The following is a 144,179-nucleotide window of genomic DNA, read 5'->3' on the forward strand; positions in this document are numbered from 1 at the left end:
CCCTGAATATTAAGATCTGACTGATTTCAGATATACGTTTTACTTGTATGTAGACGAAAATATATACCTATATTGATTTTCTATGAAAAAGATATTTCGTTTACTACCTTGAAAAGGCATTTCGATATAATATGTTTTATTTATAATGCGCTTAAATTAGCAGTTGTAATGCCAACACATGCTATAAGGAAATAATTCCAGTCAAATTATAACAGAATTCCATTAAATTTTTTATTCCACTAATTAAAGTTAAAATATGTATACGTAATTTTGTTTAACACAACCGTTATGTAATAGCCTAATACACAACACGGAAACGCGGATGATATTCATTGTCGAATTGAAGTCGTAAATAATATCGATTCTGTATACTGATCAACCTGATAAGTATCAGACAGACAGTGTTTTGATCCAAAGGAGAAAGAACTAACAGCATCTGCTATAAGCCAACTAAACATGCTGCTTTCAAATAATAATATCTTAAAATATAATGTAATATCATGGACAAAAAATCAACCGTGCAATGTCTTGTATATACATGATCATTATAATCGACAATTACCTGCAACACTTAAACAATCACATTAGAGACACATATCAAGTCTTTAGCAATTTGATCAATATGATAAAGAGTTTTAGGAAAGACGATGAAATAGTATATAGTAATAGTGCTCGTAACGGACATATTTTTGAATGCAACATTTCCGTTTAGACTCGGTTTTGCATCTTTTTTTCCCATACACATTCAATTTACATTTAAACAAATGTAGTGTTAATTATAAACTAAAAACCTGAATGATTTAATAAGGTCATGCGATTGATACGTGTGGATTTCGACAGTCGACACGCACATTACCCATAAAATAGTAATTGGTTCTAAGGAATTTGTCTACTCACAAAATATTCGTAATGAGACGGACCTACATACAGCGAGCTGTGATGGGCAAATGGCGGACGGAGCAATGTGTCAATGAGATACGTGTAAAAATGATATACTTATATTTTCAGATCCTTTGTGTCTTTTCCAAGCATCACGAGATATCTAAGTAATTTTTCAATCAGGTCTTTTGGTTTGGTGTGTTCCATCGTTTTGAAAAAAATCTTGCTTCATTCGTATGTCTTGCTAATCTCATAATAGGTCCAATGTTTGATTTGATATTCAAATAACTTATTTTCTAAATGAATACAAAAATAACGATGACTGGTTTACTGTATTCCTGTTAACTTCCAATTCCATAACTCTTACTGCCAATCTGTACATGGAAGGATGGATGTACGTTTGTATGTTTATATCATGATATTTCAGTAGAAGGAGTGTGTCAGTAGTGAATGCTGACACTTTAGCGACAATGGGAATTAGCATTAAAAACCACCCTGGGACACTTTGGCGACAATGGAAAATTTAACATTACGAAAACCCCTGTGACACTTTAGCAACAAGGGAAATTGACATGGGGAATAGAGTTTGGGTCTGTTGAGCGACAAGGGAAATTAACATGCGGGGAATAGATTGTGGGCCTGTTGAGCGACAAGGGAAATTGAACATGGGAATAAATCGTGGACCTGTTTAGCGACAATGGGAAATTGAACATGGGGAATAGATCGTGGGACTGTCTAGGGACAATGGGAAATTTAACATTACAGGAACCCCTGGGGGATATAGCCTCAAGGGAATTTAACATGGGAAAAAGTCTTGGGCAACTCTAGCCTCAAGGGGAATTTAACATATGGAAATTGAACATAGTGGGTCTGTATAGCGTCAAAGGGAATTAAACATGGTGGGACTGTCTAGGGACAATGATGGTAGAGGGTCAAACACAACAGAGACAGAGACATACATACACTAGTACAAGCCTGAGATTTATATGTAAAGTATTACCAAGACCTAACATCTTGCTGGGTTTTTCAAAAATTTGCATAATTGTAATCATGCTATAAATAGCTATAATCAAGGAAATGCCCAACGACAAAATGGATGTGACTAAAAGTAACGCTGAAATGACGAAATTGTCCCAGAATTTAAAGGAAAATACACATATCCCCGAAAATTAAGTGACAATGGTTTAGACTAAAATGGATAAAATTAGTAACTACTTACAATATTAACTAGTGTGACGATCGTGGATAAACACCCATGTATCTATTTATAGCTATAATCAGCTGAAATTCCTATGAAATCCCACTATCTATTTATACTAAAACTTGTGGATTATTCCTTTGGAAAACCCCACTATCTTTTTATAGCCTCAGTTTGAGTGACGTTCCTGTTTATGAACTCTAGTAAATATGTATAGCTACAACCTGTGGAAATCCCCAAGTCCATATTTATAGTCCCGAAATTTCCAGCGTCAGTGACGTCACTGTACTGAACACTAGGGGATAAATGTCAACAGTGTTGCAAGTGGCTCACCTGAATACACGCTACTGCAGGTAGGTAGGTAGAGTGTATCTGATAGGGATAAAGTGAGTTTTATAGGGACAAACAGAGACCAATACACACACACACACACACCCACACACACCCACACACACACACACACACAGAGGGAAAAGGAAAAAACAAACCCCAAATATACTATCAACACCGAAGGGAGATAATACAAACCCCAAATAAACTATCCACACAAACGTACGCAAACGCATACAAACCCCAACATATACTATCCATACAAACGTACCCGAACGCATACAAACCCCAAATATACTATCCTCACAACGTCGCTATCGCGTACAAACCCCAAATATACTATCCATACAAACGTACGCGAACGCATACAAACCCCAAATATACTATCCATACAAACGTACGCGAACGCATACAAACCCCAAATACACTATCCATACAAACGTACGAGAACGCATACAAACCCCAAATATACTATCCACACAACGTCGCTAACGCGTACAAACCCCAAATATACCATCCATACAAACATACGCGAACGCATACAAACCCCCAATATACTATCCACACAAACGTACTCAAACGCATACAAACCCCAAAATATACTATCCATACAAACATACGCGAACGCATACAAAACCCAAATATACTATCCACAAAAACGGACGAGAACGCATACAAACCCCAAATATACTATCCACACAACGTCGCTAACGCGTACAAACCCCAAATATACTATCCACAAAAACATACGCGAACGCATACAAACCCGCAATATACTATCCACACAAACGTACTCAAACGCATACAAACCCCAAAATATACTATCCATACAAACATACGCGAACGCATACAATCCCCAAATATACTATCCACAAAAACGGACGAGAACACATACAAACCCTAAATATACTATCCACACAACGTCGCTAACGCATAAAAAACCCAAATATACTATCCACACAACGTCGCTAACGCATACAAACCCCAAATATACTATCCACACGATGTCGCTAACGCATACAAACCCCAAATATATTATCCACACTCGGGAGGAAGAAGAAGAAAAAATACAACCAAATATACGATCTACACAACGTACGCGAACACACACACACACACACACACACACACACTCCAGTAGCAAATCTAATTCGTTCAGTCACTAACTTGCACTTTACAGTTCGTTTAGAAGTTTCCTCTTCCACTAAGGTGACATTCTGTAAAATATGTTAGTATTCATTTAAATCTTTCTCTGAAATTTGTTGCAGTAAGTCTAGATGGTAGCAAGTAGAATCAACAGTTACAAAACAATCCTTTGAATAGATGGAATAGTTGATGAAGGTCTGTCCTATGAAACACTTTCAAATGAATCAGTCCTCTTATAACCTTCAGGTACCAGTGCTTGTAACACCGGTGACGTAACGGAGGCAATTGCTCTTTACATTTGACTTGTATTTTGACCAGTTCTAGGTAAATGCGTTCTCTCAACTCTACAGCAAAACCACGACTGTTCTCTTGTAAAGTATCCTTTCAGTGATTACTGATATTGTCCTACTAAAGGTAAATAGTGACAACTGGGAGACCATCGAGCATGTCCCAGGTAAGCCGAACCTTGTGGTTTCTAGTGGTGAAGTGACAAACCGCAACTGAAACACTTGACTTGATCCCCTTCGCCCAAGTAGAAAAATCCGGCCCTGGCTAATTCTTCGGGATTTGGTAATCCTGGATACTTAGGCTATTTCCCTTTGAACGATTGGACACAATTTTCAAAGTTGCAGTATTCAGACAAATGCACAGGGAACGAATATTCGTCTTTCACAGGTTCGTTTCGATGCGGGCAAGCTGAAATCGACAGGAGTGTGTTTAGGGCTGGATGACATCCGTAAGGTGGTAAATGTGAATGTTGACCTCCAAATCCGGCTCTGGCTAATTTTTTGGGGGTCGGGCCTCCCAGATACTTAGGCCATTTTCCTTTGAACGATTGAAGACGATTTTCAAAGTCGCAGTATTCCGACAAACGCACAGGGAACGAATATTCGTCTTTCACAGGTTCGTTTCGATGAGTGTTGGGTGACATGGACAGGAGTTTGCTCAGGGCTGGATGACATCCGTAGGGGTGGTAGACGTGAAGGTTGACCTCCACATTTACCATGAAACCCAGTAAAGTGTCCAAGAGGACGAGTAGTATCGCTATCGCACCCATCAGGTTTGACACGCACAGCATCACTTTTCATGATAGGGGTAGTGAGAACAAAGTTCCTATGATGCTTTACGGCATCGCTAAGGTCACAGCGTACAGCATCGCTCACATCGCAAGGCTTACAATCGCATTCCACTACAGAGGCCCCAAACTTGAATTGTGCCTGTCTGAAATTGTTTTGTATTTCTCTAAACGTATGCATCTTGTTCGCTTGGTCTTGGTAGTTACAATGATCTATCAATCTGGGACCTTGTCCCTTTTTATATACAGACCAATACCAACGTTTCCATACGGCAAAGTGAAGTGATTGGGAAGTCGCACTCGCTTCTGGTACACACTTCAATTGACTTTTTCCAAGGGTTGACCGACGATTTGGTGAGTTGGTAAACGTACAATCTTGTTTGGCTGGTAGGTGCTCACTTTAAAGTTTTCATCTTCTCCAGACTGCAAGGTTTCTTTCAATACGCAAAAGTTCACCTCTCGACTGGTACGATCATTCAGAGTCAATCCTTTCAGTTTACACTCCGTGTACACTTCTCCTTGTTTGTCCCTGTATTCGTAGCCGTAATTTTTAGGACCGCCATCCGCGAAACTTAACATTTTCTGGTCGTGATGCTCGTCTGTCTAGGCTCCGAAACGGTCTCGTTCGATGTTAGGGTGATGTTGACCCGTGCGCTCGATGTAGATGCAACTGTCTGTGTCAAAGTACTGAACGCGTTCCCCTAACATTTATAAAGCTTAGTACAATTTTAAACGAGCATGAGCTGTCACGTAAGTCGCAATGATGACATTTCCAAATTCGTCGGCTTCTACATAGTCCAGATCTACTTCGTAACTGACTAAGATCAAATCCTCGCGCACGACGTACACGTGTTTCATGTATTTGTCTTTTGTCGTGAATCATCTGGAAGTAGCGGAAAGGTTGTGTCAAATATTCCGTCTTGGGTAAACACAGTCGTTGTGCCGTTTTACCCCCAAGCAATTTAATATTACTTTAGCAAACGATCTCCTGCCTTCGTTTTTCTAGATGTGATCTAACATAATGCCTTCTTGTGCCCGGTATTTCTCTTTTAATTTATTTTGGTCTTCAGGAGTGTGACACCAGGAAGGATAGCCACTGGCTTCTTGTTTCAGCATCTGCGAAAATGCCTTTCTGAGTTTGGTCACCCTTGTGGTATTGTTGTGACTTGGGAAAGTGACAAATTTCGTACACTTCTAACAGTTGGTTTTCCATGTCCAGAGCTTTGAACAATTCCACGCTAACCCACGTCCGCGTCAAGGCACGTTCTACCTGGATGTGCTGACAAGGTTAATCTTTGTTGCACGTTTCGGCACAAGGGAAACATCAGCTTGCATTAACAATGGTGAGGTAACACGGGATGGTTCAAGTCTGTGAGACTTTTCATTTAATCATACCTTCGTATTGTCGAATGGTTTGCAAGTCAATGTGTTCCGTCCGTTGCGGGAGCCCTGTAGGAAAACGATAATATTTGCACACGTACGTATGTTGTCGGGGTCGTAATAGTGAGCCACAGGCAAATGGGGTAGAACGGCATGTTGATTGGCTTCGGTATTGAAAAAGTGAGGAAAGTAGTTTTAGCCATTTCTGTCATTCCAAATGTTTTAGGCATTCGACTCAAAGGCATGAACAAATAATTCATCGAATCTTTAAACTGTCCTTGTCCCACTTGCATGGAAATGATTTTGGCTCCTTTCAAAGTGACTTTAGGACGCTCGGTGCCTTGTTCCTCATAATACCTCAAAAGAAACTGTCCGTCGTATCGCAATAAATCGTGGGCCATCACCGTGGCATGGCAATGACAATCTCCGTAACGTTCGATGTCCTCTTGCCTCCACGTCTTTTTCATGGGGTCTAAGACCCATTGGGCGAATTAGGCTGACGTGTTCGGTCTTCGAAAGATTTTTTCATGTCACCCACGAATCTTGGTACAGTGAGGGCAATAACTCAAGATACGTTCTTGGATACACTTTTCACGCGCTGGATGAGCCACGCAGAAATTAGGAATGCGAATGCCGGTCTCTTGCTAGCTTCCGAAATCGAAGAAGATGATATTGCCTTTCTTCTTGTAGTCCTCATTTTCCTCTTGTTGGGGTTGGTATTTTTGCATGTAACATTGGTGTTCTAAGTCCACGATTTGGTGACAAATATGACATCTTTTCGTTCCTGAACATACGTGAGCCTTGGTATTATTGGTACGTATGCCTTGACCAAACGTAGGGCATAATCTCATGAGTGGACAAGAACAGTTATGCTGTGAACCTTTTGTGTTTAGATCTTGTTGGTAACAGTCAGGGCTGACAAACGTGCGCTCACCAGCAGGACAATGCACCATTTCTTGTCCTTTCTCCAGACAGGGTTGAGAGGCCAAACATCCTGAGTATTTCGATCCATAATGTTTGTGTTGTTCTCGATGCGGTGACAAATGTGACATTTTTTTTTCCTGAACATACGTGTGCCTTGGTACTATTGGTACGTATGACTTGTCTACACGTAGGGCACAATCTCAAGAGTTGACAAGCACATTTCTTCTGTGAACCTTGCGTCTTCAGATGATGTTGGTAACAGGTAGGACTGACAAACGTGCGCAAACAAGTCGAACAAGGCACTGGTCCTTCGCTCAGACAGGGAGAAGAGGCCAAACATCCTGGGCATTTCATTCCACAATGCTTGTGTTGCTCTCGATTGTTATAACCATAGTCACATTTCTCACAATAATAACTGTATCCCAGGAATCCAGTGATACTGATAATGGTATCGAAATGTTCATCGTGATGATAGACGTGAATGCATTTTCAATCTTTAAAGTCTTGGTCTCGAAACAACAGAGGTCCACGCACTTATTGAGGGTGCACATTCAAGTTGAAACGTTGAGCACGTTTACACTCAAGTATCACAATGAAATAATAATACATCTCTAAATATGGAAGTTTCTTTTGAAGTATCATGTGATGAGTTTATTTTTGTCATCTATAAACATTCAAAGGACCTGTTTCTAGACAGCCTTAAATTCGGTGTAGCTTGATGTAAAGTATTTGTTACTTGAACCAACTTTTAATATTTTCAATTGGAGAAGTCGCTATTTCCTACTGATATAATAGATACATATTGTGCAACAGCTCGAAGAGAGGGAAAATATTGTTGATTGAAGGAGTAGACGGTCTTAGAAAGCATGCCATTTCATGTCAAGTTAAATTTCCTTCACATCAAATATTATGTAAATGGAGACAAACTCTTTTTAAATATTTATCTTACGTCATGATGTTCACCTTCGAATATGTACCAAAATGAATTAGTTGTGCAAACATGCATTCACTTTTTTGTAACAAACTTTGTTAATACTATGTCTAGTCGAACAATATTCGTCATCATTATCATCACTGATGCCATTGTTAACGAACAATTATAAGGATAATTAACAGTATTTATGTGGTTTAGTGTCGTATAGTTCATAGCAAATCAGATATGGAACATGAAATAATGTTTTACCAGAGCCCTTCTGGGCAACACATATATGGAACATAATTGTTTTCAGAGCCATTCTGTGCGTCTCAACAATAGCAATGATACTCATGGTTCCATCTGTATTCAGTACCTACAACTGTTTCATATAGAATCTATATAGTCTAGCATCATGCATTCCGATTTAAAGACTCGATGTTTCATAACACTTTGTAAAGGCTCTGTCGTGAATATGACAGATAGAACAATCAATTGTTAACTTAACACATATATATCTGTGTAGTCTGTAACCCCTGATATAAACATACGCTGTCAGTCTTTCTCAAAATCGTTGGAATAAGATTAGTTCTTCACTCGACGGCCGATTAAATGGGTATATTTTCCCATCAACCAATGAGTCTTTAAAAATATTATTTCTGGAAACTTGAGTGAAGTATATAGATATGTCATTTCTACTATCACTGAATAAAAGGACTCCTCTGTATGTGTTATGAACGTGACGTTAGAGCGATGCCAGTGCAACATTTCCCCAAATATTATGATCACTGATGACGAAAATGTGTCCATAAGCACCATAAGTAGTCCAATCTATATTAATAACGAACATCATACTATAATTTTCCCCCCTGGCTACAAGTTGTATCGGCTATATGACCTTATAACTGATTTTCGCTCCTATTTGTGTATACTAGTTTTGATTTAGCCCAGCATTGCTGTGCTGAAGCGAAAACATTTGGACTAATCGCACAATCAGTACGAAACCTAGATGTTATTCTGGACAGTACTCTCACATTGCACCATGTCATGAACATATGCAAGGCTGCATATCTTGAGCTGAGATGCATCAGCTCAATTCGCAAATATCTTTCAGTTGATGCCACTAAAATACTTGTGTGTTCTTTAGTACTTTCAAGACTGGACTATTGTAATTCAATTCTGTCTGGTTCATCTCAATATCTACTCCAGATACTTCAAAAAGCTCAAAACACAGCTGCTCGGATCATACTTAGAGTACCACGATCAGAGCACACCTCCCCACTGTTCTGTACCCTACACTGGCTATCCATTTGATCCAAAATCAAACATAAAATGTGTTCTCTTAGCTACATTTTACTGACGGACTCTCTTCCAACGTACCTATCTGACCTGACCCTCGTGTACACACCAGCAAGATACTTACGCTCCTCTTCTGACAATCTTATACTCTTTATTCCCACTATGAAAACAAAGTCATATGGACAGCGTTCTTTTGCATACCAGGGCCCAGCAACGTGGAATGAATTGCCCACTGAACTTAGACACAAAGACACAGATATCACATTCAAGAGGGCTCTCATAACTCACTTATGTCGACTGCAAGAACAAACTTAAAGACCTAATAATGTTTCCTACCTGAAATCTCAGCATGTTTTTTTTATTTTTTAATGTTTTTCTCAGTTCATGGTGTTTGTTTTTTTAATAATACTAGTATGTTTCTTATCTTATAGGTGTTGTCTAATGTTGCAAAGCGCTTAGAGCTTTTAAAGATTAGGCGCTATACAAAGTCCTCATTATTATTATTATTATTATTAGTGTATGATCTAGGCCAAACATACAGGCATAAATTTGACAATAATGCTCGAAAATAGAAGCCAGCCGTACAACTTTGAATGTAATACGGACATTTTAGGTATTAACAAATTAGTCCAGTAGCCCAGGATACCAAAATTTAACGATTTGCAGCCAGTTCTCCAAATGTTAATGCCCGCTTGCAAATCGAAACATATGAATGAAAATTATAAAGATTGCAAGTATAATGCAATTATTTAATTCAGTCTAGATTCATACATATTGTCCTTAAATGTTCTGTCAGGGCATTTGCTGTAAATTTCACATATCTCCATTTCGCCCTTAGTTGAACGGTATAAGAACGATTAATACAAGAGTCGCAATATTTGACATGTGTAAGTTGTTGTCTGGTTATATATACCATTCTACGAATTAGTCATGCGAATCCTTTAGAAAACAATGCTCGTGAATGTTTGCCGTACATCAGCACGCCAAGCAATAGTAACTGTGTTTTTCGGAAGTCATTTCTTAGAGACCAACACCCCAAAATAAAGCACCAAGCAAATAGCAAAAAACAAAATAAATCGTTAATTCACATAGTTATATTGATTGATTGATTGGGTACTGTAATACGTTCGTAAATGAAACGTTGTTCGAAATTTGCCCTCAGTATTTGCAACACAACGAAAGCAGTACTATCAGTAGCAGGTATATCATCTGGATACTATCTTACAACAAAGGACATTTATATAAATTTAGCATGCTACGAAGAAATACATGTGAAATCTTGGAATACGATTGATAAAATCGTGTTCTCCAATGCCAAATAAAGCGAAAAGATAATGTTTCAGTCGCGTGTTTGAAACTTTATATTAACAATTCAACGTAATATTCACCTATCCTTTCCGTGCAACACTGAATAAAATTGTAACAGCACGTTTTCATATATCTAGTCAAATGTAAAATACCTCGCATTCTACAACTATCGTTCTCTAAATTGCCATTAGACATATCATGCAATCCTAGGTGTTATGCTCAATGCATACAATTAAAGTATATTTTATATAGATATCAATTAATTTGCAAGTACGAATCGCTTACCCTTCTAAAGTTTTATTTTGTAACTGACTCGCATATTTAATGTTGTCTCAGAATATGCTAAACTTTACAAACGAACACAACTATATTCCGTACCTAAGGCAATATATATTACAAAGTAGTCTGGGTGGTTATAAAGATGAAATTGAATTTTCAATTAATATGTGCAAATGGACTGTTCCGTAGTCCTATCCCATGGTCATTAATCTTACGAGACATTATTCAGTATGGATTGTATCAAAGTAACCAGCAGGAACTAGACGGTTATGAATCTATTTCAAGAAAGATTATAATATATCGTTAGATAAACAAGTTATTTAAAGATAATATCAGTGTTATTTGCTTAATTATATTTAAGCAACTAGTATCGATATCAAATGAATATATACATAAAAAATACGACAGATTAATTATATCCACAAGTTACGACATCTTCAGGTACAGACCACAAAAGAAAATCCGGGCCGAGAATAACGACGATTCGCTAAGACAGGTATAAAAAGCTTTTTATAGCGTTTACATATAGCTATCGTGTATGCGTCTTTCTCAGTTTAATTACTTTTCTGGCAACATTTTAGGAAAGAAAATGATTGTAATTGCAATATTGTTTATCATAATGTTTATTTCAGATGGGTCGATGTTTGTCCCAACTGAATGTTATCTTAATTTCATCTGATTTGAAAACGAAACGAAAAGAGAAGGACCATTATAATTATATTTACTTTAAGCATGATTCAAACATACGGTTAGCACTTAAATGTTCAAACTAAAAGGAAAGTGATACAATAAAATCGCTTATTCTTATAATTTGCTTCACACAACAATTTATATAAAAAAAATATAAAATTGAATGGCATTTGTAGGAAAATTGTAATGTGTTCAAATAAAAGGCAGACCAGATAAACGAATTTAACTAAATATAACTATCGTTATGTAACAACATATGATATTATGTAACAACATATGATATTATGTAACAACATATGATACATACCATTTGTGGAACCATTATCGTGGTAGGTAAGTATGACTGGTTTTTACGGTCGTTACATTTAGCCTATACATAACATGTAATAAAATAAAATAATTAAAACTAACAGACAAAAAAGTAAATTAAATATACATAAAATACATGTATAGATATTATTTATTCAGACAAGCCTAAGAAATATATTTGCATATACCGTTATGTATATTTTATATCTAGCGCATTGTTGTGCATGTTTTAGTCATAGTGTTTACATAATCAATTTTTGCCCATGATTGCAAATTGAAGGCTTTGCGTTGTACTTAAGAACAACTTTTTTATAAATATCGGCTTTTATAATCAAATACTCACCTCCTGTTTCATATCCGTAATGGAATTGTTTAAATGATTCACTGAAAGCTTGATGCCACATTCTAGTTACAGCATATTAGATTCTGCGTTGGTAACTTAATCTTTCTGAACTAACCACGTAGAATGCGGTCTCGATAATTCTTGTCATTATATCGAACTTGGATACTCTTTCTTTTTTAAAGCTGATAATCATTTGTTAGAATTAAAGTGGCTGCAACATTTATCTTAACAGTCAATTGCATACATTGGATTATTGTGAACGACTTAAATACTAGGCTACAGTTTGATATTTTTGTATTTCCCGTGAAATATTTAATTACATTTTGGAATTACCGCAAATTGGTTAAACTATATTTGGATTTAAAACCATGACTTTTCTGTACTGTTGGCACATTATCGTTATCATTCGTGATACCTTTGTAACTGATCTGGATTACTTTGGATCTATTAGAACTGTAATAGCATTTTAGGAAATATGAATTTATACCACACTGTAAGTTCTTTTAAATTCTTTTACTTCGAATTTTATGGCAACATATTGTTATTTACAATTTTGTTTTTAAAATTGTTGGTAGTCGCTATTTTGTGTCACGAATCTTATGTTCCTAGGTCATGACACATGTAAAGACTCAAAAAATGTATGCACGTGGAAAGAGCACCCACTCCATCCGGGTCATTGTAATTTAATCTCCACAATAACCAGTTCACATTTCACAATCGTCGTTAAAGACACTTTTTGGTTAGACTAAACATATTCCAGAAGTTCATCACTTACATCCTGGATTGCATATCCTATCGTACCTGACATAGTATTGCCTCAACAGCACAGACACCTTGGTGACGTTGCTCGTTTGTTGTTCACGGGTACACCAAAGGTGCTGGCAATATTATATTCAACAATCACTAAACAAGTTACTATACGAATGTTTGATAGTATAAAAAACGTCTTTGTGGATTAAATGAAAAAAATAAGCTGGAATCACAAGCGACAAAATCGCCTTGATATCGAATGCAACGATTAGTAGCTAGCACACCGTCAAAGGCAGTCACGCAGCCAACGACATAAATAATACCAGCTGCTCTTGGTAAGTTAATAATGAATCTCCTCAAAAACGACTGACTTATTCGGTGATTGATACAAATAGGAAGTGGATTGATGTTAAGATCTGAGTGAAGAGTGACAATGGCATTTTTGTAGCTGACTAGTCTGCATTACTGTATGACACTAGACGCTTGTTCGGCCTACCACTCTTTATATAATAATTAATGATAATAACCCACAGGTTTCACAAAGAATGTGACCTGCTTTTTAAAATGAGGAAATGTCGTTGGTGATAAAGACCGTGACCTAGAAAAAGAACACAATTCCTAATCTTTCATGTTAATAATACTCATTCGTCTTGTACCGATAATTATCGAATGTTCTATAAATCCAGTTCACTGTCAGCTATTCCCGGAGTATACGTAACTTCTTTGTTATGTCATTTAATGATAAAATCCACGGTACATTCAAATTTAATTACTAATTATACAGGAGCTGTGCCACTCCAGTAATGAGGTCAGAGATGATAAAGTTGAAGTAAACATTCTAATAAGACGCAAATGCAATCGAAGAATGTGACCATTTATCATCCTTCAAAATATTTCAATTAGAATATTTGATAATTACATAATGAGTGGTGTGTCAGGATCAGGACGATTTACACAGCTTTCAATACTAACGATGAAACCTTTACAATGATAATATGAAAACGATTAATCTGTGTCAACATTAATATGCATTGTTGTATGATGACATCTGTGAACGGAATAAACTCGACCAGTCCAAGCCATGACGTTATGAATTCACTAACAAACAATAATTTAAATCGTTACCTTATTGATCATATAAATCCATCCATCCATCCATTCTATATCCATCTATGCATCTATCTATCTATCTATATATATATATATATATATATATATATATATATATATATATATATATATATATATATATATATATATATATATATATATATATATATATATATATGTATGTATCAATATATATATATCTATATATTGATCTAAAAGATGTGAAAAGTATACTTGTTTATTCATGTTGATATATTTATCCTTGCACCATATTTATTGTAGACGACGACAATTTTTGCCTTGGAACAACCGATTCATCAGGAAAATAACATATATTGCTGAAAAGTCCAAGCACCACCACCCCATCCCCGAACGAAGTCTATAATATAATGAATTTAGACAAAAGGAAGAGGAACATCAGCCGTTGTTGGGAGAGATGGTAATGTGGTCTCCGTATCAGGCATACCGGTTGATAATGATTATAATAGTATCGACGGATAACACTGAAACGTTTTTCAGGTCCTATTCTGTTCAGTATTAGTAGGCAAGAAACATGGCAAAATGGAGAAAATAACCAGGGCAACAAAGAAGAATACAATGTCCGCAGACATTGCACATAATGTCAATACTGAAGTAGAGAAAGAGCGTCTGCAAATTAAGATTAATTGTGATCTGATATGAACAGCATTAATCCGTATTTAATTCATTAATGTTCTTGTAACCAACATATATATATATATATATATATATATATATATATATATATATATATATATATATATATATATATATATATATATACCCCTTTTGTTGTCCTATCCTGGGCGTCGGATAATTCTGCGCAACGATAAGTCATATTCATATCTGTAAACGTCTTGTTTTTGGTTGAAAATCTAGTTTGAATCAAGAAATAGCGATCGTCATTTACTTAAGGAAAGTGATGTCCATAAAGTGTAAAAAAATATCAACCACTTCTGTTCTAAATGCATACGATAATGTAATTGCTAAATGTCAACATTAGGAACTACTACGTGACCTTCTTCAACTTGAAAGCCAGATAAATCTATTGAAAATTAGCTTTCAAATTGTTTCAAATGAATACATTCTTTAAAAGAAAGAAATGTTTACCTTAGAACAATATTGCATCGTAATCCAAGATTCTAATTTTGGAAATAGTTGTCTCACACCTACTTTATCGGTGTGTATCAAACTTGTCAGCTTGCCGCTCGAATGGAGTCTCAAGCAATGCCTGCTTTTATATAATGTTTATAAATTCTTTTTTGTATTATTTATAATCGTGACATTGTAAACATATTATATCATATTCATTGTTTTTCTCTTCAACATAATAGCTTTATTGTTTTAAGTGTTAAGTGCTACTAATTTTGCACAAGTTCGGTTGAATTTGCATGATACATCTTACCATTTAGTGGAATAGTTACGTTGAAGTTTGAAAAACCAACTTAGACCGACCTAGTTCATCGGCTGAAATGCTGACAGAAAGAGTCCAAAGTAATGTGTTTCATTTCCATAGCCCCATGCGCTAACATTACAGATTTTCAAAAACATGGGCAGATTATCCCGACATATCGCGAGTCATGAAAAAACGGGTAGTTTCTCTTTTGTCCCTGATTGGAATTTTTTTAAGCAGAATGTTCTGCTGACAATTGACGCTTTTCAAATAGTAAGGATTGAAGTATATTATGTTTGTCAATCGGTCGAATTTGGTAGGCGTTTAACGCCGTTATTGTAGACGGAAACCTTATATACGCAGTAAACTCGACATCTGTATATATATATATATATATATATATATATATATATATATGGTAATTTCCGTTTTGTTTGGCATATATATATATATATATATATATATATATATATATATGCCAAACAAAACGGAAATTACTATTCCTGTATTCTACAGGAGTATGATTGTTACTGTTTATATAAAAAATAAAAATAAAAATACGAATAAATACCCTTTGCCTTGCTTTTAAGGACCAACCCCATACTATCATTCAGATTATGTTAGTACATAATTGCACAGTCTATTTTGTGTCATCCTGCCAAATATAAAAATATAAAAAGAAGTTTTGTCTGACGTTGACGCTTTTGTTTTACATATGCATACTTATCTCAGCACAACTGATACAAAATATCTATAGCTTTTTAATGAAATGTAATTTTGTTAACTATATCCACCCCCCTCCAATAATTTAATTTTGAGGTAAGCCTAATGAACACATTCTGATGAAACGAAGTGAGTCTTAGGTTGAAAAATAATACATCAGTTACGTTTAATAACATACATTCGCCATACTTATATGACGGGTAAATGAAACTAATTTAGAATGTGAAACATTTACATTCCATAAAACACTTTATTGCAGTTTAAATCCAGGCTGTTGCATGACCACCAGCAATATAATCTTCAAAAAGAAAAAAAAACAGATGCGTAAGTAATAACATGGTTCCTGTAAAGATTTTATATCTTATGACAGCCATAAGCATACTTGAAAACGACGGACACATCATATTGTGATGAGTGTTAATTGCAAACAAAATGAAGCTGTCCTCGTGTCATTGTAAACGGCACTGTCCTAATATAATTGTAAAAGCAAAATAGGACCAAATAATCTACAAGAACCTTGGACTTCGTACCGGTTAGGAGTAAATATTATATGAGATTTTAATACAGTGTTGACAGTGCAAATGATTTATAGTTGCAATAGCCTGTCAACATTTGTACGGTACATTTAAACGTAAGGAGGAATACACATGGTATTACATATCAACGCTGTTATAATACGAAATTTGTGAAGCTGATTGCAGTCGACAAATCTTGCAGTATATCATTGACGAAAATTTTGATTCATATTGCGGTGAATGAGTCTTTCTTCAATCCCAGGTTGATAGGAAAATATTTATTTTTAATATCAATAATTAATATTTTCTCATATACTGTAATTAAACTTTCCGGGGTGCGAGGCCTGGACCTGATGTACCGCTTGCCAAAGGACAATGAAGCGTCTCTCATAGCCTCTCCTTCCCAGGTGTAGTGATCGCCGCAGGACCACTGTCTCGCTCTGCGGGGCAGGAGGTTACTTGCATATAGCCTCTCCTACACTATCGTGTCCACAGCAGCACCTTCACGCGGTGCCCCCTGTTTTAACAGAGCCTGCTGTGTGGCGCGACCGAGTACCCGGCGGTATAACTGGGTGGGCAGACTGGGCTCATTAGCCTTGGCAGGCAACCAGTCTAAGAGAAGGGAAACTCTGACCCCAAACCCGGGCAGATGAAGCTCGTTAGCCTTGTCAGGCAGTTCATCTAGGAGAAGGAAACTCTGATTCAACCAACCAAGTCCCATCCATTGGATTATGGCTGTACTGCCTTGTGGATATCTTCGGGAGAAGGAAGGCTACGGGAGTAAACCCAGACAGAAAATCAGGAGTGGAGCCCCTAAGGCGACTTGGGGTCGACTACGACCTCCTTCCGGCAGCTCCTGCATCCAAACTGGCTCCAAATGTAATGCTCAGCATTCCTTTGGACCCCACCAGCAAGGACGAGAGGGGGATCCTGACGTCTGGGCAGCCCAAGATCTCCATGCTCCACGCCCAGGCTTGCGCCCTGGAGAGGACACTCCAGTCTCGCTACTGAGTGAGGAAACAACACGGAAGCTGACAGTTTACGGGTAATAACTCCCACCCGATTGACGTAGGGAAGGGGCGCCACTGGTCAGCTTTGACGGTGGGAGGGATCATGGTGTCCCACTGGCCAACTATCGCCCGCCTCAAGCCGGGCAGCCCCCGGTCAATAAGGTGTTGACCCGCCATCGTCTGCCTGCTCCAGTTGGTGTCTGGAGCTCAGTGTGTTGTTCAGCATGACAAGCAGACGTTATTCCACACCAGGCAAAAGAAACAAGAAACCAATAAAGAAGACTCCAGCTGTTCGATTTGCAAGCTGGAATGTGCGCACCATGTGTACAGGCATCTCCGACGACCTCAGAGAAGTGGACGACATCAGAAAGACGGCCATTATCGATAGAGAACTCACCAGGCTAAATATTAGCCTAGCTGCCCTCCAGGAAACCAGGCTTGCCTCTAGTGGCTCCCTCAGAGAGGAAAACTACACCTTCTTCTGGAAGGGTCGAGAACCTGAGGAGCCCCGTCAGCGCGGAGTGGGCTTTGCCATCAGGAACAATCTCCTGGCCTCGGTTGAACCTCCCACAAGGGGAACTGAGCGTCTCTTGTCCATCCGCTTCACCACTGCTTCAGGTCCTGTCAACATCATCAGTGTCTACGCCCCAACCCTCACGTCATCAGAAGACGTGAAGGATCAGTTCTATGGGCAGCTGGACGAACAGATCAAAGGATGCCCAAAAAATGAACCACCATTCCTCCTCGGCGACGTAAATGCCAGAGCAGGTGCGGACCACGAGTCATGGCCTACCTTCCTCCGATATCATGGCACTGGAAAGACCAACGAAAACGGCCAGAGACTGCTGGAGCTATGCATCTACCATGGTCTGTGCATCACAAACACCTTCTTCAAGTGTAAGCCACAACACAAAGTTTCATGGAAACACCCCAGATCTCATCACTGGCACCAACTCGACTTGGTCATCACCAGGAGCTCTGCCCTTAACAGCTTCCTCTCCACCAGAACCTACCACAGTGCAGACTGTGACTCCGACAATGCCCTTGTGAGTAGCAGACTGTAACTACAGCCACACACGCTACACCGCTCAAAACCAAAAGGATTTCCTCGCATAAACAATGCGCAGATGTCAGTCTCTGCCAAGGTGGAGGAGTATGTGTCTGCCCTGAACAAGGCTATCCAGGACCTGCCTGAGGACGACGCTACAGCCAAGTGGAACGCCATGAAGGCTGCCATCTACAGTACAGCTATGTCAACGTTTGGCAAGAAGGAACGACCCCGCCAGGACTGGTTCAATGCACACCGATCAAGGATGGAACCACAAATCGAGGAGAAACGAAAAGCCTTCATCGCTTACAAAAAATGTCCTAATGAACGGACGCTTGCTGCTCTCAAAAGTGCCCGAAGTTACACCCAACGCATTGCTAGACACTGTGCGAACGAGTACTGGCAACAACTGTGTGAAGGGGTCCAGCGCAGTGCCGAGTCCGGACACATCCAAGGTATGTACAGTGGCATCTAGAAGGCTCTAGGCCCTACAGTGAAATGGGTCGCTCCCCTGAAATCCCTGACGGGAGAGAAGATCACAGACCGTGGGCAACAGATGGCCAGATGGGTGGAACACTACTCAGAACTATACACTCGAGATACGTCAGTCATTGATGCAGCCCTCAGCAGCATAAAGAATCTGCCCACCATGGAAGAGCTCGACAAAGTGCCAACCTTAGAGGAGCTCAGCAAAGCAATCGACTGCCTTCCAAACGACAAAACACCAGGTAGTGACAGCACCCCACCCGAATCTACCAAACGTGGAAAACCAGCATTGATTAAACCACTGTACGAGCTACTTTGCCGCTGCTGGGAGGAAGGAGTAGTCCCCCAAGACATGTGTGATGCCACAATTGTGACCCTTTACAAAAACAAGGGCGACCGCAGTGATTGTAATAATTACAGAGGGATATCGCTCTTGAGTATTGTTGGTAAAGTGTACGCCCGCATCATACTCAACAGTCTGCAGTTGCTGGCAGACCGTGTGTACCCGGAATCACAGTGCGGCTTCAGAGCAGGCAGGTCGACGACAGACATGATCTTCTCCCTACGACAACTCCAAGAGAAGAGCAGAGAGCAAGGTCAACCACTCTACATGATGTTCATCGACCTCACCAAGGCCTTTGACTTGGTCAGCAGGAGGGTCCTTTTTGAACTTCTGAGTAAGATCGGTTGCCCCCCTAAACTACTCAGCATGATAATCTCTTTCCATGCAGATATGAAGGGAACAGTCCTGTATGATGGATCCTCCTCAACCTCCTTCCCAATTAACAGTGGTGTGAAGCAGGCCTGCGTGCTGGCACCAACACTTTTTGGGATCTTCTTCTCCCTGCTCCTGTCCTACGTCTTCGACAGATCCACGGATGGCATATATCTACACACCAGGTCCGACGGGAGGCTGTTCAACCTGGCACGACTGCGCTCAAAGACCAAAGTGAGAACTGTGCTCATCAGGGAGATGCTTTTTGCAGATGACGCAGCTCTTGTGGCCCACACCGAGGAAGCCCTCCAGAGACTGGGAGACAGTTTTGCTGTTGCCTGCACGCAGTTTGGTCTCACCATCAGCTTGGAAAAAACAAATGTTAGCGTGCAAGATACCACCATTGCCCCTTCAGTCAAAATCAACGATGTCACCCTGGAAGCAGTCAATAACTTTACCTACCTAGGGTCAACCATCAGCAACACTCTCTCGATTGATATGGAGTTGGACCGAAGGCTTGGAAAGGCAAACACCATCATGGCTCGATTAACGAAGAGGGTGTGGGAAACCAACGCGCTGACAGAGCACACCAAAGTCCGAGTCTACCAGGCCTGCGTTCTCAGCACCCTTCTATATGGAAGTGAGACCTGGAGTACCTACATGAGGCAAGAACGCCGGCTCAATTCCTTCCATATACGGTGCCTAAAACGCATCCTGAAAATCAGCTGGCAAGACCGTGTTCCACACAGCGAGATCCTGCAGCGTGCAAGTACCCCCAGCATGTACTCCCTGCTAATTAAACGCCGCCTTCGATGGCTGGGTCACGTCCGATGCATGGAGGATGGAAGGCTGCCAAAGGACATCCTATATGGACAGCTGACCACTGGCATGAGAAGCGTCGGACTCCCCTCACTCCGTTTCAAAGATGTGTGCAAGAGGGACATGAAGACATGCAACATTTCACCCGATGGCTGGGAAGAGCTGGCCGAGGACCGAGGCACCTGGAGACTGATGGTAAACAATGGCATATCAGTCGCTGATGCGAGGAGAATCCAGTTGGCGGCAGAGAAACGTAAGAGAAAAATGAACACAGCAGCAACCACAGTAACGCAGACTTCCCAGTATGTCTGCACCAACTGCAATAGGGTCTGTCACTCACGTATAGGATCTGCACAGCCACAGCAGACGATGCCAACAGAGACAGACAACACCCCAAGGGCGCTATTTGCATGGTCTTTCGAGACCGAGTCGCCAATGATGATGATGATGACTGTAATTAAAATTTCGTTATATATTAACGCTTCTTCCGTTTCATTATTGTTGGCACTGTCTAAGCGTGTTTCTTATTATCTTGTATATGCAAGTCTGTGGAAATCATTTCAGCTGTTTAAGTCAAGGTGACCTTGATATTCGATCGTTTGACCCCAATATCGATAATCACTTTGTCATGGGTATGATGGAGGCATATTCTATCTGTACTGAAATCACTTTTTTACTGGTGGTTTAGTATTGTCCCAAACAAAACGTGTGACCAAAGTAAACAATATCAATAATGTTGTCGGGCAGAAACCATATGTTTGAGGCACAGTTTGAGTGAGTTTATTGACCCACATTAAGATATAGTTTTAAGCTAGTTTGTTGTTATTATTATTATCAATGTGTATCAAGCGGGGGCGAATGCTTCGCCGGCCTTAAAGTGATTGCATGGTTGTGCTTGCTGTAGCGAGGAGTGAGTGAGTGAGTAAGTGAAAATAAAAAAGCATGGGTTGCTGTCTCAACCACCAATTTGATCGAGACCAATGCGATGCCTCGATCTGGGGTCATGTACATTTATCGTGACAAATCCATGTAGGGTCGCTTGAGAGTGTTAGAAAGAGTTTTTAAATTTGTTTATATCATTGTTACCGGAACACCAGTTCTGATTAATATTTCATAGCGCATGTTTATCAATCCCATTAAATACCGATAAAAGGTTGCAATTATCTATGATTACTTTAGGTATTTTAACACATCGCAGAATAGCATAAATTTAAACCGCGTTTTTTGTCTGATTCGATAATAAATGCTTATTTGTCTAATTTTACGTCGTCATACACCATTTAATTATTGACAATGCCGTCGACATCTTTGACAGACGGAGGCTCATTGATATCAGTAATACAGTCAATACTGTCATCCCCCACCTAATTGTCAACTGCAATCTCCCTCACATTATCATTAAAATTCATCACCACACTGTAACATCGCTTATCATCCACTGACAGCGCCTCTAAATATAACTTATCCACTGAAGCCATCTCAATATCATGTTGAGTAGCAATGAAGCCTTTCCAGACCCAGATGGCTCTAAAATAATTTTTTCAAAGAAGTTTGGAAATGCTGGATGATGCATAACTGATTCTTTTCCTCATCTCGCCAATGACATCCATATTAATAACAAATGCAACGAATAATATGAATGTATACTGTGTTCTACGTAGAACACCCACCGATACCAATGGATTAGCAACAACATGGAACATAAGGCGCACAGTTACAGGCGAGTGTGTGAAATATGGCACAACATATACAAGTTTATTTCGTCTCGTGAAATCTTAGGCGGTGTTATCGGTGCTTCGCTTTGAAAATTAAAAAGGACTCCATTGATTAGGTATCCTGGCGAAAAACATCTTCCTATTGTAATTATTGTGGCCCTGGAATCTGAATTGATATTCGACTTGATGAGCGAAATTCACACAAACCTGGAGAGTCTCCAGTGAATGATGTTGATCAGGACTGTCATGTTCATGATGTCACGTATACTAGTCCAGATGTACAACAACGACATAACGCAGACGTAAAGTTTGATACACACGCTAAAGTCGGTAAAAAATAAAAACCTGCAAGAATCATTAGCTAATTGGCTGGCAAGTTCTGCTATGCAAGGTAAATTAGTTCTGGCGGCTGGGTAATTAAACGGCCGATAATTATTATAATATAATCAATTTATTATAGCCCAAGGAATACTGGACCGGTAGGGATGCTATTAATAAACTTACCGGTGCTGCAGGTGTAACACGTATTGTTGACGCAGATTGGGTGTACGTATGTCAACTGAGACTACTTCTTTGCAATCATAGTTGGTATCCCACAACCTTCCATACTCATACTCGACACACTGTCGCTACATATCCTCCAGAAATTCGTTCCACGATGGTCCCCATGAATTCTTCTTCTTTCTGGTCAAAATGAGCGACCACATACTTAACAGTAAAACATTTTATCTCTTCATTGTCCTCGGTATATTATGGTGCGACATCAGCCATCGTTGCATGGTGAGATTCAGCACGAGAAAGATCACCGCGCGGTCACACAAATTGATCAAATCGTTGTTGCTCATCATTATTGTGGAACAACAGCACACCCACTGGATTGGTTGCACTGATCTCACTAATATATTCAAATATATCATCACCAGTACTAGCACGACCGCTGTAAGCTCTGTGAACATATCTAACTCTAATATTGTGATACTTGATACGCGTGAGCATTATGATGGTCAATTCTTGTTTTCGGAGATCCATGTTCCATGTATTCAGCGCTGTAAAAAATACTCGCCGGTTATTGTTTTAAATGTTATTTGAAATCTTAATGTCTTTTCTAATTCAGTAATATCTATAATTGTGGCCCCATTTGATCAAGCTGATTTATTTTATTATGTCTTAACGTTGTCAGACCCTTTCCGCGTAAAGAGTTCTTAACGTGTTTTGTGATTCTCTGTGCGATACATTTTAAAATGCCACCGCCACAACCCAGGGTCGCTAACTACCCTTGTATCGGTGAAGCGCGTTTATATCTGGCTCATTTAGTGGATAAATAGCATAAAGCAAAGCCGTCTTGGATTATACTTTCTCTTAATATGGTTTGTTAAACCCAGTTAACATTCCTGGTCTAGAATTTCTATATAAACTACCACACACACCCCACTGCGGTTTCGTGATTCACAAACAGGGTCATTTTTATCACGGATGAACCATGTTACATCACACTTAGTGCCCATGATAACGATATATTTTATTCGGAAGAATCCCCGTCCTGTCAATTAAGCAAGACTTTCCTTGCTCGTTGGTCATTCACGCTAGCATCAATCAATTGCCTAGTATCAGATATATTTTATTTAACCAACGACATGTGTCTGGCTCTCAATGTTGACCAGACATGTGCTGCCCCATCACGTCTAAACTCGCACTTGGCCCCGCGGATACGATCACGTAATTTTCGATGGATCCCAGTTGCTAGCACGTGATGTGCTAGCATGATACGGTCAACGTCTTCTGGACCCGCTGTTTGGGGTGTTGTCTATCTGTAAAGATCGAATCGTCCGCTCTTTGGGTCCAGGACCCCGGACCCGATCGCAGCTAATTCATTACACAATTAAGGAAAATATGTATATTTAAATTAAACTTCAATTTACTTAATATACAAATGGCTCGAGCAAAAAATAGTTGCAAACGGTTGTCGATTGAATCACCATCCAGTGTACGAAGGCGTGCTAATGTACTTTTTGTGCGTATCACATGCAAAGTGTGTGAAAGGAAGTCTAGGATCAAAACCGTGTTTGAAATGTATCAAGGTGGTCGAGTGGGGAGACAATAATGTTGTGCGTGGATTCTGAAGGTATAAAATACATAGCTCTGAAACGGCATTACAATAAGAAAAATGTTGGCCGGGCCATTAATAACTCTAACCAAATCACTCCAATCGTATATGCTAGCGACTATCTCGCTAGATTTTCGATATCAACCACTGCGACCCGCACTGATACTACCATCCTTGATACTACATTTGTTGATACCATCATCGTTGATGCTAGTATTACGGATATCAACGGAGCAATCGGGGGTGGATATGTATATGGCAACACTCAACCTTGGCTCATGTGCCATTATTACAATTTTAGATTTAATTCGACGTTGAAATTTCAATATTGATTTGTTCGATTTGATAACTGCCTGTGGGGATACTAACACCATTCCAATAAAGGACTACATTGTCGCGAATATTATAAACAAATCAAGTTGAAGTATTGGTTGGTAATCCACCAAAAGAATTTGATATAATATTGGGCTAACTGTTATACACTCGCAACTGTGCCAGTGTTATTTCAAGAGAGCTGCAGTTCGTTGCTCGAATCGCTGTATAAAAACTAATATAAAAAACGTAGGTAAGTGCCAAAAAACTTTTTTATGCCAGACTGCATCATCGTCTGTGGCTTTCCCTACAACTAGACATATATGCTTGGGCTCCAAAAATAACCTTCCTGACACTTCTGCAAAATCCGAAACATGCGACAGTGGAATTGCACGTGAAAAACATATTTTCTCACCTTTTTATTTTGCTCATCGAGTAACAAATTCTAAACTGAATTTTGGATTAGCGCCATGAACCATAGGGAACCACAGTGGCAGCGGTTGTATGTTTTTTGGTCGTCTTACACCATACAGTTAGTGTCATTACTGATAACTTTCACAAGCAATAAACCTTGAATAATCATCGTAATATCTTGCTAGATCCAATATGGCCGTGGCAACGTCGAAGTTAACCAGTCAATATCCCAATGTTACTTACGTCAATACTATATGTGGTACTGTTAACAAAACCGACTCTTACATCACCCATATGGATTTTCTTAGGTTTTCAAAAGGTCGCCTTCGATTGTAATGCACGCGTAGCGGGTAGGAAACACATATTTGTATCCTGCACTTGTAGCCCACGCTGATTTGGCTCTCGTGCGTCATACCAATAATATTGATTATCACGTATCGATTCATCTTTGAGGACTGGGGCACCGATGTGAAATGCGGGATCAGATAGACACTTGAAAATATGTATTATTAATTAATTTTCGTCTAACGCCAAGACCATGATGGGTCAACCCACCTAAATCTACAACAATTGCGGTTACATATGTCTCTCTCCGATTCTGACAGTGGTACAGGCACACCAGCAAAAGCGGGTAGTCGTTTATTCGCAGCTTGATTTATTACTTTACTGACATTTGCGGGCATCACTTCAGCGCTAGGATTTTAACTGGCTGTGGTTTTAGTTTGCGTATTAATCGTGCAAGTTGTTCATTGATAGCAGAAGATGCTTTACTAGCGACATCACCCACAGTACTAATACCTTTATCACGAACAACATCAATAGCTTTCATACCTAGATGCTTTGCAATATCGCTTTAGGGGATATCCTTCTAAAACAATCCTTAAACAACATCATTGTACCCATCATTTGTATCACCCACTCACTCGCTCACTCTCTCCCTTACGCACTCATGCACTCATTCACTCGCCGCTTCATCAAGCCCAACCAACAAATCACTTTAAGCACGGAGAAGTTGTCGCACTCCGCGTGACACACTTTAAAAATGACAACAAAAAACATACTTAAAAATGGCTCTAACGGTCGATCAAAAATCTCATTTAATGCGGTCTGTCGGCTATATGTATCGAATTTAAGGGAAAGCAATGGGTGCTGTTCACCGGAGGACCTGAGTTCGAATCTACGTAGAGTACGAAATAAATGGTAGTACTGTTTGTATTACAATATTAATTCAGTCTACTATTATCGAGCATTATTATAAAGGAATCCAGGCATAGCACTTTCCGTGTTGTCTGTTGTATACTTATAATTATCTATAACTAATTATATATACCTTGATTTCTTTAATACGATTCCGTCATGCTGGTGTGTCTGCTACGTACGAATGCATATAACACCTATTGAGCAACGTCATTTTTTGGTGATGTTCGCTGAGCCGTGAGGGAATACGCGTTCGTCTTTGGAAGCAAGGTGATGGGTGCCGTCTACACGCGGACCTGCGTTCGAATCTACGTAGAGTACGAATTACAAATTATCTAACCTGTATGTTAGTATCATTTGTATTTCAATACTAATTATACCTATTATTATCAAGCATTCTTCTATATAAATCTAGGGATAGCACTTTCCGTTCTGTCATGTCTGGTGAATATCTAATATCTATCTATATCTATATCTGTCTATATATATCTATACTATACACACATACATACATATCCTGAAATCACTGCCGCCACCGTCTTTCCCAGACTGTCTATCTTGCAATAAATAGGCACATATTCAGGACAATTCTGTATAACAAAGTAAATCTTGACATCGTAGAAGGAGCTGGAGGATGAACCAAGCTTCAGTCTTTTAAACTTTGAGTTGATTGTAGAGTTTGAGATATATGTCTGAGAACTTTTTAAATAAAAGGATCATTCTGTGTCCACATGTGAAACAGCGTAATATATATTTGTACACAATTTGCCTTTTGATATCTGAGTTGAAGCATAATCGAAACACTCTAAAAAGACAATGTTTTATATAAAGCTTGTTACGTAATTCTTAAAGTTAAAAATATAAATTATGAAATCATAACAAAATTGATCCGTTCGAATTGGATCAACACCTAAGCGATTGTAAGCTCAGCGCCGTTGAGCTCCTGTCGCAGAATAGAAACCAAGTGGGTTTTTGGACTAAATGAATAAGACAAACACAATGTGTACAGACAGCATACACCACCCTTTTGAATTAGCTACGTTTACGTCCGTGGATCAAACATACGTACATACATAGTTACGTATCGACAGCACGCATCCTTAAATATTCTGGAACCTCCAGACAGCTTTAAACATATTCATATAGCTCTAGACATCTCTAGTCAATTCTAGTCATAGTCACAGTCACAATCAGCTACAATAATACAATAGTCATACTAATAGTTTCTGTAAAATCTCTAGATATATGCTAATAGATTAACCTATAATAGTGATTTGTAATTCAACGTTCAAATCTGCGTTGTAATAAATGCATTATTACGCGATAAGACATTACAAACCGAATAAGCTTCCCATATCAAATGAAATATAAATGTAACACTTACCCCTATGGCTGGAAGACAATGGAGTGCGTACACTCCTTGACGTGATCCAAAACGACCAGTGTTGGTTTAGAAGTTGATCTTACTTAAATATATAGGGGAGTGAGCAATAGTCAGGGTAAAATACACTTGCATATCATGTTATTAATGTCCCTCGTCGTAAGTAATTTCCAGCGAGGTACATGTTAATAAAGTCGCTTACGTGGAAAAAACACTTATTCACCCTAGATAACGTTGCACGCCTGTACAACGAAAGATAGTCAAATGGTTCTAAGGCAAAACCAAGTCTACACGTATTGTTTATATTTGATTATGACCTTCTTGAGAAGATAATCTTCAAGTAGGTGTTTATTTTGTTTAGTTATTCTAGGTCTGTGGGTCTAGGATAAATACATATTCATTTTGTTTTGATTACCTTCATCAGGAATATAGGGTTAGTTTCTTTTGTGAAATTAAATTTGGTATATTACTATTAATCATGTCATACCTTAAGGACTTGGTCGCCTTAGGCAAAGAACTTGGGTATGAAGGAGAAAGTTTAAGGGAGTGTATTAAGGAAGAACAAGCCCGTGAGAGGGATGAAAGGGTAAAGGCTAGGGAATTAGAAAGGAAGAACAAGCCCGGGAGAGGAACGAGAGAAGAGAATTAGAAAGGGAAAAAAGGGAAACAGAGGAAAGGCAAGTAGAATTAAAGAATGAAAAGAGAGAACTATAAAAACAGGCCAAAAAGGAAAAGAAAGAACTAGAAAAACAGGCCGAGAAGGAAAGGATAGAATGGGAAAGGGGATTTGAGAGGGAGCAGATAGAGTTAGAAAAAACAAGCAAGGTTAGAAACTTTGGCGGCAGAAGAAGGGTTATGCAACGAGCTCATGAACGTAAGGTAGATTTAGCAACATCTAGAAAAGGAGAACACGATCCTGCCTTTAGTATATTAAAGGGTCTCAAATTACCACCTTTTTGACGATGAAATATATAACATGGATAGTTCTCTTCATCGGTTTGAGCGGTATATCAATAACCAGAAGTGGAGTCGAAATGACTGGGCACTGCATCTCATTGCTTTATTTAACGGTAAAGCGCTGGATGTGTACTCGCGACTTCATAGGGACGATGTGCTCAAATACGACGTCCTGAAGGAAGCAGTTCTAAAAATGGTACGAGCTGATTTAACAGGGTTTCCGTAAAAAAGTTCAGGTATAGCAAGCCGAGAAGGGAGAAACCTTTGATCAGTTCATCGTTAGAATAGCGAACTATTTTGAGCGGTGAATTGAATGCGGCAAAGTGGTGAAAACGTTTGAAGGGTTGACTGATTTCTTGCTCAGAAATCAGTTGTTGGACACAGTTGAGCGAAAACTAAGTTAGTTTCTGAAAGAGAAAGTCTTTTCAAACGTATAGGATATTGCTAAGCAAGCTGATTTTTTTGCCGAGGCTCATGTGGGAACCCAGAAAGTGGTTTCAAAAGATTTTAAGTCTGGAAACCAGTCTACGAGATATTTTGCCTAGGTAGCTTGTGAGATCAGCTGAGGCAAGTAGGTCAGTTAGGATACACGTCGACATGGTATACATTGTTACTTGTGTAAGGAATGGGGTTATGTTCAAGCATAATGTCCTAAAAGAAAGGGACTTGTACATAAGGTAGCCGTGGCTATACAGAGGAAAGGTGTATCTGATAATCTTGTGCCGGTAGAACCAGGTATTCATACACCTGGCACGTGTCTTTTCCCCGAAGCACGAGTGACAAGCGCGAGAGGTTTCGTGAACAGTCGAGAAGTCGTAGCATTACGTGATACTGGTTGCAGGGGTGTAGTGATCAAACGAAGTCTCGTGCAGGACAACCAAATGCTCGGGTGGGAGTCCCCATGTATACTACTCGATCAGACGTTCGGTCGCATTCCCGTAGTAAGGATCACGGCAGAAACCCCTTTCCTAACCGGTAATGTTGAAGGTTCCCGTCTTCCAACCATGGCAGATTTCAGGATACCTTTGGACCAAGCAGTCGAAACGCGAGTGCAAACCCGACGAGAGAAAACCGCGTTTCAGAAATTAATAGTTACTGAATCGATCTCCGGAATTTCGCGTGACGAATTCAAACGAGAACAAAACCGAGACGAATCCATCAAACTAATATTGAGAAAATCGCGTTCGACCCAATTAAACACTGCAAGGGTGGGGGCAGCTCGACGTTCGTTCGGAGGAAATAGCTAATCCGTAGGAGGTTTGTCACTCCGGAGGGTAAGAGGTATTGACAAGTGGTCGTACCCCAGAGATACAGATCTCAAGTAGTTAGGGTGGCACATGAGTCTAGCATGGCAGGACACATAGGAAAGGCGAAGAACACTAGCAGAGTAGTCGCTGAATTCTACTGGCCTGGTGTTAACGGCGATGTCACACGTTTATGTAGGTCTTGTGACGTATGCCAGAAAACCGTATGCAAGGGAAGGCTCTCTCTCAAGGGTGCCCTTAGGGCATATGCCATTAATAGATACACCGTTTAAGAGTGACGGTGGATATGTAGGACCAATACAACCAGCTACCGAAAATGTTATTAATGTCCCTTATCGTAAGTAATTTCCGGCAAGGTACATGTTAATACAGTCTCTTACCTGGAAAAACTCTTATTCACCCTATACAACGTTTTACGCCTGTACATCGAAAAATAGTCAAATAGTTCTAAGGCAAAACCACGTTATTTTTTTGGCCTAAGTCAGTGACAGCCACATATAAAAGTAAAGACAACAACATACATACTTATCAACAGAATTGACACACATGTTACGTTAAAAAGAACAAGAAAAGCCCTTAAAGCAATTCATATAGATTCAAAATATTAAGCATATAAATTTAATTGTAATGAAACTATCACATATGACGAAATACATGAGTTGTATAAACCAAGTGCTAATTGGGATGGAACATTAGCCATCGGGAACATATGTGGTTTAACAATTATGTGCATTTCGCTTTGAGGGGAGTGACTGAAAATTACAATATGATAGGTGGGTAAGTTCTACAAAAACAGATGTGAATGGCCACGTGTAAATTGTGAAAGACAGAAAAAGAAAAGAACGGGGAAATGTGAAATATATCGTTGTCATTATTCAAAGCATGTAACAATACAAACTACTGCGAGAGAGAGCCAAATTTATGTTTGCAAACGTCGGCATAGTGTTGCGTCTACATAGTCTTAAAGTGAGTAAAGGAGAACAGCTAAAACCAACAATGTTTGTAAAATTCAACAAACAGTTTATTTCCATTGAATTTAAGGTGAAAACATATGACTTGAACTTACAGCATTGCGAATTAAATCTCAAAAGGTAGTTGTTGATTTATAACAAGTACAAAATTATACTCCGAATAGATTACTGTGCTGTTCATAGCGAATCCCAGTATTGAATGTGATGATGAGCCAGTAGTCTCGAATGAAAAGCATGAAAAAATCTAAATGTAATGCATTTATACTATTCAATATTTCCTCTAATGAATTCACAATAATTCAATAGTGTGATCTAATCTTAAATCAATGAATAATTGCAAAGAATATTTTAAATAAATAAAGTGTCTCACATGTTAAGTGAACATGCCGTATTCCACTACCCTGATGTTAAGATATGGGATAAACAATTTTGAAGCAAACAACATTTATGAACATACCTTAAACTTATTAACAGTCACTTTAACTTAGTTGTATATATCCATCGTTTATTTATTGTTTGGATTAAGTAAATTTACTCGGGTTTCGTTTCAGTGTACAGCGTTACCGGAGGGTGGATTAATGTATATAGTATTTTATTTTGACATTGATAGCTCGGCTCATCCCATGCTGCCCGAGCGAAGTGCTTACGTAATAAAACCTATGTACCTGACCGCACAGGCAGAGTGTATGGCTATATGGCCTTTATCTAAATTAATTCATCATAGAGCCAAACATAACATCGCAACTTGTCAGTGAGCAGTCGACTTTATGACGCGCGATCCCCAGCTGTAGCGGTATGTGAATTACATATTATTTTCTTATGTGTATTTGTCACGGAATTGTATATATGAATCGTTTATTTATTATGCGGATTATATACTCGGGTTAAGATCATGTGTAAAGTGTTACCCTATTGGTAACATTAATGGCTCTAGACTTCCAACCATGTCCGACTTCCGATTCCCAATCGTCCAAGCGGTGCAGACTATATCGCAGGTGAAGAGGGGAAACCAGCCTGTGCGTAAAGTAAAAGTACCGGAAGCCATTATTTATATCTCCCGCGAAGTCTTTTTGAACGATGATGAACATGACCCGTCTATAGTCGCGACCGCAAAGAAAGTTTTACCGTGAAGAATTATAAGAACCATGGATTCTCTGGATTTCTGCTTCTTAACGTTTCCACGCATAGGCAATATAATACGCATGATCGTAGGAAGTTACTGGAACTTGTTGTTCAAAATAATTTGAGGTCATACGTATTCAGGATGGTGCACGTTTCGAGGATGGCAGGCCATTTCAGTATGGGGCCCCCGAGTGGCTGAGTGGTCTAAATCGCTCTCCGAGACGGATCACTGCCATCTCACCTCTGTCTGCGTGGGTTCAAGTCTAGGATTCGGCCAATGTGGGTATGTGAGAAAGCTTGCAAGTAGCTTCTTATGGGTCTGTGGTTCATCCCAGGGTTTCCCCGGTTCTTCTTCCACCATTAATACTAGCCGCCATGCACAGCTTATCGTGTGCTACAAAACTGGCGATAAACCCCACAATAACAACAACAACCATTTCAGTATGAATAAAACAACTGTTAAGGTGTTACGATTATGTTATTGGCCCGGCGTCATCGGTTATGTAGCACGATTTGGTTGTTTGTGCAAGGTTTGTCAGATGATGCTCTCAAAGGAAATGGACTACATCATTGTCATTGAAGTTAGTTTCAATATACAGATATATTACGTAGAAAGACCTGTGGTATTTGAAGATCAATCGTGTGACGACCTGGCATTCTTCTCCATTACTGAAATGCCCCTTGAACATCCTATCAACTTAGGGAAAGCAAGTATATATCAGATCAATGTGTGCCCGGATTTACCTGAGAGTCAGTGTATACAGATTGGAAAGGGGTTTTGTCCAAATATCCCGATATGTTTACGGACAGACACGATATAAAGTTCAACACCTCAGAGCCGATCAGGATTAACGGATGTCCAATAACTTTAATGCGTGGGAGACGATCAACGAAGAAGTGGGGAAAATGTTAGATCAACGAGTGATCGAACCTTTCAGTTCCCCATACTCGTCCCCCGTTTTATTAGTCAGAAAGAAAGACGGAACGAACCGTTTTTGCATTGACTTTCGGCAATTAAACAAAATCATCCTGTTTGGCGAAGAACCGACGCCAGCCATAGAGGGGATGTTCTCAAAACTATCAATGCACCAATAGATTTCAGCATTAGATCTTACCAAAGGATGTTGACAGGTACCATCTGTTGATAACCCGTGTGTGTTAACTACATTCTCGACTCAAAAAAGTCTATATCAATTTAAGGTTATGACTTTCGGTTTTGTGAAGTCCGGAGCGTCGTGCGTTCGTCTTATGCGTAAACAGTTTAATGTTATCGTAAACGTTGATAGCTTCTTAGATGATATCTTCGTTTATGTACATACCTGGCAAGAACATGTTAGATTATTAATTGATCTAATATACTCCGTATGGCTAATCTCACAGCTAACCCTACCAAACGTAATATAGTCTATTCTAACTTGGAATGGTTGGCTCATCACCCAGACAAAATAGGAGCAGGAAGTGATGTCCACAGACCCGAAACGAAGAATTAAGTAAGATCATTCCAGGGTTTGGTGGGGTTCTATAGGAAATGTATTCCCAATTTTGCGGCTATAGCCAGTCCATTGACATACTTGACTAGGAAAGGGCAACCGAATACAGTTTCTGGATTGTGTGTCATGATAGAGCGTTTAATGCATTTAAAGGGAAACTGATAAGTGCACCAATCCTAAAGTTGCCAGAAGTGAGTAAACCCTTCGTGACGGTATAGCACGATTGTGTTGTTCGTGCAATGTTTGTTGGAAGGTGCTCTCAAAGGAAATATATCAAATCATTGTCATTGAAGTTAGGTTCAATATACAGATATATTACGTAGAAAGACCTGTTTAAACAGTAGAGAAAGTGATCTTGAACGCAATATTTATTGCGGTCATGGAAGACAAATCGTGTGACGAGCCAGCATTCTTCTCCATTACTGAAATGCGCTTTGAACACCCGACCAACTTAGGGAAAGCAAGTATATATCAGATCAATGTGTGCCCGGATTTATCTGAGAGTCAGTGTACACAGATTAGAAAGGGTTTTTATCCAAATATGCCGTTATGTTTACAGACAGACACGTAACAAATTTCAACACCTCAGAGCCGATCAGGATTAAAGAATATCAAATACCTTTAATGCGTGGGAGACGATCAACGAAGAAGTGGGACAAATGTTAGATCAACTAGTGATCGAACCCTTTGTTTCCCATTAGTCAGAAAGAAAGAAGGAACGAACCGTTTTGACATTGACTTTCATTAATAAAACAAAATCACCCTGTTTGGTGAAGAACCGATGCCAGCCATGTAGGGGTTGTTCTCAAAACTATCAATGCACCAATACATTTCGAAATTGTATCTTACCAAATTGTATTGGCATGTACCATCTGTTGATAACCCCTGCCTGTAAACTGCATTCTCGACTCAAAAAGGTATATATCAATGTAAGGTCATACCCTCCGGTTTTCTGAAGTCCGGAGCGTCGTGCGTTCGTCTTATGCGTAAACAGTTTAATGTTATGGAAAACGTTGATAGCTTCTTAGATGATATATTATTATTATTATTATATATATATATATATATATATATATATATATATATATATATATATATATATATATATATACCTGGCAAGTACATGTTAGCGTATTAATTGATCTGTCTAGACTCCGCATAGCTAATCTCACAGCTAACCCTTCCAAATGTAATATAGTCTATTATAAACTGGAATGTTTAGTTCATCTTGTAAGTGGTTTAGGTAAGTTGAAACCTCACCCAGACAATGCCCACATACCAGAAATCAAGAAACAAGCAAGTTCGTTCTAGGGTTTGTTGTGGTTCTATAGGAAATATATTACCCCTTTCTTGCGGCTATAGCAGGCCAATTAACATATTTATCTAGGAAGGGCAACTTAATAAAGTTTCTGGAGTGTGTGTCATGATAGATCGTTTAATGCCTTTAAACGGTAACTGAGAAGTGCACCACTCCTAAAGATGCCAGAAGTTACTAAACCCCTCGTGACGAGGATTTATGTGTCCGATGCAGGTCTAAGAGCTGTTTTGCTACATAAGCAAGAGGGGGTGAAATTGCTCATTGCCTATGCAAGTAACACATTGTTCTCTCGGGAGAAAACCTACTTCCTGATTGAAAATCAGTCCTCATCCTTAGTATAGGGGATACAAAAATTTCACACATACCTTTAGGGCGGGAATTTAACGTACAAACGGACCATAAGCCGCTCTTATACTTGAACAAAGCAAAGGCCGCCAATTTAAGATTGTGTTGTGTGTTGTCTTTGCTTCTGTATAGCTTTCGGAGAATCGAGGGTGGAAAAATGTGGGTGTTGTTTTTATTTTGAGGAGTGTGTGGTTATCAGATAATTTTCCTTAATTATTCGAAATTTGATGTTTCAATAATTGTTTTCATTCCCATTCTGGGATTTTCTAAAGTGATGACATTTCTTTTTATGGGGGATGTATTGTCACGCAATCGTATCTCGCTATCGTTCATTAATTGCATGGGATTAAAGACGTACTTGGGTTTCATTTCTGTGTACAGCATTACCATGGGGTGGTTTATGTATATCGTATATTATTTCAAAAGGGTGAGTTCGATTCATCACATGCTGTATGAGAAATGTACTTACGATGGGAAAACCTTGAGCGCATAGGTAGTGTATTGCTACATGTCCTATGTATACATTAACTCATCGTAGATCTAAACATCACATTACGAAGAGTATTGTTAGTGAGCATTCTACTTGAACTACCTGCGATTTCCACCTATAAATGTATGTGAATTAAATATTAATTTTCTATTTGTATCATACGTTATAATGGTCTTACTATCAGATTTATCTTGTATGCTATGTAATTCCTACTTGGAATGTATTATGCAATGATATAGTTTGTTTTCTACTTTACCTGAATGTCCTTTAGCAGAACGATTATATTTTTAATAATGTTTATTTATTAAGGAAGATACGTTTTTAAGTATTATAAGTTTTTGGCGGAAACATGTTCACCTTTGGACTTGATTATCACAATATACAGTGGTTCGGATAATATAACTTGTATGAAATCAACTCAAGTTTACAATACATAGCATCATTACGTGCCTTTATACATGACCGTGCCATTTGTAGAACACGGATTCGAATATTTTCAGCTGACTGATTGATGACAATCACTGATTGGTGATTTAGTGATGGTAACTGGTGAATGCTATGTGTAGTGCTGAAGGGTTGAAGGAGGGATGGAGTGACAGTTTGGCTGTATTTCTGTATATGCATTGGATGTATTGCTAAGCCGTGTTTCGTTTGTTCGCGCGAGCGCTGTCACATGTTCCGTGTGGCTTTCATAACATCCGTAATATCCTTGGCACGTTTGAGAATTTATGTTGTCGGTTTAATCAGGAGTGCAAATGTTTGTTCAAACCCGACGGTTAAATCGAATTGTGGAGTCTGTTATAATTGTAACATATCTTATACTTTGTTGCGGCCTTCTATCACATTTTGAAACAATTATACTTCGCATATCACTGAGCCGTTTCTCATACTCTTCTATGGTGTAAGTGCCGAACATTATTATATCATTGACTTTTGATTTTACATGAGAATGAGACTAGAGTAGTTAGATGACTATACGGGTCGAAAGTAAAAGCGTAACAATTCTTCCCAGGAATGATAGGCGTCCCACAATGAACAATATTGTCTAAGCTATGCGCGTCAATGCAACGAAATATCAACATATTACATTTCTTACAGAACACTATAGTTATATGTATGTATCGTTGAGTCAAATATAAGACGACCGTGGTGTTTTTGCCGGATAATGGAAATATTTGAGCGGGATGACCTTGATTATAAAGCAACTCGTCATCATACGCCACTAACTTGCATCCAATGATAGGGGTTTGTTTATGGTGGAAAACGGTGGATTACTTTGGTTAGTTATTGTAATCGAGTCTTAGATCAAGCCGTGTTTCAAGCCCACATTAGTTGTATAGTGGAGGGCCCTAATCACCGGGATATTTGCTCCACGGTGTCTCTCGTTACTTTGTTTATGGTAATATTTCCTTTGCAACAAACAATATTATTATGAGGTGCATGCTTGGAAAGGGGGAGTTTAGTGAAATGAATGTAAATACTGATGTAATTGTTGTTTTACTTTGAATAGCATCCGTGAAGAAATTGGATCCGCTCACATATTGACGTAGGTCTTTCGCCACAATACATATCTATCGCATATGACGCGTCAAAACACGTTCACTATCATTATGAAACTGGCCCAAATTTACTATATGTATATGGTCAACAACATATATACTTTTCTTACTCTCCCCTCTCGGTAGGTCTCTTTATAAGCCTAATCATCAAACCAAATTATCTCATATTTTAATGATCATATCTATTCCTTAAATATAGTTCAAGTTCTGTACAAAATTCCATATGAATATTAATTATCTTCGCAACGAAAATGAGCATACCACTTCATAAGTTTGCTAAATAAAACTTTAAGTGTCGATTAGTTTATGCGTATGTACATTGCTCAAATGGTTTAAGATCATTCTTGTTGCGCATGTTTGTAATGTTGCTGTCACTTATTTTGGTATTTCTGCATCAATGATTAAACTATTTATTTCGATTTAATTAAATATAAATATATATGTATATTTCGCATTATGTTATAGCTGTAAGTTATATATTTGTTGTAAATCAAATGTCAAACTCTGTCGTAATATATGTAAAATAGCAGTTTTTACAAAAGTCATCCTTTGCGGCAGAGTTGATACCTTTAAAAATATTTAAATCTCCGTTAGTAACAAAACAGCACCAACGATATGTCAGCCTCAATATTGCACAAAGTCGGAAGTGAATTGTTTGCAAGGAAGGAGCACCATCAATCATTTAAACTAAGCTTTGCACAGTGTAGGATGTGTAGATCATACAGTAACCCTTAACGCCTTGTTTATTTCATGAATCTAGAGCACTCTAATTTGATTGGTGGCTAACACAAGCAATAGGCTTACCCAAACATTTCTACCCAAAGTGTATCAGTTCTTTATGTACTGTTTTGTTATATTTGTCCGTCTCATAGAAAGATGTGATGTGATGTGATTTTGATTTTTAACGCAGCTTTAACAATTTTTCAGTCATATTGCTACGATGTCTGCAATGTGGCAGTTTATAGTGATGTCTAGCACTGGGGCATCATGCCGCAGACATGTAGCATGATGTCCCACCCAGTCACATTATCCTGACACCGGGCAGACCAGTCCTAACACTAACCTCTTAATGCTGAGCGCCAAGCGAGGCAGCTGTTAGTACCATTTTTGTTAGTCTTTGGTATGACTCGGCCGGGGATCGAACCCACAACCTCCCACATCCGAGGCGGACGCTCTAACCACTAGGCCACCGGAGCGGTCCTGATAGAAAGAAGTACGATATATATATATATATATATATATATATATATATATATATATATATATATATATATATATATATATATATATATATAATAGATAATAATAAAAATAATAATAATGAGAACTTTGTATAGCGCCTAATCTTTAGAAGCTCTAAGCGCTTTGCAACATATTAGACAACACCTATAAGAAACATAATAATATTATTACAAAAGCAAACAACACAAAATTAGAAAAATATTAAAAAATAAAAAACTTGCTGAGAATATTTCAGGTAGGAAACATTATTAGATCTTTAAGTTTGTTCTTGCAGTCGAAATAAGTGAGTTTTGAGAGCCCTTATGAATGTGATCACTGTGTCTTTGTGTCTAAGTTCAGTGGGGAATTCATTCCACGTTGCTGTGCCTTGATATGCAAACGAACGCTGTCCATATGACTTTGTTTTCATAGTGGGAATACTCAGTATACGATTGTCAGAAGAGGAGCGTAAGTATCTTGCTTGTGTGTACACGAGGGTGAGGTCAGATAGGTATATTGGACTAGAGTCCGACAGTGAAATTTAGCACAGAGAACAAATATTGTGTTTGATTCTGGATCGAATGGATTGCTAGTGTAGGGTACAGAGCAGCGGGGAGGTGTGCTCTGATCGTGGTACTCTAAGTATGATCCAAGCAGCTGTGTTTAGAACTTTTTGAAGTTTTTTGAGTAGAGATTGAGATGAACCAGACAGAACTGAGTTACAATAGTCCAGAGTTGAAAGTGCTAATGAACACACAAGTGTTTTAGTGGCATCAACCGAAAGATATTTGCGAATTGAGCTGATGCGTCTCAGTTCAAGATATGCAGCCTTGCATATGTTCATGACATGTTGGTGCAATGTGAGAGTACTGTCCAGAGTAACACCTAGGTTTCGTACTGATTGTGTGAATTTAATTTTGGCGTTGCTGATATTTATTGTTTGAGGTAAAGGATGTGAATGAGAAAGTCTTTGTGTTGTGATCATAATGGCCTCAGTTTTATCATCATTCATTTGCAGCCTGTTACAAGTCATCCATGATTTCACATCAGAAATGCACCTCTCTACACCTTGGATGGTAGCATCAACTTCAGTATGGTGGCTAGGTTTGCATATTTGGGTGTCATCAGCGTACAGTTGGTGAGACACTGGATGATGATCTATGACACTTGAGAGCAACTGAGTGTACATAATGAAGAGAACAGGTCGAAGAACGTACTCCTTTGGAACACCACAACATAGACCAACTGGGCTGGAGTGTATTCCATTTGCAGATACAGTTTGTGTCCTGTTGACCAAGTAGGACTTGAACCACAGTAAGGTTGTATCATGAATGCCAAATACATGCTGGAGACGGTGAAATAATATATCATGTTCTATTGTGTCAAATGCTGCAGACAAATCAAGGAGGGTGAGACTGTAATCTTTCCGCTATCTAACGCATATATAATGTCATTAACTACTTTTAGAAGAGTTGTTTCAGTACTGTGGCAAGGGCGATATGCAGATTGTACATTTGCTAAAAAGACTATTTTAATTTAGATGAGATACAAACTTGGATAGAACAACCTTTTCTAAGATTTTTGAAATGAATGGGAGATTATAATCTGGGCTGTAGTTCTTTAAATCGTTATGGTCTAGTGTTGGTTTCTTCAGCAGAGGCTTTAGAATGGCAGTTTTGAAAAATGATGGGAATTCCCCAGATGAGAGAGAGGTATTAATAACATCAGTCAGTGAAGTCAATACTGGATCTAAGCACTCAAGCAGTAGTGATGTTGGAATTGGATCAAGTTCACATGATTTTGGTGCACTCTTCATCACGATGGTACCCACGAAATCCATAGAGACAGGTTCAAATGCTGCTAATGGTTGCCGCTCAAATTCTGTATCCCAACTGTATGGTGACGACGAGTCAATTGAAAGTGTGGTGTCACGCTTATCTCTAATGGTTTGTACTTTGTCACGGAAGAAATTTGCAAACATGTCTGGAAGGTGGACTGGAGAGAAGGTAGTTGGAACTGGTGTTCACTTGATCCTTGACATTAGCTTGTTAGTAATCTCGAAGAGCTCTTTGAAGCTGGAACTTTCCATGATCTTAGTAGTGTAGTGGACTGATTTCGCTGCATGGACTATATTTGTGACATTCTTCTTAGCGACTTCATAGATTTGCTTATGAATAGTGAGTCTGATGGAAAGCCAGAGCCTCTCAGCTTTACAGCGGTCTCTTTTAGCAGTGCGAAGCTGGTCCCTAACAATGCTATACCATGGAGAGCACTTTTGAATTGATACTCTGCACTCTGTAGCTGGGGCATGTTTGTCAAGTAATGAACGCAAACAGTTATCGAGTTGTTCTGCGGTAGGAGGTAAGCAAGTTGTTAGGTTAGCTTGGATGTCGTGCATTAGTTTGGTTCTATTTATCATACGGAGTTTTTTTTTAGTAGCAGATAAAGGTGGAGGCTTAGGGACTGATACGTCAAGATGGCATATAATGCAGAGGTGATCTGATGCAAGGTCATGGGATACCAGGGAGGACCGTGGAATGTTATCATCAGGTCTATGAAGAATCCAGTCCAAAATGTGACCATGTTTATGGGTGGGTTGGTTAACTGACTGCTTGAGGTTGAAAACATTAATGGAATCTCTGAGTTTTGATGTATTTCAGTTTCCGGGACAGTCAAAGTGAAAGTTGAAATCTCCAAGAATAATCAGGTTGCCACCTATCGAATTTCCATAGTTCAGGAGATTCGGAAAGTGCTCCAAAGAGAGAGAGTCAGCCAGCTTGTTTTTTCTACTAGGATGAGGGCGGTATAGGCAGAAAAAATGGACTGACCTTTGCTCCAGTGTGAGTGTGGTTTGGACTAGTTCAAACGATGTGTCTCGAAATTGAATGTTGCGGTATAGCTAAGATGTTTTATCATGGAGTTTTTTGTGATGATAGCAATTCCATCTCCGCGAGAATTACGGGGGAACGACTTGATGCATTAACCGGTGGGTGTTAGATCCGCACATTTGGGCTCATCGCCTGATGCTTTTAGCCATGTTTCTGTCACCAAAAATATGTCAACATTTTGGTCGTTCCGGTGGTCCTACTGACTGGGCATAGAATAATGCAATGCGCAGAGGTATTTCTTGGATAGTTGACACAAAGGTTGACGAATTAATTGGGATTTGAATTAGGTTATCTAAATTAACGGTCGAACATTTTTAAATGGATGTGCCGAAATAAGGCAGATAACTGGAATTCTTCTTCCTATTCTACGCCGGCCAGCTTTGAAACAACATTTCTTTTTTCGCTTCTGTTTACATTTAGGTAATGATGAATATAGTCCCAGTTCGTTTAGTCTAGAGCACAATGTAATGTGGAGAGCCAAGGAGTGAACATTTAAAGCAATTAATGAGGGTCCATCGTAGCATAAAGGGGTTGACTGGCGAGTATCACGTGATGGCGGATTGTTTAAAAACATTGGAGCAAGACAGCTGAGAAAAAGTCTAATTATTCTCGTTTCCAAAACAAGGAGATGAAGAAACATATACGAATTTAACAGCCAATACATAATGAACACAATAACGAAGGTTAAAACAGGCAACACACACAGATATCATGAAAACGGCACTAAAAGAAAACGGAACAGCTGATTCAAGCAGGTTAAGCGATAGCGGCCATCTTGTTCTCTATGAGTTTAGATTTCCACCAGTACACATGGTTCCATAAGTATAACTGAAAACTTAAATTTGAGCGAATCCGACAGTTCCCATTGAGTGTCGTTTGTGTATTGGTTTAATGTCCTTGCACAAAAGCATACATACATACATACATACATACATACATACATACATACATACATGGATATATACATGCATACATACATGCATACATACAGACATACATACATATATACATACATACATACATACATGCATATATACATATACATACATGCATGCATACATATGTATATGCGTACGTACGTACGTACGTGCGTACATTCAAACATAAGTATATTGATTGAAGGATAGGAGAGTGGAAGACAGAGAGTTGGAAATCAATGTTCTGAAGAAGGGCGTGTCGTTATATTTATGTACATATACAAGTAGCACTTACAACCACTTGACGGGATGGATGTGTAAGTGAGATAGACAAGTCATGTATTCATTTTAAACGTGATGAGTACATTTAGCATTTGAAGAACCTGTGAAGTCATCAGCATCAGAGACAACCTGTTTTGTGAAATAAGTGTGTGAATAAATCACATAAACACTGAAGAATAATTGATTGACAAAATGTTAAATACCATACACGATATATGCATCATTGATAATTTATCTTAATACGTATTATTGACCGACAAAAGTCGTTAACATCAGGTGTATCTTATATGCCGAGAGATACGATATTTAATATATATATATATATGTATATATATATCTATATCTATATATATATATATATATATATATATATATATATATATATATATATATATATATATATATATATAGGGAAATAACTATAGCCTAGTAAAGCACTACATGCTGAAATGGCTTCCATGGGATTTAATGTGATGAATTGTTGCAGACTCTACTGGATCATAATGCAAGGTAAGCTTATATGAAAGAAGAATTCATAGGCTGTCATTTCATGGTATGTTCATGATATGGTTTAAACGTTAATTACGGTGAAATTAGATTAAATGTTAATTTGTTTTGTTTTACGGATTGCATATTCAAAACACATTTCTGTTTGAAACACTATTCTACTCGAATACCCCGAAAGTTATCTTTACGTTTTATGAGACCTCGGTGTCGAAAACGTTCTCCCTTTATAATTTGCTTTACTGTTACATGTGAAGAAATTTGAGAAATAGTTTACACGTTTGATAAGTATAGTAATTTCATTTTAATTTGAACATGATCATGAGTTGGACACGTTGTATTTCCATTCTAATATTTAACGTATGAACACTAAGACCGTTTAGGATTTACAATGTTGTACAGAGAAGTTAGTTTAACTATGAAAGAAGTAATGTTCTGTAATATTGACTTCATAATATTGATATATCCGATCAAGTATCCCCCACAAAAGTCAAATAAATATGGTAAAAACAATCAATATCTTAGTTATTCATTGACAATATCAGCCATATAAATCAGTTAGACAGCTGATCCCTGACACGTAAAAGGAACAAACTAACACCCTACTAAATAAAGTAGTAAATGCACGGTTTCCGATGATAACATGAACTTATCCAATTATCAAGTGAGAATTAAAACTGGCTTGGTTGACAGGCATGAAAACAAGAATGCATACCAGCACCGGGAAATCAGTTTGAATTGCTTCTTTCAGACCCAGCAAATACGATTATATTCCTGTAATAATTATGAACTGCTTTTTTTGGGGGGAGTCCTTTCTTTTAAACATGGATGATACCAAATATTTTGAGGGAGATAACTTTTCGTTAATGTCTTGTGCAAAAATTTTTAATTTCAATTTATATCTATTTGTGTACCTTTTGGTATATGACTGTATATATACTGTGTGTAAGTACTGTTCATCGCTACAAAATATAGCTCTCATATATAAACAACATATAACATATTGAGTAGGAAGGACTGTTATACGGGGTATATTACTACACTTGGAGATGCATACTCTGATATATCTGAGCAATTACTTCATTTCTATATTGGAATCTTGTTTCCTATGTTCCTATATAACTTGAGAGGAACGTCTTTCGATTATTCGATTTAATTACAAATTGCTAATTATACGAAAATGTTATTCTGGGACCATTGTGAATTTATGTAAAGCAGTTCTGGACCATGCTATTGTGATATATCAGGATAGTTGTCATACCGGTATAGTCAAGGATCTTGAATTAATTCGGAACATTTGATTCTTTTGGACTTGAGTAGAATTGTTTGTATTATTTGTATTCAACTATTGCAACTCTGAGTTCCCTCTAAATAGTCATCTATTTACTTTAGTAATTAAATTATTCGTTAAGTGTTTGAAATGTGGTATATCCTTAGGCAATGCGCTTTACTGCAGTTGGCTTCGCACTAACCAAACTACCCATGTTAATGTGCAACACAGCAACAAACCAACCCAAACCAAGCTTATGTGATTTGCAACAAGAAACCTCGAAAATAATGAGACATGAAAGTGCATTCAAATTAAAACTAAAGTTGAGAAACATGAACAGCAATATGAAAATAAATATATTTTATACGCTGATTTATCCAGTTTCAGCCAGTGGGGAAACGTTTTTAATGAATATCAGTGTACCGTGGAATGAATCCAGACAGTATTGTGAGGGTATTGGGAAGGCGTTTTTTGATGTTATTAAAGATGGGTATGACAATGCCCTGAAGAGTCTTCTTAACGAAACCGATCAAGCATGGGTTGCAGCCACAGTGGAACTAAGTCATTTCATAAAGCAACCCGGTAAGATGAGAGAGAGTTACTTCAGTTATACATATACATGCATACAAACACGCACACACACACAAATATAGGCATATATATATATATATATATATATATATATATATATATATATATATATATATATATATATATATATATATATATATATTTTTTTTTTTTTTTTTCACCCATGCGACAGAGAAAACTGCTTGTTTTGCTAACCTTACTTTTCCTGTCTCAGTCTAGTCATCTCAGACCAATCGTCTCAGTCAAGGTGTCCACGCGCTCAGAACTATTTTAAAAAAAGAAACCCTTCTTGTCTTCTGCTTTGCCTGACGTAGTTGTACTAACCTCAAACAACAACAACAACAGCAACAAATATATAACAAAAATATAGTAACTAAAGTTAAATCCATGTTTGAGAACACACCTTATAAAAACATATATATAGAGAGACAAAGACTAACGCAACAGCTGGTACATGATTTTATCACATTTTTGTAATTTTTATTTATGGATGCAATTTGTGCTGTATGGCTAGAGTTTATCTACCTGACATGGGTCCGTTAAGATTGTACACGTTACATGAATAGTCAAGTTCGAGATAAATTGAATAGTACGTTATGAGTAGTAATAGAGCGCTGTTTAGGGTCTATTGGAAATTTAACATGGGCAATACCTTTGGGTTGTATAGGTTCAATAGAAATCCAAGTCAAAATGGCATTATGGGGTCTTTGGGAATTTATCATGGGTGGGCATGTATAGGTCAATGGGAATTTAACATGGGAAGGGTACCTGGGGAATTGAACATGAGTGATGTGATGCTGTTCATATGGTCAAAACTATTCATAGGGTGAAATGCATTGATTGGGACAATGGTTGATGTGGACAAATATAGACAAAACTAAAACAAACAAATTCATATTCAAGCAAAAAAGATGGAAACACACAGAAAAGAGGACAACAATGTTCTAAAGAAAGAGAGACTCTAAAAAGAAAAGTATATTGTATCGGTACAAAACATTTATTCATTTGGTCTAAGCACGATCCATTTATTACACGCCTTTCTAAAATCAGTTCATATATAAGTTATTTACATTAAATGTTCATTTATAAGAAAAAGCTAAAACAAAACTAGTATGCTTTCAGGGGTCTGTGGGATATCATGAAATGAAGAAGTACAGATTTCTGGTCACGTTGCAAGTGTGTGCGTGGTTTGGAAAATGGTATAAATCGGATATACATGTTTCTTTTGACACTTGCAAAGTGAAGAGTCTGTGCAAGTGTCTAAAGGCAAAGTCACGTAACTTTGTATGGTTTGTAAACATTTCTACTTTAGATAATGTAAAGTATCACACGTCATTGTCACAACAGGAGGTTGAACATAGTGGGTTTGACAATTCTTGAGAGATGCCTCTAGTCAACTTCACAAAGCACTTGACTTGTCTTGTAATTTGGTCTTAGGAAGGATCACCTTTGTAGAAGCAACAATAGTGGTAAGAGCAATAGGAGACGTCGCCACTACTGTCGACAATGGGTAGTTCTGTTATAAACGGATCTAATATTTTTTAAAAAAAATATATATCAAATGAGGAAACAAGAATGTTAAATCAGGGTTGGTATATATATTGGTCAACGACAAAGTATTAGTGACATAGAGAAGGAGATATCTTTGCCGAGCAGGGTGGTTTTCTGGAGTACGTACGTGTCCGAAATGCATACTGTCGTCTCTAGTTCTTTTGGCGACAACAACTGTCTGTTTTGTTTTTTCTTGCAATTGTTTTCTTACGTGGTACGGTTTGAATTGAAGAGTCTTCAAAAGGAATAATATGTTTAAGACGCACCATTGTCAGTAGTTAATGGGGATCTTATAGGGTCTATGGGATTTATCATTACAGACCCCCTTGGGAACATATAGGGTCTATGTAAATTTAACATGGAGAAAAATCGTGGGAACATATAGGGTCTATGGGAATTAACATGGCCAAAAACCCTGGGACAATATAGGGTCTATGTAAATTTAACATGGACATAAACCCTTGGGACTGTATAGGGTCTATGTAAAATTGAAACAGGGAGGGTCTCTATTTTTTTATAAAAAAAATAAAATAAAAAAGGGGTAGGCAATGGAAAGGCTATCTCTTTTCGAGATATATGGCTGGCCCTGAAAAGGACCTTTGGGTTTTTCTTCTTCTTCTTTTATCTTCTTAACTTTTTCCAACATCTTCTTAATTTGTCCATCATTCCTTTCTTCTTCTTCTTTTCTGTTTCCGGCAGCCAGTCCGGGTGACCCATGGCCCGGAACTTCTCTTGGATTTTCATCCAGTTTGTGTTCAGTTTTTCGAATTCATCCTTTTTTCTTCTATTTTCTTCGTCTTTTCTTTCATTGGACCACTTTTCTTTGATCTTCTTGACCTCTTTGGTCAGCACATTCCTCATTAGTTCTTCAGCTTTCTTAAGTTTTTCTAACCCCCACTTTGCGAAACACCAATCTGTCCATTCTACAACGTCTTCTAAAAAGCACCTTGCACTTGTCACATGATCTATTGCTTCTTTTAACTTACCCACTTTGACATACGGTGGGTTAATTAAACCTCTGATTCTCTTCTCCTCATCCTCTATCATTTCTTTCACGATGTTTACGGCTAAGTGCAGGCTCTTTACTTGTCTTGTGACGAAGTCTTTTGTCACTTCATACCTCCATTCCTGTTCAACCCTTTCTGCTACACTCAATCCATCTACCATCCAATACCAACTTCCCATAAGATCGTTGTATAAAGCTGAAGCTGCTGGCATCTTCTTGTTTGCTTATTCCGTAGAATGAGCTCCAATGGCCAACACTGTTAGTTTTATACTGAAAGTGCGGACGTGATGGAAAACATCCCCCTAAAAAACATAAAATTGATCTTACCTAGATCATGACCCAACAACGCGCGGACGTGAAGGAAAACATCCCCTACTTTTTCATTTCATTTCATATAATATAACCCAAACTATACTCTCCCCATTTGCTAAGAAACAATAAAGAAACCCATAATCTACTTTATCACTTACAAACACAAACTCACAATCACACAAACACTCACCCTCACATTTTTTGAAGAAAGAGTTAGTGTTTATATTCACACTACTCTACCTACACACATTGGCAAATCGATAGTTATTTCTTTTCTAGAGTATTGGGTAGCCCTGAAAAGGGCTGTTTTGTTTGGAACTTCATGGGCACCTGGTTAATGGTGGCACCTTCGAGGCCTGGCGCCACATACGCATCTTATCCCCCAGTTACTTTTTACCTTTTGGGGGGAGAGAGCAGAGGTAGGATATGTCGCTTCAGAATCCCAATTTTCGCTCTCTGGGATTTTGAAATTTTTTCTTCTCTCCTTTTCCTCCTCCTCTTCTTTGTTTCTTCTTTCCTCTTTATATCTTCTTTCTTCTTCTTCTTTATATCTTCTCTCCTCCTCTTCTTTGTTTCTTCTTTCCTCCTCTCTTATCCTTCCCTCCTCGACAATGGCTTCCGCGGCCAGTTCATTTAATATGCGCCTGGCATATTCCAGATGCACATGAAGCTCCAACAGTTTCTCAAGTCTCGTGTTCATTTTTTGGTGTTGATCAATCAACAAGGGTAGCTGGACTGCCGAACGAGTTTCAATTTATACTGAAAGCGCGGACGTGAAGGAAAACATCCCCCTAATAACATAAAATTCATCTTACCTAGATCATGACCAAAAAAAACAACAACGCGCGGACCTAAAAGAAACACTCACTCACTTTTTATGCTACCCATCACTATTTTAAATTTTTTTATAAATCACTTCAATAGACTATCCACATACGCAAAGCAATTCAATCTCACTCCAAATATACACCTCAAACACTAATAAAAGATATCATTTTAATCTACTATCCACACCAACTTACTTTAGCTCTTACAAACACAAACACACCAACACATACACTTTCACTATCAATAAAGAGTTAGTGTTTATTTTCACACTACTCTACCTACACACACATTGGCAAATCGATCGTTACTTCTTTTCTAGAGTATTGGGGTAGCCCTGAAAAGGGCTGTTTTTTTGTTTGCTATGGCATTCTTTTTTAGTTTCTAAGAATGCGATGTCCTCTGAGGACAGACTTTCTGGCGATAGGTCTGCTTCTTCGGAAAGAGAAGAAGAACTCTTTGGTGTCGATACGACAATCGACAAAGCCTCTGTCAGCTTCAGGTTGTTGCTGCTGTTGCTGTTGTTGCTGCTGTTGCTGCTGTCTCTGAAGTCTGTACTTCTCCGTCCATTCTTCTTTTTCCCTGTTCACTTCTTCTCTGAAGAGCTCTTCTATCAGGTCTTCAGTGATTTTTAACATTCTCACATTCTCTATTTCTTCTGGCTTCGGTATCAGACTGTGTCTGACCCTATGCAAATTCACGTAGGCTTCGTTGAGCTTAGCTAGTTTGGAGCACATCTTCTTAGGAGGATGAGTCGACAATGGATGGCTAGACTGGAAACAACCCCGGTTATTATAGTGAAAGCGCGGACGTGAAGGAAAACATCCCCCACACGATTTTCGATTCGCAACGTTCAGTGATTGTCATGAGAGGGATAGTAAGAAATGAAAGAGCATCAATTCAACATTCTTATAGCTAAACAAAAGACAAAAGCATTTTCTCAAAACACAACATTTTTTATTCAAAAATCACTTAACACTAAACAACAACAACTCTAACATTTTTAATAATAATCCAACACTATAACATCAAACCATATTTTTTCAAATCACCAACATTTTTTCTCAATGGACAATCTACTTTAAACAGGGTTGACAACGTTGTGAATGAAATTGTGATTTCCACTGTTGGAAATCATTAGGCCATTGATGGACACTACGTTTCCTAGCTTGAGACAAAAGATAAGCATAATGGTCACAAAACCATCGATCTACTTTCACATCGTTTCTAGCAGAAGAACGAGGATCGAAATGAGTCACTAAATGTTCTAAGGAATAGCCCAGGCTGCGATGATGCAGAAAATACACACAGTACTGTCCACACACCAAGGAATCTGTGCCTTGTAATTTCACATTATTGAATCGGGTGGTTTGAGCATTTCTTCTCATAAAGTCGATGATATCGTCTTCCAAAGGGGGCAATCCGTACGAATCAAAATATTCCACACAGTCTTCTTGAGGAAAGTAGACGGCTACCCAGTGGGTTCCTGGGAGATGACTGTCGTCCGTGTTGATCACGTAAGCTTGATGGTCTTTAGGTTTGCGATGAGGGAGTTCATCTTTAGCACAGACGACAGGATTCCAAGAAGCCGTATACGAACTGTGGTTCAAAAGGTAATAAAGTTCCCAGGTATCCATTGTTTTTGTGTTTTTTCTTCACAGGTAATAATAAGTCGTCAATTCGATTCTGACTTTTTGCTTGAAAATGTCTGACGAATAAACGGTTATTCGTTCTGTTTCTTCACTCTGATTCAGGAGAGCTTCGATACGATGGATCTCTTGAGTGGTTAATGGTGGACAAGAATGTTCACGCAAGTCTTTATACCACTGGTGCAACACGTCTTTGTTCGAGATGAGACTCCAAGCTTCGTCCAGATACTCGTCCAATTTTTCTTCTTGACTCAACATCAGGCATTTATCGTGTTGAATTTGACTGGGATGATCGTTTTGACATCCATAACAATTTTTCTTGATCAATTCCGTCATTTTGTCGACCAAGTGTTTGGCAAAACAGGAGACTAAATGGGCTTCTTGTTCTGGCCATCTTGACTTCATCATGATCACTTCTTCTTCCACAGTCTCCTCACATTTCATGTCCAAAGTTTCTCCACTTTGTAAAGAGGGATAGCAGTCTTCCATGGCTTCTAATAATCTAGAATGACTTCTCTCAAACTGTTGATTTCTATGGTATTATCGAATTCTGCATACAGGATGACGTTCACCGTTTCATCAGGGATTCGGTTTGCAAATTGAATTTCCACACGAATCTGGCCAGATTTTATAGGGTGGAAATGTCCCTCGTCGCTGCCTTGGTCTGGAGTGAAATCGAAAGCCCACAAAGCATAGCCTCCGGCATAATCCTCGTACGTAATGCCGTGACTGGTGTTGGTTCCTAACTGACCCGTGGCTTCCTACAGGGACAAGTACGATCTCAAGTAATTCTTCTTCTCAAAGTCGGGTTCAAAAGGTCGGGTACACAAGGTCTTGCCGTCGCGACTGACTTCGATCTTGGACACGCCAAAGTGTCGAAAGTAGAAAGGATTTTTACCCAAATCTCCGTTGAAGGCTGTATTCTCGACGATACCAACGATCAAACGTTTCGGTAGCTGTCCTTGGAACAGATGATCTTCGATCATGGATCGCTGTCCCTTGGGAATGGTGAACGTTTTCACTTCCACGCGTCGTATGGGATACTTGGCGGTCGTTCTGCTCAATGTTTGACTGAGGTCGTTACCCACTTTAGGTAACACTTCCACGCGTCGTACGTAGAGCCTGGCTTCCTCGATGACAGTTTTGCAAGCAGTACTGCCTATCAAATGGAAAGTGGCACTGCTCCGATTCAGTCTCAGGCGGACATTCACCCCGTTCAGCAAATACTTCTCTTGCAACCACATGTCCAAATGCAAACGATCCATCAGTTCTAAACTTTGTCCGTTTTTGATTCTGTTTCTTCGTTCTATAAATCCGTCATTGTTTGGTGTTTTTTTTACATCAATTTCTAATTCTTCAAACTGGCCTGCTTCGTCAGCTTCCCATAGCACACAGGCATTGAGATGAGTGTTCTTGGCGTCTATTCCGTACGTCAAGAGATTTTCCAGGTACGCTCGATAAGGGTAAGTATCCATGCTGCTGCTGACCAGTTTGTTGTTCAAGTACAAGTCCACTCCGCTAAACAAGGAATGCATGAAATTGTTGACGGGAGCTATTACCTCATCGCCATCTAGGGGTGAATTGTCCTCATCGACAACTTTAACTTTCAAGTACAAGTAACTGCTATTCAGATCGATGTAATCTTCGGGCTGTCCTTTGATTTCAAACTCGATGGGAGCTGAGGCTGTCAATGAGGAGACGGGGTGAAATTCCACCCATTGGGATTCTTGCATCGTCATCATGGTAGGGGGCATGGCAAACAGATCCAGTTCCGTCTTGGAACAAGCGCAAGACTCTCGGTGCATCATTTTTTGTCTCTTTTCTCAATAATCGAAAACGTCTAAGTCTCGAACGGTTCTTCTTTTCTTGGTCTTTCTCGCTTGAAGTCTGGTGAAAGGGTGTTTTCTTCGTCGTCGTCTCTTTCTGCCTTGTCCTTGCTGAATGCCTGATTCGGTAGCTTGCAGGGCATTTATAGGTGTGTCTCGTCGGCCTAAAATGTCTTTGCCCGTTTGCAGCAAGACATTTTTGCCTGCCCTCATGAAGGCTTCTTTAGGGTTTTGTTTGTCGATGATGACATTTTGGAGAAATTCTTTGCCTTGCGTCAGTGCCGCATCTTTCAAGGCGTGCAATCCGCGTGTCACCATCGGTTTCAACACCGGGACCACCGAACGAAAGGCCGATTTTAACATGTCTCCTAAACCGTGTCCTCGCTGCTGAGCCACCCCTCGGTACACTGGATACATGACTTACGAGTCGTGAGAGAACCGTTTTCGAAAATGGAGTTTCACCGTGACTTTTCCTTTGGTGAATGGAATATTTTGTCCCAAATCTCCTTTTATAGTAATGTTGACCGTGTCCAAATACGACTTGCTGACCGACAAATAGTGAGGATGGACAAATTCGCGGTGGATGTGGTAAGTGTTTCCACCTTCCTCGTCAGTGTTCGTGGTAGAATCCACTTTGAAAGGAATGACACGCAGTAATGGCACAGAGGTGTGTCCCACCACGTTATACTCCACCGCACCGGAGTACACGAACATTAAATTCATTCCTTGGTTCAGTTCTACCGGTTTTCCAAAAGCTTTGTAAAAATCCATATTACTGTTGATCTTGGGGCTCCAATTGTTTGTGACCATTGTTGAATGTCCACCCAAAATTTCAAACAAAATACCATTGAACCTGAAGGACAATGTGTCCGTATCTGGAAATTTCATCAGTAAGCGACGAGCCACTTTATGGTACTCCAGGGTGACACTTTTTTTGATTCTGTTCAGGGCTTTGCCAAAGGCGAACTCGAACCTGTCCACAATAGTGTCCACCAAATGTTGGCCGCTAAAATAAAACCCTGGTGGAATTTTCACGGTGTAGATTTTGAAGGCTGGATTGCTGGTGGATGTTGTTGTGATCCCTGAAAACCCGATGTCAGTCATGGCTTCTTGTAATTGTTGGTTCAGGATTTCGACCTCAAAAAAGTTTTGTTTTTCGGTGATGTTTTGGATTTGTGTAGGGTGAATCATTTCTACTAAAGCCACTTCCCAATAGGCTTCGTGATCTAAGGGGATGGCTTGAGGTAATTTGGCCGTGTAACAGCACAACGTGTTGTGGGGAAACACCTCCATGGAACTGTCACTGGGTAAAGTTAAGTAAAATTGGTTTTGGTGACTCATAATTCCAGAGTTCTGTGGCTGTCCGAGGGGATATTACTGGATGTCAGAGGTGTGTCTCCGCCCAAAATGGGGTTCTGGTTGTGGTTGTTGGAGTGGTGACTGGCACTGGCACTGGACACAACGTTCCCGTTCGAGGAGAATTTCAGGGAGGGATTGGGAAGCAGGTAACCGATGCAACTGCTCAATAAAATGGTCCACAATTGTTTGTCTCCTTGTTGCAAACTCAAATTGGCGATGGCTGCCCCGATGACACAATACACCACGAAGATTTGGCAGAAAAAGACGATTTGCGTTTTAGGCACACGTTCTCCACACCACACCCACAAGGGTTGTTTTTGTAAATCTTGCACAGAAGAACTGGGTGAAGGAGGAGTGGTCGACGTAGCTGCGTCTGCTGTGTGAAAGGGCATGATGGTCACTTCTTTTTATAGTCGATGACTTGCGAAGCGTCGATCCAAGAATCGAAACTGGGTGGATATCCTTTCCAACGTACTTTGACTTCTTTGACACGTCGTTTGCCCACTTTACGGGTTCTGCGTTCGAGAATGCTTTCGATGTCGTATACGTCGTCTTCTTTTTTGGTGACACGTTGTAACTCGGGCAAATAAAACGTTCCTTTGAGTACTTCTCCGTTCATGTCTTCCAATTTATAGACGGCAGGATGACGGCCATGCACTCGTCCAGTGACGCGAAACAATTCGGTCGTCCAGTTAGGTAAGTAACCTTTGTCGAAAGTGCGTTTGGTTTTGCCAATGCGTACCCAATCTCCTACGGTCAACTCTCCACTTTTCTTGGGGACAGCCCTCGTCGGGGACGTACCGAACAGACGCTCGAACACCAGCACTTCGTTGTCGGGAGTCACGTCTTGCGGGGCACGTCCGATGCTTCGATGGTAAGATTGGTTGTACGCTTGCACCAGATGCGGTAAGATGTCGATGTACTTCAGAGTGTGGTGATGCGTAAAATATTTCCACATGCGTTCTTTCAAAGTGCGTTGAAAACGCTCCACGATGCTGGCTTTGGTTTCGGGATTCTCGGTGGTAAAAAAATGAATGTCACGTTTCTTTAATTCTTTTTGGAAAGCTTGGTTCAGAAATTCGGTGCCTTTGTCCGTTTGCCATCGAAGAGGGTGACGGCCGCTTTGTTTCAACACTCGTTGCAGGGCTTGCACTAACTCGCTGCTGGATTTGGAAGTCAAGGGCACGACCCAGGCAAATTTGGAAAAGACGTCGATGACACAAAACAGATATTTGTAGCCACGATTGTAGCTGGCCAAATGAGAGACATCGGCTAAATCGGCTTGCCATTGATGATCGATGCCTTCCACTTGGGTGCGACTTCTGGCAAACTTGCGTCGAATGGGTTTGTGTAAAGTGTAGGTAGCTTGTTCTTGTAACCATCGTTGCACTTGAGGTAAACGGAGACTTTTCAGTCGCGTTTTGGCAGCACGATACAATTTTTGAACTCCTGCGTAACCTGCAGGATGCGAGGGATCGTAGTAAATGCTAGCTAAGACTTTTTCCATTTTTTTGTGTTGATTGGTGTGTTAATAAGGCACCCACTCTTGGAAGAGGCTACTCTTTTTCTCTTGGGGTATTTTCTTGGATTGCAAGGCTTTGCGTGTGCGACCGGCAATAGGTGTTGAAGAGGAGGATGTCTGAGCAGGGGATATCGGTTCTTGTTTCACTTCTGTCTTCACTTTCTTTTTCTCTTGTGATGAAGAAGGGGTGGCCATCATCTTTTTAATCCATCCAATTCTGGAGGTAGGTGGTGTTGTTAACTTGCGTACTTTTTCTGGTGGAGTTTGAAACCCTTCTTCTTCTTCTTTTCCTTTTTCTGTCTTGGTCACGGGTAGTGGTGGAACTGGTACTGGTACTGGTGATGGTGATGGACTTTTCATCAAGGTCTTAAAATCTTTCAAAGTGGGTAAAGCTGTTTCGTCTAAAGCTTTCTGGTGAAAGAGTTGCAGTCGTTGCAAGAGTTGACCGTACTTTTGCGATTTTTCTGTTTCGGACAAATCTTGGCGATCCATCAAGGATTGCAATTCGTGTTGTAACTGGGACATCTCGCTCAAATGGGGATTGGGAGGTAAATGCGGGGTGCGTTGTTCTTGCCACCGATGGTATTCCATCCATCGTTTGTAAGGCACTAAAGCTAGTTTTCGTCCTTCCATGGGGTTGTTAGGGGTCGATTCTGAGATCTTGGAACTTCCGAGGCCTTTTTATCTTGCTCCCACCAGTCCTCCCAACATGGTTCCCAAGACTCCTTTCAGTATGGGGCCTAACAAGAGAGGTAAAATGCCTCCACGTTGGACCAACATCTTCTTTTTTTGACGAATGGGAATTTTCTTTCGAACCATTTGGCGAAGAACGTGACGATGTTTGCCTAAGCATTGTTTCTGGTGTTTGGACAAAGGGATCGTGCCTTTCAAAACGTTCAAACAACATTCGCACACGGTATCGATGACCTCTTTGGAGGCCGTTTGAATGAGTTTTTTTCGTAGGGGTGAAGAAGCTTTGGACAGGACAGATAACAGGTCCCCATGTTTAGCTAAACGTGGTGGCAGTCCTTTCCTTTTCTTTCCTTGGGGTTTTCTGGAGGGTGACATTTTTTGCTTGTGGTTCCGGGACATTCACCGAACAGACACTAACGTCGATGACTTAACGCACACCCTTTTATCTTTTTTTTGGGACTATCTCTTTGTCATAAAGGTGACAATGTTTTTCCCAAAATCACCAAGGAATCCTCCCCTTTGTTGACGCCTCTTTTTCTTGGAACGACTGTGTCTTTTCTTAGGGTAATGTCGATGCTTGGCTAAGCGCTTTGTCGGATGACGCGTCTGCCTTTGTCTCTTTCTTTTGTGGCTTCTTGGAGGTGACATCTTTTTTACAAGTTCACTGATACCCCGACTTGGTCACAGGCTCTTTTTATACTGGAACGCGTCGCCACTGATTGTCTTTACGTTTTATCAGTTTGAGGACAGGCATGACACGTCGTGCAGGGGTACGCAACGGACTAAATCGAGCCAGTTCTTGCTTGGACAAATCCAGTAAACTTTGTAACATGCCCGATCTTTCTTGGACTTTGATTTTGGGAGAAGGTACTTTGTGAGCAGCAGCCACTGCCACTAAATTGGAGGGTCCTGCCACTGGGGAAGTTCTTTTGGGGGTCATCAACGGAGATGTTCTTGGTGTGATCAACGTCTCCAAGTACTCTTCAGTTCTGGGTGTCATCAACGGAGAAGTGGATGAACGTGAGGATGCCGGAGACGCAGTCACTGCCGTGGCAGGTAGTGGTTTGCGAGTGTAAGGTTGCGTCCTGGCCGAAGTGCCTCTCTTGCGACTAGTTTTCTTCTGTGGACTTTTCTTTTTCTGGGGACTTTTTCTCTGTTTCTTTTTCTGGGGGCTTCTTTTCTTTTTCCGGGGTGGTGGTGTCTGGTAAGAGGAGGGTCCTGCCACTGGAGAAGTTATTCTTCTTGGGGACCTGGTCTTTTTCTTTTTCTTCTTGGGGCTTCGTTGGACTTTTGTCTTGGGGATAACTTTGGGGGCATTAGGATCCCATCTTAAGAGTGAGCGAATGATGACCCCTCCTAGAGTACCGCTCCCTCCAGGTTTCAAAATGATTTGTTTTTTGGTTTGAGTGTCGATGCGGGGATCGGCCAGTTGGACCAAAGCGACTTTGTTTCGATCGAAAAAGCGTTGGGTTTGATGAGGAATCTGAATGATTCCTTGGAGTAATTGACGTGCCGTCACCGTGAACCATCGTAAGACTTCTTTGAGACTAGCTTCTAAGACACGGGCTCGTGTTTGTGGATTTTTTTCTCGACTGATGCCATACAAGGCACGAATCAATTTGACGGGAAGATGCGACTGAAGGGACGTCATGTTCACACTGTGTGAGACAGACGAAAAAGGGTCTGAGGTTTTTATAGATTTTTTGATGGGGAGTGAAATGAAGTCGAGGACGGAGACGTGTACAGGACAGGCCCTCCGTCTTGGCACCAGTGGTGAAACAAGTGGGTACGAAATCGCAAATCCTCGGGGGTCGTAGGTTTCAAATCGACGAGTAAATAGGCGTGTGGCGTTTGAGTGGCATCGTCGTACGCCTGAGTCAGCCAAGGCGTTCCTAACTGTTTGGCTAAGACTTGCACTTGCGATTTATCTCGAGGGCTTTTAAACAAGACCACGTAATGCGCATTGAGACTGATGGTGCGATGGGCTTTACTTTGTTGAAACAAATTTTGGGTGATGTAAATGACACTGGCATTACGGTGATGCCCTTTGCGCGTGAACCACAATTTAATTTCTTCTTCGTCTTCTCCTAACATGTCGTCGAAAATGACCAAATGGGTTTGACGGGAGTCAGAGACGATGCCGTCGTCTTCTTTAGGAATGCCTTCCACAAACACGATGGAATCGCCTTGACTTTCTCGCAAGAGGCTGTACGCCGATTGCCACTCTTTGTAACACCACACGATCCGTTGAGGTGGCCGATCGATCAAATGATGTTTATGTTCGATCAAACGTTTGACGAATTCGGTTTTGCCTGAACCGCTAGGTCCAGCAATGAGCATGTTAAAGGGATGGCGAAGATACAAAGCCTCCCAACTGGCACGATCTAAGTGTTCGTCGATGACTTTGACAGTAGAGGAAGAGGGAGCAGAGACAGCAGAGGTAGCCATGGTGTGAGAAATGTCACTTGTGACACGAAAACAAACAAGACAAGAGTTTATATACTTTTTCAGAACACGTTTATTGAATGTTTTTTTATCAAACATGAATACGAAAGACAAAAATACATAAAAGCCAAAGGCTTAAGTACAAGGATAAAAGGCACATGATAACGATGAACGTGGAATAAACACAAGTGTCTGTACAACAATCACATCTTTTGGGTAATGTTCTAACCAGTTCAACAGGGGTTAAGGTCACACAAGTGTCCTCCCGAAAGGGTCTTTCAGGTCTGTCCACGACAGTCCTGTCCTGGGTGACGGGTTCTTCTGGCACCGTCACTAACACGGGTTGAAAAGTAACTTTTTTCCTTGAACAACTCTCGTGCATACTGGGCCACTTCTTGGGTCCAAGCCTCAAAATCCCATTCTTTCCAGGCACGGACATCTGTCCAATGGGGATGTAAGTCACAAGCTACACACACATCGTCATACACGTCTTGGGTAGCTAAAAGTTGACGAATCTTTTTTTTCCGTAGAGGTCGAGAAGTATCCAGATGAAAACGCAAGGCTTTGAGCAAAAGGAGTTTTTCGTGACCATTTAAGGCCATGGAGGTGGTAAGTACTGATCGTAAAGAGTCCACAAAGAATCGGCTGGTAAACGAAATCCCAAAAAACAAGTCACTAAGACACACACCACTTGTCGTCCCAAATTGAATGGATACAGTTCTTGTAATAATCGATGGTAATGATCCACGGTTTGAATATGGTCATTGAGTTCCTTCCACGGAATCTGTTGGATGACATGTGACATAAGTCGTGGCATGGCAGCCTGTTTTTATAGTCTCTTTGTTTCGGAAACAATACACGTACTTTCTAGCCAGAGATCTTCGTTCTCCAGTAGGGAATCTAAATCTTGCATACTGTAACCGAAACTTCAGAGTTCGTTTAGAAGTTTCCTCTTCCTCTAAGTAGATTCCACGTAAAATATGTTGATAATCCTTTAACTTGTCTTCCTCAATGTATTGCTGTAGGTGAATCTCGAAGTAACCAAAATCATGAACATTTCGATCATTCACTAACTCAAAGTGTTGAACAAGGTCTGACCACTGAAACAATTTCTGACGAATCAGTTCTCTTATACCATTCAGGTACCAGTGGTTAAAGATCTGGTGACGTAACGGATGCAATTGTTCTTTACGTTTGACTTGTATTTTCACCAGCTCTCGGTAAATGCGTTCTCTCAACTCCACAGGCAAAGCACGAATGTTCTCTAGCAAAGTATCCATGAATAGGTCATACTAAATCCTCTTCGGTCTGACACAAGAAATGTACTCTTTGCACAAACATGGTTTCACTTCAGTGTCAAATTTAAATCGTTTCACCACTAATCTACACATGACAATTCGTTCAGAAGTTTCCTCTTTCACTAAGTTGACATTGTGTTCAAGATGTTGGTAATTCGTTAACTCTTCCTCTGGAATTCGATGCAGTACGTTTACAATGTAGTAGGTAGAATCGTCCATACCAAACCATTCCTTTTTATAACCAGGAGGTCGTTGATCAATGTCTGTCCAATGGAACACTTTCAACTCAATCAGTCCTTGTATAGCCTGAAGGTACCAGTGGTTCAAACACCGGTGACGTAACGGATGCAATTGTTCTTTACGTTTCACTTGTATTTTGACCAGCTCTCGATAAATGCGTTCTCTCAACTCCACAGGCAAAGCACGAATGTTCTCTTGTAAAGTATCCATGAACAGATTATTATTATGGTAAGAAGTTACTTCAATGTCTCGGTCCCACTAAGGGTAAGTAATGACAATTCGGTGACCATCGAGCATGTTCTACGTAGGCCGAATCTTGCGGTTCCCAGTGGTGAAGTGTCACATCGCAACTGAAGCACCTGACTTTATCTCCTTCGCCCAAGTAGAAAAATCCGGCTCTGGCTAATTCTTCGGGGGTCGGTCCTCCCAGATACTTAGGCCATTTTCCTTTGAACGATTGAAGACGATTTTCAAAGTCGCAGTATTCCGACAAACGCACAGGAAACGAATATTCGTTTTTCACAGGTTCGTTTCGATGAGGGTTGAGTGACATGGGTAGGAGTTTGCTCAAGGCTGGATGACATCCGTAGGGGGGTAGACGTGAAGGTGAACATTCCCCTTTAAAACGAAACCCAGTAAAATGTCCAACAGGACGAGCGGCATCACTTTCGCATCCGACAGGTTTGACACGCACAGCATCACTTTCCATGATAGGGGTAGGGGCACTAAAGTTCCCATGATGCTTTACGGCATCGCTCAGGTCACAACGTACAGCATCGTATCCATCGCAAGGCTCACAATCGCACTCGTCTGCAAACTCCGTTACGCAATTACAATGGTAACCACATGGACAATCGCAGTTTCCTTCCGGACATTTTCCGTCGCAATGCCTGGGTCTTATCCATCCAGTATTAGTCACACTAGAGGAAGATACAACTTTTTTACAATCCCCAAACTGGAACGATGTCTCTTTCAAAGTATTCATCTTGTTTGCTCGGTCTTGGTAGTCACAATGAACTATCGATCTTGCCTAGGGTTCCTTTTTATATACAGACCAATACCGACGTGACCGTACGGTAAGGTGAAATGATTGGGAAGTCGAACTCGCTTCTGGTACACGATTTGATAAACTTTTTCCAAAGGTCGACTGACGATGTGGTGAGTGGGTAAACGTACAATCTTGTTCGGTTGGTAAGTGGTCACTTTAAAGTTTCCATCCTCTTCCGATTGCAAGGCTTCTTTCAATACCCCAAAGTTGACCACACGACTGGTACGATGATTCAGAGTCAGTCCTTTCACTTTGCACGTCGTGTGCACTTCTCCTTGTTTGTCCCGGTATTCGTAGCCGTAATTTTTGGGACCGCCACTGACGAAACTTAGAATCTTGTCGTCGGGATGCTCGTCTGTCCAGGCTCCTAAACGGTCTCCTTCGATGTCAGGGTGATGTTGAATCGGGTGATGGATGTAAATGCAACTGTCTGTGTCAAAGTACAGGACGCGTTCTTCTAACAGTTCTAAAGCTTCGTACAATTTTAAGCGAGCATGGGCTGTCACGTAAGCCGCAATGATGACATTTCCAAAGGGGTCGTCTTGTACAAAGTCCAGATCTTCTTCGTAATTGACTAAGATCAAATCCTCGCGAACGACGTCCACGTGTTTCATGAATTTGGTTTTGTCGTGAATCATCTGAAAGTAGCGGGAAGGTTCTGTCAAATATTCCGTCTTGGGTAAACACGGGCGTTGTGCCATTTTACCCCACAAGCAATTTAACATCACTTTGGCAAACGATCGCCTGCCTTCGTTTTTCTCGATGTGGTCTAAAGTGATGCCTTCTTGTTCGTAGTATTTCTCTTTGAATTGTATTTGGTCTTCGGGAGTGTGACACCAGGAAGGATAGCCGCTGGCTTCTTGCTTCAGTTTCAAAAAGGCATCCACGTAGTCTGCGAAAATGCTTTTCTGAGTAGGGTCACCCTTGTGGTATTGTTGTGTCTTGGGAAAGTGGCAAATTTCGTACACTTCTAACAGTTGGTATCCCATGTCCATAGCTTTGAACAATTCTACGCTGACCCAGGTTCCCGTCAAGACCCGTTCTTCCTGGCTGTGATGACAAGGCTGGTCTTGGTTGCACGTTTCGGCACAAGTACGGCACAAAGGAAACATCAGTTTGCCTTGACAATGGTGAGGTAAGACGGGATGGTATAGGTTCGTGGGAGGCAAAACTTTACACTTGATCAAGCCTTCGTATTGTCGAATGTTGACCAGGTCGATGTGTTCCGTGAACAATTGCGGGTGCCCTACAGGAAAGCGACAATATTTGCACACGTAGGGATACAGCGAACACACGTCCAAGTATTTGATTTCTTCTCCGTTCTCTTCGTCGGCTTGGTACAGCAAACAGGTGGCATTGGTCCTTCCTCCGTACAAACTATCCCTCGGGTTCAGCGGGTCCATGAACTGGTAACTTTCCACGAGGCGTTTAAACTCGGGATCGGTTTTCATACGGTGATCGTACTCGTGTTCCCACATTTCCACCACTTGGTATCCTTGCTGTTCTAACTTTAGGCGTCGCTGACAAGTGTCCTGGTACAAGTCTTCCATGGTTCGTTGCAAAAACTGATTTTTAGTGCCACGGTCAGGATAACAAACGGGACATCCGTGAAATAAGCAACCGTTAAACTCGTACACGATCTTGGGGTTTTCTAAGTCCCAGCCATCGACCGAATACGTTCCGATGGTCTTTTCGCCCCCTCCGTTGCGGGCATGCTGAATCCACTTGTCTTCCTTGTCGCACAAGTAATGTAACCAACGTAGGGCTTTGACCGAGTATTGACGCTTGACATAGTGGGTCGTTTGAGGACTGATGACAGCCACGGTGTTTTCAGGCATGAATCGTTGTCGATACACTAAGGAACACGCTTTGGCAATGGTGCAAGCTTCTTTCAAAGGATCGACCCCTCCGTGTTCCATGAACAGTTCTCGAAATTTTCCACAGCAACGCCGTAAAATGTCCACGTCGGAACGACAATACTTTAGCATTTCTTCCTGAAAGTCGAAGGGGTCAGAGGCATGAGCCTGGTACCAAGCGTAGAAAGCTTCTCGTTGTTCGGTACGCATGTTGTCGGGGTCGTAATAGTGAGCCTCAGGTAAATGGGGTAGAACGGCGTGTTGATTGGCTTCCGTATTGAAAAAGTGTGGAAAGTACCCTTTAGCCATTTCTGTCATTCCAAACGTTTTAGGCATTCGACTCAAAGGCATGGCCAAATAGCTCATCGAATCTTTAAACTGTACTTGTCCCACTTGCATGAAAATGATTTTGGCTCCGTTCAAAGTCACTTTAGGACGTTCGGTGCCATGTTCCGTATAGTATCTGAGAAGAAACTGTCCATCGTATCCGGAGAAATTGTGAGCCATCACCGTGGCATGACGATGACAATCTCCGTAAAGTCCGATGTCCTCTTGGCTCCACGTCTTGTCGATGGGGTCTAAGACCCATTGGGCAAAATCGGCTAACGTGTTTGGCCCCCGAAAGATTTTTTCACGCCCTCCAGGAATCTTGCTGCAGTGAGGGCAATGACTGAAGATAGGTTCTTGAATGCACTTCTCGCACGCTCGATGAGCCACGCAGAAATTAGGAATGTGAATGCCAGTCTCTTGCATGCATTCGAAATCGAAAAAGATGAAATTGCCTTTCTTCTTGTGACCGTCCTCTTTCTCTGGTGGGGGTTGGTATTTTTGCACGTAACATTGGTGTTCCAAGTCCACGATGTGGTGACAAATGTGACATTTCTTTTTTCCTGAACATACGTGTGCCTTGGTACTATTGGTACGTATGCCTTGTCCACACGTAGGGCACAATCTCAGGAGTTGACAAGCACATTTCTGATGTGAACCTTGCGTTTTCAGATGTTGTTGGTAACAGGTAGGGCTGACAAACGTGCGCAGACAAGTGGAACAAGGCACTGGTTCTTCGCTCAGACAGGGTGAAGAGGCCAAACATCCTGAGCATTTCGATCCACAATGCTTGTGTTGCTCTCGATTATTATAACCATGGTCACATTTCTCACAGTAATAACCGTATCCCAGGAATCCGGTGATACTGGTAATGGTATCGAAATGGTCATCGTGATGATAAACATGAATGTATTTTCCGTCCTTAAAATCTTGCCCTCGAAACAACAGAGACCCGCGCACTTCTTGAGGGTGCACTTTCAAAGTGTATCGTGGAGCTAGGGCATCTTGCAATTTTTGCATCTCAGGAATGCCACAGGGTGTGTCTTTGGACATGCCAGCTTTTCGTAACAGGAGTTCTGCTTCACTTCGTTGTTTGGCTCGGTCCGATTGTCGAATGTTCTCCCAGTCTCTTTTCCATTCTACCGTGTCGTTCTTGTTGGCATAGGTTCGTCCCACCACGATGGCACGGGCTAAACACATCTGGTCATGAGGATTGTGAATTTGGACAAGGCTACGCTTAATGCTGCGAAGGTCGTTCACCAATAACATCTTTTTGCGTCCGGTCCCTTGAGGAGGAGAGACGTGGGTCATGTCCAATGTGGCTTTTCCATCGGTGATGTCAAACTGGTCATTAGATTGTTGCACGTGTTGAATCTTGTCCATGACTTTGGAAGCGGTCAATTCTGCAGGGGTGCTAAACTCGATCCAAACAGGGGATTTCAAACCGTCGTGTTGTATGGAAAGTCTCAAGCGATCGTCTTCTTTGGGTTGACATTGTCGCTTGAGTGCAGTGAGCAGAGAATCCCACACTCCGGTGATGAACCCTTCTGCTTTCTCTAACGGTACTTCGGACTTGAAATCTTTAAACTTCACCGTGTATTTGTAAGCCGTGGTTCTAAATTTTCTAGAGGAGCGCTTTTCCGTCTCTCGAATGGAATAGTACTTTTCAGAGTTGACAAAGGGTGGTGGACTTGGTTTAGAGGGTTCGGATTCTGGTTCACTCATGTCCTCTTCAAAATCACTGGCATGAATTTGTGTCAATATTTCAGCCCTGGTACGAGGCGATAGATCACGTTTCTGCCTCTTACTTTCTTCTTCTTTCTTCTCGAATGAATGGGATCGTTTCATCTTGAAAGCAAAAAGTCAAATGACTCAAGTTCAAACACCATGAACTACTTTATAGTCATAGCAGACCAGCGTATATAAAAGGGTGTGTGTCTTGTCCTTTCACTATTCATTTCACTCTCAAGCCGAGCACAACGATGGAAGAGACTAACCAGATGGAACGTTTCGTCAGAGCTTTGCGAGGGGTCATTAGAAAATTCTCTTCAGACCAGCCTACGGACTACTCTCCTTCCTTTCGAGATAAAAGTCAAGATACTTGCTATATCTGTCAGAAGAAAGGGCATTGGTCTTCAGAGTGTCCAGACCGTCAAAAAACAGGAGCTAAAAAAGACAAAAGTAAAGATACCTGTTATTATTGTAAAGAAAAAGGACATTGGTCTCCAGATTGCCCAAAAAAGAAACAAGAGGAGTCAGAAGAAAAGAGGAATTCTTCAGAAGAAGAGAGGGATTCTTCAGAGGAAGAGAGGGATTCTTCTGAGGAAGAAAGAAGACAGATGAAGAAAAAGAAACAGGAGAAAAAAAGAAAAAGGGAAGAAAGCGAGGAGGAAGAAGAAGAGGAAAAGAGTGTGACGGTGAAGAAATTCAAAAAACAGAGAGACTAAACAAGGAGAAAAGAAGAAATCAATGAACTTTTTATTAAAGTGTTGTGTTGTGAATTGTGAATTGGATTGTAAAAAATGGAGAAAAGAATAAATGAATGATATAAGGTAAGAGTCTTTGAGTTTTGATTTTAAAATAAGAAGCTACACTCACGCACTCATACACAGGCACGTACTATAAGGGTAAAAATGGGTGGGGTTTATTTTTTTTTTTGAGTTATTGGCAAATTGAAATTGTATTTCTTTTCGAGATATGTGGGTGGCCCTGAAAAGGGCCTTTTTTCTTTACGATGTAGGGGTGAGTTTAAGCAATCAACTTTAACTGCCTTAAGCCTTTGCCACGGCCAAGGCCTACTTCTGGACTGCGTAATGTTGATGATGATGATAATGATTGGGTTGAAATCACTAAGGGTGGTACGGTAGGCTTAGTCACAGGGTTGACGTGTTTAGCTCGGGAAGGTCGTATTCTCTTCGGTCGTGATAAAGAAGTCTGATACATTTGTTTCAGACTTCTTAACTCCGCTAAAATATCCAACAGTACCGTGACCGTTTGATTCTCACCCTCTTGTTTCTTTGCTGCTACTTCTTCTTGCTGTTGTTTTTTTCTTACCTCTTCTTCTTGTTGCTGTTGCTGTAGGAGAAAAGCCTGTTCCGCTTCTTTTTGTCGTTGCATAAATTTCTCCAATTCTTCTTTCTGTCTCTGTCTAAAATTCTCCACTTGCGGTAATGAAGAAGGTAACGAAGGCTCCGGAACAAATTCTTGCGAGGAGAGAAAATCCACAAAATCCCAATTCACCTCTTCTGAAAGTAAGTCCGGGTTCCCTTGGGCGGTCTCCGCTGCTGGTGCACCCCATTGGATCGTTTTCTGAGTTTCCGTCATGTTGAATCACTGTCGCATAGATTGACTGCACACAAGCGCTAGCAGATCTATATTGACTACGTGACGTCACAGACTGCTCTCTTCGGATTGGATGCAGCTGGCTGAATTTTGTAACGCGTGTTCGGATTGGTGAATGAACTCAATCCGTTTCAATCCTACCTGTCCCTATAAATAAGCGCAGTTCAGTGCATTGATTCACCTATTGTAGGAGCCTCAACATGTGGACCGACGTTGAATCTTCAACCCTTGTGTCAACAATGATGTTCAGGACGGACATGCTCATGTATGTCCGATCCAAGTGGACCGTTGTCCACAGGACCAGCAGCAGCCTGTGGATAAGAAGAGTCTATATAGAGAGACAAGGTTGCCTCAAGAGGACTCTGATGTATGGCCCTGCTGTAAGACGAAGTTTGAGGACAAGAAGATGTCGCAAATGCCCTTTATGTTAAGGGCATATTATAACATAAACCAAAGGCCCTTTTCAGGGCCAGCCATATTTCTCGAAAAGAGATAGTCTTTGAATTGCCTACCCTTTTTTTATTTTATTTTTTTTTTAAAAAATAGAGACCCTCCCTGTTTCAATTTTACATAGACCCTATACAGTCCCAAGGGTTTATGTCCATGTTAAATTTACATAGACCCTATATTGTCCCAGGGTTTTTGGCCATGTTAATTCCCATAGACCCTATATGTTCCCACGATTTTTCTCCATGTTAAATTTACATAGACCCTATATTGTCCCAGGGTTTTTGGCCATGTTAATTCCCATAGACCCTATATGTTCCCACGATTTTTCTCCATGTTAAATTTACATAGACCCTATATGTTCCCAAGGGGGTCTGTAATGATAAATCCCATAGACCCTATAAGATCCCCATTAACTACTATTGTCCTTCGCATAAGTCAGACATGGTTCTTAAATTTTGGACTTTCACTTACCTTTGTGAAATATACCAAGTCATTGTCACAACAAGAGGTATATATATATATATATATATATATATATATATATATATATATATATATATATATATATATATATATATATACATATATATGTATGTATATATATATATATATATATATATATATATATATATATAGAGAGAGAGAGAGAGAGAGAGAGAGAGAGAGAGAGAGAGAGAAACTGATTAAATGATTTCTAAATCAGCAGTCGAGATGGAACGATCGCATGATTTCAGTGAGAGAGAAGAATGTAAGATGCAGCGACTTGACATATCGCCTCACACACGAAACGAAGTGTTCGCTCAAATTGAACACATGAGCTAACCTGAATCATCACCTTCCACGTATTCGACGAGACCGAGAGAGCCTATTTGTAACCATCAGTACTAAACCCTGGAAAGGACTACCACAATCGAGAGACGGTGAAGCGTTTCTCTAGAAAATTTAGAACCATGGCCTACACGTACACGGTTAGGTATAAAGATTTCAGGTCCTACGTACCGGTGGATAAAACAATGGGGTTGATCATCGACGTGTGGAATTCTTTGTTGACAACACTAGAACAGCATTGTCAAACCAAAGAAGACAATCCCTTGAGACTTTCCATTCATCACGTTAGTTTAATGTCCCCTGTTAGGATCGAGTTTAGCAGTCCAGCAGAATTGACAACTGCCAATGTCATATACAAGATTCAACACGTGCAACAATCCAACGATAAATTTCACATCACCGATGGAAAAGCGACACTGTTCATTACCCACGTTTCTCTTCCCCAAGGGATAGGGCACAACAAGATGTTATTGGTGGACGAACTTCGCATCATCGAAATGAGCCTCGTTCAAATTAGCAACACTCAATACCAGATGTCTTTAGCCCGTGCCATCGTGGTGGGACAAAAGTATGGACAAAATGAAAACTTTGAAGTGACCACCCGTGAACAGAACAAGAGTGTACGTTTTTACGCACACACCGAATCGTCTGTCGACCCGTGGATAAAGTCTATCAAATCGTGTATCAGAAGAAAGATCGGCTTCCCAACCACTTCACTTTACCATACGGTCACGTCGATATTGGTCAGCATATGAAAAGGGACAATGTCCAAGACCGATATTACGTTGTAAATAAACACGTATATCGAGAAAGTTGAATCATTTTAAACAGAAATTATAGAACGTAAGTCCAACGAGAAACTCAGATGTGATGTTATGCCAGATAAGCATCACACCACGAATGTAGTACCACATTTTAGTTGTGTATATACTAACGTCATGGCAAACCACGTGCAACCAGTGCAACGTCCAGACCACAAGACTTTACCTTATGGACATGCTGATATCGCCCAGTATAAAAAAGGAACGACTTCAATGATCGACAACAAACAAAAGTGAGTGAAGAAAATAGGCATTGTAAAATGTAACAAATAATGTATTTCCCTAAAATATCAAGTGAAAACAAACTTACGGTTTTACGGATCAAATCCAAAAATAATCCAAGAATTGAAACAGATAAAAATCATAGTAACACAATATCCTGAATGAAACTGAGTTTCAATCCCGATGAAATCCAAAATGAAAGACGATGTCGTTTGTTGCATCGTGCGTAGTGATCTTATGTCGACGTTTTGTTGGATCACAGAACATATTATTTAAATTCTGAATTCAGTATACAATTCAGTGAATGTACTTGTCCAAGCATTTTGTTGGAAAACACTTACGTATTTCCAGGGAAAATGATCATTTGAAAATGAATACAATAAAATCTCAAATCAAATTGTCACAACTTATGTTTGAAGCCCGGCTGAACATTCGCTATAAAGACAACCGTTGTACACAATCTTGAGGCACATAAGACCGTCCCGGATTGTGGCCAAGGAAAACGAAAATTGCAGTTGCAGTTACCAGATAAAAAAGTTACATACTATTTTATTTGTATGTATTTATGATATATTTTGTGTCAGTCATAAGAAATAATCATGTGTACTTTTATTAGTATATTACCTCTATAAGCGTTAAATCGCCATGTAAAGGATCGCTTTATTTACAAAATATTTATTTTTCGTTATGAGGTTATATGCTATGAATTCCAATATTTTATATAAACCTAGAAACATTGCTTTATGTATTGTATGTAATTTTGTTTAATCACTGTACATTGTAATGATCATCTATAAACAACATATTATATAGTTATTCGTGTCAATGGGGGAAGGTTAATTAAAAAGATAATAAGCTGTAGGTAAATTTAAAAAAATTAATGTTAACCTATATACAGAACATGTAGACAACTTACAGCAATATCTCATTGGGGGGTATTATAGGGATTAAGTTATTTCCCACCGAATGGGTTCGTTATGCAGGTTATTTTACTAAGTAGGCCATGTGAGTCGTTATTTTGAAATATTTGATTTAGTAATAAAGTCTTTCACTCAGGGTATATCGCGAGATACTCTCGTAAAAGACACATTGATATTTATATAACGAGAGTACTAATCAGTTAATTAATTTCTGCTTTGCGTTCTTATTTTTTATATTCTTGTTTTAAGAAAAGTCTTACAATGTGCTTGAAATGGTGTTTATATATAATTGTAAAGGATAAAATTTTTCGATTATTCATAAAAATTACATAGTGCGCTTTTTTACTTAAATATAAAAGTATATGTCCTTTTTGCAGTCTGTTTGAAAACGACCGGTTTGAAATTTGACGCGAAGAAGTTTGATACAAACATCTTAGGAAATTGTTTGAAGTTTTGCGAAGGGAATCTTTACATAGGATTGAAGGTAATGATAAAATTTGTTTCCTTATTCGCTATAATTATCAATATGTTTATTGTCCACGCATACTTTTTATTTTTGAATGTTATGATGCAACTACTGAGCCATAGTATTCAAGCAAAAATATGTCGATGCTCTTCCGATGTAATGTAAGATACAAACGTACAGTACCAGAGTTCAAGCTTTCATATCAACATTATCAACCGTTGAATAACAACATAAGATTGAATGACACAAGTACAAGTGGAATATACAATGAGCAAATATAAAACAAATATGATTGGATGAAATCAATCTTGATATCTGATAAAGAGATGTAATTCGTTAATATTGTACGACTATATCAATGCCTTGATAAATGATGTTGCTATTTTTTTCAGGATAGGGATTGCATTTGTTTCACAAAGGCAGACAATCTTAATCGGTCAACGCTTTGTAACGTCAAGTGCAACAATGATCCAATTCATCTTTGTGGTGGAAACGAATCAATATCTTTGTATGAAAAAGGTAATTTTATGTTATAATTAGCCACAGTTCATATAGTGTTAAATATGTTTATCAATACAAGTAAACCTTTATTGCATTTATAACTGCTTTGGTAGATACATTTACATTAGAACAGGGAAAACACCAAATAAAGTGCCAAATAGTTTCCAAAGCGCGGAAGTGTTGGGTTGATTGAAAAGTATTAGTTTTCCAATTAGCAGTCTGTGACCTAACATTTTTTGAAACCACCGGTAATCACTTAAAGAATGGCATTCTTAATTCAAACAAAATGTAAAATTCGTATTTGGAGTGCTGGATAAAACAAGATTGATATTTCCAAGCTTGTGTTTCAAATTAAGCGGTTTGTGTTAGGTTTCATGGTACGTCGGATTGACTTATCGATATCTGTAGGATAGTAACTTCCATTTGGAATAGTGCCATTTCAAGAATCAGAATGATTCATAAGTTAATATTGAAGTTTCGATTTAGGTTGGATTTGAAGATGAAAAAGTAGTTTGTAAATCGGATTAAGATCATGTACATTTAATCAATAAACTGCATCAAAGGCAGAGGCTTAGGTGGGCCTCCAGGATAATGAAAAATGAAACAGTAATCTCTCATGCGAGACAACGCGTCCTAGGACAAAGGGTTACAAGTATCGTTGAAAACGTAATTTCAAAGCTGAGATGATAGCTATTTGACAAAAGCTGTATAATTGTTTGGCGTTTTGTGTCTGCTAGAATCATTATTTTCTTTCAAATATTTTGTCACGATTTAAGAACTTTGCAATTTACGGTGTTGATCATGTTTCTTTTTGGTATTTAAAACAACCAAGCCTACGAAGAACCGTTTTTTTTCTCTTTTTAATGATTGATACATGAGGTTTTCGTACCAGCATGTTTCTTTAAATTTGTTTGAGAACAAAGGTTTCCTCAGCTTGATGATCAAGTCATTGTTTGCATATAGTGATGTACGTTGAGATTTATCAAGATGTTCCTGAACCATCATCCATTCCTTTTACGATTATTTGGAGGTAACCGGCATGGCAGCCTGTATATTAAGGTCTAATACATACTATTGCCCTGTTGCCTGACTTAAGGGATATTTCCCCTGCTTCTTTAGATGGATATATCTGTATATGCTTTTGTTTATGAATATGAATCCTTTATCTGACTCTTGTGATAAGAATTGTACTATTTTCAATCTCTTTGTTTCAAAGGTAAGTACTTAACTTGCAGATTATTCAAAACTACGTTATTATTGTTTGACAATATAGTGATTTAAGACATTATGATATAACCAAATTCAGAACTAAAAAAGATGATTCAAATTTTGCGACATAAACTGAAGAAAGCTGTCAATCTTTACAAGGAATATCATTTACACAAATTTGTTTTGCTTTTGTTTTGTTTTGTTTTCATGTTTGACAGATGATGGTCTTACCTGCCCTGTAGTTATGCAGGTTGTATTTATTGTGTTGGTATAACTAATAGGGTTAAATGAACTTATCATACAACTAATAAATACGACTGACTCATTACAGTCGATACGTCCGTTACCAAGAAAATAGCACCTAATGCTAAGGAATGTGTCTACGCCCAGAAAACTACTAATGGAACGGATTTATTTACAGCAAGCTGTGTATGGCAACTTACGGACGGAGGAATATGTGAGGGAGGTACGGGTATTAATAATTTACTCATGTTTTAATGTCAATGTTTCTTTGTCAAGCTGTCTGTGTGTGTTTTATATATATTTGATTTAATGTATATTCGATCGACTTCAATTGTTTTTTGTTAGTTTTACATTTTTGCAGTCCACTACATATTATTCTGAAGTTGTCTAGAATAGAGTTCAGAGATTTTTTGACATAAACATCATTATAGAGACATTGTATATAATGCTGACCTAGTTCCTGGCCTTGATTCAGAACTAGTGACAGTTTCTAATAAACGACCTTTTTTTATTTATTTATTCTTTCTCAGAGTAAGATTCATAAAGTGGAAACATGGCAATTTCTGGCCACAGTGTCAAATATCGTGTATCAATTAGGTTTTCCTGAGGATGGACCCACATCGGGGAATCTTTTGTGCGTTGTAGCTACATTTATTATTGATGTTTTGATAAATAATAGTTGTTCTTGCAATAACACTGGAGATGTCAAGATGTTGTATGTTATGAACAGTCTTGGGCCACATTATTTTACGTTTAATTAAATTAATTGGATTCCAAGAGATTATTTTTCATATAAATAATTGGTCTCTGAATTAAATACTTAGAAAAGTAAATTTCTTGAAATTTATTCGGAAGTCAAAACTGGAATACTATTTTCTTTGATTCAACAAAGAATTTGTGACACATCAGCACGAGGCGGACCATACTATACGTCATCGCCTTCCATTTTGGATTTTATCGGGACTCGAACTCAGATTATGTTAGGACATTTTAATAATAGGATCTCTATTTTTTTAATTCTTCGATTCATTCTGAACTTGATTCTTACAACTGTAAGGTCTTTGTTTCATTTTTACCATGTTTATTATATGAAAATAAAATATTTGATGAATTTATCAAATCTTGTTGTCTTCACTTTTTCTTGTTACATATTCTAAGAGCCTACACTTGTAACAGTGTGTGTATGTCTGTGTGTGTTTATGTGTGTGTCTGTGTGTGTATGTCTGTGTCTGTGTGTGTGTATGTCTGTAATACAATGAAAGTCTTTACCTCGAATCATTCATATCGGATAAATTAGGACCAGTCTATATAATTGTTTGTATATTATATCTATATAGAGATTTTCTTTAATGAGCTGTACCGTTGTTTTTCTTTTATTTGATAAACGTTTGATTAAATGGTAAATTGGTGGACATATCTCGTTTTGATATAAATGTTTATAATACAAAGGCTAATTATGTTGTTTAATTCTTGATATTATTTATTATATTTCGATTATAAAACTGTTTGCTATTTCTCTAGGACGAAATTTCAGTCGCTACTTAAATGTTTGAATGGGCCTTTAAGGGATGGTGATCCCATCATACTGGCAATGGGATGCTTGTTCGTTGGACATTTAAGTTCGTGATAGGAACCGACAAGGATATCCATTAAAACGGGCTCCCAGCTAATAAAAAAATGAAATGATGAACGTCGTCGTAATTTTAGCCATTAGAACTCGAAATACTACATACAATATCTGCCGAATTACCTAATATTTGGCTAGTAAAATACAGTATATAATCCTATGTATTAGTTCAATCACAATTGTAGGCAATTACACAGCATGCAAAGCTCATAATTGGACACCTTTTGGGAAAGAACTATGTAGGATGGATCTACCTAGTCCTTTCGGATGGAACCAAACAAGGAAATTTTGTGCTGATATAGGAGGACAACTGTCATCACAAACAGAATCGTGGATGATGAAAGACAATTTGACATACTGGTTAGGATTTCGTCGTATATCAACATTTCATAGAGCAAACGGTAAGAAACAATTCTTTATAAAATACGATACATTTTTTCAAATATATCAAAGTACAACTATATAATTCTGTTTGGGTAAGATTGATATGACGTCATAGTCTTTCAAAATTGCTTCCCGTGAGCTCCTTATATGTTCGACATCTTGGTAGCGTTCTCATAGCCAACATAAATACATGTATGGGGACAACTCATTCAATGACAATTTATTCTACTTCAAGTGGAAAACGCAAGGTAGTGCCTGTACATTCAATAACATATGCAAAACTCATTCAATGACAATTTATTCTACTTCAAGTGGAAAACGCAAGGTAGTGCCTGTACATTCAATAATATATGCACGATTTCTTGTACATTACAGACTTTACCAGGTATCAACAAACTAAAATCACAATGAATATTGTGTTAAATGACGATGGAAACGTATAACGCAGGGAAGATATATATAATCTGGAACGAAAAATAATTATTTAATTCTGAAAATATGAAGTTTATTTATAACCTCTGGTAATAAGCTAGCTAGAAACCTTGTTCATATATGCAAATACGTGTGAATAAGATGGTAACATATATAAATATTCTTAATAGATTTTCTGGAGGAGATAAGTTGTGTTATTTATAAAATTTAAATTAAGCCACACACACACACATATATATATATATATATATATATATATATATATATATATATATATATATATATATATATATATATATATATTTAACTGTGACCTTGATCGATAATAGAGTATTTATTTACTTTGAATTTAAATCTATATTTAAACGTTTAAATTTTAAAATAAATCATTAGGTCTACAGCTCAATAAGAAGGACACGTATTGTGCAGTTGTCCGTAAAAAAGGAGACGTAGTGTTGATTGAGGGAGAAGACTGCTTACAGAAAAATGCCATTTTATGCCAAGGTAACTCTCTTTTATTTCAAATATTATTTATAATTTAGACATTAAATCTGAACTGTTGAGTCTTTTCCGGTTTCATGCCCAGTCACGAATATCACGTAGCACTGGCCCAGATAATGACAATGAAAATGTGTACCACCGTAACTTTAAGATCAAGCACATTATGCATATGTGTATAAAAACATAAATTTGAACCTGCTAAAAATTCGTTCACTTACATATTATGTATGTATGTATGACGGTATGTATATAATATAGGTCAAACAAGCAAGTCAATGGGCATGTTTAGATATTCAATTTAAATGAATACATTGAAGTAATCTGGTATGAAATAATTATTGTATCAGTAACGCAACTTCGACTATAAATAATCTTGATATTGTCGTCGCATTATTCTCATTCATCAGTTTGCTTTATAATAACTATATCAATTGATTAATCAGATTTTTGATATATTAACTGATGATAAATTCTAATGAAATGCAATGAGATCTTCATTTAAACTTTTACACCAAATTATAATCCAATATTATCAGGATCCCCAACTAATGAATCACATTTAAAAACAACACTAGGTAGTAGTTAAAAGTTTCCGCTTCTTATAATATTCACAATTACTCGAAACAGTCAGCAATTTATATTTTCCCATGAAGGGTTATAATATGATGTCGAAGAAAGTATAGTACCAAATAATCAAAAAACCTTTGTTTTTGCACTTACGTGACGCGCCTTTCCTTGTACAAATCACCTAAGCTCGTTTAAATGGAGTAAGTATGTTTGTACATTTGACTCAAATATTAATTGCTATCAGGGAAATCAGATGATAATGACATAGGAATACACATATATTGATGCAAAATTGTATATACGATATGAAGATGGAAAACGAACACACACACATATATATATATATATATATATATATATATATATATATATATATATATATATATATATATATATATGCTGATGCCAATATAAAAATAATGATGCGAGCAAAAGGTGTTCGTTGGGCCGAATGGGTGATGGAGGATACGGGGAGGGCTTGTTGAATATATTTTCTGTGGCAAAGCAAACACCAAAACCATAATGTTTGGGTCGAACCAACAAGTACATGAGACAGTGCTGTATGTAATTATAGAGATTGAAGGGAGATTAGTTTTGAACTGGAAAACAAAGCATTGACGACATGTTGACACTGAATAAAAATTGTCCATCTAGACTCTAGTAAGGCTTTTCTTGCACTGTAAACGTGTCCGTACAGAGCATTTGTTTATAGATGGTCATTTAAGAGGCAGATATTGTAATATATGATTCTGTTTGGGAAGGCAAGTCTAATCCAGGCTACTTAAAGCAGTGTCGAACATATATAGCTAAACATAAAGCATGCAGTTCAATGCCCTTAACGGTATTTATGTTCATTCAATCAATATGATAAAAATCTGACATGACTTTGTTTTGATTTCACGAGCTTTTTACAAAATCATGGGATAGACTATAAACTGCATGAAACTCACCTTGTGGCTCGTCTAATTATTTGACCGTAAACATGTTTGGTTCAACGTTACACGTATAGAAACACATGAATGCAACGGGTTGTCATTCCGTCTGTTCATGTATTACGAATCTGTTATGATTGTACCATTACTGCTAACAAATCTGTACATCTACGACCCTATACTTCACGATAAATGACTATACATTATCATTATGATTCGTCTGTATAGCGCCTCTAACTGAGCCTGATAACGGATGTTTATAACACAAGACCTAAGACTAAGAGCGGATGTTGATATCACATGACTCGATACAATCAACACAAATGTGCTCTTGAATCTGATACTCAATAAGATAATAACATATCTGTCTTTGTCACGCATTATACATCTACAATAAATGAGAAAACCATAGGATTGTGCAATATGATGACATTAAATAAATAAATACAAGATAAACGTAACAATACCTATCAAATTCAATATATTGAGCAGAAAATAAGATTTTCAATGCAATAGGCATGATAACTACTAGTTCAAAATTTCCTTTAAATTGTTCCATCAGTAGCAGTTCGAAAAGCAAATAACTTTACTATAGCAAGATCACTACAATTAATAATAATAATAATAATAATAATAATAATAATAATAATAATAATAACAATAATAATAATAATAATAACAATAATAATAATAATAATAATAACAATAATAATAATAATAATAATAATAATAATAATAACAATAATAATAATAATAATAATGATAATAATAATAATAACAATAATAATAATAATAATAACAATAATAATAATAATAATAATAATAATAACAATAATACTAATAATAATAATAATAATAATAATAATAATAACAATAATAATAATAATAATAATAATAACAATAATAATAATAATAACAATAATAATAATAATAATAACAATAATAATAATAACAATAATAATAAAACATGATGATTTTAGCTCTTTTTAAAAAGGTGTTGTAAGTTAATGGTTTCAGTCGTCGCTGGATGAATAAATTATTTAAAGAATCTGTGTGTGTGTGTGTATGCATATATGTATGTATGCATGCATGCATGTATATATGTATGTATGTATGTATGTATGTATGCATGAATGTATGTATGTATGTATTTATGTATGTATGTATGTATGTATGTAAGTATGTATGTAAAAAGAGATTACATCAGATTAAACAAATTCATGATAATACAAGATCATAAATTAGAACAGAAAATTTACAAAAATACAATAGTAATACTGTGTCAGCTACCGTATTGACAAAACGAAATATCTCAATACCTGCAATTATGCAAATCTGCAATCATTTGGCGGAGCAAGGCACTGATCTGTTATCAGTTGCTTGATGATGATAATATTTCGAAAGGTTAATACGTCTTTAGAGTTATGTGTTTAACATTAAGTTCGAGATAGTAACGAAATGAAATGAAAAACTTATAACAGTGTAATTCTATATGTGTTTTTTTCTTCTTCATATGACATATGTATTTATGCATATATATATTTGTTTGCGCGTATGCGTGCGTGCATGCATTTATCTATGACTGACTGTCTAAATGACTTAGTTACCTCTTCAACAAAGAGTATATCAGGTTGCTAAGATACATATTATACATATCATAGGATTATGAGACACATCATAGACGAGAACGCAAGCATGATATATACATCGTCAACTAATGCACTTACAAAATGAGATATATAAATACAGAAAACAATATAGAAATCTCTAGGAAATAAACATGAACAAATACATAAACAAATACATAAACACACACACAATGAGCTGTCAAACAAAAAAAATGCGGATTTGATAAGAAGACTTTGGCCTTTGATCGTTTATTTTTAACGTTAATTTATTACTGACTTTTTGTATCATGTTAGAGCATGCTAGTTGATAGTAGGGCACACATTTTATTGTAGAATGAAGCTATGCTGTTTGCGGTCACCAACATGAGGCTATCTGATACATCATCGTCAATAGACGACATGCCATCAACCCTGCTGTATGTATGCATGTATGTATGTATGTATGTGGGACCCGGAGTGGCCCAGTGGTCTAAAGCGCTCTCCGTTACGAATCACTGCAATCGCACCTCTTTCTGCGTAGGTTCGAGTCTCGGATTCAGCCAATGTGGGTATGTGTGAAAACTTGCCAGTAGCTTCTCGTGGGCCGGTGGTTCTTTCTGGAGTTTTCCCGGGTTCTTCTTCCACCATTAACACTGGCCGCCATGTATAGCCTATCGTGTGCTGAAAAATGGCGTTAAACCCTACAACAACAACAACAACGTATGTATGTATGTATGATGCATGTATTTATGTGTGTGTGAGTGTTTATGTGTGTATGGATGGATGCATGCATGCATGCATGTCTGTATGATTGTATGTGTGTATGGATGTATTTCTGTCTTTCTGTATGTATGTGTGTATATATGCACGCGCGGTTGAGTGCGCGTGTGTGTATATAAAAAGATTTAGTGACAATGTCGCGTATGACTTTAATGATTACGTCCACAGATTAGTTCAATGTCATATTATTTTTTGCACAAATTATTGATAACAATCCACCATGCAGTGAACAAATTAAATCTTATTGCTATCTGGGAAAGATTTATACAATTATATAAACACATGCACGTTCACATAAACACACGGATTTAAGTTACAATCCTTTATTAAGGTTCTCTTCTACAAGCATAATTAGTGATATTTACTACCTCTACAGCCAGTACTAACGCCAGAATGATAACATATGGTAATATTGAAAAAGCAAGACAACATAATGTGACAAAATAACGGCCAGATCAAAACGATAAGGGTGTGGCTTAGAATGCATTTGTGCACTACCGTCAGGAGCTAGCACAAGTAAATAATGCTGAACAACAACGCACGATTGTAAACATCATGATCTTATAAAGCAACAATGATAGTCGGAGAAAAAGTCGACATTCAAATTACTCCAGTACAGGCATCTATAGTTAAAAAAGAGCACATGCTACACTTTGTTGTGCTTGTTTTGTGGACCTAGCTGTAGCCGCTGGTCTTGCGTGCTGCTTAGTCAGTGACTAATGCAACGAAGGCGACAGAGGGAAAACAATATGTATCATTGGAACGACAGCGCCACACCAGTCAGTTGTCGCTTGATATAATTCCTACACTTTCGTAAGCAATAATAGTGTATTAATACATTATGTCCACATCGCAATAACACACAGGTAAAACGCCAGTTGGTGTCTTTTGTTAAACTCCGATGCGAATTGAGATTGCAGTGTCTTTTACGTGGCAGATTGGCATATAAGAGAAAGTTCCGCCCTCAGACACCTGGGTGCTATACACAATGGGGGAAATCACAAGAGGAACAACACATGGCACCAACCTCGTAAGGACCATGAACAAATGCATGTTAGAGCCTGCGATTGATACGGTCGGCTCGCCGGTACAATATTGTATGCTTAGTACACATGGTGCAGGGTCCAGGGTCAATGTTCACGTCGCTGAGGTTGAAATTGTTATTCTACATCTTCTGCGCTACCTGCCAATAGGTTATAGTCCTTCCACACACTTTCCTTCAAAGTTTGCTGGGAGTTTTCCAAGTGGCTTACACTTAACTGGTGTGAGCCTTGTATATTGTAGGTTCAAATCAGGTATATATTGCAGACTGCACATCAGTTACTTTGCAGTTCCGTGAGAGTGGGCACGCCATTGACTTTGAACAGGGCTTCAAACGGATAAATGTGACCATACGCTTTATCATCTTGCTTGTATGCGGCAGGTTTTATATAACTGTGCGGATTTTATACCGAGTAGGCCATCAGTTAGCCTTGCTATCCGCAGTCAGTGAGCGGCAACAAGTTGTTCAAGCTGAGACAGCCAATCCATGGACTTGCCAGATACACAATATTGGACCATCGAAAGTAATCCTCTACAGTATGGGTCTGGTATGGTCTGCATGGCGCCTGTGATGTTTAACTCGACGATGTCCATTAGCACAAGAACCCCTTTATCATTTGTCTCGGGAATAATGACTGTCATATCTTGGCTCAGGATGTCCTTCCGATACAGTGCCTTTATGTCGGTCAAGGTGACAAACAAGACATCGTCTATATTGAATGCCGCCGCAAAGTCGGGGTTGCTGGCTAGGCTTACCCGTTGAGGTAGATGTGTTCCATTCCCCAATCTCTCGCCCGCTCTTAATGACTTCACCAGCCAGTTAATGTCCATCATTTCTGTGTGAAACTTTTTCCCTAGTGTTACTCTAACCTACGGCTGCGGTACGAAGATGTTCCGTCACAAACCCAAACACGTGGTCGGTATAGTCGACCTGGAATTCACGATTATCCTTGTGATGCTGCGGTATCAACACTGTTTTAAATGTCTGGGACAAGTAGACATCGATCTCGTCGACTTTGTTGTTGTCATTCATCGTCTTCGTCTCTTCCTCTTTTTCTTCTTTTTCTTATTATTATTACCATTATTATTTCTAGTAGTGGAAAATAATTAAAGACATTTACGACTACAAGTCAAAACATATGTTTGAAAAAACTGGTGTAAATCTATTTGTGCAAGAGAAAGTGAAGAAAAGATATAGATGTGAATAAAGTCGCTTTTCATAATGTGCCTCTTTTATCTGGTTCTTGACGCTTTTAATAGAGGCCCGAAACATGTCAAAGATTTCGATATCATTTTAGATTCACTTTTTATCGACATGCTTTCACTATTTGCCTTTAATAGATTTACTGGCTATCACTATTTGCCTTTAATAGATTTATTGGCTATCACTATTTGCTTTTAATAGATTTATTGGCTATCACTATTTGCCTTTAATAGATTTACTGGCTATCACTATTTGCCTTTAATAGATTTACTGGCTATCACTATTTGCCTTTAATGGATTTACTGGCTATCACTATTTGCCTTTAATAGATTTATTGACGTTGAAGTTAACATATATCTATATCACATACTTAACGGATTTATAGAATACCACGATGAGGAGAAGTAAAGAGAAGAAAAGAGCAAATTTACCTCCATTTAGATGCCAACATATTGAATGAAGTATTGCCTTTAATCAAAGGAACGTTTACTTCCCTCCGTAAATTCAACTGATTTCAATCTTATTACAGGGAATAGACTTAGAAAACTTACCTCTAGGAACAAAAAAGTTAAGAACATCATGAATAAGTTAGAAACGCATTATGTTAATTATATCCTGAACGTTTTTGATTTGTATTGAAATGATTTGCTATATTGTTGAAACTCTTTGTACACGACTGTATCAATGGGTGTGTTTTTTGTATTCCTGACAGTAAACTGTATTGAGTTTATGTAATAAATAATCAGATAGCTAACTTTGTTACACTGGTATATATTATGTTTTAAGATGTCAAGGGGCGTAGATGGAGTTTAAGCTAATTTCTGCAATACTGCAAACAATGGACATTATATATTAATTACCGTAAAACAAAGGTAACCTTTTAGTAATAAACATCCATGTATTACATGCATCTTGTGACTACCAGAATTTAGAGAAGCATGCATAACGCAAGTGTAAAGAATGAAATATATAAAGTTAGACATACTTCATGATACATTAATCTTTCACACTTTGCATTGTTATTTCGATAGATAAAGAGATTCTGGAAAGCACATCATCTTTGACCACAAAACCCAACGAGAAGACTAATGAAAGGACTAGAACCGATTCAGACCTGGCAGGTATGAATATGTCTGTATCGCTTTAATGGATACAATCTATTGCAAAACATTTAGAAAAGCGACCATTTATATATATCTTTTCAATCTGCTACTTCTCGATCTAAAAACGGTTTTATAATAAAACAATGAGTAATTTAATTTCAATATGACTCAATTTTGCACATTTCAAGGTGCAAACATTTAATTTATTTACAAATTTACATTAATTAATCAGCAAGTCAGTTTCATAACTTCTTTATGATAATTATGATATTAATATTTATTAATGCATGTTTCAATCAATTTAAAAAGTAACTAAAACCTAAGAGTATGACTCATATTGCAAAAGCATTACAAACCTTCGACCATGATTTAAAGAAGAGAAAATGTACGTTTCACATAATTGTGCAAAATGGTTATCTAAATCATTAAAAAATCACCCAAAGCTGGACTTATAATTTCCGAAAAAATAACAAAATAGTACAAGCCGAAAAGAGGACAATAACCAAAATGAAGCGAATGCTTAAAAAAATCATTGTTCATTAAGTAATTGCAATTTATTCACTGTCCGTACTAAGCATTGATTCAATCATTAAAAAAAAAAAGTTATTATTAGTATTGTTAGTAGTAGTAGCAGTAGTATTTCCATTAGTATTATTATCGAAATGCTGTTTACAATAATTATATGTGTTTTTCAATAGAGAGCATGACTAGCAACGTTGTGGCTGCTGTTTCTACTCCTCTGATCGTCGTACTAGTCATCACTGTGCTTGTCTGTGTCGTCAGGTATCTAACTAGATATCGATATATATATATATATATATATATATATATATATATATATATATATATATATATATATTGACTTAACATAACTAATACAAGCGATCGAAAACCGAATAATTTTGTTAAATTCAACAAATAACGTATTTCACTAGAAATTTATGTGAACATTTAAAAAGGGCATTTGATATTGTAAACTAAATCCCAATTAGTCTTAAAAGGTATGTCACAAGTCAAAATTTTCGAAAAAAAGATCCAACGCTGAATGCGTTAACGTATCTTTAATATCCTGTGTCCTGGCGATGTGCCAACAGTCGTTTGAAGAGTCAAAATAAGATAGTCCAATATATCCTTTTATGAATAAACTATAATTCCAATTTATTATTTATGTGAAATACTATGTTGAAAGAGCATTTTTATTCCACCAATATCAAATACTGAACGCAAGAATGAAAGACGTTAGTAGCTAAAAATTAATAAATTTTCATGTAAACAAGATTATTTTAGAAAAAGTAATACACAAAAAAGAATCCTGCTGTATCTCAAACGTTCTTTTCCATAGAATTCAAAGTTATAACAATAAAACATATGTTTCTAATATTAAAATAAAGAAGGTGGGTTAGAGTGGGTTTACATTCATTGTAACGGATTTATCCATAGGAATTACTAAAATCCTAGAACCAGACCCAATAATCATTTTCATTTCTATTGATAATGATCCTAAAATATCTCCTAGATAAAATATTAGCTCTGTAATATGTGTTTACGACAATAAAAGATACTGGACAATTAACTTCATTTTGGACAAGGCCAAGTCGAGAATACACTTATACATACCAAAATAATCATGAAGTAAAAGATCTAACAAGCAACGCGCATTATATATGTTGAGTTGTGTTTGACATCATTTCGGAACGATTATGTGATATGTACATCTGCATTTTGAAGATTTGATGCAGCTGACAGTTATTGTATAAATAACAATATACACAGATAAAATGTTTTTTATTATTGTGGATTACATATGATGATCAATATTAATGACTCTCATTTTTTTTCTTGAATTTAAATTATAGATACAGTCTGGAGTATGACTTTCGAAACTTCTAGAATGGCAATTTCCATTAAATTGACAGATTAGTTTAAGAAAAATGGTATATTGCGACCTAAACTAAGTAGAATAATATGTAATTATGTTTACAGTGCCATTATTCATTACCAATTGAAGCAGAATCACTGGTAATATTGTGTACCGATTTGATCTGAGTAGAAATATTTAAATACTATGATACACTGTAATTACAAACTGCTCAATAATATGTTTCGAAGAAAACATTAATTTGGAAATTATTTTGATTTCAGCCAGTGGCATGTTGATTATATTATTGTGATACATGAAAGCACATCACTATAATCCAGGCCACTGACACATTTTTAGATTCAAGACTATATGCAGATCAAAGCGTTCGATATAGGAACTTATTTAAAATACCACTGGAACTGAGTTTTATATTTCATGTATTTGGATTTATGACAGAACATTGAGGACTATGTTGGATTCAATGAAAAATACTGGAAGTACGTTTTAATTTTCACGTTAAATCCTACGGAAACATTTTCGTGTGTTGAATATCGAAAAACATGTTGGTTTCCACTATTTACTCTTAAGTTGTTTAATCCTAAGATTTGTTAGAATATATGGTAGACTCTTTTTTATCTGCTCTTGTACTCTTTAACCGTTGTTTTCAGTACTTATTTTGGAGTTGATACACACCTATACATCTTATGAATGTATCAATCTTCATCATACGCAACATTAATGCGAGTCTTCATTAAGTAATGCATATATTACAAGACGATAAAGACGAGTACAATTACAATAAAATGTGATTTAATGCTCTAACGACATCTCCGCGGCCATCTCAAAAACTTGCATACTCTTATCACCTTCTAGCAAACATGTTACTGACAGGCGTTTGGTCTAAACTGCATTCTTTCAGTTGATATGTGACAAGATGCAAATAAACATTTATGAAAAACAAACTCTGAAGAAGATCTCTGCCACTACGATTAAAAAGGTGTACACAGTATATATTCAGTCTGTTACATATATACGTTTATTTGTATTGCATACAATGTCATCTTATACTATTTGTGACTGACTCGTTGCTAAATTTTGCATTCATGTCAATGTAAGTGTTCAGTAATAAGGACGAAACCCTGACAACTTCATCTATTAATCGTAGTTTGGCACATATTCTTATTGTTGTCATAATTATATAGTAAAATATGCTTGATATTGATACGAAGCAGACTACTTAAGCTGTGAGCTCCTCACTGATGGATTATTGTGAAATCGCTGCAATATATTTTGCAATTTGGAAGGGGGACGAATCTTCCGGTTCTATAAATAAAAGCCATTCCAGCTGCTTATTCATTTCATGCCATTCAGAGAAAAAGAAATGCAACAATGATAAAGGATCATTCAGATGTATCATATAAATTAGAAGTGATATATTAGACAGATCTTATAAATAATAAATATGTACTGAAACTAACAACTAAATATTAAACTGCATTAATCACACGGAAACAGTGTATAAATATATAACATTACCTGCTGATGTTCCAAAGTATTGGCCAGTTGCACGTAGGAGGCAAAACATGCGAATAATGGTCATCAAATGGATTTCGTATAATCTAGCAAATATGAAGATTGAAATTTATTAACGGACAAATACGAAGTATGTTACGCATTAATCGAACTGTTAGTCTCTTTGATATGACAGTGTCTGCTATCTGTAAAGTGGCTAATTTGCTTCACCATTCAATATAGGTTGCTGCTAGATTTAGTGGTGAAAACGTTTCTTTCATATTAAGGTGATATCTTAATTTACTTGCTATATTGGTGCTTGATATATATATGGAGGTGGCAACCATACTTGACACTGCCATGTAGGTATATTAGATAATCAGTACTAACAAATTTGCTAGTCATTTACACGTGGATATCTGCACGACATACAGGTCACAACTATACGTGTCCTTTCTATACAATGTATCTGTCTATATCTCTGTCTCTGTTTAACTCTCTCTCTCTCCCTCCATCTCTCTTTCTCTCTCTCTCTCTCTCTCTGTTTCTGTCTCTCTGAGCAGCAGAGAGAGTGAACAGACCACTTAAGGGAATGGTCACCCTTGTGTTTAGACAAAAAAACTAGTGACCCTTCATAGAGGTCAATACCACGTCTACGATTATTGTTTGTCCCAAACATACTTGCAGACAGGACCCTCTCTGCTGCTCAATAATCCTGTGAATCTTTATCTGAATCCTGGGAATTTGTTCTATGTTTCAAGTAATATTCAAGTTCTGATGGTGGTTTTTCTATTTTTGGATTTATGTTTTTTCATTTTCTGTAATATATCATTAAACTTCTGTATCGATCTCCACCGCAATTTTTGCAAATCTGATATAATCCTCTAACGCCGTTGTTACAACCAACACAACTTCGTGGACCAGCATGAGAGTTTTTCTTCATAAGATTATTATGTTTTTTTTACAATATTCTCCACGACACCTTTTGTTGCATTTATCTGTTGTTCCTTGACGCAGCCACGTACAATTGTTCATTATATTAATGATATCTGTTTAATTCAATTTAATTTTATCATCACCCCTACTATCCAAATATTTTATCAAGACCCACACGATATCTTGTTCTAGGATCATGTAAATTTATTGTTATAAATCCATGCGGAGTGGCTTGCGCTCGTGAAAAGAATTTTTTTTAATTTAATTATATCCATGTCACCGCTGCACCAGGTTTGATGAATATTTCGCAGCGTGTGTGTGTCTACGCCATTAAACACAACTAAAATGTTACAATTGTCCCTGATCACTTTTGGTATTTGTGTATATCGCTGAGTAACATAGATCACATCTGTATTTTTATGTCTGCCGCGAGAAAATATTCTGGCTGGATTTGATTGTTTATCTAGCATCACATCATCATACACAACTAAATTATTAATAAATCCGTCTTAAACATCAACGGACGGTGCTTCATCAATATCTGTTATAAACTCTGTGACATCCTTGTCTTCGTCCAGTAATCTTGCATTTTCGTTAAAATCTTTTAATACTTCATAACATCGTTGATCATCAACGGATGGTGCTACTAAATATAATTTATCCCATTTCAAACATCTCATTATCAGATTAAGTAATAACTGCGTCTTACCCGATCCAGATGGTCCTATGATAATCATTCTGATGGAATTAGGTAGCGCAGGATGATGCTTAACAGGTTCTCGTTTTCTTGTCGCTGAGAAATCAATTATATCCGTATATAATATAACATGAATTTATATTGTTCACGCTGTAGAGTTAAAACTCCGACTACTGATTTAGCTACAGTTATAACAAAAAATAAAAAAATAGTGTACGGTGGAAAATGTGCTGTTTGCGGTAGAAAGAAATTTTCATTTTTACCTAATAAGCGCGTTGGTGATATTGCTAATTTGATGTCAAAGTTTCCGGGTACTCCATGGGCTAAATACCCAGGAGAAAAACATCTACCAGGATATAATTTTTGCGGTCCTGGTACTCGACTTGATATCAGACTTGATAATCAAGATCAACCAAAACCAGGCGAGGAACCAGTAAACGCTATTGATCGAGCTTGTCATGTTCATGATGTAGCTTATAAAAGTAAAAATCTACAAGATAGGCATATTGCAGATGTGAAATTAATTCACGCGTTAAATTCCATAAAAAATAAAAATGTTAGAGAATCATTAGCTAATTGGTTAGTAAGATCTGCGATGAAAGGTAAATTAGCGTTTGGGTCTGGTAATATATAATGGAATTAATGTATTATTCACCAAGAGGATATTGGAGAGGCAAAGCAGCAATTGGTAAACTCGCTGATGAAGCAGCGGTTAAACATTCTACTGCTAAAGCGTGGTTATCCAAATAGGCAATATGGCAAATTTATCTACCACCACCGAAACGAATTCAGTACGCGTACTTCGATGTCAGTGTTCCTAATGAAGTTCATCAAGCTGATGTTCTGTTTTTACCACATGATACTGTGCGTGGAAAAACGTACAAGTACGCGTTAACTGTAGTTGATGTTGGAAGTAGATATAAAGAGGCAGAGCCGCTATCAACGAAAACATCATCTGAAGTAGCCGATGCGTTTGAACGAATTTATCAACGAGGTGGTGGACCACAAAGTGGTCTGCGATGGCCACAGCTGCTACAGGTTGATCCTGGTAAGGAATGTCTTGGTCCAGTATCATCGTTGATGAAACGACATAATGCCAAAATACGACGAGGTCATACTGCGATTCACCGTGATCAGGCGATTGTTGAGCGATTTAATCGAACACTTGCTGAGCGGTTATTTGGATATCTATACGCTAAGAAATTTATTCAAGATAAATGATCTCGCGAATGGGTTGCAAGATTACCAAGCTTGATAGCTGCGTTAAATAATGAGATTACACGAACAACCAACATGAAACCCATTAGCGAAGTCACAAAAAATATACCAACACAGCGAAAAGATACTGAAAAACAAAAAATATTGGTTGATTTTAGTTAGATATTTATATGAACCGGATGAACTTGAAGGTGGTAGCGCGAGAGCGACTGATCCTATTTGGAGTGTTACCACACACAAAATATCCACCGTGACAAGATCCTCAGGTAGACCTGCAATCTACAAACTAGATTCGGCTGCTCCCCAACGTGGATTTGTACGTGAGCAAGTACAAATAATCCCCACAGATACACAACTACCACCGCGATCACTTAACTAGCACTAGCGTCTCTACGTCGATTACACTCAAGACAGGTCAACATGGTATTTTTCTCGTGTATGACCGCTACTATTATCTTTTCTGTCTACGGTAAATTGTCTTGAATCATTAATCGAATACCTCCACAGCATTATACAATTGCAACTTGTGCAATGATTATTCTGCTGCTGTTTTAACTCAATAATAAATTCAACATCAAGATCAAATCGCGTTTATTTTTTTATCAGATTGTTTGTATCCGATTAATTTTTTTCTTATTATATCATCATCAATGACGTTAAATTTATCAACGATTTCAGGAATTATAATTCTCCGTAATTAAGATATTTTTCTGACCCTTGATACCGCTAAATAGACTAAATTTGACCACTCCATGTGATCGTCTACAATCCAAACTCGTGTATCAGAAATAGTTAATCCCTGAGACGAGTGGATCGTCATAGCGTATCCCAACACCCATGGAGATTTGTCAGCGCATAATGCATCTTCGACCACACTGATATCAACAGCGACAATATCGTTTAATATGAGATTTTGTTTCTCAGTCTGCCCTGGAATATCAACATTAATATTCTGTTTTCGTGTATCTGATGGTCTATAACACAACGGTACGGGTAATTCTGAATATTTTTCTTTATGCAGTTGAAATAACTGCTGTTGTAAATCGTCTCTGATTATTTTTCTGCTTGCTACTATCAAATCGGTGGGTCTCCATAAATTTAAAAAATCACTCATTGAGGTCTCTGAGATTACTCCGCGTATTATTTCACACTGAATTTTGTTTGATTGTAATCTGATTAATTTTTTAAATTCCTTTAAATTTGCATCGAGAGCTCTATGATCATCATCTATTTCTTCGTAATAATCGACGAAATTTTTTAACCAATCATATGGAGATGGTCCAACAAAAGGCGGCGGTTGATCATGATCGCCACACATTATTATAGCGGTATTTTTCGTCAGCAACCAATCAAGAAACATTTTTAATGTATCCAATGACACCGTGCATATCTCGTCCCAAATAATTATTTTAGGTATATATTTTCCTCCCATTCGCTCAGGAGTCCATGTATCCCCGCGCCACCGAAAGAAACTATGATACGTGCACGATTGTACTTGCCGTTGTTTCATCTCCCGTGCAAGTCTATGTGTGGGTGTCAGCACGATCATATCTGAATTTCTAAAAACATTAATTGCTCGAGTCGTTTTGCCGCATCCACCAGGTCCATTGAGATATACTGTCATATATCTAATTATTGGATCACTCAACGATGGCGCTTTCGACATTTCTGATATTTTATTACCCTTGCGATAAAAATGTCTCATCGGAACATCTGCTGATTCTGTGTAATTGTGTAATATTTCCTTTTGTATTCTCCACGAACTCCATCGTTCATCATTACTTGTAAATTTCATAACAGACTCTAAATATTTACTCGAAATATAAAACGAATCTGTTGCGACTCTGACTGCGGTCTCAGGAAATCTATTAATCATCGATAATAAATTTATAGAAACATAAGCCAACATGGAAGATCTTAGATGAGTATACTGTGGGGATACATCATTTATGTAACTAACGATCGTACCCAATTTTGTTCCGTGGGATAAATAAACACTTTCTCGATTTACAAATATATTTCTCGCTGTTGTATCAGCGATTATAAAATCGTACTCGGCATCATCTAGAATTAATCGTGCGTGATGTCTTTTATGATCATATGCACCACCTTGAGTAAATTTACCTATAATTTTTCTGCCGAGATCTTTTGCGGTTTTAAGTTTAATCTCGAGAATTTTAGGAGCTTCTTTGATAATATCATCTTCGGAAACATCAGGACATTTTTCCTTAAACACGCGTTAATAACTTCATCAGCAATGATAGAATCTTGCATGGGCAATCAAACTTCGGTCTGCGCGTGATATGATATAATCGCCTCACTGATAATCAACGATGTCAGTACAGCACAATCTAGCAAATATCGTAATAAAACTATAGGTGCCCAACGTTTTTCACAAAAATGTCTACCAAACCAAACATAACAAATTTGTTGGAGATTTTCGTTAAACTCGAATGATTCAACACAAGCGAATCCAGTCAGATCAAAATCAGGTAATGGTTCATTAATTGCCACTCGCATCATCTCGTTTGTAGGGTGACCGAATCTTTTAAAGTATACAGAACAATCTCCGTATCCCAGAAAACTTCCCGGATAACATGCAACCATATCAACCGAAATAACATCATTGTAATTATATTTGGTATTCCACAATCCGCCGTGTCCGTATTCGACGCAACTTGCGCGTACGTCCTCGAGTAAATCAAATCGTGTTGGTTTCCATGAATTTCTTTCTCTAGCGAAATTAGCCGCAATAGATGGAACAGTCAAGCAATTAGTTAGTAATTTGTCAGTATTTTCCGCGTGTTTGTACTTGGAAAACGTCTCCGCGAGATTTTTCATCTCGTCATGGAGATATTCTGTGCGATATATTTCACCGTTTGGTCTAACAAACTGATCAAATCCACCTTCCTCATTACTTTTAAATAACCATACCGATACAGGATAGTTTTTACTTATTTCGTTGAAAAATCAAGCACTCTCGTATCTGTAAAGTGTTCTATTACTCGTTCGGCTACACAATTTAACCTTGAAAATTTCATGGGTGCCAGTTTGTTAACGTTGGTTTTTTTTATTTATCTCATAGATTCCATAAATAACCGCTGTTACAGGATACGCTAGCTCATAATACGGTTTGTCAATATCCGTCAACAGACCCGGTCTGGAATTTTTACTTAATATGGCGATTTTATTATTGCCAAGGACAGGATCATATTTGTCACGGATGATCCAAGTACCTGTTTCTGTTAGTACAATAAATTTTACTCTAAAGAAATATTTTTGATTGCCCTCATATTCAGCGATGTAGTTAATGATAGTTGCCGCTCGCTTGTCATTCATTGTAGCGTCCTTGACAGTATTGCGTATAATCTTGAACGTTGACCATGTATGGGATGTACCATCCGTGTAAAATTCTTTCTTGGCGTCGTGAATTTTATTGATCAAACTTGTATTTTTCGGATCAACCAGATCTCGTACTGGCAAGTCTGGAGATAATCTGTCGAGGTTGAATTTGTATTCAACAGGCCTAGTTTGGGATAATCTCTCAAACTCATTCATATAATTAAAACAAATACTTAAATAAAGAAAATTATATATATACAATGCCTCAATGCAGATGGCTCATGATCGGTTCAGTAAATCGATGCAACCAATCTTGTAGAGGTGAATTTTGCTGGATGCACTTACAAGGCATACGACGAGGGAGTCTAGGACCAATACCGTGTCTGCGATGTGGTGTTGGAGTGCGAGGAAAAACAGAATTATGTGGAAATTGCGGTGGAAAACGGTTCAGGGAACTTAAAAGATATTATGACAAAAAAATAATAATAGTGAAGACGCTGTAAAATCCGTGGAGGATTATATATCAAGATTTCAGACAAACAATGATTTAAACAAATAATATTATTGCATATATGGAGCAAAATATATTTGTCCCACGTCCCACAATAACAAACTATGAATCAGATCGTAATGGTGTCATCAGACCCTGTAGGTTGAAGAGACCAGTTGGTAATGTTAGTAATTCTGGTTATCTAAGGTTCAACGCTGGAAGAAATAAAATGTATCATTGTCATCGATTTACGTACGAGTGTTTCTTCGGAGTGATCAAAGATGGTCTCGTTATTGATCATATTGACGTGGATCCTCAGAACAACTCCTTATCCAATCTGAGGGTTGTCACGCAAAGTCAGAATTCTGCACGTGGTAATACTGGAAGATGTAAGACAGTTTCTAGAAGGGCGGTAAATTCCACAAACACAGAAACTGGCGAAGTAATTATATTTCGTTCGATATGTTCTGCTGCGAAATACTTTGATATTAATCCGTCTTCAGTACAAAGAGTAGCATAAAATATAACCAGATTTGCTTTCTCAAAAAAATATAAGCAGAAAATCACCTTTCAGTACTGTTAACTATCATCATCACCTCGAATTAGATTTATTTTTTGGGGGTCAGAAATTGTCATTATTATACTACTTATTTTTTGACTCATGAAAGGGAGGTAATTTATGGTCATAATCATTTACAACATCCAAGGTCTGTGATGCCTGGTGGAGCAAGTTGAACAGTATGCATCACAGAATGGATTTATGATTTCTAACTTACAAAAATATACTGTTCGTGTATTTTTCTGTTCTTTTCGTGAAACATTTAGAACAGCGCAACACATAGAATCCATGTATGTTTCATCTAACCTACAGAAAACCGACATGTATAGTCCAGCCCACTGAGTGCAGAATCCAGCGTCTAGTCTGTATCGATCGTGGTGGGTTAATTTTAAATCCTATGTACAGGATGTACTGACTCGATTACATAAATAGGTCCATGATAGTGTTTGGAATTAAAAATCAGTTGCATTTTAGTTGTTCAGTGCAGAAATATAATGCGAGATTGTGTATGCATATGTGATTATTTATTTATCGACTAAACTCCCTTTGACCAGTCATAGAGAGGATGGAAAAATCTAGCAATTAGATGATCTGGACCGGATGTTCTATCATAGATGGCGTGGTATAATAAATAGGAAATTCCTCAATTCAGCTTTGTTTGGTGAAAATATATTATATAAACGTATTTCTTGAATTCAGAATTGTATTTTGAGTAAATATATTCGAAATTAGTTCCTTTTCAATGATTATTAGCTGTATATTAACTTTCCAAACGTATGTTTGTAACAAGATTCGATGGCTCAATCGGTATCGTATTGGTCTGTGACGCTCGCGGTCCAGGATCGAATCCCCATGGCTGACAACACATCGGTGGTTTGTGCATAATTGTGATTTTTATAATAATTGGGGGCTCCGCCAAATCCCCCCGCTCAGCAAAACTCAGCAAAAACCATATTAACCGGTGGTTGATATATATTTTCGTATCACCCACGGGCTTGATTATTGTGGGTGGGATTTTGCTGAGCGTATATGTTTGTGCCGTCCTTTATTCAATTATTCATTGTATATATTTCATTTGATACTTAAAGAACTTGCTTTAGAATAATAATGAAAAAAAAAATTTGTGGTATTTTTTGGAAAACTGATTGATTTCTATACTTTTAAGCACCAACCACCCCATCAGAATTAGCAAACTGATTGATTTGTATAATTTTCAGTACCAATTACCCCATCAGACTGATTTATTTCAGAATTATTTCAGATTGTACAAAATTGATTAATATGTGTAATTTATCCTATCAGTGATTATATTTATTTATTCTGAAATATTATTTTTTAAGTTGATCGAGTTTAATACAGGTGTGTGTATAATTTAGAATCTGATCTCTGTTACAGATGATCTCGATGATATGTTCTCGACGGAGTTCATCTAACTGTTCTTGTGTTAATAAGGAATCCTCGCTTCCGTATTCATCAATAACTAAATTAACGTTAAATTGCTCTGTGTCTTGTGAAAACACTGATCTGATGGCGTTTTCAAGTGCTTATTTGTCATGTATAAAAACAATCACGTGCTGGTACATTATATAATATTTACTGGATTAATTAAGATTTCACATACAGATTTATCACAAGCTCTTCTTCACGCATGTCATTTAAGCGATTAAGGTGGTCTGTGAACTTAAAATTTATTCGTGTTAACATATTATTGTGACACCGCAGATACACAGGATTAGTTGGTTCTTGCGCGATTAAACTTCCAGGGGGAACTTGTGGTGTAAATGTATATAAAATATATCCTTGTTCAGCCTGATTTGATTTTCCGAGGTTTATTTGATAGCTGCCATCGACTACGTCACAAACCAGATTGACCACGATCGTGCTGGTTATATTAACGATTCACGGAGATACGTGTCTGCCGCCGCCATGTGGATCATTATTATGTCTTAGAACAGTTGGAGGTGGGGCTAGTCTTTTTCCACGCATCGAGTATTTTAGGAAAATATTCATCAATGACATCACTGACAGATTTTCCTAACTCGGTTACGTTATACCAAGGAAGTTTAAAATTCGGTAAATTCGCCTCTGGTATTCTAAAGAATTCTAAAAACTGTTGCTTAGATTTATTTGTATCGTGTCAACATGATCAATTATCGCCTGAATTAATCGCTGGTTAAAATATTCCATGTCGTATGCGAGCTGATTAAACATCTCAATTTGTTTAATAATTTCGCTGCGTAAAGTTATATCAAAAAGATGTTCTTGGAAAAATTGCCGTAGTCGCTGTAGTTGTTCTTTATGCTCTTGATCAATTAATTTGAAGTACTTATTGATATCAACCAGGCGTATAGTAAAGTATTTAGTTCCTCCTCTTTGGGGTCGATCATAAGTATAAAACCATATAATATTATCCTTACTGTGAAATTCAAATATGCTACCAAACGTTACGTTGTTTAGCCCAATTAAATTTCCCTCGTATGATGGTAAAACTCCGTGGTATGATTTATTGTCCGTGACATAATCAGATTTTTTTGGTTCTGGTGGTATCGGTGTTATCGGTGGTGATATTTCAGGCCAACCTAGTACGGATCTTATCGTGGATTGATAGATATCAACGGCATAATCAGGAGAATGTATCTCAACCGTCGAGGACAGCGTCGGCTCATGAACGTTAATTGATATTTTTGCTTCTTTTCCTGTTATTTATTTTATTCTACGTTGAAATTCCTCATTGATTTGTTCGAGCTCATAACTACCAGTGGGTATTCCAACATCTATCCAGTCTGGAGTACCAACTGGTTTGTTCTTGTTAGCAAATACAAGCGAATTATTTGCTGGTGTACCATTAAATGATTTTGATCTGATATTTGGCCAGCTGTAATATACCCGTAATTGAGCTAATGCTATTTCTTTTACTGGAATTGCAGTAGGAAAATTAATACTAAATTCAGGATTAGTTGAACTTACCGAGATCATCGTTATCTTTGACGGAGTTGTATTAGTCACGATCTGCTGGAGTTATTCTGTCATTATTAATACTTGTATCTTTAATACCGATACCTTCGTCATATATTTTAGTCATCATTGAAAACTCGAAATCAGATATAATTCCATCATTGAGACTCGCTGATAACAACGAGGACAATTTCGAGTATGCGACCGTCGCTGTATGTAATCTTATCATGTAATCGGATAATTTTTCATTCGTGCAGGTACATATTTTTTTGTGATGATATTAAGCACACCTGCAGTCGTTGTTGCTGCTGAAATACAAATAGTTACGGCTACTGGTGCCATCATTGTCACCGCTGATAATATAACACCTGCTCCAGCAACAACAGCGGCTACTGAATAAACAATCACATCAACGATTACTAATCGTCGTCGATATTTTTTTACTTTTACTGTATATTGTTCGACTTGATCTTTTAGCGCAGCCTGCCATTCACGCGCTTGATTGTATCTGTATTGTGCTCCGTCCATATATTTTTATGCAGTAACCAATTGAGGTGTTTCAGCTACAAATTCCAAACACCACCAGTAAGATGTTGCTGTTAATGTCTTATAATCTGCTTCCAGGATAAAAATTTCTTCGGTTCCGCTATTTAATATAGCAGATACAACCCCGGAAAACCTATCCGTTGAATGACGCCATGGATACGTTGTAAATATCTCAAATCGCGCAGCACTGAACACAGACAGCCTGTACACGCCAGTGACTGTTGTGGTATATTTGATAGTTTTATTTTGCTGCGACCATGTTGCGAATCCCGATGATACAGTGTATACGATGTTTGTGATATGCCCAGGAGTTATTCCGGCTGAAATTTTAATCAGATTGGTTTTATTAACGATCTCAGGAATCCCCGCTGCTACGTTTTGCTGTGTTTGTTTGATCGTGTCTAGGTTACTTTTGATATCAATGAGTTTTATGTCAACGGAGTGCGGTGTGCCGAAGAATTCTTCTGCGGTTCTTTGATGATTTCTGCGAAATCTTGCAAAAGCGCCCACGTGAACGTCATACTCGGCCCGCAGCGTGGATAATTTACCATCTACGGTGTCGACGTATTTTTGTGTTGCTGCATCTTCGTCGGATGTTGGATCTCTTAAAACTGCTATTTTATTTCCGTTCATGCTTAGTTCACCCGTCATTGTGTCACCGGTATTTTTCACGCGATTAATAACGCTTCTTGCAATTTCATCTCTAATTGTTGTAAACGATATACTTGAATCCTTGATTCTACCACCGTCAGTAAACACAGGAATATTATTTGTAACTGCACCAAGTACTCGTCGAACTATATCATACCATCTAATGTTGCTCGTTTTTAGTTTACCATATCGATCTTGAAAAATAACGACCTCATCTGGGTCAACTCCAGCCAGGCTCATGATATCAGCGAGTTCATCTTTAGTCGCATACTTCGACAGATCATCATCGAATTTTATTTTCTTACTAGTAGAAGATCTTCTTCCGTAAATATCAACCATTATATTTTAAGATCCAAGATCTGTTTAAAACGCTTTACGCGCAACGAAGCGGTTGCTTGTATAATCATGCACGACTTTATGTGGCGGTTTGGATGATTTTGATATAGCGTCGAGTACATTAATTACTTCACGGCCGCATATTGGCGGATCTGTCATTGTTTGTGTGGGTAGCGTTGAATACCAAACTTTACAACCAGAGGTTCTTGCGTGAAGTGGTGCGACATACTTGATAAATTCAACAGGTGGAGCTAACCCGTACGAATCAAAATAAACGATTCCACGTGGATCAACCGCCTATAATACCCAATGAGTACTGGGTCCTGAATTTGAGTCGAGATTAATAATACCTGTTTCGAGTTTGTTTGGTTGTTTTGGTGATTGATCTCGCATAAAAACACCTCTAAAGTTTTTTTATTTTTAATTTTTTAGCAACATCAAGTAAATCAAAATTTGATGCTGGAAAATCTAACGTGGAAGCCTTAGACCTTTTCCTCAACGAGATCCCGGTAATCTTAGGCCGCGTCCCTTTTTTGTATCCATTTCCAGTTGCTTTCTTTAGAGCCATTCCAGCAGCGGTTACAACAGCACCTAACGCGGCTGCCTTTGCTATGGCTGGAGCAGCAGCAGCTATTAACACTAAAATATGCGCGAGAAGTGGAAATATGCCACCTATTTTAACCATGTCTTTGATGGCGCTCGGAGAAAGACGTAATTGAACTCCAGTTTTTGATTCTAGGGCTTTATTGAAATGTTTAATCTGATTATTTGTCAACGATAATTTGTTTGGACCACCACCCATCTGATCTCGTTTTAGTGATATTTTAGTTCCGCATTTGCTGGTGGTTTTTGATTGAAGCTTTTTGACCTGACCGGGAGTCAGAGTAACATTAACATGACTATACGACATTTTTATGGAAATAATATTTTTCTGAATAATTATAGATTTTCCACTGGTGCATCAACGACCCTCATTCGACCACTACCACCTTCAAGTAACATGGCTTTATCGCTGAGTATGACCGGGATTGCTCTGTAGAAGGCACCAGCACCTGGTGGATTAGTAACACGAGCTCGAAAGTGTATATCAACGACAGACTGTTTGGACAAATCAAGATGTTACAGCGAAAAATAATAAATAGGATATAGACCTGTAAAATCTAGTTGTGATATTTGCAAACCAGTGTCTATATTTTGATCACGTCCCATGAATGACATTAAACGGTGATATGCTCGCGCTACGTGATTTTGATCCAAATTTAACAATATATCTTCAGCTGGTTCTTGATGTCCATTTATTCGCAAGGAAACTTCATTAACTCCAAGATTGTCAAATATCATATGTGAATGTTCTTGATTATTTGTCCGGTCATTATTTTGCAGCGCAATAAAAATATGTCGCGGTGAAGAAACACCCTGTTGTGATGCTATATGCCATGTAAATAAACCATTAACATTACTTTGAATAGCATCTGTGGTTACTGTTAACCATGATAGCAATGATTTACCGCCTTGATCCATAACAGAGAGTAATTTTTGTTCTTCAGTAAAAGATGGAGTCATTACTGGCATCCATAATGAAAGTTTTGATATATTTACTTTACCATCAGCAACACCAGCACCTCGCCAGATTGCATCATTATCATCACCTTTTCCTACGAGCACAATTGTGTGTTTAGCTCCAAAGATGACTTTTCTAACATTTCTGTAAAATCCAAAGATGTGAGATAATGGAATTGCACATGAAAAATTTCTATCATTTCCTGACAACGCTGCTCGGCGTGTTGCAAATCCTATGATATCAAAAGCAGCACCTGGTCTGGCTGCGTGTTGAAAGTCAACTGGCTGTGGATCAACTGCAGTATCTCGTGGTGTCCGTATTTTAATATACTGAACATGATCAGCGTGGTTAGTAATATCTTTAGCAAACATCATTGTTGGACCGGCTGATCTTGTAAAGTCGTCAGAATATCTCGCTAGACCAATTATTGTTGTAGCAACATCAACATCCTTCTGAATCGATTCGATATTGTTTCCATCAATCATGTATGTGGCGCTATCAAACAACGCCATAATCCCGTTGTTGACAAAACCAACACGCAAATTAGTAGCATATGGCGTATCAGCTACAACATTCGTTACAAGTCTACCTTCTACCTCAATAAACGCCTCAGCGGGCAAGAAATATCTACTTGCATCATGAACCTGTAATTCGATTCTCCCCCGCTGATTTGGTTGTCTTGAGTCATAGGAATAAAATTGATAATCACGTACAGATTCATACTTAAGGACAGGTGCCTCCATATCAAATGCTGGGTCTGATTCGCGCTTGAAAATTTTATTATAATTACCATTTTTCCAAATGATGATCTAAATCATCGTCGACGAAGACCGCTATTAAATTTGCTGTTAGATTTTTTTCTGCTTCTTCAGATAATTCCGCTAGTTTTTTTATTTGCAGCCTGATTGGGTCCTTGATCTGCTATCAAATTTGATGTTATACTTCTTTCTGCCTCTTTAGATAATTCCGCTAGTGTTTTAATTGCAGCCTGATTTATTATTTTACTTACGTCTGTGGGCATCACTTCAGTACTTGCCAGTTTCACTGGTGGTTGTCGTTTTCGTAGCAATAATCGTGCTAGTCTATCTTTGATCACCGAGAACGCCTTACCAGCAACATTGACAATTGCTCCAGGAACTTTTTCACGAACAATATCGATAGCTTTCATCGATAATTGTTTTGCAACAGGTACTGCTTTTGGAGCTATCCTTGTAAATAGTCCCTGAATAACATCACCAAGTCCATCTCCGTAAGTAGCTCTGTAGATTGGTAATCGTGAGTTTACCGCTCTGACCAGTACGGGTTTACGATGATTATTATGTACGATCATCTTTTTTAATTTACCATTTATTTAACAACTAGTCATCAACAAGTTCATCGATAAGTTCTCGGTAAACTCCGATATCCATGATACCACCTTGAAATAATCGCCGACAAATATCAGATGCTTCATTAATTATTTCTGGTGAATTATTTCCGGCACGTTTTCCTCCTTTGAGAACTTCTAAGCGTGACACATCATTAATGATATTATCAGGACATAAACCAGATCCTGTTTTAGGTTCATCTTGAGGTGTTTTAAATACTGGTGGCTGCATTACCGGAGAAAGTACTTCAGGGGTAACCGGGGGTATGTCAGGTGAGTCACTTGTTCGAAATCCATATGGTGAATCTACCGGTGAATATGTCATTGCTTGCGAAGAAAATTTTTTACGTTGTAAAGGTGGAGGAAGTTCATACTGGGATAGTTGTTCTTGTTGTTTCAGTCTCTCTCTATGAAGCTTTTTTATTTCTTTATTAAGATTTTTATATTCTTGACCTTTAGCTTGTTTTTTGTTGTAATATACGCGATATATATATTTAAGAAAGATTGTTATCATTTATTTTTTCATGACGGGGTTTTAAAATATCAGATGTATTAAATAGTATATTTAATATTGCTTCGGGTAATTGTTCTTCTTTATTATTTATAATTTCTTCAACAACCCCTTTCCTAAATTTTGCAATCAATTCTACGTTTTTTCTACTAGTTCGGGTTCAGGTGCATGTTCTTTTTGCACGTCGGCGACTTCAGTACGAAGTTTTCCAATACTTTCAAGTATTTCCTCACCAACAAGTGGAGGTTGAGCCTCAGCTATATCAGTTGGAAGATCTCGCAAAAAATCTTCTTTGTCTGTTTAGTTCTTCTTGCTATTTTTTCGGTTTGTTCTGCTGTTTGTTTTGATACCGGAAGAAGATCTTCTTTGATGACAGTTGCAACTTGTTCAGTAGCTGCAGTGACGGGTTTTAACAGTTTTTTAGTTTCTTCTTCGTACTCAGCTTGTGCTTCTTGCTGCGCTTGTAGATTTTTTCTAAATGAGTCTCTGACAGGAAGAAATTTTTTAATTGCTTCTAATCGTTCTCGTGCTATTCTTGCAGTATGAGATTCTGGATGTACCATTATTTTTAATATAACAATTTTTTAATTAATAGCAGCATAGAGGGTCCTGTCTACGATTCTGTTTGGGACAAACAATAATCGTAGACGTGGTATTGACCTCTATGAAGGGTCACTATTTTTATTTTGTCTAAACACAAGGGTGACCATTCCCTTAAGTGGTCTGTTCACCCTCTCTGCTGCTCTCTGTCTGTTTCTCTGTCTGTCCCTCTGTCTCTGTCTCTGTCTCTCTCTCTCTGTCTCTCTCTCTCTCTCTCTCTCTCTCTCTCTCTCTCTCTCTCTCTCTCTCTATATATATATATATATATATATATATATATGACAGCTCTAGTTTATCTTGTTATATAAGATCATATACAAACTTTGCAATTATACACTGATTTGTGGTATGTGTTTTTATGTGTGTTCATGTATGTATATGCATATATTTAACAAGAAAGAACTGACAACAACGACGACTGTCTTTGAGAGAGATTTAGATAGATGACAACAATCGTTACTATTTTATCTGCTTAATTTTTTGTGGTTCTAAAACTATTTTGTAGACGACACAAAAGGTCTCGGCATACAGAAGTAAGTGCAAGTAATTCTTCAGGAGACCATCACATATTACTAGAACGGCAAAGCGCCAACCCTCCACCCAAGCCATCAAGAAAAGCATACAGTACGAAAGGACATATCCAATCTTCGTACGAAAATGTTGTCCTAGGGCGAAGTGAACAATCTGTAATGATTCAACATCTTGGTCATTCAAACTCTGGGAAAGAAACGTATGACAGATTAGATTTAGACAAGGTACATAAAGACAATACAAATAGCACAGGGGATGATCTGCATGTATATGACCACACATCTCTGCATATGACTGAGGACCACTATGACCAGACGGCTTTGTCAGGTAACAAGTCACCAAATCTTGAAGAAACATATGATAGAACCACGTTAAGACAACAGTTGGACACGGAAAATTCAATAAGTTTGAGAGACGGTCAAGTGGACTATGAAACATACAAACAGGCTGATAATGACTATGTTTCTACAAATGGACATTACTGAAAATCATAACAATTATATTTTGTCAAGTTTTATTAGCCACGAACTAGTTACACCAAAGAGAATATCACCAAGGAACCTACGATTAGTTAAATATACTGAAACAGTATACATTCTGTCGTCGATAAAAGTGAAAAACATCTTCTCTTTTGACAAATGTAATTGTGATCTCAGATGAATAGCATCGGTTCAAGTGAATATAGTATTCATTAAATTTCCTGCAATTCATGTCGTATTGCTAAATATGTTTTATTGGAAACGAAATAAGTCTCGAATGTCTGAAATAGTAAAGTGGGTGACTTTACAGTAGACTTATTACGTTAGCTGCGAAAAAATTGTTTAGTTGCTTAAATGTAGAAGATATATTCTGATTTTAGTATTGAGCGGAAGTCTAAAGTATGATCCAGTTGACATGTTCATCGCATATGTCAAGAATCGAGCAAATGTAAATATGAAAACATAATTTGTTTCAAACCTTGGAAAACCGCCAGGAAGAGTATCAAACATACAACGTTTGGCTTTATGTGTAAATATGGCTGATCGTTGCGCCCAGTTTTACCAGTACGTGGACTTAAAGCAATAATCAAGAAGTACATTGAGGGTAAGGCAGTCAGAAACCAATTAGAAAGATCAAATTACACCATTTAAACAGATTATTCGTATTATTACAAAACCTAGATTAGTATTGCAATTATTTATATTAGTTGTACTATCACTAGTGTTTTTAGCTGTATTTATTCTAGCATTAGGAGTGGTAGTGTATGAAGCAGTTACACTTATATTCTGATGTCTCATGGATATTTTAATACCAATACTGTAGCTCTGTATAATTGTATTATATCATTGTTTCATTCACAATATACTAGTAACATATTTCACTATCTGTTTTGTATCATCCTATCGTATCAAAACAGGATTATATATAAAATACTGTGTTTAACCTGGGTAATCCGTACCTCAATGCAACTGTTAAAATATATATTCCTTGTTCATGAAATAGAACTTGTAAATTATTTAACAACTTTACTTCAGAAAAACCACTCTTTTTATGTTAGCCCTATGTATAGCTTTGAATGAGACGAGGTGAATTTTGGGTTGATCAGTATTTCAATCAGTTACCCAAAAGATCATAGGTGAGTGCTATGTATTTGACAGTAAAATATTCATAAAGATAATTCATACTGTAATGCATTTGAACTTCAAAACACTGTGTTGTAATATATTTTGCCATAATCAAGGGATTTTAAACAACTTGATCAAATTGAGAAAAGTGACCACACACGTTTGTAAAATTAAAAATAAGAATTTAATGCAATACAAAGTAAAAAATAAAAACAACTAATCCTGCGTAATGAACTTCTAACAACACTGAACATGTATCAATTCCAATAGTCTCAACTAATACGATTACGTTCCGAAGGTATTCAAAATGATAACTGTAATGCACTGATGTGCCAACAGTACATAGATAATAACTGATAAATGGATTCATGTAAATCCAAATGACTTTATGTTTCACAGTAAACCCGTGCATGCATAATATATCCAGAAAATATTTGAATGAATGTTAAAGCACTGAAAGTCCATCGAATTATCATATTACATGCATGAATCAGTCCTCTATTAAAATGCAAGTTAAACTATCAATAATAACTGCTATTGTGCAAAACTCTTTTTATATATTAAACTATTACGCACTAGAGACAATGCAATGGGATTTTGAAATTGATCATGATGTAAGATCAAAAGTCATAAGACTGACTGCAGGTACATTTTTTATTCTAGCTTATTATGAGCTGGATAAGTGTGTCCTTTTACCAGTACCACTATTCTTCTTGACTCTAGTGATCTTTACTTGAACTAATTCTACTCACCCTTGAAACGTAATAATGAAACATCGAACTCAATATCCATGTATCTTTTTTTAAAATGGAAACCCGTTCACAATTGATTGACATTGAATGTGCAATTAATGTAATGGTATGTATGTATGTATGTATGTATGTATGTATATATATATATATATATATATATATATATATATATATATATATATATATATATATATATATATATATATATATATATATATATATATATATATATTAGTGGTTTAAGCTCTTAAAATTAGTAACATAAACGACAGAGACAAATAGCTTAGTAAAGTTGAAAACATAATTTATATCCTTAAATATATAGTCTACAATGTAAACCAATAAGAACACATAATTTTGCAGTTTTGCGATTCAAATCCAAACTGTAATCCAAGAATCAAGATACAAGTCCTATCAATGATAAGTTCAAAGTGAATCACAGTTGAAATCCCGAAGAAAATCCAAAATAGAAGACGATGACGGACGCAATTGTCAGCCGTGAACTGAATTTTCAACAGTCTCTTCTTGAATCACATAAAATATTAATCCTCCTTTTAAATTCCGTAAGAATTTCGGTACATATCTTTGTCCAATAATTAGTTTAGATTCCTTTGGGATTGTATGGGAAAACAATCGCTTGAATTAACAGATATAAAGAAAATAAAAATTCAGCCCCAAGCTAGACACAGGATAAACCAGGATGACGTCTCAATCATTAATGCGCGACTGACATAAATCTTGTCATAACACTAATTTTAACTAAAACGCAAAACATATCGGCAAAACAAGTGCCTACCTTTACGTAATCTTGGTATGACTTTGCTTCAACTTAATGATTTCTACTCTGAGAACGAATTCCAGGAATTTAAAAAAGATGTTTTCCATAAAGGTACTTACTTTAAGGTTAACAACTTGATACACTGTTTATATTATTAAATATTTGCATCAACGAAATAAATGTTTACAAAATCAATCAAGTCCAACAAAAGTTAACTTTTCTCTGAATTAAACAATTCTAATAAACATTACTTCATTGCAATAATATGTAATGGAATTTTAATGAGATAGTCCTAACAAACAAAGAGTTAAATTAAGTATACATAGCACTTCTCCCACATTAAAAGACAAATAAATAGTTATATAATAAAGCTTTCTTTTACCATAGGTTAATTAAACATGACATTTTTATGTCAAATGAAACTCGCGTTTAATGCTCAATAGTCAATTGTTCAACAAGTATTAGAAATTTTAAACTAAATTTCCGATACTATCTAGCCATACCCAAAGCTCGCATCACTTGCATTTGAGCGAGAACCACATGAAATTCAGAGATATCCTTTACCTTAGCATTTTTAGGTTTAACCTGTCCCACAGTCTGTCCTAAGAATCTTACACTAGCACGGCAAAACTGGCTTTTGGATAAATTAATTGTCAAATTTGCATCAGTGAGTCTGTCAAAGAATTTAAGAATTGTTGTTTAAATATTCTTTCTAGGTGTCGTTGTAGATGATGACACCATCGATGTGTGGCTCACAATTATCTAGACGTTACATAATCATGCTAATTAATCGTTGCAAATTAATAGGCGAACCTTCATCCAATACAGCAGCACTTTATATTGATAAAGTCCATCCGGAGTCCCAAACGCCAAAAGTTATGTTGCCCTTTCTGTCAATGGAATTTGCCAAAACCATTTCAAAATGTCAAATTTGGTGACAAACTTTGCTTTTCTAACTTTATCAATGCAGTCATCGATTTTCGGTAATACAAATTAAAATATTGTCTCTTTTCTATACTCGGTGCAATTGCGGGATTTTTTTGTATGGTGTCGGAGCATGTATACATCATAAACTCCAGTCATTTTTACTGGGCTCGATGAAATCCTTCGCTAACAAATACTGAATTTCCTTTTTCATGTATTTCTGTTTCAGAGTGTTCATCCTGTATGGGTGCCGTTTCACAGGTGTGGAATTTACAATTTCAACGTCAATGTACATTTTCTTTTTTATTGTGGGAACATCTGGAAATAAATATTCATCTTCAAATACTAACTGTTTAAGTTTATACATTTCTTGCTGTTGCAAATTTGAAAATTTCTGGTCAAAATTATTCACACTTTCTGAATTTCAAGTAATTGCTACTCCAGATTGCATTCCTTCGCTTATATCGTTACAGCGTGGGGCAGGTACAACTAAATTAATTGCATGATTAACCTGGCTATCTCTCTTAACATACTGGCATTCCTTGAATGGCTTTTCTTGTGTAATGAACCCCTAAGGTAAGGGTGTATATATACGGAACTTGTAAATTGCATGCAAATATGACAATTATTTTATGGAGTTATTTCTGAACCCATCATGTTACAATATATAACCGACTCTCCTAAAACTAGTCGAATGAGCACACTCTGGTATAATGAATGATATTAAGTCGCAAGTGCAAGATGACACTTTGTTCCATCAAAATTCACTGATTTATGTTCCTTTGAATTTCACAATAATTATAGATACAATACTCAGAACATTTTGAAATTACCAAGATATGATTTCACTGCAACCTTCTACAAAACAATAGCAGAATACATACAGTGGTGTATTAATGAAAATCAAAATACCTGTCGAATGAATACCATTGATACATAAATCGTTTTTTCTCCACAACTTAGAGAATATGGTCATCGTATAATCTACTTATACAAGGAAATTGTATTGTTATTACATGCACCTATCCGAAAGTGCAACTTAAATGAGCAATAAACAAGAGTCAAACTACAAACTTATAACAACATACGACTGATGTATGGATCTATCACCGTGGATGATCAGTTTGTATAAGTTACACACAAATATGAAACAAATGTTTAAATCAAAGGAATCAAGTAAATGGTTTGCACAACTATGAATAAAGTATGATTGTGTCACTAGGCAAAGCATTGAATCTGTACATAATTATGAATACAGCTTCAACCACATTCAGGATAAGTTCGTATTATTCATTTTGACTTATTTAGTGATACTGAATTATTGAATGCGCCTGGTATATGATGGTTCGACTTGGGAAGTAAGAATTCGTTATGAGCCGAACACGTTGGTGAACCGACGCTGCTATGGCCAAATAGTTCTAGAATCGCAGTGTTCCATAGCGTGTCCCACTGTCGGCCGACAATGGAACAAGGGGCAAATTTATAATAATAGCTTACGAACTTGTCGGCCCGTATTAAAGTCGTCTTGCTTCTGTCGGGCTAAACTTACCAAGTCTTTCTCCTGACGGATTGAAGTCCTGATGAAAGAAAGTTAAAGTGGGTTCAAAATAATCGTCGACATACATTTCCGTTGATCGAAATGGAATGGTAGCCCATGAATGCCTATGTCGGTTAAAATGTGATAGGTTTCTTTAACGAAACGGATCTATCTAATCGCTTTTGTCAACATTGGTGTGTATCGCTAGCAGTTCAGTCACCTACTAAATATCAGTTTCATTAGTTATCATTCAGCAACTAATAGCGTATTTGTGCTTTAACTGAGAGTACAACAAACTGAGGCGAGATTGGAGAAAATGTAGAATAAAAATAAAATATAGATCGAACTAAAATGCTATAATGTCAAGCATTCAGAATGTTTTTATAACAAAATGAAAAAAAAAAGAACGTGTGGATTGTTGAAATAAAACACGAAATTGTACGAGAAGAACAATCCGAATGATAAAACAGAATAAAGACATTGTATAAGGGGGCCTAGATTGTTTAAAGAAATGTTTAATTCTGTAAATCATACAAGTAATCATGAAGTACATTAGCTGCAAATATAATATATCGCCGAATCTGTATCATTGTCTCTGCAACAATGTAGACCCATTGTTTCATGGTTGTTGCCGCCAATATATATACAGGTTTCAGTAAAGGAGTACCGTGCCATGGGCTCGGAAGATCTCGAATACGAGGGAGATCGACTGGCAGCATTTATTGAAGACAGAATCAAGGAATGGAAGGCAGAAAAAGCAGCGGAGAAGGCGCTGGCCAAGATATCAGCGGAGCAAGAGCTGGCCAAGATAACAGCGGACCTAGAGCAAGAACTGGCCAAGATACCAGCGGACAGAGAGCTGGCCAAAATAGCAGCGGACAGAGAGCTGGAGCTGGCCAAGATAACCGCCGAAAGAGAAACACAGAAAGAGCTGGCCAGGATATCAGCGGCCACAAAAGAACGCGAGCTCGCTCACACTCTCGAAATGGAGAAGGTCATGTTAGCAGCTAGGGACACCGATCGGGCCGACGCCAGCACAAGTTCGGGAGGACCGGACGACCTTTCATCGACCACTGAATGGTCAAGATAAGTATGCTGCTGTTCAGCGATAAGGAGGAATCTATCGACGATTTTCTTGTGCAGTTTGAGAAACTCGCTCACGCTCATAAAATTCCTGAACAACACTGGGCGATTAATGTCTCAGCTTTTTTGCAAGGTTCAGCTCGTGAAGTCTACCACGGCTTAGCTGCCGACGATGCTGACGACTATAATGCGTTCAAGAAGGCCCTTCTTTTCCATTATCGGCTGACCGCCGAAACATACCGTAAACTTTTTCGGGACTCGATGAAAAAGGCAACGGAGACCTTTCTCAATTCCACACCCGTGTTCGAGGGTTATTTGAGATGTGGCTGAAGATGGCCGAAGTCGAACGATCGTACGACGGGCTACGCGAGGTTATACTCAAGGAACATGTCCTGAGTACCTACTGTCGCGAGTTGAGAGTCTTCCTAGCAGAGAGAGAGCACCGGACGCTCGAAGAGATCGCTAGCATGGCAGAGCGATACGAGCAGGCACACTCGAAAAGTGGAGGTTCCGGGGGTGCGGAACGACCCCGACCCACTGAGTCGCGCCGTGTGGTTGAGGTAGAGCTGGCTGTCCGTAACCGTCAGGGCGACAGGAGGGTCGGAGGTGGATCTACAGGTAGGAATGCCAACCATAGACCTGGACGGGCCTCACCCACGAAATTGGGACTTGCAGGTCGCGAGGTCCGCCGACGTGTTACTACTGCAAGCGCCCGGGGCATATTGCCAGGGACTGTCCCAAAGGCAGGCAGACCCAGGTGAATGCCGTCGCTAGGAAGGAGCGCGAGCCGGAGGCAAGCTGTAACCCAGCCAACCTCGCGTCTGCTAATGTCAACGGAGAAGGTGCCACCATCTTGCATGACACTGGGTGTAGCGTTCCAGCCCTTGTCGACAAGAAGTACGTTAAGGCCGAGGATTACACAGGGGAGGTAATCGAAGTTCAGTACGCGAACAGCGCGCGTGACTCATTGCCAGTGGCTGTCATTGACCTCGATTAACCGTACGTGAAGGAGAAAATTGAGGCTGCGTGCTTGGATGGTTTGTCACATGACGTCATACTGGGATGTAGTTATGTGTTGCCACAACCGAATCCCGAAACCATCACACCGATGCCGGTGAGTGCTGTATAAACCAGGTCCAAGAGTCGACAGACGAAAGCGAAGCCGATGGAAGTTACATCGACACCGGTGAGTAACGTTCTTCCGGCCGAGCTGAGGAAGCTGCAGCAGGAAGATGCAACTCTGGCGCAGTTGCACAAACACGCTTCAGCAGGAATGGAGAAAGAAACTCCGAATGGCGCGGTGAAGTTTGAATACAAGAAGGGGATCTTGCATCGTCACGCCAGGAAAGGCCGCAAGCACTTTAAGCAGGTCGTCGTGCCGAAAGAGAAGCGAGGCGAAGTGTTAAAACTCGCACAAGAAAGTCTCATGAGTGGACACTTGGGAATTGCCAAGACGCTTGACCGTCTTGTCAAAGAATTCTACTGGCCAGGGGTCCAGGGAGACGTCAAACGGTTCTGTCTTTCCTGTGACAAGTGTCAGAGAATGACATAGAAAACGGATCATCGACCCGTCCCCTTGGGGAGTAAACCCGTTATCGATGAACCATTTCGATGCGTCGCGATGGACTTAATCGGACCGATAAAACCTGCGTCGTCGCACGGAAATCGTTATATCTCTCGTACGGCAGTCGGAAGTTGTCAGCTGCCGAGAAGAACTACTCCGTATCGGAGAGAAAATGCCTCGGAATCGTGCTCAGGATATCACGGTTCGAGCGGTACTTATACGGGCGGAAGTTCATATTGGAGACCGATCACCAACCACTCGAGTATCTTGCGCAGGCGAAATTATCGAATGGACGATTGATGCGATGGTCGCTGTCCTTACATCAGTACCAGTTGCAGATCAGATACGTGAAAGGAGCTGAGAACGTAGGCACCGATTTCATGAGAAGGAGCACTGAAATGTTATAGATCGTTGTATATATATATATATATATATATATATATATATATATATATATATATATATATATATATATATATATATATATATATATATATATATATATATATATATATACATATATATATATATATATATATATATATATTTATATATATATATATATATATATATATATATATATATATATATATATATATATATATATATATATATATATATATATATATATACATATATATATGAATATATATATTCACGTTCGTACTCAGTGTGTAGTGTCGCGATCATTTTGTTCTTATTTCGTGTATTAATACCATTGCATTTGAAATAATTTTGAAGGAATAAAATCCCGATTTAATTCTCAAGCGTGGGGGGGGGGTCATGTTTACCCCGACCCAGATTAGCCCCAGTTGAAACATGTATAATCAAGGTAATTCTGACAAGCCATTGTTTGATGTTAAACGTTGCCGCAGGCTACCACTGATCCAATACGTAAGATTGTTGTGGCTAGAAGTGGAGAGCCGGACATAGGAGTTGCGAGGCCGCCCGATAGCCAATTATCACCTAGGTGTGGTAAGGTTGTCCAAGATCAAAAGAAGTTGCCTGAAGAAGTGGGAGTGTCTTAACTTCTTTTCCCTGCAAACAGCCAGACAGGTTGAACTGGCCACTAAGACGATTGGACAGGCTCATAGCGCCACCCAATCAGAATCGAGATAGCTGAGAGACCTTGAATTGGGTAGAATGACATCTTCGCGTCTTCTGGCAAGAGTTAGTTCGCTGAGAGAAATTACCCAGAGTGGAGGTTAGCGTAACTCCGAATAGCCATTCGTTATTGGCGGGAAAATCTTAGAGCGGGAAATTCTAAGTACAGAGAGCTTCAAATCAGGAAGCTTTGAGGGACAGACCAGTTACAGTTTGGTCCCGTAGTCTCAGATAGAGAGACGGAGGAAAGGAGAAGAAGGTAGAGAAGGAAGATGAAGTTGAAGTCTGGAGCGAAATTGGAGGAGGAGTTAATAGAGAGGGAAACGGAAACGAAGGAGGAGTTAGAGGAACGGAAAGAAGGAAGGAATTAGCGGGAAAGAAATAGATGAGTAGATGCAAGGACGGGGGAAAATCGAACTCACACTGTAAATCACGCGATGAATTAGGCTGTCACTTGGTCGAGGGAAAGGCGAGTGATTGGAAGTTATCCTTTTCATTAATCGAATTTATTAAATTGTTATTAATTGAATTTCATCTTCGTGTTCTCTATAATTTATCCGTCGGCGTTGCTCACTGGGGGCTCAGTGTGTAAATCTACCTTGTCACTAATTTAACTTTCTAACCTGAGGAGCCAGGGTGGAACTTTCATGATAATTTAATTAAATTATATTGGAAGAACCCCACCCCAATGCGTGCAAACGTCACATGCAAGTTCACTGCAGATTTGGTTAAAATTATAAAACATGTAATTGCTTAAACATTCACAATTCATGAATGTGTTTTAGGTCGTTGAGGGGCAATGCCTTTGTAGAAATTGATACAATATTATCGGATAATGGCACTGGCAAGATATCCTATAAGTAAATCTTCGTAGTAACTTATTACGATAATCAAAAACGTGCTACTTGAGTACTTTGTCAATAAGCCCGCTAAACATCGAGCATGGCCCTTTACTTAACGCATTACACTAATAAGGAAAACATTTTAATCCGTTTCTAAAGGAGCTTCAAAGCTAATTTGAATAACGATAATTAAAACAATGGCACTTAAAGCCTACAGCGTTTGAAAGCTGTTAGGTTGCGAGAAATGCAGGAATCCAAACACGAGAAAGATGATAATCTTCCTTTGATCATGCAAATACGAAACTCGAATACATATTTGATTGAAACATTATTGTAATTCCTGATTATTAATATGTGATGCGTAAGATAACTTTTTAGAGAAATGTAGCCGTTAACTCTAACATTGAAATGACACATTCGAATGAATCTAAATCTACGATGCACGAAATATTTACATCGACTTGCGTTTAATAAGAGAACCAGAAACGCGACCATTGTTCAATTGTTGAAAATACATTTAGTTGTCGATTTGATGCTGGCGAAGGGTCATAACTGTCGGAAATAAATTGTCGCTCTCGATTTATTTCCTTCGGCTGTAGCATCAATGGGTTTTAATAAATGCAACAACGAAAACTTCGGACACTGTAGGGGATTCTGGTTTGTCCCTGTACGAATTGTATTAGAAAGTACTTAGTAATATGATTAAGAGAGGACTAACTGTGGAAAAAATGGCAGTACAATTTTAGGTGTAAGTGATGGGATTTTTTTTACACTTAATCCCAATAATACAATGTAAGGTGTACACCCTAATATATTAGCTAGATATTTTCCCCACTTCTAGGTTTAACCTCTGAAGTGATACCTTTGAGCGTGATGCATATGCTTATATATCAGCCTAATCAGCTTCCGGAAAAGCCATCTTAATATTTTCAAAAATAATCTCGGGCTTGCAATTGCCTTACTGAAAGCACATTGTAATTATTGCAAATTTAATGCAGTAATTTGTAGACATAACAGGGATCTAGCAGTGTAGACAGTATGAAGAATATTCCAAAGTATGGAAGAGGTTGGTTGATCATGCAGTTTGACTCAATGTGATTGTTGCTTTTTTATTCTGTCAATAATACAAATACAATCGTTTCTTCCTGAGATACCCATTTGACAACTAAACTTGCATACTATAGGCATTTCAGTTTAACTGTAAAATTGATGTTATCACATATGATGGATGTTCATGAGGAATTACAAGTACCTGCAGTTACGATCTGAATTTTTTAAAATATCAAAATGCCCACTATATGCACAAACTGACTGCACCCAACCTTGTTTCTATGTTGTTTACATGCATATTGTTAGGCTTTTAACCTTTGATTATTACTGTTTTTAACTGAACTTTTGCTTTACAAATTAATGGTAGCAATAGTTATAAAAATGTTGGTCCACAATTTCAGAACGTTACATAAAAGATGGTATGGTTTGGCTGTTGAATATTTGTGACCATGTTTGAAGTCCACAAGGAACCAGCCAGTAGTGGGGGAGGGTGCTTTCAATAGGATATTTTGTTTTCTTTTAACTCAAGATAAATTTGTTTTTAAAATAATTACATTTGCTTTTAAACTAATAGATACACGTATCATGTTGTTTTTTATATAGTTCTGCTGGTGATATACAAGAAGTGATTTTAGATGGTCTGTTGACTGTCTTCAGTATTCTATTGTTTGTGTGTGTAAACAAGTTTGTTGTTGCTGCTTCTCCTAAGCTACTTATAGGTTTGACCTGAAGCTTTACAGTCACATTCATCCCAGGATCTAACAAATGGTGCTGCCCTGACGTCCAATATGGCGACCACAGTGGCCAACTTAAAAATATTGTTATCGCTATTCCAACATGGATGGTCTTTTCACCATTCTGTTTTCACTCGACATCAAGCTGGTCCCTAATGAAAATGGTACAACCAGTATGGCTGCCACTGACCACTGACCATCTTGAAATTCTTGTTACTGTTACAGTAGTCCCCCTCTTCAGCCTTCCACACGCTCCTTACAACCATAATCTGTTAGCACCTACGAGTTGTGTTCAAAAGTGACCCTCGCGAATTAGTGCAATAATATAAAATTTACCCCTCATAAGCGGCTGCTTTTTATTTGAATATGTATCCAGAACCATTTTTGTATTCATAACGTGCGTTAAGTAATCTGATTTCTGTTTCCCGATGTCAGGTTTTTGTTACTGAATGAAGTGTTGAGTAAAGTATATGCACTTTAGCTTTACTTGCCAAGGAACAGAAGAGGTTATATGATTGTCTATCATGCATCATTTGCTATCTATCCATTTGTCTGTTACTGCTAATTTGTAATCAAATCTCCTAAACTACATTGATGATGGCAGTGAACCTTCTCTTATAAACGCATTCATCTCATGGTCTAGTTGGTCCTAAATAAAGACGCTGCTACTCAGACATCCACTATGAAAACAGAGTTTACACCAGAGTTCTTAACATACAGGTATCGTCTAGTTGAAAGTCTTGTCATTACTTCTAAATGTATGGTGATATAATGTTTTAACTAAAAGACTTCTGATGATGTTTAGCTGGTCTAATATGAAAAGGGTACTGATCTGAGTTCCATTATAGCTGTCACAGCCTTGATCGATCTCATAAGCTTTAATCATTACTCCTCCGTATCAAATAGTTTTGTGACAATGCTGCTGCTCACAAACCCAATATGGCTATCATAGTAGCCTTTTTGTGAAATTTCTCATCACTTCTTGTGCTAAATGGATTTTTTATTAACATGTGAATTTTACTAAAAACTTAAGGTGTCTAATGAAAATGGTGCCACTCAGGCCACCACAGAGACCAATTTAATGATCAATTCAGCATGGTGTTTTAACTGAAAGACTTGTTGTGATGTCTAGTTGGTCATAAATGACAATAATGCTAAAATGATGACCCAATGGTCATGTGGCAATTCTTGCTCTACTCTTCAATGGAAGTCATTTTGAGATGGGTATTCGTCAGAAGAGTTCTTCTGATGTATAGGTAGTCCTGAATGAAAACAATGTAAAATGACTCACAGTATGACCACCATGCTGGCCATGTTAAAAGTGTTGTTATCTCTGCTCCTCCTAAATGTATGACTATATCAACATAGGGTTTTCACCAACAGACTTATGATACCTAGCTGTTGCCATTAGTAGATCCAATATTGATGTTACATTGGCTGTCTTGAAAATGTTGCTGTCACACCCCCCCCCCCCAAGCATGGATTGTTATATTGTCATCAGTATTTCACTAAAATACTTTTAGTGTTGTCTTGTTACAATTCTATGGTCTTCAACTAAGTAAAAGAAAAGATAAAAAATCATCACGTTTAGTAAAATTCAACAGAACATGTATTTCCCTGTAATAAAAGGAACTTAACAGTAGAGGCCGACCGAAATTCGGTCATCAGCCGAAGATCTATTTTAACTTTCACAATGCAACAGCAGCGCTGCGTCTATTACTCTACTTGTCGGCCGCTCAGTCGGCGCTAGACAATTCTTGGCACTTCTGCATTTCAGTCTACTCGCGTGTTGAATACAGAGATTTCGAAGTCTGACAATATTAATAATTTCAGTCAGTTAAACTGTAGCAAATTAATCTGTGTGAAGTAGTAGACAATTGAAGTTAATAATAAACGGATTAGTTAATCACCGCAAAGAATGTCGACAAATGCAGTGTGGGATTACTTCACAAAAATCAATTCTGATGCAAGCAAGTCGCAGTGCAAAGAATGCAACAAACTGTTATCACTTGGCAGCGATAAACCAAGACTTCAGACAGTTTCAGGCTTGAAAGTTCATCTGGCCAGCTGCACAAGGAGCGCCATGGTACGTATCTCAAGAGGCCCATAAACGACGGAGCGGAGCGTGCCTCGAAAAAGATGATGATGGAAGAGAAAGCGACTAAACATGCATTACCGAATTTTGTGCAGACGTCCTTGACATCAATAGTCGAGAGCAGAATGGCCTGGCCTGATGACCACGTTGCAGTTCAGCGAATTGATAAAGGCATCATGGACTTGATTGTTGTCGACATGTTACCTCACTCAGTTGTTGAAGGTGAGGCATTCAAAAGACTGAACATTGGTAATCCACTCAGTGCTCATCGCTAGAAGTTAAAAAGCGAAACATACTACCGAACAACGCTGATGAGAAAGTCATGAAACACGTGAAACATCTGTTGCAGGAGGCCACATGGATATCGTTGACTACAGATTGATGGAGCAATCCAACAAAATGATGTTCCTTACAAAGTTTCATTCATGATGCTGTGCGGCGTAAAGTTATCTTGAGTGCGATGGTGCTGGAAGAATATCATGATGGAAACTATCTTGCATCGAAACTTGGTGAAGCCATGACGAAATGGGCGATCGCAGAGAAGATTCACGTTGGAGTGCGCGACAATGATATTGGCTGCATGTCCCACACATTGCAATTTTCTGCATGACACTTTGTTCACGCAGACATCAGTAGAAACTCGTCAAGAAGACTGTTACTCACTTTAAACATAGTGAACAGGCGTGCCGTCGTCTCGTGGAACACCAGCAAACGGTTAAATCCCCAGAACATTCCCTACTGCAAGACGTTGAGACAAGATGGAATAGTACATATCTTATGCTGAAACGGCTGTTCGAACAGAGCAAGGCTATTAATCTGTACAGCGTGCAGCGTAGCGGAATCGACAGTCTCTCAATCGCAGAGTGGGAACTGGCTGGAAGAGTTGTTAAAATTCTTAAACCATTTTACACTGCAACGCAGGAGATTTGTGCTGATGATGCATGCATTTCTGTTGTAATGCCGCTTGTCTCAAATTTGAAGAACATGCTCAACGCTACAGCAGCAGACCATGGCCTCAAGCAAATGAAAGCGGCGCTGCGTGATGCAATGACCCTTTTATTCTCTGATATCAGTTCCTCGGCACCCTTCCTTGCTGCTACGTTGATTGACCCACGCTTCAAGGATACATATTTCAATGTGCAGGAGGCAGCGGCAGCGAAGGAAATGGTTCTGAACTTTCTACGCTCAGGCCAAGAATCAACCATGAACAATATACCTGCGCCATCCGCAGCTACAATTGACAACGTTGAGGCATGACTTGAAAGCAGCGATACTTCCGAATCAGATGCTCAAAGGGGGGGGGGGGGGCTGATTTGTGGGCTGCGCATGACAGACAACCTGCTTATGTGAACCCATCACAAAATGTCGACAGTCAAACTGACGCCGTACCGCCGTACGAACAGCAGTTGATCAATTACTTAAATTAACTGCGTCTGTCTCGAATGACCACGGACTTATACGCTTACTGGCGTTGCAGTCAGTACCCACTTCTGGAAGCTGCAGCTCGCAAATACTTGTCTGCGCCGCCGACCAGTGTGGCCAGTGAACAGCTGTTTATTTCAGCAGGAGAGTTGTATGCAGACCGACGCAGCAACTTGCTGGGTGAGAATGCGGAAAAACTGTTGTTTCTGAACTGCAACATTCGTTTGTTGGGATATAATTACTAAGCAACACCTAAAGATTTGACATTTAGCGAATTCCTCTTACTGCAGGCTCTGAATGATTACTTCTAGATTTGTTTTTAATTAGTGTAGTATTGCATCATGATCCAAACCTACTTAATAGATCTTGTGTTCAGCAACTTCGGTTTATCTTTCGGTTTCGGCCGAAAATCAATATATAACTTTCGGTCTGGCTTCGTTTTTGGCCGAAACCAGAAATTTAGTTTCGGTCGGCCTCTACTGAACAGTATTGTGAATTAAATCCCAAATAGTCCTATAAATTTTATCATATTTCCAAAAATGTAATGTTCCAAATGAATTCCATGGTGTTCCAAATAAATTCCAATCTTGCAGGTTCTGATATGTGAATGGTCCTGAATTTGCAAATGGTCTTGCTTTTTCAAATTGATGTAACTTAGAATATGTCCTTGAATTAATTCAGAATAATCCTTAAAGAGTGATTGTATCCTAAAGTCAATGAAAACTATGTAATTCCAATTAAAAAGTGTTAATTAAAATAGATAAATGTCCTCAGATAATAATTGAACACTTCTAAAGGACCAATTCCACAACAAATGTTAAGATAGGAATAGTATTTCTGATTTAAACAACATTACATGTATGATGTTTGTACCTTCTTTCTTGACTATGTTGCAATAAACCATTTTTGGGAAACTAGTATGTCGTTTTAGTAGAATTTCCATCAAATTTGTATATAAAAAAAGAAAAGAAAAAAGGTCATGTCTGTTTACATAAAATATTAGCAAGCTGTTAAGAAAAGGGCAGGTAGATCATGTTTTTCAGAGGGGAATTCCAATGTCCTGAATTCACATCCGAATTAACATGTTTACAAACAAAATTATGTTATCTTAAAGTAAAAGCCCACAATAACGGACAAGATTACTATTTAATATATTCTTTACAAAATGACCCGGGGCCCTGAGTCGTCTAAAGCGCTCTCCGTTATGGATCACTGCCATCTTACCTCTGTCTTTGCCGGTTCGACTCTCGGATTCAGCCAATGTGGGTACGTGAGAAAGCTTGCCAATAGCTTCTCGTGGGCCAGTGGTTCTTTCCGAGGTTTTCTCGGGTTCATCCTACACCATTACTATTGGCCGCCATGTATAGCCTATCGTGTGTTGAAAAATGGCGTTAAAGCCCACAACAACAACAACAGAATGACCCACAACAGTGTATAATCATTAAAAGAATGAATATAGTATACATAACAGTCTACTTAGTCATTGCCAAAAAATGGTATTGTATTCAATTCCTGGAAATTCTCAAAAAAAGTATCAGTCCATTCTAGGGACTCTTGTTATTTTTATTGTAGTAAAGTATTTGTTTTGTTGTTATAGTTGGGAGATTGTTATTGTTATTTTCTGGAATATGACAATGAATTTTGTGCATGAAAAGTAGATGTTACTCAGGAGTTGCTCTTATTTTTGCATAGTATACTACCAGGAAGAGAAAACAATACTTAGATAAAAAAACATAACTGAAATGCGTGCTGCGCTATGAATTTTTCTTTTGTATATGCAAGTCGGAAAAGATGCAATTTGGATCTTCCAATTCACCAGTTTTGAAAACACAAATAAAAAGTGAGGGATTGTTCCTTAATTTATATTGAAATATTTTTCCAGTGATAAACTAGTTGCAATTGGAATTTTTACATGATAATTAAGTGTTGGTAGTTTTTAATCAGTATATTGCTGCATTAATTGGCATCATCCTTTCATTTGTTAGAATCACATTTGTGAGCATGAAAACCTAAACCAGTGAGCTGATTTTACAATTTCAATTTTATAATTGCCATAGCTGAACTTAAAATTAATTTATGTCAGATGTTTGGAATAAATATAACTTGGATATTTTCAACATTGAAATTCAAACATTGCTGAGTTTCGAAATTTATTGAAATTCTAAGATTAATAAGTTTTGACATGTCGAAAGTGTTTCATATTTTAAAAAATGGAAGCTAGTTGAAATGTTGGAAAGAAGAAGTAAATGATGTGACAATCCAATTTGAATCAAACTGGCCGACTGTAAAAAAAATTGCATTATTAATGGTTTTACAAATTCGGTGGGGCCCAAAGTGGCAGAGTGATCTAAAACGCTCACTGTTATGGATCTCTGCCATCTCACCTCTGTGTTGGTTTGAGTCTCAGGCTCGGCCTGTGTGGGTATGTGAGAAAGCTTGCTGGTAGCCTCGCGTGGGTTGGTGGTTCTTTCTGGGTTTTTCCCAGGTTCTTCCTGCATCATTTATACTGGCTGTCATGTATAACCTATCTTGCATTGGAAAATTGCATTGAACCCTATCACAACAACAACAAAGTCCAGATGTTATTGCGGGCTGCAGGGAATAATTCCATCGGTCATCAGTTTGAGATCTCTGGTCTAGATACATACAAGCTGTATTTTCTAGTAATGTATGGCAACCTTAATGTTTCTTCTTACAGTTTTTATACAGCATCCATTTAATAATATTATATGTGCACCTGTTTTCCAAATGTTCCAGCTTGTTCTTTATTTTGTTAGGAATAAGTTGGGCTCCCTGATTAATTTTAGGTATCAAAAGTCAGGGTGACTAGGACTAAAAGACTGAAGATGGATATCTACATGCATACTCACTGCTTTGGCCAAACCATTCAAATGGTCCACATCTGAGATGAAAAAGACACTAATTGATTGAGAGAGAATTCCCCACTTGTTACATGGCACTTTTGTTGGATAGTATCTAGGAGATGATTGACCGTGGTGTTATTGCCCAGACTGAGTAAATAACAATGTCAAATATGAAATTAATGGATGGAATACCAGAGATCTGAGTAGTGATATTGAATAGGACATGAAAAGTCCCACCCCCTTAAAAAAAACAATTTAATCAATAACAAAAACAGTATGAAATTGAACATGACATTGGATATACCTTCCCTTAGAAATATATTTTCAAAATTTATAAGAAATGAAGTTATCAGTTCTGTTATACCAATAAAACAAGTTTGATCACAGAGTCGAGTTAACAATAAAACTCATTGCTCATCATACCGGCACAACCTGTTTATGTCTCCTTCCAAATTCAATATTTGTGAAAGGTCAGGGTCGCTGTATTCCTTTTCCTCTTTTCTCTCTCTCCAGCCTCATTTGGGTCTTCCTCCTTAACTTGCTTGTATGTTCTCTTTCCCCACTGGTTTAGATATAGAGCTCTTTTCCCCTTGTGCATTCCAAGACACGCTCTCTTTTCTGTGACTGAATGTATTCGTCTCCCTCACTTCCAGACACCCATCCCATGGACAATGTTTTAATGAGAAAACATACTTGCTCTTTTTCTTGGAGTGGGGCATCCACTTCCACAGAAACACTTGGACTGCCGAAACATTTGGGAAAGAATATTTAAAACATTGAATTTTGTCATGGAAGTACACTCCTCATGTAACTTAGAATGATTCTCTCTGGTCCGCCTTTATTAATAACTCTTCAGGAAAAACTAATTTTAGACACTTGTTTCCAAATGATATCAGACTGCTCCAGTGGCCTAGTGGTTATATTGTCCGCCTCAGATGCAGGAGTTTGAGGGATTGAACCCCAACTGAGTCATACCAAAGACGTATAAATATTTTTCTAACAGCTGTATAGCTAGGCGCTTAGCATTAAGAGGTTACTGTTTGGACTGGTCAGCTTACTATAATGTGGCTGGGTGGGACATCATGCTACATGTCTGTGGCATGATACCCTAATGCTAGACATCACTATAAAAACTTCCATACTGCATAATTGTAGCAATATGACTGTACAAGTGTGAAAGCTATGTTAACATTCCAAATCACACGCACATGATCCATATGGCACATAATTGTCTGTGGTTTGTCGCTACGTTGCGTTTCCCTCCACTTAACCCACATTAATATCGCCTCCTCGATATCTCTAACCATTATTCCAGTAGGTCCTTTTTAAAAATTAATCATGCCCCATCCCATGCGACAGAGCATCCAATCTTTCACAGGCAGTTATTTATTGCAGGCCAAGCCTATACGCTAAAGTTAATTGTTACATGTCACCTTGACTGCAACAAGATTCCACTTAGATATGGTACAACATTTATCTTCCAAAATTCATACTGTTACATTGATTTTGTAGCCAGGGTCACTGACCTTTAGGGAAATATAGTTTACTGACAATATCTTCTGTTCTTTGATACCTACTATACACCAGAGATTGTGGATGTCATGCATTTGAGACTAAAGACACCTAATAATTTGAGGGCAAAGATCCCAAATAGAGTTTCAACAAATTACTTTAAGTGCTCTATAAGCTAATTTGACCAAATTTTGTGGATGACTGACATTTTAGACAAGGAATACATCTATTGATTTGTGGTTTTGAGCTCAAACTCCAAGGTGACATTGACTTAAAATAATATATATTACCCGTCTTGACACATTGTTGAGATCTGCATCCCATACTCTGGTCAAAAATTGTCTTTTCTTGCATCTCATGCTTTAAGCAAAGAACTGTTTTAATATTGGAGTCAAATGGGCACAGTTACTCCATGATGAAAATTGGGTTGACAGTGTATCAAAGGAAAACGTCATTTATTTCCGTAATCAAGATTGTCGTTTGATTGCACTTGAGCTGTGAAAGATGAGGTATTTGATAATATAGTAGATAACGACTTTTGAGGTGCCACCCACCATAATGGAGGTACGAGGGCTGCTACTGATTCTTGGGGAATGCACTAAAATGTGCTCATAATTTTGGGAATGGATGTTTGGTGTACCATTTATCATACTCATTTGGTAATTAAAAACTTAAAGCATGTATCTCTGAACATGATCAAGTGGATTATTCCTACCCACCATGCTTTATTGTTTGTCAGAAGCAAGATATTGCCATTTAAAGAGTTAAGAGTGGTTTTGCCTTTCTAATGAAAAAAGTAAAGTGTCGTATAATTTCAGCCATATTTAGAGATGTTTTCATGAAAACGTTTACAAAACATACTTTGCATAATATCAGGATCATATGGATTTGAAACCAAGGCATGCAAAATATCTTTCCTACTCAGGATGTTGGAATAAAGGCCTAGTGTGATGTCTGGTAAAGGAAAATGAGGCTTCTTGCTGCAAATAAAATGGCTTGGCAGACTTTGGGTGATGCAGCAACTACTGAAAGTTTTCAAATTTGGCCAGAAATGTTTGTTGTGTTTCTGCTGTTGTAAACAACGTATTACATTACTAAGTCTTGTTTGCGATTTTAGTTTATATATTAAGATAATTATCACTTAGAAATAAATATGTTTACAGATGTTGAGTTAAGGGTCTGTTTCCTTTTTAAATGAAGAATATTCTGGAAGCAACCTTGCAAACTAATGCATGGCATACAAGCTAACCTAACAAATGCAACTTGCTTACCTCCTACAGCAGAACATCTTGATAGCTGCCATCATTCATTGCTGGACAAACATGCCCCTGCTACCAAGTGCAGAGTATCAATTCAAAAGTGTTCTCCATGGTATAGCAGTGCTAAGGACCAGCTTTGCACTGCTAAAAGAGACCGCCACAAAGCTGAAATGCTTTGGATTTCCACCACTCACTATTCATAAGTAGATTTATGAAGTTGCTAAGAAGAATGTCACAAATATAGTCCATGGAGCGAAATCAGCCCACTACATTACAAAGATCATGGAAAGTTCCAGCTGCAAAGAGCTCTTTAAGATTACTAACAAGCTAATGTCAAGGAAAAAGTCTACACCACTTCCAACTACATTCTCTCCAGTCGACCTTCTGGACATGTTTGAAAATTTCTTCTGTGACAAACTACAAACCATTAGAGTCAAGCTTGACACCACAGTTTCAGTTGAAACCATACTCGTCACCATATAGTTGGGACACAGAAGCAACCATAAACAGGATTTGAACCTGTCTCGATGGAAGTACAATCCTGATGAAGAGTGCACCACAATCATGTGAATTTGATCCAATTCCAACATCAATGCTGCTTGAGTGCTTAGAAGCAGTATTGCCTTCACTAACTGATGATATCAATACCTCTCCCTCATCAGGGGAATTTCCATAATTTTTCAAAACTGTTATTGTAAAGCCTTTTCTGAAGAAATCAACACTAGATCATAACGATTTAAAGAACTACCGTCCAGGTTCTAATCTCCCATTCATATAAAAAATCTTAGAAAAAGTTGGTCTATCCCAGCTTTTATCTCTTCTGAATTCAAACAGTGTTTTAGCAATGTACAATCTGCATATCGCCCATGCCACAGTACTGAAACTGCTCTTCTAAAAGTAGTTAGTGACATTCTCTCTGCTTTGGATAACGGTTTGTCTGCAGCTGAAAGTGCCCCCCCCCCCCGCAAGAATTGGCTAGGTGATTATTCCCCTTGCCAATTACACCATTAGAACATTTAAATAGCAAAACTTAATTTATAAAAACAGATACTTAATTTTAAAAATATTTAAGAATAAATATCTGCCTTTCCAATGAATATATTAGTTTTTAAAACCAATCATACTAAAATATATATTTATGTTACAACCTTCCATGTTAACAAAAATAGATATGTCCAATCTGCACTGAGGGGTTATATGTTCTTCTTATTTTGTTTGGATTTTATATTTAATTAGAATATAAGATGAGGAAATATAACTTTTGTAAGGTCTCACTTGGAAGAAATGTGATTGTCCCAATTTGTCAGTTTTTATTAGCATGTATAAAATAATTTTGTATTTTATTGAAATTGCAAATTAAAAAGAAAACAATAGGAAGTTTGCAACCAGTGTTGTAAGTATTCTAGCTGTTCCTTACTTTATGCACTTTTAATAAAAGTGTCGCAGGTGTGATGATTACAGGTGAATGCTATTGTTCTAAATGATATTTTGGGGGTTCAGTGAATCAGGGAAGGTTGGTCAGATTTTGAAAAGAAATAAAACCACAAAACTTGTCTATTGCAAAACTCACCAGAAATGTCATATGTTCTATACGGTAACGTTTCATTAGAGCGCAAACCATTAGAGCTTATCACACTAGAGCGCAAAAAATATTTTTTGTCCTACTAGAGCTAATCTTATTAGGGTGCATCCCATTAGAGCGCGAACAATGAAAAACACATTTGTCAACTTTAACTTTATATTTATTTTAAATGTGTTGATTTAGAATGAAAAATACATTTGCTAACTGTAACTTTATCATTATTTTAAATTGGTTGACTCAGAATTATGCTAACACCAGTTATCAGTTCAATAGCATCAATGCTCCCATCGTTGTACATTACCATTAGTATCTGAATGCGTTTTTCAATTTCCAAATATTGTTTGTTTGGACTTACCACTTCTTGTCCTGCAGTTATTTGCAGTCGCATAACGTCGGAACTTGCCTGTTCGTCATGAATTGCTGTAAGTAGATACCAGCTGTTCGGATGATTTTTGTTGACCAGACAAAAAAGAACAAACCGGTGTAAGGTTTAATAATTATATAAAACTGCGTATTGAAGGTTCTCTGGTTTCTGTCTAGTAATTATGTTTTAATAGTGACCATACCGCCATTTTTTACACGTATATTATATTATATATATAACATCAAGCGTCACGGAAATTCAATCTTGTTAAACTTAAGTTTTTTTTTCTCCGCGCCCTATTGTGAATGCACTCTAGTGAGATTTTTGGCCGCCTAATAGGATTAGCCCTAATGAGAAGAAACAAAATTCAGTGCCTCACTGAGTGGCGCTCAAATGGGATGCACTTTAGTTAGGCCAAAACATTCTAGATATAATAATTATCACAGGTAATTCCAGGTGTTCCCTAAAGGAAATTGGTCTATAATCCCATTTATAAGAACATCTGGTGGCATAAAATCTTGGTATAAATAAAGTTGAATATCCTTAATATTACTTCTTGACTCACAATCATAGATGACAAGTTATACATTGATAAAGTATCGGATGCTAATGATGGCACCTACCCAGCAAACATGGCAGCTTTCAAAGCTCTCAGTAAGAGAAAGAGTGAATTTGGAGTTAACGTCTTTACTGCAAGCAGTGGTATACTTTATAAAGGTGACTTCTTAGAAGAAATGAAGTATCAGCAGTCCTAGCAAGCTTTCCTTTTGGTAAGTAGTACTTTAGCAAACTATCAATAATAATATAATATTATTGCAAAATTCTAAGATACTCGGATAACATATACAGAGCCTGGGTCTATTGGCAGTAGTCCACACAAAGAACCCAATATAATGCTACTTGCTATGCTACTTAATATATTGATACATCCATATTCTATCAAAAATCAAAATCAATTATCCATCATTATTCCAGGAATTTAATCTGTTTGTCTCTGCTCTCTGTCTTCCTCTGTTATGCTCTATCTTAATAACTCTCTCTCTCTCTCTCTCTCTCTCTCTCTCTCTCTCTCGTCTACCCTCTGTCTTCATCACTCTTCATCTTTGTCATCCATGCTTCCTATCTAAATATTTCTTGTTTTCTTCTCATTCTTCATTTCTTTCTTCCTCTCTCTCTATCTTCATTTCTCTCCCCCGTCTTATGTTATCTTATCTCTCTTTCCCATTGTCTTCTCTTTCTCACTATCTTCCTTAAGTCTTCCTGTTTGTCTTCTCTCTTGTCCTCTTAATCCCTTTCCCTTTCTTCCTCCTTCTTGTCCTGTCTTCTTTTCTCTCTCTCTCTCTCTGCCATTTCCTCTGTAACCGTCTTCTTCTTTCTTTCTCTTCCTCTACTCTCTTTCTTCCTGTCTTCTGTCTCCTCTATCTCTCGCTCACATTTATCACATGTATATTCCTCTGCATCTCTATTTCTTCTCCTATCTCTTTCTTCCACTGTCTTCTTCTATCTCCTTTATATCTCGCTCTCTCTCTCTCTCTCTCTCTCTCTCTCTCTCTCTCTCTCTCACTTTTCTTCTATGTCTATACCTCTCACTCTCTCTTTCTTCTCCTATCTCTTTCTTTCTGTCGTCCTCTCTCACTTTTTCTCTCTCTCTCCTTTCACCATCTACCTCTAGAACTCTCATATACTCCTCTTCCTGTCATTCTATCTCCCTCTGTCTCTCTTTTCTTTTCTTTTTCTATCTAAATTCCTTTCTAGCTGTTGCTCATACTCTCTTCTTTCTTTCTGTGGTACACAAAGTACATAATTATAAATTGTAAACATTATTTTCTTGTACTTTTGAAATATAATTGAATTGTTATACTTTTATTTTAACAGATAAATACACATGGTGGACATGACAAAACATATGAGAAATGCCATGAATAATATTACTGAATGGGGATGAAACAATATATAATAAAATATGTCAGTGACTGCAATAAATGCAATAGACTTAATCTAGGCTAATGCAAGCAGTACCTCCTCCAAAAGTGTTGAGTTTAGTTGGAATCAATATTATCTGTCCTCTTCTAATAACAGACAGATGGAACAATTATATTATTGCAGCCACAGATAAAAAAAAATTCAAATGGTCTGATGATGAAGGTCTCCCCAACAAAAGTGCTGATGAACTATTCAAAATTATACTTAATATCATATGTCGCCTTGGTTCTATCGATCAGGGAAAAGAGTTCACAAACCTTTCACTCAGTCTGGAATTTATTAACAAAACCTTGCAAATGACTAGTTTAATATAGTGTTAGGCTACTACTAAGAAGTATGAACAATAATTAAAAGCTGTATTTTCTTCCATGTAGGTGATTTTCGAAAGGTTATTAGTCTGAAATTGTAATCTGTATTAAATTTAATGTAATGACTCATTTGAAATAAATCCTATATGAGTTTGTTACATGAACTTATTACATGCATTATATTTCAAATATTCCCACCATTTGTTAAGTGACGCATTCTATGTATGGCATTTCACTTGTAGGCCTTAAGTATATAACAGTAGAACCCATTTATAATAAGAAACTATTGAAGGGGAAATAATCAGCTAGCTGATTCTGGCCCTCGCCCCCCCCCCCCCCCCCTTTGTTAAGTAACCCATTACATGTATGATATTTCACATGTGGACATTAAGCTTATTACCAATTAGTCCGGGCCCCGAGTGGCCGAGTGGTCTAAAGCGCTCGCCGTTACGGATCACTGCCATCTCACCTCTGTCTGCGTGAGTTCGAGTCTCAGTCTCGGCTAACGTTGGTACGTGAGAAAGCCTGCCAGTAGCTTCTCGTGGGTCGGTGGTTCTTCCCGGGGTTTTCCAGGGTTCTTCCTCCACCAGTTATACTGGCCGCCATGTATAGCCTGTCCTGTGCTGAAAAATGGCGTTAAACCCTACAACAACAACAACAACAACAACCAATTAGTCCAGCGGGGGGTGGGAGGGGGGAATTTGCTTAGCTAAGTTATCTATGTGAAAAATTAGTTAATCAGTAGGTTAAGCAAACTAGGCATAGATGATATTGTTGATAAAACTTTTTACCAAGGTTTAAATATGAAACTGTTCCCAAAGGAATGATAAAGTTCTAAGACGACCAAATATGGGGACCAGGTTTTTCTGTGTCTCCACCTTTTGTAAAGATAACCGGATAAGATAATTTTGTAAAGATAAAGATAACGTTTTGGAAGCACAGCTAGCTATGATCCCTCATTGAAGTATTTTCAACCATGTCATAATTCGTGTGTGCCGGGTAAAACATCGCTGTTTTCAATGTGACCAGGAAGTTTATATTTTTTTATTGCTTCATACAAAATTTTGAAAACAGTTGAGTAGATTCGTTGCACTTGGTAACCATTTTATTAATATTACATGAAATGAAGCTTTATATAGAATGCTTCAAATTTTTAACTGTTTTATCATACAGTGTTGTGTTCATTTAAAAAGTTTTATAGAAATTATAACTAAGCAACTGTACACTGAATTTTTGTATTATTTGCTGAAATGCAGATTATGCTTAAGGTGTAGATCGAATTTAATATTAATATATTTGCATTGCACCTATTCTCAATGTTTGGAAAGTTGTACTGTCTTCAAACTGCATTGTTTGAGGAAACAAAATGGGCATTTAGTGGCATCTATTGGTCAGTATGACTGGCCACACTTATTTTCAAACCTTGTTTAATTGCCTGACCTGGTATAGGAGTTGAAGATAAAGTATATAAATAAGTTATCATATATGGATGCTTAAATGAAAGTTTGAAGATAAAAATACCCCATTTTTTATAAATGAAACTCGCAACCTCTTGGTGGAAAGTGGTGACAAAAAAAGTTTTACTAAGACTTGTACAGTAATCAACTGACAAAGTTAGTCACAAAGACCTGGTCTCATCATCGCATGACTACATGTATCACTGTGCTTTTAGTTAATATTTCCTTACAATTTTTGTTATACAGTCATGAAATTTGATTATTTATTTTAATAGTTTATTTTACCCATTTGCAAAAATATGAAGAACTGTGACCTACATTTCAGGTTTGGTTAATTATATTCTTTGTTTACATGAAGCTGACTTTCTAAGATCTTGGATAATGTTGCCTGTTAAAAGATGAAACTTTTTAATTTTTATATTTATTAACTAACCAGTTATTAGCAAAAGTTGGTGAAAGCAACATATTATTGAACATTAATGCATATTTATCTGTATTTTAAAAAATCATGTCACTAATCATCACATGTATATACATTTTCATAAAAATAGGTCACATGTAGCAAGAGTTGGTCAAAGCAACCAAACAACTTTTTTTATTTTGGTTGTGGTGCAGATCTGACATTAGATGTGACTGTTATGTCAGCCATCACATAAATATTGTTAATTTCATCTCATGAATGGAAAATCATATTGACATGTGGTTTTGCACCAGATGATTTATTATCAAGCCTATATGAAAGCAATTGACAATGGTTCCAATCTTCCAATCAACATGGCTACCACTGTAGCCATCTTCATTTTTGTTGCATTCTCCTGAATGGATAGTTATATAGACATCTGATTTTTAATCAAAAGGCTTACAATGGTCATAAATGAAAACATTGTGGAGGTGACATCCACAATGGTTACTATGGCAGCCATCATAAAATTTTATGTTATTTTTAATTCTCTCACATTGTTTGATTTTATATTTTATTTAAGTCAATTTATATTTTAGAAGACTTGAATGCTTATTTGGTTTTACCTTGTCTTGTGACCTAAGTTCAAGGCTTATGACGTAACGTTGGTCTTTAATGATTCCAATTTGCATAGACAATATGATTGCTACAATGACTATCTTGAAAAACATTGTGGAGGTAATGGCCACTATGGCAGCCATCATAACATTTTAAGTTATTTATAATTCTCTCACATTGTTTAATTTTATATTTTATTTAAGTAGATTTATATTTTGGAAGACTTGAATGCTTGTTTGGTTTTACATGGTCTTGTTACCTAAGTTCAAGCCCTATGACTTAACGTTGGTCTTTAATGATGCCAATCTGCACAGACGGTATGATAGCTACTATCTTGAAAAACATTGTATCTCTACTCTTCCTAAATGAATGGTCATATTGACATAGGGTTTTCACCAGAAAACTTCACATAAAAAAATGGCCCCAATCTTGCATACATTATGGTTCTCATGGTGGCCATTTCGAAAATTGTCCTTTTCCTCCAGAATATCAGAGATAGCTTCCACACCATCAGTTAACATAAAGAATCAGTCGTTGGTTCCTGGAAATTCATTTCAGCGAGCGGAGTATCAGTGTTTGAAGGAGCTCTTGTTTTACTTAACGTGGCTGTAAAGCCAAGTGAGCTTTTGCTATTAACGCCTTTTTTGTGCTTTGGTATTGCCTTTTCTCCATCGTGCATCATTTTGTATCGCTTGGCAACTGCTATAATAATCTTGACACAAATTTCAACCAGACTTGTCAACCTTGTAAACATGATTAGGTTTAAAGCACTGCAAGTTTGTTTTATAGTTTTGAGTTGGAGAAGCTTATTTTTATTATTAAATATGGTGATTTTTAAAAAAAGAAAAGGCCTTTTTATTAATTGAAAACAAATTGACATGCTCTTTCACCTTTCTTTGTTTCAGTCTTGGTTATGTATTCCTTTCTCATCAATCCAATCGGAAGGTTGTATTCCTTTACATCTGTGCTTTTCCCATGTCAATTGGTGGTTTCAGTAGTCTTACCACCAGTCATTGACTCATGCACCAAACAAAATAAGTAGATGAATTGAGCCCAGGTATACATGCAAAGGGTCTGACAAGGTCATATTCAGAAGAAGATGGATGAAAACATTTTCATGGCTTTACTTTTATAAGCAACTTTTCATTATGACCCTGATATGGATTAATGCATATGTGGTAAAGAAAGTGACCCTTCTGCATTACACACAAAGTTGAAGTTTTATTATTATCGATTGTGGCTATACTACAAATTCTTCTCTAAATGCAGAAATATCGATCAAATTGATGTAACTGCAGAAATAGGAATGTCGATCACCAGTACAATGATTTTATTTTCTGAGGCAGAGATAGTTTAAAATTATTTTCTACAAACTGCAGCAGAGGTATTTTTTTATATTAGACAATTACTTCACTATATATAAATGGCAAAAATATCGCAGATTGATATTATAGTATTTTGAAATAATGTATTGACATATCAAATTGTGGTTTCATTTTACCAGATCAGTGAATTATGCACAATGCTACAGGTAAAGAGTAAATTACTGTTTCACATAAATGTATCATAAAGTTTAGTCAGAGACTTGTTAAAGACATATCCTTGACATATTGATAATTTATTAAACTTAGAAATTGTCTTCAAGTTGCAATGATGTACTGGTAGACATGACCTGGGAGAAGAAAAAAATCCTGAAAAGTCCTTTGATATTGTAAAGGAAAGAGCTGAAGTAGTTAGCATTTAGAGAACCCAAAAATGAAAAAAGCTGCAATGATGATGATAGTGGTGACATTGAAAACATTAAGTGAATATAGTAGCCTAAGAGTGATGATCATCAAGAATGAAATAATTAGAGAAAGATGTCTTTAGCATTAATATATTGAATTACGAACAACACCTTTACATGAATAATATGAGACTTTTTTCGACGATGAAGAATGTAAGCAAACGATGCAGTGTCATAGGTTTTGTGGAAAGACATTCACATACAAAGAGAAAAGCTATAGTGACAATATACAAGCAGTGCTTTAAGAACATCAGATGTAACTGTACAAGCTTTGGTCATTTATGCTTTCGTATAATACATTGTGATCATATTAATCAGCACTCCGTTATTTGATAAGATACTGAATTAAAGAAAATTGTGTTAAGACACACAATATATTTGACATTTATCCTTGGTTGATTCCGACTGGTGCAAAACTGTTTGTAAAATGAATTACCACAGGTTTGCAAATTACTTTTGTATTTTACAGCAAATGGCCATATAATCAAATACTGTCCACTGTGAGTATTTTGAAGACCATATGTATATGCCGAGGAGCACATACACCTGATAATACGTACGCCATCATTCCAACCAAAAACAATTAAGGGCCCTGGGGGTGCCTCACTGGTCTAAATGGGTCACTGCCATGTCACATTTGCATGGGCTCAATTCACAGGCTAGGCCAGTGTGGGTATGTGAGAAAGCTTGCCAGCATATACATACGGTCTTCAAACTACTCGCAACAATTAGAAACATAAATTATGATTTTTATGAAAACACAGATGATTATTTCTGCTAGAATACAATTTATAAATATATAAAGTTCAGTGGCATTGGTATGTAATGACTCTAGAGATGTTGGCCTTGGAACATATTAACTATTAAGCAAAACTTGCCATTATGTATACTGTAAATTACATTTGCTCGCATGACATGTTGGAATAGGTGTCTTAAATGCGGCATCCGAGTTAAATCACATAACCAGCCTTGCCGACCTTGTTCATATGTTAGTATTATTGTGCACTCCGACAATGATTCGCTAAGATATATGTCAATAAAAACACACTGTAATGTTAACACTGTTGAGGAAACACATATGTTGATGAAGTAACATCTAGGGTTAAAGCAGTTACAGTTTATGATCCTGATAGAATAAACAAACTAAAGCAAAATTATTCATGGAATTTGTAATTAGAGAAAGATTTTCCTTTATATACCAGTACGAGTAAATGCAAAGGTCCAGTGGGACATTTCCATTTGTCGCAGAGATTTCAGTGCTGTTAGCAGTGGTAAAATCAAACATTTTTTAGGTGTCCTTATGCGGGGAACATGCGTCGAGGATTCCACAAATAATACAAAATGACATTGTTAACCTAGATTTGATAACGGGACCTAGAATGCATTGGGTAACATACATACTAAGACGCAAACATATTTTATAGTTTGACTTGTATTGGCTTGTATCACTTTCTAAAATTGTAAATTATTTAACCCATGGCGATAGCCCAGACTGACAGCCATCATTGTCAGATGGGCCAAAATATGGTCATGTTGTTATGAAAGAATTGCATGCACTTGAGCATTCACCATCCCAGCAAATGTATATTGAAAATACGTTTAAGTTTGCTTAACATTATTCAAAATGTATGCTAATATTTGCTCTGATGTTGTATTGATGAAAATCTGAGCAGATTTTCCACCAAGGCAGATTTGGCTGAGATTTGGCTTAGTTTACAAGTCACATTGTTGCTGACATTGACCCAGATGAGATTGTGAATTTTGAAGAACGAACTGGTAAACTTAAAATGTGTAACATGTTATTTGTAGAATCGACACGGCAACAGCCTTTGGTCTGAGTGTGGTATGAATCGCAACCACATTGACTATTACGGCTACACCCAGTGGACTTGTTGGAACCAGTGTCACGGATGGTGCTGATACAATTATTTCGTTATGGCTGCATGCTAAAATACTTGTCAATTCCAAATTTTCATGGCAGCAGAAAACAGTTTCAATACAATTAATAACTCGATAGCTATCGAGGATCAAAGAATTAGCATGGCCGAGTTTGAGTTAGTGTTGGTGGAAATGGAAAACCACTGGCAACTCTGTGCACGTGTACGAAACCTGGGGATTTTTGATTTACAGAGAGTACAAGTCGAGTAATTTTCTTTTAAAATGAAATGTTTATAAATACCAAAAAGAAGATGTGTTCATTATATTCATCATGTCATGAAGACATGGTTTTCAAGTAGAGTTGTAAGAGCAGTATTTTGTTGGTTTCCAGTTTAATTCACAATATTTTACTCTACATGAATATCCTCTTGCATGGACTGTTGGTAACTTTCATGGATTATAATCCACAGTTCACATGCATACATGTGAAGTCATAGAAGGAATAAAAACTGAAGAAAAATAAATCTAAGAGTGACATATAATTATGAACTGAATCCAAAATACTCATATTAAGGTCCAAAATAATGAAATGTTCGGAATAATTTTCAGATGCAAGACTATACTTGTTTGCCAACAATCCGGATATATCAAAATGGTGACATTCAGAAATTGTTTGAATAATTCCCACCAGTTCCAAAATGAATTTTAGTCAAATGAACACTGTCTATTTCCACTGAATAATCCAAACATTTCCAACATTAGCTTCTTTTTAACTTTGTAAAGACAGTTAATATCTAACCTAACAAGGATTTTGAAGTGTTGGCAAGAAAGACAGAACTTTATCACAAGCTGAAATAGTCTTACCTTTGTACTTTTGACCTGTCTTAATTGTACTTTTGAGTGAGTAGACAGAAGCTTATATCTTGCTACTGAACAATCAGAGATATAATTTAAAAAGATTAGTATTAGATTCCTCTGTATAATAAAAAAGCATTTTATTTTAACAAGTCCATGGATAATATATGTCCAAAAAAGTAATTCAAAAGAACTGAAACCAGCCATTGCCAAATTAAACAAGATTTACAATATTTGGAAACATGCTGTAAGACAATGACCAGCCAATATAGTTTAATGAGCTAAACTATGAATTTCGTGTCTGTATGACATAAGAGCAACAGTTTGATAGGTCACTGACCACTTTTCACAAGCGGATGCTTCAGATGGTCTCGATTTTATCATAACGAACCATTCTCCAAAACTATCAAGTTGTTACATCTGCAGAATCAGATTCACTAATAACAAGCTGAAGATATCAGGATCTTTTTCCTTTTCGACGACAAGTGAATGTCATTTGCCAGCCTGATTAGAAAGAAGAGAATGAGTAGTTAAAATGTGATCACAATGATCAATACCTTTTTATTGATCAGTAACAGGAGCAAAGGTGTCCTCATAAAAAATGTGACTAACACATGTGTCAGGCAAAGGAATAATTTCCTGAAAAAATATTTCCCAATAGTGTTAATTTTTACCATAACTTTAGTAACTGCACAAGCAGGGTATAAATAAGGGATTTCGTTTTCAATAAGTCGTTGCCTATCAATAAATAAACATCATCAACGGGCAAGGAACTCACAGCGCTGATAGTCGCTGGTCCTGAAACTAGGTGGGAAGACAAATTAACGTTATGGAGTTGAATCGAAGAAAAGAGCACTCTACTCCCTACACAAGAACACTTTCATCAGAAGAAGACTTCTCAGACAAAGTACCTGATAATACAATATTGCGAAAAGCTCCTGCTTCCCTTAATATTTTTATTGGGATAGGATTGACCCGATTACCAATAAGTAATATAAATCCTTTTGATATAAATGGGTTATAATTCTCCATAAATGTATTTTTCCAATACATGACTATGACCTTGACCTCAAAGAATAAAACTTTCTCAATAACTGTCTTTATTCTTTAGCAATAATAAAAAATGTACCTTTTATATTCCACTGAGTAATCAAAATTACTTTTTCTTCTTAAATAATAGCTAAATACAACATATACTTAGTCTGCAAACTCATTTTAACAAATGAAATTATAATCCAAAATAGGAATGAATTTGATTGCTCAGTTCTCTTATGTAAACCTTCAAGAGTCTTAATAGGAATGTTTGTCGCAATAAACTCCATGGTACATATCTAACTACTTAATCTAACATTTCAAAATACCTGTTCACGTGATTTAATCTATACAATAGAAAATAACATTTCTTCTAAGAACCCACCTAACCGACCTGTCCAGTGGGAAACAACCCAAAACGTGTCCATAAATTTGCTAATTTTGTTATTAGTAACAGCAAACACGCTCGTCAGCATCTATTTATTGATACCATGCAATTTTACGGTTATAATATCTTAATATAGAACCTATGAACGTGTGAATTTTCAACTAAAGATAATCACTGCCATTTTCAGTCATGAATAATATTTTTGTTTTTAAATCATTTAATTATAGATCTACATCAATCCAACACCTTTATTATTACTCTACTGTTTGTTTGTATGTAAGTATAGCACGTATGCATAAACATTCCGACACTTTTCGCAGGATAGCAAGATTGTGTTCGTGAACAGCGATACAAAAGCAGGATTGATTAAAATCAGATCTCCACTGTTGTACGTGAAGATCTGACAGCGACAACTTAGGCATCGTGTTCTGGTAACCTGTTATTACCATAATCGATAATTTTATCAGCCAGTCAGATTAAGTCCTTTATCTTTGCGTTTGGAGACTGAGTAGTGTGGATGAAGAATAACAATGTGTACGGAACGATTTGATTCACTGTCAGAGTTTTTCAAGCTGCGTTTCTTTTGGCAAATTCAAAGGTCACCAGAACATGATCATTAAACAGTCGTCGTCATATCTTCACGTTTGACAGCGGAGATCTGATCTTATTGAGATTGCTGGATTGTAGTCTATGTATTTGGATAGTGATCAATAAGCGGTTGCATGATTATGAGACACGTGTATCGCACTAAAAACAAAACGGGTAGCTAGATTGTAAATGTGGCGTATTAGATTTTATTAATTTAAATAATATCATTCCGAAAATTCCCGTTTGGCTCCATTAACACACAATGTTAAATTACTGTTTGGCTCTTGAGTGCTTCTTATGAAAACCTACAGTATGGCATACATTTTGAAACAAACTTCTCATCTGTCTCTAGGGTGACCCATATATGAACTCGCCGGCAATCACAAATTTAGAACAAAACGGAAACGGGTAAGAACTGAATGATTTTGTATGTGTGTGTTTTTAAAATTTAAATTTCACACAACTACATCAATAGCATGAGTGGAAGCTTAACATTAGATTATAAATCATGCCGGAAATACATGGAGAAAAACAAGACGCATATGACATTCATTCACCATGCTAGTAGAAACCGATACAATAAACGCACAATTCTGCATTGTTTTAACTAATAGTGATATGGCTTCGCCTTGTATATTCCCAAAGGAAAAACGAGTAATACAGTCCTGACATGTTTAGGTCTTAAAAAGTTGCTATATGGTGCAAACCTATCAAACACTTCAGGAGCGGATAAAATCAAAATGTACTTAAGGCACTATCTTCTGAGTTGACACAAGTACTTACACATCTTTTTAACAATCACTGGACATTAACAACATCCCAAGGATGGTATCTGGAAAATAAATGGCATGGCCACTACTGGAAAAAGGTAATCACGCAATGGCCAATAATTACCGCCCGTTGTCCCTCACCAGTGTACTTTGTAAAGGGCTTGCACATATTGTCTGTTCTAATCATGAAACACTTGGATAACTATATGATAAAGATGATGTATTACGGAGCTTTCAGAGTTCGAAACACACCTTGCTAGGTTATTAATGATCGGGCTAAATATGTGGATAGAGGTGACCAAGTAGACAATTTGCATTTTTGACTTGGAAAAAACTGTTCACAGGTCACCCCATGATTGTGGAATTGCATGGAAAACTCAACGCTGGATGGGCGCATTTTATGTAGAGACAATTAGTTCAAAATCTGGCTGGTGTTACAAGTCTATGCTCTTAAAACAAGTAATAATAAAAGTGAAAATCAAATATCTTTGTAAAATTCAACAAATAATTTTTTTGTCTTGAATACAAAGTGAAAATTGAAAAAGAACTTACGGTATTACAAATTAAATCCAAAATAAACATAATTATAGACACAAGTACTAATAATTTAGAATTCTGAATACACTTAGAAATCCAAATTAAGTTCAATGCTGAAGGAGTTGGTATGTCTGTGATGACCTGTATCATGGTGATGTGGCAACAGTCTTTTATTGAAACATTAATACAATTCCAGGTTTTAATTCACTGCAAATTCTAATGAAAGTCTCTATCCAAGAATATTAGATTTTGTGAGCACCCTGCATTTCCAGAGAAAAGAATCATTGAATTAAATAATTTGAAGAAATAAATTCCAAATTAATATTTGACACAACAGTAATACACATTGATTATTTGGCGCGAGTGAATAATCTTTCCAGTGACAAGATTTTATATTCCCATACTTGACCTCGGTCCACAATTAAGCGGGGAAAAACAGATGCAAAATAAGCTTCTATAAAGTTCCGAATGATTACAAAATAAAATGATATTTATTATTAGAAAGTCTGTTACTAAAATTATAATATATAACCTGGACAATATCAAGCAAATTGTTGGGGAATGCGAATAGCCTAGACCCAGAACCAAATAAACATAGTTGCTTATATTAATAATGATACTGATAATAACCCATGCATTTAGAGATTATTTTACTACATATTAGTTGTTTACAAAATACAATAAAAACATAAAACAATTAAGGTCAAATAGAAAATAAACTTGATTTTGGAAAAGGTTATGTCCAATATGCAATGTTACTTTACAATACCATCTAATGAAATATGAAACATAAAAACTAACAAACAATGCAAAGTAAATATACATAATACTAGTACAACGTAGGTTCTAGAGTGCCGCAAGGAAAAGTACTTTGACCAGCACTCTTCTCCTAGCAACAGCAGTGACATCCTAATTGAAACTGACTAAGAATGTCGACTATTCGCAGATGACTGTATATGCTACTAATTAATCAAAACCGAGCATGATACTAAGTTATTGCAAATGACATTAGATAAGCTAGGACGATGGGTTCGAAAATGTGGCATGCGATTCCAACTTAACAATGCAGCATATGCTAATTGGCAAGAAAGAAATGACATAAAACCAATATGTCGTATTTACTAGAAGATATTATGTTAGAAAACTTCAATCAAACAAAATATTTAAAGCTCACAAATACATGTGATCTGAAATGGAACCTTCAAATTTAACTCGAACTTTAAGTCAGTAAAGACATATCGTATCTTGTCATCCTACCCATAACATGCGAAAGAACTCGCTAACAAAGGTTTAGTAAGAGCTAATTTAGATTACGCTTGTGCAGTACGGGACCCCAATTCCCAGAATTTAGAAGATGAAATTGAAATGTTTTCGGAAAACGAGCAGCCATGTTTGTTACATTAAATTATGGCTATATGCCTGGAAGTATGACCTCGATATTGGATAAGCTGTCTTGGAAACCATTATAAATACGTAGATTGAAAAAGAGATTAGAATTTGTTTACAAAGGTCTTAAAGCAAAGCATATATACCCTTCCATAATTTAATGCGCACAAACTGATAGTTACAAATTCAGCTTTATCCCCCCCCCCATATTAGCAACAACTGCCGAATCCTCAGAAAACCCAATTAAGAAAGATAGTGGGGACACGTTTTTTTAAAAAATAAAGTTAGTTTTTGTTGTTGTTGTTGTAGGGTTTAATGCCATTTTTCAGCACACGACATATGGCGGCCAGTATTAATGGTGGAAGAATAACCCAGGAAAACCCCAGAAAGAACCACCGACCCACGAGAAGCTACTGGCAAGCTTTCTCACATACCCACAGTGGCTGAATGCGAGACTCGAACCTACGCAGCCAGAGGTGAGATGGCAATGATCCGTAACGGAGAGCGCTTTAGACCACTCTGTCACTCGGGGCCCAAAGTTTTCTCCGTAACGAAACAACCCCGATATTATGATCTGGCACCGAACGTCTCATGATACACGAAGAGCGAGCTTATAAGACTCAGTTTTGTGCATCCTATTCTGCGACCACTCCGGTGGCCTAGTGGTTAGAGCGTCCGCCTCGGATGCTAGAGGTTTCTGGTTTGAACCCCGGCCGAGTCATATCAAAGACAAAAATGGTACAAACGGTTGCCTCACTATACGCTCAGCATTACGATGTTAGTGTTAGGACTGGTCGGCCTAGTGTCAGGATAATGTGAATGGGTGGGACATCATGCTACATGTCTACCTTATGATTCCACAGTGCTAGACATCACTGTAAACCACCACACATCGTAGTGATATGACTGAATAATTGTTAAATCTACATTATAAATCCAAATCACACACACAGACATCCTTATCTGCGAACCTATCACTTTTCACTACAAGAGACACGAGATTATAATTTACATCAAATTAAATGTAAAGTCATAACACCTTATTAGATCCAAATTGAATCTATACTTTACAGTCACTATCAAAACTTAAGTTCAATTTCTACCAATTGACATTATGTTAATTAGCCGGTATACATGTATATTGAATTCGCGATACTAATAATATGCACAACTATGGACCAATCTAGAAATTAGTGACCATAACATGGAGTATATTAGTTTTCATGGCACATAATTAATTGTGAAATGTAAAGTTTTTGCGAAAGAAAGTGACTATATACTTTTGATGTAATTTTATTATTTATATAGACTTAACTTGGGGACTAGCACCTGATTCGTTGGGCACAGTATATATAAAGCATTTCACGCGCATGAAGATGACACAAATATCGTTGAAATCGGACATTTCGTTTTCATCACAGGGGCTTGTATCAGTAGTAATGTGGGGCACCCTGGCGACAATGGGAATTAGCATTAAAAACAGGGTCCCGGCATTTTGGCGACAATGCAAATTTAACATGTGGAAAACTGTCCCGGCACTTTGGCGACAAGGGAAATTAGCATTACAGAAGGTCTTGGGCTTGCTGAGCGACAAGGGAAAATTGGCATGGGAATAAATCGTGGGACTGTCTAGGGACAGCACACACACACACACACACACACACACACACACACACACACACACACACATAAATAAAATATAAAATGGCGGGTAGGCAATTGAAAGTAGATCTCTTTTCGAGAAATTGGAGTGGCCCTGAAAAGGGCCTTTGGGTTTCTTCTGCTTCTTCTTCTATTTCCTCCATTTCCTCATCCAGCCCCTTATCTTTCCCAAAATTCCTTTGTTCTTCTTCTTTTCTTTTTCTGCTAACCAGTCTGGGTGACCCATAGCCCTGAACTTCTCTTGTATCTTGATCTAATTGCTGTTGAGTTTTTCAAAGGCGTCTTTTTTCTTTAAGTTTTCCTTCTCATTTCGTTCTTTATTCCACTTGTCTTTGATCTTCTTGACCTCTTCCTCCATCACTTTTCTCATAAGTTGTTCCGATTTCTTAATCTGGTCCAGGCCTTTTTTGACAAAGGACCACACTGTCCATTCCATTAAGTCTTCCAAAAAACGCCTTACTTCTAGCACATTATCCATGGCTTCTTTCAAGTGGCCAGTCTTTACATACTCTGGATCTATAAAGCCTCTTAATCCTTTTACTTCTTCTTCTATCATCTCTTCCACCAGATCCATAGCTAATTTTAGGTTTGTCACTTGCCTTCTTACAAAATCCCTGGTTACTTCATACTTCCATTCACGTTCAATCCTTTCCACTACATAAGCTCCATCCACCATCCAATACCAAATGTCCTTTAACTGGTTAAACAATTCTGTTACAGCTACCATCTTCTTTCTCGCTATTCCGTTGAATGGTGCGAGCATCAAACCTTGTGGGTTGTTATAGTTAAAGTGCGGACGTGAAGGAAAACATCCCCTAAAACAAAATTGATATTACATAGATTATCACTTAAAACGCGCGGACGTGAAGGAAAACATCCCCTATTTTTCTCATTTCATATAATATACTATCCACATAAGTGAAGCAGCAATAAACTAACCCCAGATCTACTATCCACACATGCAAAGCATTAAAATTAAACCCAAATCTACTATCCACACAGGCAAAGCAATTAAATTAAACCCAAATCTATTATCTACACAAACGTACGTGAGCGCTTACAAACAAACAAACACACAGACACACACACAGACACACACACACACACACACACACACACACACACACACAAAGAGTCAGTGTTTATATTCACACTACTCTACATACCGACATTGGCAAATCGATTACTATTTCTTTTCTAGAGTATTGGGTAGTCATGAAAAGGACTGTTTGTTTTTTGAATTTCAGGGACACATGGTTAATCATGGCACCTTCCATGCCTGGCACCACACACACTTCTTCTTCCCCAGTCTCATTTCACTCTTTTTGGGGGTAGAGCAGAGGCCGGATAAGTGGCTTCAGAACCCCAATCTTCTGTCTCTGGGACTCTGAAATTTCCTCTCTCCTTTTCTACCTCTTCTTTGTTTCTTCTCTCCTCCTCTTTCATCCTTCCCTCTTCTACTATGGCCTCTGCAGCCAGCTCATTCACTATACGCCTGGCATATTCCAGGTGTACATGAAGTTCAAGCAGTTTAGCTAGTCTGGTGTTCATTCTCTTGATCAATCAACACGTGTAGCTAGACTGCCGAACAATTTTTAATTTATGCTAATAGCGCGGACGTGAAGGAAAACATCCCCTAAAACAAAATTTATATTACTTAGATCATGACCAAACAACGCGCGGACTTAAAAGAAACACTCACTAACTTTTTTATACTACCCATCATTATTCTAAAAATTTCATTAAACCAATACTATACTATCCACAAAGGCAAAGCAGTCAAATCAAACCCAAATATATACTATCGACGCACATCAAATACCCCAAAAATCATCATAATCTACTATACACACAAACGTAATTGAACCCTTACAATCACTCACACATATAAACCTATACAATCACAGCATAAATGAGTGAGTGTTTATATTCACACTACTCTACATACACACATTTGCAAATCGTTTGTTATTTCTTTTGTAGAGATTGGGGTAGCCCTGAAAAGGGCTGTTTTTGTGTTTGCGTCAAGTTGAAGCTAGGGCCATCTTTTAGTTTCTAAGAATGCGCCGTCCTCTGAGGATAGACTTTGTGACGATAGGTCTGCTTCTTCGGAAAGAGAAGAAGAACTCTTTGGTGTCGATACGACAATCGACAAAGCCTCTGTCAGGTTCATGTTGCTGCTGCTGCTGCTGCTACTGCTGCTGCTGCTGCTGCTGTTGTTGTTGTTGTTGTTGCTGTTGCTGTTGTCTCTGAAGTCTGTACTTCTCTGTCCATTCTTCTTTCTCCCTGTTCACTTCTTCTCTGAAGAGCTCTTCTATCAGGTCTTCAATGACTTTCAACATTCTCACATTCTCTATCTCTTCAGGCTTCAGTATCAGTCTGTGTCTGACCCTATGCAAATTCACGTAGGCATCGTTTAGCTTAGCTAGTTTGGAGAACATCTTCGTAGGAGGATGAGTCGACAATGAATGGTTTGACTGGAAACTGCCCCGGTTCGTATGTCAAAGCGCGGACGTGAAGGAAAACATCCCTACACGGTTTTCGAGCCGCAACGTTCAATGAGTGTCATGAGAGAGATAGTAAGAAATCAAAGCGCATGAATCAAAATTCTTATAGCCAAACAAAAGACAAAGGCATTTTTTCAAAACACAACATTTTTTTAAATTCAAAATCACTTAACACTTAGAAATGACTTTAACATTTTCTTAAACAATAATCCAACAATATAATATCTAATATTTTTTTCACATACCAAACATTTTTTCAATGTACACATTATTTTGGACAGGGCTGACAACGTTGTGAATGAAATTGTGATTTCCACTGTTGGAAGTCATTAGGCCATTGATGGACACTACGTTTCCTAGCTTGAGACAGAAGATAAACATAATGGTCACAGAACCATTGATCTACTTTCACATCGTCACTAATGAGTCACTAAATGTTCTAAGGAATAGCCCAGGCTGCGATGATGCAGAAAATACACACAATATTGTCCACACACCAAGAAATCTGTGCCTTGTAATTTCACATTATTGAATCGGGTGGTCTGAGCATTTCTTCTCATAAAGTCAATGATATCGTCTTCCAGAGGGGGCAATCCATAAGAATCGAAATATTCCACACATCCTTCTTGAGGAAAGTAGACGGCTACCCAGTGAGTTTCTGGGAGATGACTGTCGTCCGTGTTGATCACATAAGCTTGATGGTCTTGAGGTTTGCGATGAGGGAGTTCATCTTTAGCACAGACGACAGGATTCCAAGAAGCAGTGTACGAACTGTGGTTCAAAAGGTAATAAAGTTGCCAGGTATTCATGTTTTGTATGGGTCTTGTTCTTCTTTTTCTTCACAGGTAATAATAAGTCATCAATTCGATCCTGACATTTTGCTTGAAAATGTCTGACAAATAATCGTTTCTTCGCTTCGTCTCCCCACTCTGATTCAGGAGAGCTTCGATACGATGGATCTCTTGAGTGGTTAATGGTGGACAAGAATGTTCACGCAAGTCTTTATACCACTGGTGCAACACGACTTCGTCCGAAATGAGACTCCAAGCTTCGTCCAGATACTCGTCCAATTTTTCTTCTTGACTCAGCATGAGACATTTATCGTGTTGAATTTGACTGGGATGATCGTTTTGACATCCATAGCAACTTTTCTTAATCAGTTTCGTAATTTT

General features: G+C 37.7%; 1 protein-coding gene across 5 annotated transcripts; it reads left to right on the plus strand.

Annotated features, from left to right (window-relative positions):
• The first annotated feature begins 43,021 nt into the window (after positions 1–43,021).
• Positions 43,022–103,138, plus strand: LOC149791189 (uncharacterized). 5 transcript variants are annotated; one of them, XM_089969634.1, is made up of 10 exons: positions 43,022–43,118; positions 44,764–44,964; positions 69,891–69,997; positions 70,372–70,498; positions 72,021–72,155; positions 73,745–73,960; positions 74,769–74,879; positions 82,039–82,128; positions 82,809–82,893; positions 101,757–103,138. In XM_089969634.1, the coding sequence occupies exons 1-10, from the start codon at positions 43,058–43,060 to the stop codon at positions 102,265–102,267; spliced, it is 1,644 nt and encodes a 547-aa protein (XP_089825760.1). In that variant the 5' UTR covers positions 43,022–43,057; the 3' UTR covers positions 102,268–103,138. The 5 variants fall into 5 exon arrangements, with proteins under 5 accessions (XP_089825760.1, XP_089825761.1, XP_089825763.1 ...); XM_089969635.1 differs by having other exon boundaries at positions 82,045–82,128; XM_089969637.1 differs by having other exon boundaries at positions 72,111–72,155.
• The last annotated feature ends 41,041 nt before the right edge of the window (positions 103,139–144,179 follow it).

This window comes from Sinohyriopsis cumingii, chromosome 9 (genome assembly GCF_028554795.1).
Source record: "Sinohyriopsis cumingii isolate HCF-2022 chromosome 9, ASM2855479v2, whole genome shotgun sequence".
NCBI classification, from domain to species: Eukaryota; Metazoa; Mollusca; class Bivalvia; order Unionida; family Unionidae; genus Sinohyriopsis; species Sinohyriopsis cumingii.

Coding starts and splice junctions, on each gene's coding strand:
- LOC149791189 (XM_089969634.1), top strand. CDS start 43,058: ATGGCTTCCATGGGATTTAATGTGATGAATTGTTGCAGACTCTACTGG. Junction 69,998..70,371: donor ATCTTTACATAGGATTGAAG/GTAATGATAAAA, acceptor TATTTTTTTCAG/GATAGGGATTGCATTTGTTT. Junction 73,961..74,768: donor AACATTTCATAGAGCAAACG/GTAAGAAACAAT, acceptor ATAAATCATTAG/GTCTACAGCTCAATAAGAAG.